The sequence below is a fragment of the Prionailurus bengalensis genome, chromosome B4 (genome assembly GCF_016509475.1).
Source record: "Prionailurus bengalensis isolate Pbe53 chromosome B4, Fcat_Pben_1.1_paternal_pri, whole genome shotgun sequence".
Taxonomy (NCBI): Eukaryota; Metazoa; Chordata; class Mammalia; order Carnivora; family Felidae; genus Prionailurus; species Prionailurus bengalensis.
Window position 1 is genome coordinate 16,034,820 of NC_057358.1, and position 144,179 is coordinate 16,178,998.

A 144,179-nucleotide genomic window follows, 5' to 3' on the forward strand; every position below is an offset into this window, starting at 1 on the left:
CTGACTCCAGGGTTAGCTACGTAACTAACGGTCATGCTCTTCACCCAGATTAGGGAAACAATCTAGCAGATCCGTTGAGAAGAAAATATGCTTCCTGAAATCCATGACTAATCACATTGTGCTTATGTAAGAGAATAACCTTGTTCTTGGACAGTACACGCTGATTTAGGGTTAAGGATCATGGTATCTTCACTGTACCCTCAAATCAATCGTTGATTCCACATGTAGGCATAGATGAGGTGCTCATTATACAATTCTTGGTAATTTTCTGTAAGTTTGAAAAATTAAAAATAAAAGTTGTTTTTTTTTTTTTAAGATGCATTTTCTGGGCACCTGGGTGGCTCAGTTGGTTAAGCATCTGATTTTGGCTCAGGTCCTGATATCGCAGTTCATGAGTTCGAGACCCACGTTGGATTCTGTGCTGACAGCTCAGAGCCTGGAGCCTGCTTTGATTCTGTGTCTCTGTCTCTCTCTGGCCCTCCCCAGCTCGTATACTGTCTCTCTCTCACTCAAAAATAAATAAACATTAAAAATTTAAAAAAAAGTGCATTTCCCCCATCTTCCATTTCTCAGATGTGTCATCTGGTTCAAATACCTTACTGTTTTGAAACTTCAATGTTACCATCTGGAAATAATACTGGTGACAACCTCAGGGCACCTGGCTGGCTCAGTCGGTTAAGAGTCCAACTCTTGGTTTTGGCTCAGGTCATAATCTCATGGTCATGAGATTGAGCCCTACATCGGGCTCTGTGCTGACAGCACGGAGCCTGCTTGGGATTCTCTCTCTCTGCCCCTCCCCTGCTCTCTTTCTCTCTCAAAATAAATAAATATTACAAAAAAAAATACTGGTGACAACCTCAAGGAAGTCAATGAAATAAGCCATAACTCAAAAAATTTAGTGATAGATCATCACAAATCTGAAAAATTTTTTCTACTTATACTTGATTGTGCATTTTGGTTTTGGCCAATTAGAAACAGCCTAGTACTCATGTGATGTCCACTCTGATAATAAAATATGCTGATATTATCTTTATTAAATGACCATCAGTGCTTAGTGATATTCAGGTTTTGTAAATGCAAATATTGTAAAGCAGACTATTACTGAAGCGCTCTGTTTAATTATAAAACAAGTATATGTATCCAAAGATAGTTATTAGGTGAACCTGACTGGATCGGGAATTTGTCTGAAGTTAAACTTGGTTCAGAAACAGTGTGGAAATTTCAGCAGTTTCTCTAAAAACAGAAAAGAGAGAAAAAACAGGAAAGAAATGTTTCCTTAAGTATTTCTAAATGCACTTGAAATGTTAATCATTATTTTTGTCATTTAGAGACAATGAAGTCATGTGCAGTTATCAATGTGTCACGGTGGCAGAAGAAATATTTTATCAACAAAAAAAATAAATATCAACACCTCCTCTTAAGAGGATACCAGTGTTCCAATTAGGATCAAGGCTATTTTTCACACAATGGACTATTTTTCTGATCCTCACGAGAGCTACAATCATTCTAGCAACTTCAATGTCTAACTTTAAATCCACTTAGAAATATTTTGACACACTGACGATAGTTACATATGTTACACCAGTGAAAATGAGAGGTTGCTTTTGCCTTTAGAATACTGAACATATTACTTTATGAAGATATTCTGTGGGGCGAGTACTTCCATCCACATTTCTTAGCATAAGAAAAGGAGATGAAATATATTCATAGCCCCAAAAGAAAGCTGGTAATGGAATGAACTAGGGGAGAAATGGAGCTGACCATACAGCCTTCTAATTTGTGTCTTTTCTAGAAGGCTGCACACGCAGAAGACAAAGTCCATTCACCATGGACACAAAAAATACGTTGAAAATCCAAGCCAATTCTTAAAAACCTGATCTGCAGTGAGACCAGCTATGGCTGTTCTCGAGTCTCAAGGGCGGTGGAAATACTACATTTCTGGTTAAGAGTATTTAAAGCCCTAACTTTAAGCTTTTGGTTGAGTTATACGGCACAGCCCCACTGGGTCCTGTTTATGAAATTCTCATTTCAAAGAACCTGGGGGACCACAAATGTTAGACCTGGACACCTTGGAGAATAAAAGGGGATAAACTAGGTCTATGTGAGTAAAGCAGGACATAAACGTTCCATAGACTACTGCCCTTTACTGATGCAAAGTGGAAGGAAGCATTCTTTTCAAGAGATGTTTGCTACTAGAGGACCAACCATTCCTCTATGACTAGAACTACCATGGTGCAGCTAATATATAGGGAATTGCATGAGTCTCAGAAGAGCAACTTGGATAAATACCTAATGAGAAGGGTACCATTCTGGGAAGCCAACAGCATTGGGTATTAAGACAAAGTTGTTGAAATATCACTGTATTGACTTAAAGATCAGTGAGCTCAGAAAGTCTACTGTAAGGGCAAAGTCTTGATAGCTTATTTCTAAAACTTCACACATGAGCAAACATTTCATTTCACATATTTGATGAAAATTAATCAAGGCAGTGTCTTACAAATAAAGCAAATAAGAGTATGGGATCCTACATATTACATTCTGATTAATACCACAGAAGGATCTGTGCCCCAAATGAAAATGTAAAAGGTATTATTTATATAAGAATTGCTTCTGGAGTTAATGCATTCAATGTCTAATAACTAATTTTATGGAAAAAAAATGAAAGCCACATCACGTATTTTCTCCATGATCAACAGGATAGCATACTAACAGGCTTCAGGGCTTGCAAGAAAGACCACGAAATTTGGAGTCAGAACTAGTTGGATTCAAACTTGAGATCAATCACTCAGTTGGTGAATGACACAAGGAACACCACTTGTAGCAGCGATGGTTAGATATCCATCCAACACCTGTTTTTCCTTTCCTCCTTCTCAACAGAACCCTACATTTGTTTAGGTACACACTTGTTCCCCTTGTGTATCCCCTATCTTACCCCAGGGGTAGGATTACTTGTAAAAGTTGGCTCCATATTCCCTTTATTCCCTTTGCCAATGACTGGTTTAGGAATGTGCAATGTGAGCCAATGAGAAACAAGGAAAGGTTTGATGGGCCCATGGGGAAAGTTCTTTCTCCTTCTTTTGGGACAGTGTCAAGAAATGACTCTCTCCTCATCTCTGGATATGTTCAGGTGTACATTTATGAGGCCTGCATGTGCTGCGTTTGTTCAACAATGAGTCTCAGGATAAAGTCAACACACAGAGTTAAGCCTAACTATCACTCTTGCAGGGAAATGAAGCCAGAACAAAAGTTCTCAGCTTGCCCTGTTTTGGACATCTAGATTTGTGGCCAAGATTTCTACATGACTGAAGCCAGTTTGATGGAGCTTTCTGATATTTTCAGCTGGAGGTACTCTGATCCTCCTGAGTCCTTTTCTCATCTGTGAAAAGCAGACTGACAGCTACATCGCAATCTTGCAAGAATTCATGATAATACATGTAAAGTATTACACACGGTGCTTGGCACATTAATACAAGCTTCCAGTAAATGGAATCAGATTTGAGTTTGCCACTTGCCTGGTCACCTTGGCTAACCATGATCTTTAGCAAATTTTTAATAGCCTTGATTTCTGATTGCTCACATTTCCATATCAGATGAAACTGGTAATATTAGCCTCCAAAGAATACACTGTAATAGCTGAAGCAAGGATCTCAAATCTCTTTGAGGCCCTCAAAAGGCAAAGAATGGAATAATGTGTTGGTATTTTATTGGCTATCACACACACACACACACACACACACACACACACACACACACACCTTAAAGCAAATAAAATAGAACCAGGCTGAGAAAAGAAATTAATCTATCCCATTAAATGCTTATTTCAAAAAGAACTCAGGAGAATGCAACATATTGGAAACTTACAAAATTAATTAAACTTTAGAATGACTACAGTAGGATATATAGAAACGTATTGTGTAAGCTTGAATCATCATTCCTTAATTTAGAAAAGTTAAAATTTGGGACTGAGCAAGAAGAACATGACAACTAAAGAAATAAAAACCCAATATGATGAGGATGTAATTCCAAAATTAAAAATTTTGGATAATGTTATTTTTTAAACAAAGCAACATGAACAACACTGAAACTAAAGAGAGAATAAAATACTGATTAAGCACACCAGCTTTAGGCATATAACCTGAATTTGAAACTTGTCTCTGACACTTGCATGCTATGCAATCTTGGGCAAGTTGCTTATCCTCTCTTAGCTGGTTTTCTCATATATGAGAAATAAAAAATGGAGATAATAAGATCTACCTCATAGACTTAGGCTTAAAAAAGATAAAATAATGTACAGGTGCTGAGTATATAGGAAGCCCTTAATAAAATATTTTCACTGTATTCTTATAATAAAGTGAGCCCCATGGAATCCCAATGACTTCTGGTAGTCTAGCATAGAACCTGGGGTTTAAGAAAAAAAAAACAGACTCAAATTTCCAGGTTCTAGCATAGAACCTGGGGTTAAAAAAAAAACAAAAAACAAAAACAAAAACAGGCTCAAATTTCAGATGGGCCAAGGAAATTTCTAGATGATATTTCCAGCAACCCCAAGAAAAGACAGATGACAAGCACTACAAATATAAAATCATATGGGAATTTCTCCTGGATAAGACAGAGAGGCAGGGACTAGATTTAACCTGCTATCTGAAGCAATTAAAACATAACAGACAAGATATATGAAACAATGTTTTCCAGATATTGAACATTAGGCAACTCAGGAAAGTAATCCTTGAGAAAAAGACTCCAGGTTAGCAGAGTCCCACAGTGGCCCTAGCTTACTACCTAGATGGTTACCAAGCCACAGCACAGGGAGGGGACACTCGGGCAGAGTCCGGTGGTCTCTGTGAGTAGAAGTCAGGGTGTGCCAAGGTCAATCCAGAGTGGAGAGGGCTTCACAGAGAAAAATCTCTGCACAGGGTTCTCCTCTAGCCTTCAGTGAGTACAGACCAGCACATGTGAGGGAGGAAACTACCTAAATCTGGAAAAGAATCACCCAAAAGGAGAAGAAACAAGTCCTAAAAGTTAAAAAGGACAGAATAATTCACGCTGTTCCCAGACAGAAAAGAAAATCTTGTAATTCATGGGGGTACTGGGTAGGGTACTCATAAGGGTATCATCTCAATATGAGAAAAACTTGAAAGAGAGACATTGAGTGAGCGGGGGAGGTGCAGAGAAAGAGAGAGAAGGAGAGGGAGAGAATCTCAAGCAGGCTCTGCACCATCAACACAGAGCCCCACAGGGGGCTTGAACTCACCAACTGTGAGATCTGACCTGAGCCAAAACCAAGAGTTGGACACTTAACCGACTGAGCCACCAGGCGCTCTAGCACTTCTATGGCTTTTAACGAAGTCTAAAAGTAAGCCTCGAAAAGGAACAAACTGTTTACAAGTAACTGAATTTCTCCCCAGAAAAAATCTCAACATATTTATAGAAACATCAAAATATTCAACACCCACCAAAGTAAAATTCACAATGTCCGGCATTCAATAAAAAAATTCTAGACTTTCAAAGAAGCAGGAAAATACAACTTATAGTGAGGAGAAAAATCTATCAGTGGAAACAGATCCAGGAATTACACCAATGATGGAATTAATAAGGACACTGAAAGGGTTATAAGTATATTCCATATGTTCAAGAATGCAGAAGAATTTTTAAAAAAGGTAGAGGAATGAACAAGCCTGTTAAATAAAGACATGGAAGCTATAAAAAGGCACGAATTGAACATCTATCAATGTTTGAAATGAAAAACATACTGGATGGGATTGATGCCAGATTAGACACTGGAGAAGAAAATATTAGTCAAGTTGAAGATACAGGAATAGGAACTATCAAAATGAAAGACCCCCCAAAAAATTATTTAAAAAAGGAAGAATGAACAGAGAGTCAGTGAGCTAGAGAACAAATTTCAAGGAGCGTAATGTATGTGTTAACTGGTGTTCTTGAAGAAGGAGAAGAGGAACAGAAAAAATATGTGAAAATAATGTCTTTTCTCCATTATGTAAGCAGTGTATCTTTATCATGTATCGCCCACATTTTCCTAATAAAAAGAAGAGTGCTCCTGGAAGAGTGATGACCCAGAGAAGATACAGGCATGAGAAATATCCCTGTCCATCCATCTTCAGGAAAAGTAATGGTGACTTTTACTATGGGATCAGGCTTCTCGAAGCCATATGCAAATAGGAAGGCTTTAACTTATCCAGAGGATTGTTTTTAATCAAAGATAAAGTAAGAAGGGCGCCTGGGTGGCTCAGTTGGTTGAGTGACTTCAGCTCAGCTCATCATCTCACAGTTTGTGAGTTCGAGCCCCGCGTCGGGCTTGCTACTTACAGCGCACGGCCTGCTTCAGAACTTCTGTCCGCCACTCTCTCTGTCCCTTCCCCACTCATGCTCTCTCTCTCAAAAATAAACGGAATATTAAACATTTAAAAAATTTTTTAATGTTTACTTATTTTTGAGAGACAGAGCACAAGTTGGGAAGGGGCAGAGAGAGTGGGAGACACAGAATCCGAAGCAGGCTCCAGATTACAGCTGGTGCTCACAGCTCAGAGCCTGGCATGGGGCTTGAACCCACGGACTGGAAGATCATGACTTGAGCTGAAGTCAGATGCTTAACTGACTGAGCCACCCAGGTGCCCCTAAAAACATTTTTTAAAATAAAACAGTAAAAGTAAGAAATATTCTTACTAGGTCAAGGGCTTCGGATATTTCATGAGAATCTCTGAGATTTCTTGTGTTTACTAGCATAACAATGTGTTTTCACGTCATGTTACATAAATAAAATGTTTTGCGTGTCATAAATATACCACACATCGCATCTTAACTATACTTCTCAGGTAGCTATTTAGGATGGGAGCAGATCTGTTATCTACAAGACTTTCCAATTTTCCTAAAGCTTCCTGAAATTCATGGAATGATTTAAGGTACATGACATGATATAGTATTGAGCTGGTACATTTTTTGTAAGCAAGAAAAAAAAAAACCTAGCCTCAAACAGGTCTGATTTATGGCTTAATTCAGTATTCTATACATACAGAGTCCTCAAAAGAAAAAAAGAAAGTCCTTGGCTGATTACCTGGCTGAGAGCCCACATATTTACATGCAGAAGAAAATCTTCTTTCATGAGAGTCATGATCTATTTGCCTTTCTCCTTTGTTAGAAGAAAAAAAAAAATCCGAGACTTCAAGGACCATTATATTGTGTAATGCTTAACTCTATGCAGTCGTCACGGAGTCCTTTCAAGGGACCATACAGCACTATGGACTATATGTTTAAATATATAATCTGCCTTACCCTCAGATTTAGATGAAAATTATTTTAGAATCTTGCTATTTGGTTACATTGTCCAGTGGCGCTGAACAAGTAAAAAACAGAATCAAGCAAGCTAGTATTTCCCCTAGAAAACTAGTGACATGTGGTATTACGAACAGGAGTCCTGACTAAAGTTTGGTACTTTCTAGTACCAGTAATCAGACTTTCTATTTTCAACGCTCATGGATGCACTTCAAGTTTAAGAGCGGAAGATCAAATCCAATCCATCAATATTTAAGCAATGCTCATTATGCCCGTAGATTCCTGAGAGTGTCGCAGTCAGACTTGGTGGTTAATCTATAAGATGCAGTTCACAGTTTTCTTTGTTTTGATCTTGGTATAAAAACTTGTAATAATTTGCCATTACAGAACAAAAAGAACTGTGACTTATGATTTACAATTCACATAGCTGATATATCGTATCATCAAAATTTATGGTTTTTTTTTCCTTTTTTTAAAATTTTTTTAATGTTTATTTATTCTTGAGAGAGACAGAGACAGAATGTGAGTAGGTTAGGGGCAGAGAGAGAGGGAGACACAGAATCCGAAGCAGGCTCCAGGCTCTGAGCTGTCAGCACAGAGCCCGATGTGGGGCTCGAACTCACGAACTGTGAGATCATGACCTGAGCCGAAGTTGGTCACTCAACCGACTGAGCCACCCAGGGTGCCCCAAAACTTAAGTTTTATTGTATTTTATAAAGTTAAAAAAATTCTATTTTGGCACAAAAGGGCATTATTGGCACATCATAATGGGACATGTGGTAGGTTGTCCTCCACCAAAGAGGAAATGTGATGTGAGTGAGGCCTCCCATTGATTTCACAAGTTACAGACCAACTTGGGAAAGAGAAACAAAGAAAACGCATGTTCTTTTTGATCAAAGACTTTTGGTTAATGCGACCCTAACCTAGCCAGGATTGTTGCAAAATTTCAACATGCTTTTAGGATGCCAATACAAATATTAATATAAATGTTAAAAAGAAAACCAACTTCAGTTATGTTCATGTACAAAGGTCTACGATTATCTCCACAACTTGTTTTTATTTTTCCTACTGAACTTTTACTAGAATGTTGGTATCCTTAGGATGCGGCTTCTTGATCTCACAGTGTTGGGGAGGTCATCAAGACGACACGATTGCCAGTTGACCCATGAGTGGGACCCCAGCAACTGGAGGCTCCTTATTCCCTCCCCTGTCCCTGGCATGTGTATTCTATTTGCCTTCCCTGCTCCCAGAAGCTTCCCCAAGGACACAGCCCTGAGACAGTGATGTGGTGTTGAGACCAAGTGGACAATTTACACGTCTGACCCCGGTTAAGGCCTCTACATAAACTTTTAAGTTTAGCAGACAGATGTGGAGGCCTACTAGTCTTGTGGCCACCCAAGACAATCCCATATGCAAGGTCCCTTGCTTATTTAAAGGGCCACCTACCAATCTGAAGTGGCCTGCCTCTTTGTTTGGTCTCTCCCTGTGTTCTGAGGACAGGGGCCAGTTTTGGATTACACCTGGGAAGTTCCAGAGAAGTCTGCGATCCAACACGTACCATTTCAAGTACTTCTGAAATTTGTTACCAGTGACACTGAAGATTCTACTTTGATATTCTAGAGATTTCCTCAGGTGAAATAGTAAGTTATATGGGGGAAAACGTAAGTAATCTCTGTCCTTAATCATATATAATTTTTACTAAAATAACTTCTGAATATCTACTCCTTCATCACCGCAAAACGAAAAGATGAATAAATTAGACTTCGTGTAACTAAAAGCACGCTCCTTTTAGAAAATATTTATATATGAAGTTTTAAGCAATTTATGGAGCCAACAGGTTTCATCTGCTACAGAAGAACAAATAAAATGTGAACAAAGAATTGGCATAAAACAATGTCAACCACAATGAAATGGAAGAGGTACTTTACCAAAATGAGCAGCTGACAGCAGAGTGTTCTTAAAAGGGAACCTTTAGTAAAACAGCAGTCTGGCTACGGTAAGAATTCAGAATTGTATGTGTAATTAATTCAGCATGCTGCCAGTCTGCTCCACTCCTATTTCCGCCCTCCTTGCAACGGTACAAAGACAGGCCAGACAAGCGGGGGAAAGTATAAACACAGCTACTCAGTTCAGTCAAATAACTTACGCAGCCGATGCAGGGATGGCCTATGTTAACAGGTATCGTCGTCATGTAAGGGACTGGTATAAAAATGGCAATATTTGATATCACTGAAGCTTTATTTGATGTTTGAATTATTAGTCTTACTTCTCATGTGAATATACACCTTTCCTTGTGAGAATTAAGTTTTTGTGTATTTTAATCCTTACAGCTTGCCTATGAAATCAATCAGGTCACTATCACTGACTGCCATTTCACAGAGGTGGGCCCAAGCCATCATTCCCATGCACTATAACCTCCCTTTAAGTGACAGTTTTTGGGGCAAAGACCATGATTTACCTTCAAATATCCTCATTTGCGTGAATCAGAATCAAGGGGACAGCTTTTTTCTCCATCACATTCCCTCTACCTGGAATCTTCTTCATTTGTTAACACCTTCCTCATTTTCTGGGCTTCACTCAGAAATGACCTCTTCTCTGAAACCGATTCCACTGAACTAGATTTACTTATTCCTACCTCTGTTTCCTCACAGTACTTTATTCATAGCTGTCGTAATAACATTTATTATACCGTATTACAGGCGGTCATACACGTGTCCATTTCTTCCTGAAGGGCTTGGTCTTTATGTCCCTCTCACAGACACAGCCTGTTACAGGGTCTGGCATGAAGTAGCTGTTTGATAATTAAAAAAACAACAACAACAACTAAATTGAATGTGTGACCCCACAGGTAAGAACACAGGTAAGAAAAACAGGGTACTGTAACTCCTCATGCTCTTGAAATAGGTTCTCAGTGGAAAAGGAAAATGCTTAAGAGTAAAGTCAGGAAGTTAATATAAATTATAACGAGTGACTTCGAAATGTAGACAAAGGAGGAAAAACATTGGCCTAAGTCCAACCACCACACCGTTGCAGCTAACGACACAATTCGCGAAGGTAATCAGAAGCAGGCACATTATCACCCAAAGAGAAGGATTTGATTCCTGACGAATCAAGGGTTTGCTGTAAGTCCTTACATGCACTCTTCGAAGACAGGAAGAAGGACGAGAAGGATATGAGCCATAATAGAGAGGCGTGCTGAGGAAAGAGCCCCAGCGAACGCTGGCATTTCACAGCTGTTCTCTCCAGGAAGGGTCCTCAAGACCGCCCGCCTTTTATTATCAGTCTGGTGAGAGTGGAAACGGCTACAATAGATACCAACGAGGAAAAATTCGGGGAGTCCCTACCTCATCAGGCCAAATCCTTTGCCAAGAGGTTTCCCAGATTACCACGTTTGCCTGAAGCGAGTTAGATTATCACGGTCCCCATCTCACAGGGAGGGAAACTGCATATCCGAACAAGTTCATGAGCTGCTGAGGCCGCAAGCTTAGCGGGGAGCTCGGATCAAACCAGGTTTCAGGGCTCTTTCTCTTCTCCCTACAACCACGGCTTTTCCTGTGGGGAAACACTGTCACTCACCCACCGCGTTGTATCAAAACCACCCCCACCTTAAGATACTATGCTTGGGCTATTTCACATTTGCTAAATTGCAATTTGAGGATTCCCTTCAAGTGAAGTTGGAGAATTTGTCTATATTCTTTGGGCATCTCATGGAAACCGCGTTTAGGGAGGTTGTTGTCGTAGTAGTGATGGCTGACGGGTGTGTCTTTTACCGTTCTAGAGAAGGGCCAAAAGCCATACAGCTTCACGTGCTCACACAGCTCCACGGCCACACTTGTGACCATCAGGCCAGAGGACAGGCGAAACTCTGTCACACCTTCAGTTCTCCAGAAGAGGGCGAGATTTCTCAGGTACTTGGGATGGAAAAAGAGAACCTTTTGTCTTGCGTGAGCCTCTTTGAGCGTGTTATACACTTTAAAAGAGGCAATGGTGTTGGCCCTGAAAGAAAACGCCGGCAGAAGAAGGAATGCGTCTCCGTAGGTTGCAATGTCCTCCAGAAATATTTCTTTCTTTTTCTTTAAGTTCCCATACCTGCCAGATTAAAACAAAAACAAAAGCAAAAAACCACCACCATCATCATTATGATCAAAGCAGCAGTTTGGGTTACATAAGGCTGAATTGACCACTGGCCAAGCAACTGAACCACTTTTAAGAGACAAACAATGGACTCAAGTACAAGGAAGCATCCTATAAATATCAAGGGGTAGGTCTTCACTGCTCTTTTGAGGTATCTGTAAGCCTTCATCTATATTTTCTTTCTTTTTTTTTTAATGCTTATTTATTTTTGAGAGACAGAGAGAAACAGAGCGTGAGCGGGGAAGGGGCACAGAGAGAGGGAGACACAGAATCGGAAGCAGGTTCCAGGCTCTGAGCTGTCAGCACAGAGCCCGAAGTGGGGCTTGAACCCACAGACCGTGAGACCATGACCTGAGCTGAAGTCAGATGCTTAACCAACTGAGCCACCTAAGTGCCCCCCATTTATATCTTCTTACTGGGCTATATCCCCACTGGACCACACATTTCTTACGTTATTTTAGTTTCCAACTCGGTAATTTCTTTCTCTAAGGTTGCTTTTTGATACACAAATACTTCTAAATTAATAATGATTGATGTTTTCTCAAACAGTACAGTCTTGAAATGTCTACACATTAAAAAAAAGTCACTGAGCTGTACACCTGTTATTTGTGCATCTTTCTGTGCGTGTGATCATACAAGTTTCCTCTGAAGAACTTAAAATATCTATATCCATACACACACACCACACGTCAAATTTATCCCATGTGTCGTGATAGCTCTGTATGTGTGATTTAAAGAATACCTTCGTAAATATACTAATCTGTGTGATTGTGTTTAAAAAAGAAACTTTTGGGATACAGGCACAATATTTTATATTATTTTAAGATATACTAGAACTCTCTGAATATATATTTCTATTGTGTATTTTATTAATAATGATTATTGGTCAATTTTGATGAAAACAATGGAGCAAAACTATGTATGGGATTTTTATCAACCAGCAACATTTTGTAGTAGTTCTGCTGCAAAAAATGAAATAAAGGAATTATTTTTTGTTAATAAACTATCTGAAGTAAAAACTGGTTTTTTTTGGGGGGGGGGGGCAGGTTCTCCCAAGGCTCACTCTCTGAAGTTTCTAAACTCTTTATCAAGAAACTGCTCTCAAGAGTAATGCTAAAACTCTGAAAGAAAATTCTCAAAAGTAACTTTCCTATTGTTACAAAAGACGAAGAGATAAATGAGTTTGCATTTGATTAGTAAGGTTCAGCTTATGACATTAGAAGTACAATTGGTCAGGGCACCCGGCTGCCTCAGTCAGTCGAGCATGTGACTCTTGATCTAGGGGGATGTAAGTTCAAGCACCACACTGAGTGTAGAAATTACTTAAAAAATAAAGTAGCATCTTTAAAATAAAATAAAATGATTTCCTTAAAAAAAAGTACAACTGGTCATACCTCTTATGAGGTATAACCTTGAGAAAAAGTACAAAATTATGAATATATTCTTCTATCTTTTCCCCAAAAGTCATTCCAGCCATATTGCAAGTCAGTTTCAGCAACAAGAGTAGTGTTTTTCAGCAACAAAGAAATGTGTTCGACAATGAAACGAATGTTCTCAAACAGTTGTGTAACTTAGAGGTACTTACTTTAGTTTTATGATACTGGGATTTACAGTCACAACATTGGTTTTACTGCCAACGTCTTTACTAACATTTCCTGTAATTGGGGGGAGGTTACACCTGAAATTTGAAAAAAAAAAAAGTATTTTCAAAATACGACTTATAAAAAAAGCACACGTACACATATGATCACTGTCACTTTACTGGAGAAAACTGTTCCTATCAAGGGGTTCTGAATTGGTCCGATTTCCATTTAAAACTATTTAATAAGTACTGAACTCTTTCTTTTTAATTAAAAAAATATTTTTAATGCTTATTTATTTTTGAGAGAGAGACAGACTACGAGCAGAAGAGGGGCAGAGAGAGACAGAGACATAGAATCCAAAGCAGGCTCCAGGCTCTGAGCTGTCAGCACAGCTCAGCTCAGAGCCTGATGTAGGGCTTGAAGTCATGAACCATGAGATTATGACCTGAGCGGAAGTCATGCTTGACCCACCGAGCCGCCCAGGCACCCTCGAACTGAACTCTTAACTGGCATTTCAACAGTGTATGAAATATACAAACTTGATAAATGTTTTCAATATTAAGACCCTTATACCTATCAAATGAGAAATGACAATTACCTTGCCAAGCTTCTGAAGAGTTCATAATCCTGTTATTAAAATTATTATTTCTATTGATTATATTCCCATTGTGGTATGATCGCCAATTTACAGATTTAAAAAAATTGAGGCATTGGGACTAAGGTTACAGTCTGCCAGAAGCAAACACTGTATTAAAAAAAAATCAAAATCTCCTGATTCCCATATGGATAGTTTTTCTTGTACCAAATTATGCTGTTAATAAATAAAACCCTAATGTTCCTATAATGATGTTTTCATCTAAATGTTCTCTTCCTCTTTTGAGTACTAACTTGTCTTTAGTACTCAAAACAAATTAAGCATTGTAATTTTGAGTAATTATATTCCTTTCACAAAAAAGAGACGGTTGGTTATGACTCCCCAAGTATTGCTTATAGAATTTCAAGTAGACCATTTCTTTAAAGCTATACATACAAAGGAAGCATATTTGAGTGCTTCCTAAGGAAAGCTGTTTAAAGTTCATGTGTTCTGCAGTGACTGAGGTCGAAATAGTATTCCACACTCTATGAAACATAAAATCAAATGAACCATGTGCATCTCTCATTGATAAAAAAATAAAAAAGATATACCAGAAAATAATATGGCACCTTGGGAAAAATAAATATTAATCACAGATAATAGTCCACAGAAATGCCCTCATTAATGGACATCCTGTAGTAACAAATCTACTTTCTTTAAAAAAACTATTTTTTTAATGTTTTATTTATTTTTGATAGAGACAGAGAGACAGAGCATGAGCAGGGGACGGGCAGAGAGAGAGGGAGACACAGACTCCAAAGCAGGCTCCAGGCTCTGAGCTGTCAGCACAGAGCGCAATGCAGGGCTTGAACTCCCGAGCTGTGAGGTCATGAACTGAGCGGAAGTTGGACACTCAACCGACTGAGCCACCCAGGCGCCCCACAAATCTACTTTCTAAAACAGTCTCATACTCTTTTGAAAACCAAAGGTGATTTCCAATATAGTGTCATAGGAGACTCCAAGGCAAACTACATATACAGTAGTAGTTGGTAAAACCATTCATCACCCCTCTTTTTTGTTCCTTACATACTTAACTGGGAGCTCCCAGTCTCTTGAAAGGAAGAAATGAATAATAAGCAGTTTCCAGGTTGTTTTTATAAAACTCTGGACACTTATTGCCAAAATCTGGTCAGGCTTCAAATTTAAATAAATTTTAATGACTCTGACGACACTGAAACCCTCATTTGGCCTTTCAGTCTGGGAGGCTAACTTCACAGGGAACTAAACATCAGCAACATATCTGAGCCTCAGCAAATGCAGACTCTAGAAATGTACACACCTACTGTAGAGTTATAATTTTTTTGATGTTTATTTATTTTTGAGAGCGAGAGAGAGACAGAGAGCAAACAGGGGAGGGGCAGAGAGAAAGAGGGAGACACAGGATCCGAAGCAGCTATAGAGTTATAAATTAAGAAGTTATTGAGTTCTTTGTTTGTATTTGTTTTTAATGTTTTTATTTATTTTTGAGACAGAGAGAGACAGAGCATGAGCGGGGGAGGAGCAGAGAGAGAGGGAGACACAGAATCCGAGGCAGGCTCCAGGCTCTGAGTGTCAGCACAGAGCCTGACGCGGGGCTCGAACTCACAGGCTGTGAGATCATGACCTGAGCCGAAGTCAGATGCCCAAGCCACTGAGCCACCCAGGTGCCCCTGCTTGTATTTTTAAGTCTAAATCTGTATTTCCTGTATCTGCTATCAGGTAAAATGAACATTAGGCATAAACGTCCCCACAGATGTTCTGGGAATTTTAAGTCTATACAAAGTCTAGCACAAGAAGAATTATGTATCTTTATTATGGCTTTTTCAAAATGGCTAAATCCTTCAGGTATTGGTCATTTTAACATTAATCGTGAGGAGCACATTCAGTGACCTGCTGGAGTGTCAAATCTATTGGTCTGTCATTACCTTCAGCATAAAAACTTTAAATGAGATTAAAGTGAGGCAGTGGGTTGGGGGTGGGGAGCTACCGACTGAAAATCTTCCTTTTCAGTTGCTAAAAAGGGCAGCCTGAAATCAATAAAGATGAAAGGATGTCCTCTGATGTATGAAATCAGTACCTCTGCAATAGGAAGAAACAGATTTCGACTTACTTTTTAAAAAGGTGCATTTCAACTGAAATCCATCCTCACAGGGATGAATCACCTTTCCGTCGAATTCTGAAAGCGCAGAAACTCTGTAGCTTGGCTTGTTAGCACAGGCACACAGAGAAACCACTTTTGCTTCTGTTTTTGCAAGCTAGCAGGTATTGAGACACCAACACTTTAAAAGACCAGAATCTAGAAGCCCCACAATTTCTTGTTTTTTGTTTTTTTTTTTTTTTTTTTAATTTCAAGCCAGAGAACTAAATAAACAATGATGTAGCATGGCAATAGGGTGCAGGTCAGCATTTTCTTAAGTTTTATCTGAGAACAAGACTCTCGAAATGCTCTGTTAAAAAATATTTTTTTTAAATATATAGAAACCATAATTATATCTGTGTATCTGTGTATGTATATGTGTGTGTGTGTGTGTGTGTGTGTATAAAATCTTTTTTTTTTCAGGTGAACCTGGGAAATATTGTTCTCCAGAGTCCTTCTCAGGGAGCCATGGCATCCTTACCACACTGAAGGCTCTGAGAAGTCCTGCAGTGAAGATCCTTTTTCACCATGATCTCAAGCTGAGTTTCTGCAAAGGGGCCACAGCACAGTTTTATCCTTCTGGTATTAACATGCTGAGGAACCCGTGATCCATTTCACACTTCAGGAAAGGCCGTCTACGTCATTTGTAGACTTAAGCAACACAGCTCAAAGGTCAAAATTTACACGGAGTACCTTTACACTATCCTTTTAAAATATCCAACTGATCTTTGGTTTCAAAGGAACCAATTTGACAGGTCTTACCTAAAAACGAAGTCGGATTTGTCTATTTCGGCTCCACAAAGAGACTTATTCAGAATTCCCCCGTTTCCAACCACGGCACACCGATTATAAGGGTGCTCCATAAAAGGCTGAGACTATCAGGAGAAAGTGAAATACCTTTAGTTTCAGAACCATAACCATCACCGCTGAATTCCAGCAGCTTAATATTTAGACATGCTAAGGAAAGAAAAAAAGCGAGGAAAAAAAGCAGAAGTAGCAATGCCGATCAACTATGACTTATAATAAAATATGCTGTAAACTTATACTATACCTCTCATTTCTCTTGAGAGGAATAGACAGTGTATCGAATACCACATAATGTAGTAATATAAAATATAATACATTTGCTCATAAAATATAACTTACTGTATTTTACACCATGTAATTAAGTAAATAACATTAGAATGGCAAAATCCCGCATTGGGCCTTTCCAACAAACAGGAACATTTTCAGCAAAATGGAGGAAATAAAGCAATTAGAAAGTATCATTAAATCCTCTATTCTCGGGCATAAAATTAATAGCTAATTTAGCGGAAGTTTCCCGTGCTTCTTAAATAGTTAGACCTTCAGGCTCAGTGCTGACATAAGATTGATGCCTGCCATCTCTCCGCAAATGACCAGCCGCGGTTCTTTAGGGAGGCCCTACTGACTCTGTGCTGACATATTTCAAATTAATTTCCAAGGCCTGAATCTTTTATATTTCCTCCAAGGACCGGACTTGCCGACTCCAAAAGACGTCTCCCTTTTACCATATCCTTCCCAGTCGGAAACCTAACTTCTCAGAGTCAACAGCACGCTTTCCCCTTCCCGGTCGCTTTCCCTGAAAGAACGATGTGACCTTGGGCAGCACGAAGGATGGCAGCTCAGACACATGGTCCTCGTTTACCAGTTTTGTCTTCAGAATTCAGGCGGAGGTCTTCAAGGGCACAGAGGGTGTTTCTGACGTTTAGCTTTCCCTCTTCTGTCACCACAGACCTCGCACAATGCAACGGACACGGTGATTTTACCGTTAAGTGCGGGCTGGCTCAAAGGCCTGCCCTCGTGCAGCCTCCAGCCTTGTGCTGGGGCGCCCCTGTACCAGCGGGTGGGAGCCAACTGGTACATATTCAGGAATTGTGTGCACTGTTGTTAAACCACGGGTAAGGGGCTCCTGGGTGGCGCAGTCGGTTAAGCGTCCGCCTTCAGCCAGGTCATGATCTCGCGGTCCGTGAGTTCGAGCCCCGCGTCGGGCTCTGGGCTGATGGCTCAGAGCCTGGAGCCTGTTTCCGATTCTGTGTCTCCCTCTCTCTCTGCCCCTCCCCGGTTCATGCTCTGTCTCTCTCTGTCCCAAAAATAAATAAACGTTGAAAAAAAAAATTTTAAACCACGGGTAAATATGGGGGGCCTGGGTGGCTTAGTCGGTTGAGCGTCCATTTCTTGGTTTCAACTCAGGTCATGATCCCAGGGTTGCGGGATTGAACCCCTCCTCAAGAATGTGGAGGAGCTTAAGATTCTCTCTCTCTCCCTCTGATCATCTCCCCTGCTCACGCGCTCTTACTTTATAAAAGAAATAAAAAAATAATAATAGTAATAGTAATAATAATAATAATAATAAACATTGGTAAATTTAAATCGGCCACAGTGGGGGTACTTACACCACCAAAATCGGCCAACGCTACAAATCAGGGCACCCTACTTCCCAAAAACAGTTTGCCAGTACCAATGGCAACACCTCAGCGCCAACGGGGTTCTCAGAAGCCCAAAGTAACCCACGAATCCTTATGACTGTGATGTGCTCCTGACGCTCTACCTGGGGGGTGCCAAACAAGCAAAGAAAACCCTAGTTCGGTACTAGGTTTGTCTCTAGCAACTAAAAATCATGTGGTGCATATGGTGCACAAGAGACACTGATCCAAGTGTAAAACTTATTCACGCATGTACTCCAAACAACCACCTCAGCGTTTTACAGACAGGAAATAAAGGCATGGGTTTAAGTAACAGCTAGCAGGTGCGAGAGGTGGGATTCAAACCCTTGAAAGAGTCCACGCTCTCATTCACAACACATTACACAGCTTCTCATATTCAATGAATAAAATGTTAATTTAATTATGTATCCGATTCCTCTTTGTATCTGCAACGCCCAGCGGTACCTGGCTCTTAAATTAATGGTTCCCAAATACCTCAGGGTATTTGAAGTTCACTGCACTGCTAGCTCAAGGTGTCTTCCAACCGTGTTTACTCAACACGACCACAATAAATTCTGAATTCCATACACTGGGTAGAATGCAAATATTCTCTAAATGGTACAACAGAAAAGATTACTGAAGGAAACATCATCTCCAATTAAGCACGCGAAACAATGTTTTTCTCTGGCTTCTCGGTCAACCGGGTGAAAAAGCCCATATGCTTTGGGATCTCACATTCGGCATGCGTTCACATGAATTACAAACTCCAATGGTTCTTAAAAGAAAGCTCCCAAGGGGCGCCTGGGTGGCGCAGTCGGTTAAGCGTCCGACTTCAGCCAGGTCACGATCTCGCGGTCCGGGAGTTCGAGGTCCGGGAGTTCGAGCCCCGCGTCGGGCTCTGGGCTGATGGCTCAGAGCCTGGAGCCTGTTTCCAATTCTGTGTCTCCCTCTCTCTGCCCCTCCCCCGTTCATGCTCTGTCTCTCTCTGTCCCAAAAATAAATAAACGTTGAAAAAAAAAAAAGTTAAAAAAAAAAAGAAAGCTCCCAAGAAAATGGAAAAAATTTGTGCCGCGCTGAGCAATGCCTGCTCATTGCTCACCCTGGTTGAAAACCAACTTTGTTTTCTTTTTAAATAACTTAGCAAAAGTGTTTGGAGGAAATGACTTCACGACATTCATCAAAAGTATCTATTGTCACCTTCTTGCTGCATGTTCCACAGTGTTCCCGAGTGCAGTGTGGCAGAGGAGGGGTGTGCGGGGAGCAGGGTGAGGAGGAGGTCAGCTCCCTCACATGCCTCATCCATGGAAAGGGAGTGGCCTAGCTTTGCAAGCCTTACTGTACTGACTTCAGAATTCCCTCCCCCTAATTCTGAAAACTCAGTGTAAATTTGGAAAATGGATGCTGTTGTTATTAATTGCACACAGAATTATCAAGTTTCGGTTAAGTTATTCTTTTCAAGGTGACAATTAGAAGCAAAAAAAAAAAAATACCTGCTGCTTCTCTGTTCTAGTCAGTCTAAAGCAAGGAAAACACCAGAAAGAGTTGCTCATTATGAAACTCTCCCAGGCCGTCCTTGATAAGGAATAGAAATATTCTTTACTTACTATCTTTTTAATTATTGGTAATTTCAATGGATCATGAGGGCATTTTTAGAACGCTTTGAGTTATTTTTGGTCCCCCTTTCCTCCCAGAAAATTTGCAATATTTATTCTCTATCATTTGCTATTCAGTTCTCAATCATTCCCAGCAAATTCGTCTTCCTTTGAATTATAATATCAAAAGAAAATCTGGAACAACTCTCATGACCAAAAAATCAGTTGTAAGAGGTCAAAGTTCTAACAAAAGGGAATTAATGGCAAGAAGTGAATATTCTACAGTAGGTAAAGTCATCCCATGTTTGACCACATTGCCTTAGCTTAACTGCTTTTAATCAAATCATGAAAAGATGCCCGAGAGTGTGTGTTTATGAGCAACAGGATGTTCTTCAGAACAAAAATTTTCCCCAAGTTCAGGTTTATATTCAAGGAGAAGTTTCCTCTTACGATGACACTGTGCCATTATTCACTAGTTTATTTAATGAATACATAATGAACGCATATATATGCACTGGGAAATGTTCTGGAGCTTGGGATACATCAATGAACACACTACCCAGAAATCTCTGTCTTGTGAGGTTATGATCGTTGACCACAAATCCTTAACATATTTACTTCCCAAAGACTAGCCACATAAACCCACAGTTCTTTGTGGACGAATTGATTCAGTCACCAAAACTGACAACTGGATGAATCTCATTCCAGGTGAAAAACGGTCCTCTTCCCAAGCCCCAGTAATTACTGTGCACAAAGCCCAAATACCTCATCTCATTCAAGGATGAGTCATGAAGGACTCAAGGACTCGGAGAGCTTATCATGTAAGATATAAATACATTCCCCACAGAGCTACTTGCATTCAAAATTGTCTTTCTATTTATTTATTTTTTAGGGAGATTGAGCGAGTATGAGCAGGGGAGGGGCAGAGAGAGACAGAAAGAGACAGAGAGAAAGAATCTCAAGTAGGCTCCACACTCAGTGCAGAGCCCAATGGGGGGTTTGATCCCATGACTCTGGGATCATGACCTGAGCCCAAATCAAGACTCGGACGCTCAACCGACTGAGCCACCCAGGCGCCCCCCCAAAAGTGCCTTTTTAAAATGGACCCCTACAAACATCTTACACAACAAAACCACATACGGTATTTTAATTCTAAGTTAACCCCTCTATTTGTCTAAGTTACAATATAAAGTGAGAGGAAAGTCACCCGGAATGGTGACACAAATAAACCACAACAAGCCCTTACTCACCACTGGAAACATGTTAAAAATGTTCTCTCTAATTAGGATTTCATTTTTGCTTTCCACCTCGTAACTCATGTTGGTCCCAGCTGGAGTGTTATTCTGAGAAACAATGAAGTTTTGGGCAGCATCACAACAGGAGGCAAGTTTTGCTCTGCAAAGGATAAGAAAAAAAAGCGAACCAAGGAATGAGATAAAAAAAAAAAAACAACTGGAAACAGAGGCTACAATGGAAAATGCAAGAGGGTTCTGCCATAATGACTCTTCAGGAAGAAGAGGCATCATTCACAGCGACATGTTCATCTCATTGCGTCCTAACTGGCCTGGATGGTGAAATGGTGGCCTGGCTGGAAAAAAAGGGCAAAGAATGTAAAACATACATTCAGGTAGGGACCCTCTCACCAGCAGAAAATACTCGTTGACATAACGGTTCACATATACAAATGTACGCCTAAGCTCCCGGCTGGGGGCACCGGTGGGGAAAGCCCGGGGGTCGGCGCCCCCCTCCTGGGCAGCAGCGACTCCTCCACCCTGCTCCAGGCTGAGGTGCTGGATCTGGACGAGGACGAGGACGACCTGGAGGTGTTCAGTAAGGATGCCTCATTGATGGACATGAATTCCTTCAGCCCTATGATGCCAGCGTCTCCTCTATCAATGATAAACCAAGTCAAGTTTGAAGATGAGCCAGATTTGAAAGATCTTTTCATTACAGTTGATGAACCCGAAAGCCACGTTACCACAATTGAACCTTTCATTACTTACAGGATTATTACTAAGACATCTCGTGGGGAATTTGACTCCAGCGAATTTGAAGTTAGGAGACGTTATCAAGATTTCCTTTGGTGGGGCGCCTGGATGGCTTAAGCGTCTGACTTCGGCTCAGGTCATGATCTCACAGTCTGTGAGTTCGAGCACCGCATTGGGTTCTGTGCTGACAGCCCAGAGCCTGGAGGCTGCTTCCGTTTCTGTGTTTCCCTCTCTCTCTCTCTGACCCTCCCCCGTTCATGCTCTGTCTCTCTGTCTCAAAAGTAAATAAACATTAAAAAAAAAAGATTTCCTTTGGTTGAAAGGAAAACTTGAGGACGCACATCCCACTCTGATTATTCCACCATTGCCTGAGAAGTTTATCGTGAAAGGTATGGTGGGGCGCTTCAGCGATGACTTCATTGAAACACGGAGGAAGGCGCTACCTAAGTTCCTGAACCGAACTGCCGATCACCCAACTCTAACGTTTAATGAAGACTTCAAAGTATTTCTTACTGCCCCAGCTTGGGAGCTCTCTTCTCACAAGAAGCAAGGGCCTGGGTTACTCAGCAGGATGGGGCAGACAGTCAGAGCTGTCGTGCTGCAATGAGAGGAGTAAAAAGCCGCCCAGAGGAGTTCACGGAAATGAAAAACTTTGTTGAAGCTTTTAGCCAGAAAATAAATTTGATAGACAAAATATCTCAGAGAACTTACAAGGAAGAAAGGGAATGTTCTTTTTTTTTTTTAATTTTTTTTTTCAACGTTTTTATTTATTTTTGGGACAGAGAGAGACAGAGCATGAACGGGGGAGGGGCAGAGAGAGAGGGAGACACAGAATCAGAAACAGGCTCCAGGCTCCGAGCCATCAGCCCAGAGCCCGACTCTGGGCTCGAACTCCCGGACCGCGAGATCGTGACCTGGCTGAAGTCGGACGCTTAACTGACTGCGCCACCCAGGCGCCCCAAGAAAGGGAATGTTCTGATGAAATGAAAGAATATGGCCCAATTCATATTCTGTGGTCGGCGTCAGAAGAAGATCTGGTTGATACTCTAAAAGGGATTGCCAGCTGCGTTGGCAAATGCTGTAAGGCCACTGAAAAACGGACGTCTGGACTCTCAGAGGCCCTGCTTCCTGTAGTACATGAGTATGTACTTTATAGTGAAATGTTAATGGGTGTTATGAAAAGGAGAGACCACATACAAGCAGAACTGGCTCCAAACAGGAAGCTTTGACCTATAAAAAGGCAGATACTGATCTGCTTACAGAAGAGACTGGAAAACTTGAAGATAAAGTGGAATGCGCTAATAACGCCCTGAAAGCAGACTGGGAAAGATGGAGACATAATATACAAAATGATATCAAGTCAGCATTTACAGATATGGCTGAGGAGAATATCCAGTATTATGAACAGTGCCTTGCTACACGGGAATCCTTCCTTGCATCACAGACTGACCTCCACTTGGAAGAAACCTCTGAAGGTAAACCTGAATCCCACTGAGGACTTCTGTGCTATCTTTGGGAGACAGCATCTATTAACCAAAGTTACTCTTTCTGGATGGACTGTGTCCTTTATAAAGTGGGTGAAAAACATTTAGCGCTATCTGGAAAACCAAGAGCTTGAAACTCAGGTATTCCAGATCATTGACATGAATTGGATACACTCGTGTGTGTGTGTATATATATATACACACACACGAATATATATACATGAATATATATATAAATATTCAGCATAGTTTTTATTTTAAATTTATGTGCCAAGAATTATATATAGAAAATTTTTTGTCCAAATATTTGTTTGTGGAACATGTCCTTTTAAATATATCATGAAGACTCAGTTTTAATAAAAAGTTTAATATAAAACAAAACAAAAAAACAAATGTATGCCTAAGGAGCACGTTGTAACATTGAAGAGAAAATGACAGGATGCACTGTAATTATTTCATAGTAATTATAAGGTATGGAAGGTACATTAAGAACAGTGTTACAGTCACCAAAGCAACATGTAGTCATTTACTAGGAAACAAGCCCAATGAAAGGAAGAATCATTCAATACAGTGATTTGTTTCTGGCTTCAGTGGTTTAATTCACAAGCACAAAGTATTTATATTCAAGGTGTACGACTTCATGTTTTGACATGTTTGTACATTGTGGGACAGTCCCCACCACAATCGAGCTAACTTACCTACCCATCACCTCACATGGCTGTCTTCCCCCCTCCGCCTTGTTTTGTGGTGAGAACAGTTAAGATTTACTCCTTTGGCAAATTTCTAGCATACAATTTAGTATTGCTATCCACAGTCACGCTGTTGTAAAGTAACGGTGACTTTCTAAGTGAACTTAAAGTTGCCAGTCCTTATAGAAAGCCTAGAAAAATGTAATTTATTTATGTTAAAAAATTTTTTTTTAAATGTTTATTCATTTTTGAGAGACAGAGAGAGACAAAGAGAGACAGAGCGTGAGCTGGGGAGGGGCAGAGAGAGAGGGAGACACAGAACCCGAAGCAGGCTCCAGGCTCCGAGCTGTCAGCACAGAGTCCGACGTGGGGCTCAAACCCGCAGACTGTGAGAACATGTCCTGAGCTGAAGTTGGATGCGTAACCAACTGAGCCACCCAGGCACCCCAAGAAAAATGTAATTTAATACCAACCTGTGTTTACAACTCCTACATGGAGTGAAACATTATTAATAGAACGTAGGCCCAGTCAGGTCCTTTCACGGATCATCTGAGTTTTCCCCTGACCTCTGGCAGGTCAATCTAGATCCACTCAGAATTTCTATTTTGCTTCCATAATTTTCTAGGGATGCAGGGTCCACAGCATCACCTGGTAATTATTCCAGAGTCTGATCAACCTTGAAGTCCAGGGATTCTCCCATTGGCACAACTCCATTATCTCTTAACTTCAATCCATTTCCCCTGTTAGTTTTCATAGGATCTCTCCGTAAAAACACTTCATGTAATTGAAAATGGTAATAAACCAAGCAGAACTTGAACCTTTTCAATCTTGAAGCCTTCAGAGAAGTTTTTCTTTTCTCTCAGATTTTCCTCCTAGGACCAGTTTTTCATTATTTTAGTCATCTTGTTCCTCTTTAAATCTTTACTTACTTCTCCATATTACTTAAAAATATGTATCAAACAGGCTCTTAAGACAGAGAACAAACTGAAGGTTGCTGGACAGGAGGTGAGCAGGGGATGGGGTAAATGGGTGATGGGGATTACGGAGGGCACTTGTGATGAGCACTGGGTGTTATATATAAGTGATGAGTCACAAAGCCCTACTACTGAAACTAATATTATACTACATGTTAACTAGAATTTAAATAAAAAATTGGAAAAGGAAAAATATATATAACAAAGCTGAATTCAATCTTAGCACAAGGACAGTGAATATTCAGTGAAAGGGCTGACTATGGTCGCTGCTGACACCCTAGATTCATAACTGGTCCTTCCCCATTGGTTGGTTTTTGGTCTGGAATGATATACTTTTTTTTTTTCAACGTTTATTTATTTTTGGGACAGAGAGAGACAGAGCATGAACGGGGGAGGGGCAGACAGAGAGGGAGACACAGAATCAGAAACAGGCTCCAGGCTCTGAGCCATCAGCCCAGAGCCCGACGCGGGGCTCAAACTCACGGACCGCGAGATCGTGACCTGGCTGAAGTCGGAGGCTTAACCGACTGCGCCACCCAGGCGCCCCTGGAATGATATACTTTTGTACGTGTTCCTATTGAATTTTGTCTTTCTGAAAAAATACAATGCTCTAATCTGTCACGATCGTGTTGAATTATTTTCCAGTCTTTCTGAATTTCAGTAATTCTCAGGGTATAAAAAGTCAGTGCTGTGATATGATTTGTACCCTAAAAATCAATATTTTCAACAATACTTATCAGTTCATCTATATCATTTAACTAGTACATTCTTCTTAATCGAATTCTATCACTGGCTTATCCCTCTTTGGATTTCAGAACCTATCATGTCTTAAAGATAGTTCATGGAGACTGACAAAAAGAAAAATTAAAAATGAAAGGATGTGTAGTCAAAAACATGATCTTAAGTAGTTTTTAATTATAAATTTAACTTCATAACAATTCGTATTGTGAAATCAAAATTCTTATGTGTTTATTATTTTAAATGTCTCTTTTATGCAGCATTTTGAGCAAAGACAGTAGAATAAATTCTCATTTACCTTTAACAAGTAGCTAAACTTCTCTAAGGATATTCAGTGCTTAAAAGAATATTGTAGGGGCACCTGGGTGGCTCAGTAGGTTAAGTGTCTGACTTCAGCTCAGGTCATGATCTCTCAGTTTGTGAGTTCAAGCCCCATGTAGGCCTTGTGCTGACAGCTCAGAGCCTGAAGCCCATTTAGGATTCTGTATCTCCCTCTCTCTCTGCCCCTCGCCCATTCACACCTTGTCTCCCTCTCCTTCAAAAATAAAATAAAACATTAAAAAAAAGAATATTGTATCACCAAAAAACACTAACCACTGCATGCTTTGTGTTTTCTTATATTAATAGGTTTTTTTTCTGAAATTGCATTTTAACATTGTATTATAAAATTTTCAAACCTATAGGAAAACGCAAAGAATTGGCCAAGAAGTACCTGAATAACTACCAGCTAGATTCTATAATTCACTTTTGCATCTGCCTTATTGTGTTATTATTGTGTATTCATCAATCCATTTTTGTTGTTATAGTTATCACAATTCAAAGTCAAATACAGATATCGGTACACTTCACTGTTAAAGATCTCAACACTTATATCATTATTTTGTTTACATTTGCAGGTAAATTTTACATACAATAAAATCATAAGCACATTTGATGAGTTTTGAAAAATGTACGCACCCCTGTAACCCAACTCCTATCAAAATACAGACTCTTATCTACACCCTAGAGAATTCCCTCATATCCCTTCCCAACCTGTCTCTAGCTCTTACCCACCTCCAGGTAAGCACTTTTGTCATTAGAGTTTTTGCCAAAGATTGGTTTGCTGGGGCGCCTGGATGGTGCAATCTGTTGAGCATCCAACTTTGGCTCAGGTCATGATCTCACAGTTTCTGAGTTCAAGCCCTGCGTCGGGCTCGATGCTGACAGCTCAAGCTCAGAGCCCGGAGCCTGCTTTGGATTCTGTGTCTCCCTCTCTTTCTGCCCCTTCCCTGCTTGCAATCTGTCTCTCTCTCTCTCTCTCTCAAAAATAAGTAAACGTTAAAAAAGAAAAAAGAAAAAGATTAGTTTGCCTGTTCTAGAATCCATATAAACAGAATCACATAGTGCATATGCTTTTGCGTAAGACTTCATTCTCTCAGTACATAAATGCTTTTACAATCCATCTACATGGCTGTGTGTATCACTAGCTTGTTCTTTTTCATTGCTGGAGTACTATTCCACTGTATGGATATGCCAGAATTGGTTTAGCTATTGCCTTTGCACTTAAAAAAAAAATCACTATCAAAAATCAATGTGAAACACCTCATAATAACCTCCCATGAAAAATATCAGAATTAATTATCTCAGATTTCATTTCTGAAGCTTGTCTTCGCTGGCCAAAGGGACTTTGTAAGGCTTTATATTCAGTGGCAGAATTATAAATGCATGCTGTCACTTCCCAGCTCATCCATGCAGTAGAGACCCTGTGGTAGCCAGTGTCAGTATAAAGTTGAGGTACGTAGAGCAAAAAGAACAAAATGGAATTTTATCTCTGTTATCCCATTTCCCATCATTCCTAAACAGAGTCACTTCTGGTCTCTGCAGACTCTAAAGTCAGCTAGGTATGTTCACAATAATGAAAAATTTCCCCTTCTTGTATAAAAAGAGCAGGAAACATTTAAAACATGGACACTGTTGGTATTACCTACACGTGATGGTTAACTTGATGTGTGAGTTTGGACCAAGGCAATGCCCAGACACGGATAAAACACTATTTCTGGGTCCGTCTGTGAGGGTGTGTCCAGAAGAGATAAGCATCTGAACTGCTGGACTGAGTAAAGAAGACTGCCCTCCCTGCCCAGTGCAGGTGGGCGTCATCCAATCTGTTGATGGCCCGAGTACAACAAAAGATGGAAGAAGGCAAATCTGCTCCCTGCGTGAGCTGGGCTGCCCATCTTCTCCTGTCATCAGACATCGGTGTCCGTCTTCTCCTGTCATCCATCAAACATGGGTGTCCGTCTTCTCTTGTCATCAGACATCAGTGTCCATCTTCTCCTGTCATCAGACATTGGTGTCCGTCTTCTATTGTCATCAGACATTGGTGTCATCAGACATCGGTGTCCATCTTCTCCTGTCATCAGACATCGGTGCTCCTGGTTCTCAGACCTTCAGACTGAAGATGAGAACTCATATGCCCACACCCTCTCCCCCACTTCTTGGGTCTTGAAACTCAGACTAGAACCTTCACCATTGGCTTCTTTTTCTTCCAGGCCTTCAGTTTTGGTTCCCACCGGCTTTCCTGTGTCTCCAGCTTGCAGATGGCAGATAATGAGACTTCTCAGCCTCCATAACTGTGTGAGCCAATCCCTCAAAATACATCTCTATCTATCTAGATATATCCTACTGACTCTGTTCCTCTAGAAAGTCCCAATACAGATACAGGTACAAAGAAGTGGGCTGCTCCTGTGACAAATATGTACCAAAAAATGTACAAGTGGCTTTTGAACTGGATGATGGGGGGAGTTTTGAGGCACATGCTAGAAAAGGCCTAGACTTCCACGAACAGAATTTTAAAGGTGTTTCTGTTAAGAACTCAGGAAGAAAAGAGGAGCTCTGTAGAGAAAGATTCCATCTTCTTACAGAGTAAGAAGCAGAATACTGGAAGATACGTGGATGCTACCTAACGGCTGTTCTGATGAGGTCTCAGATGGAAATGAGGGACATGTTATTATCAGAGGACAATGGAGAAGAGGTGATCCTTGTTACAAAGTGGCAAAGAACTTGGTTTTGAATTGTGTTTTGGCTCTAGTGTTTTGTGGAAGGTAGGTGCTCAAACTGGATATTTAACTGAGGAGATTTCTAAGCAAAATATTGAGGGAGTAGCTTAGTCCCTCTTGACTGCTTATCACAACATGCAAGAAGAGAGAGATGACCGGAAGACCGAACTACTCACCAAGGGAGAAGCAGGACTTACAGATCTGGGAAATTCTCAGGCTATCCACATTGCAACAAAATGAGAAAGCATGTTCAGGAGAGAGCACTAAGAGGGTGCTCAAGAATCTGTTTGATAAGGAGATTAATATGGGTGTTAACCAGACTTAATCAACCACCCAGCAGGAAGACTACCCGTTTGAACTGAAGAAGAGGGACACAACAAGCAGCAAAGGAAGGCTGTCAGAGTGAGAATTAATAGGATGGGACCACAGAGCTATCTGGCTGCAAACACGCACTATTCTTCAAGATCAGGGAAGAATGACCCCAACATTGATTCAGGCTATCAGGGGTACATCCTTGGTTTCAAGAAGGGAGATATGCCTTTGACAGGCCAGACAGCCTCTGCTCAAAGCTGTGCAGGTGGGGCCACTTGGGGACCCATCCTTGCCTGCAGAGCTTGGGGACAGGACCCCAACCCAGTGGGCCTGGAGGGCGGAGCCCGAGAGTTCAGGAAGTTTGTCTTGCTAAGTGCTGTACCTGCTTGGGACCTGTCATTCTCTCCTTTCCTAGTTTCCCCTTTTGAAATGGGAATGTCTATCCTATGCCTGTCCCACCAGGGTTATTTTGAAGCACATGCCTTGTCTGGTTTGACACAACTAGAGAGGAATTCTGCTTCAGGATTAACTGTACCTCGAGCTCACTCCTATCTGATTTAGGGGATATTTAGATGAGACTTTGGACTTCAGAGTTGACGCTGGAACCAGTTAAGCCTTTGGGAGCTGTTGGGATGGAATGGATGCATTTTGCATATGAGAAGGACATGAATTTGGGGGGACTGCGTGTAATACATCATGGACAAAACATCTGTGTCCTCCCATAGACATCCTACCTGCCACATGATGGTGTTAGAAGGTGGGGCTTGTGGGAGGTGATTAGGATTAAGTGAGGTCACAAGGTTGGAGCCCTAATGATGGATTAGTGCCCTCAGAGAGTCCTCAGAGAACCTGCTTCCCCTCTCTGCTCTCCGCCCCATGAAGCACAACAAGAAGGCTCAGTCTGCAACCTCGAAGAGGGTCCTTACCAGAACTCGACCACGCTGGCCCTGATCTCAGACTTTTTCGCCTCCAGAACGGTGAGAAATCCATGCCTGCTGTCTATTAGCCACCTAGTCTATGGAACTTTGTTATAACAGCCCAAACTGACTAAGACACTAGAAAATATGATCTTTACCATGACACCTAAATTGTCCAAACTGTTTGGTTTCACATTCCACAATAGTAAATGTCCAACAAGGCCAGCATGCACAAACCACACACTTGGAAAGCACCCTAGACTTTCCAGAGCATTTTCACATCCACTTACGTCATCTGATTCCCGTGACAATCAGGGAAACAGAAAAGATTATTCTCATTTCAGAGATGAGAAAACTGGAGTTGAGAGAGGTTAAATGACTTGACCGAGGCACCCAGCTTACAAATGACCCCGACCCAAGTCTCCTCTGACATTCAATTCTCTGCAGTTTACACGAGAGTATGTTATAATTGGGGGTGGGAGGTGGGGGGTAATAATCTCATTGGGAGTTTCTTCCTTCAGGACGCTTTCCATAATGGCACCACCACAACATAATGGTTCCCCCAAATAATGTTGGTAACGCCTCACTGAAAAATTGCCCATTCACAACTCAAAGGTGGCAAGAAGTTTACATATAAATACTCCAATCCTATATATAACTGAGATACTCAAGGCTCTTGTTTTACATGACATACAGGGTCCCCCAGGGAATCAAGGTTAAAGCGGTCCAGCCAACGTGCTTCCCTGTGTCAAAGGAAGAAGAAATCCCTAGCTTGATGATGGTCTAATGCGTGTTGTTTCACACCTTCAGACAACTTCCTCTATACGCTCCGGTTTCAAAAAGCAAAGATTAGGGGCACCTGGTTGGCTCAGTCGTTAAGCGACAGACTCTTGGTTTCAGCTCAGATCGTGACCTCACAGCTGGTAGGATCAAGTCCCACGTCAGGCTCTGTGCTGAGTGTGGAGTCTGCCTGAGACTCTGTCTCTCTGTCTCTGCCCCCCCCCTCTCAAAAATAAATAAATAAAAGGGAAAAAAAGCAATGATTACTCCCCTCCATGCCCAGGAAAGAACCAAATGGAGTTCCAGAACTGAAAAGAATTTACATACTTTCCCACGTGCTTACTTCTCAAGAAGCAGGTTGGTCCCGAAAGAATCGGGCTTAACCCCTGTAGCCTAAACCTAAAACGACGGAGTCCGGAAAATGTGCACGTCATCTCCGTATCACGTCTGGCCCAGGAGATACCCTTTTGAGAAGGGGATCTTTCTTAGAACCGCAGAAATGCCTTTTTCTTTTACACTGCCGGGGCTGAGTGTTTCCTTTGTTTTTGTTTTGTTTATTTTGTTTTGTTTTGTTTTCCTATCCGTTTTAGGTCTCAGGTCAGAATGCTTCTTCGGTTCTAAACGGGATGCTTCCTGGATTTCCATGAAATGTTGATGAGCGCCTCAGGCTCAGAGCGTGACGGGCTGTGGAATACACTTGTGAATACTAACGACCTGACCGCCCCAGCTCGGAGCTCACAGGCGTCTCTTCTGTTTATCAAACTCCCCCAAACTCCTTAATAAGATGTGGGACGGTTAGGGTGAGGCAGAGGGCACAGGCACTTGCTGAGTGTTAATAAATAGCACCTTTCCTCTGAGATCCATTCTCGAAGACTCTAACGAGGATCCGAGGAAAGGGAGCTTTAAAACTTAAGCGCTTGTACAACCTAATCATCCTCATCAGGTCCAAAACAGTCACATTTCTTTTCCGTCACCAAAACCACCACATGCTTGGGCCAAGCAATACACCAACTCACTGCCTCTTTCCTCGTGATGTCCCCCGCCCCCCGCTTTTTTCTTTTTTCTTTTGGTCTTTCTTCTGTGTCTACTCTACATTCTATAATTCATTGATTGACCACTAATAAAAATATCAAACACTTAGTGCACTCTGACTATATGCTAAATATTTCACATATATTACCTCACTAAGCCCCACAATAACCCTACAAAATAGGTAGAGTTGCCATTTATTTTTACAGTGGAGGACAACCCAGGCTTGTCAGAGGTGAGGAGGTCACACATCACGTATTCATTCATATGTACTTAGCACGGGGGTAGTTACTGAGCACTGGGAGATGCCCTGTCTACACATGAATGAATAAACCCAGCACTGCCTCTGTCTTAATGGTATTTGCGATCTAGTAAGGAAGAAAATAAACAGGTTTTCAAGGATGCACGGGAAGGGTAGCAGTTTATGACACCCGCCCTCAAATACGCGGCGTTGCTACGTTGATTATTTTGAGCTGCAGGCAGTTGAAAAGCAGCAAATGCAGGAAGTTTTCTTTGAATTCCCCTTATCTGCCTAAAGGAGCTTAATAGTCATAAATCCCCTGGTCAGTAGTTCCACCAACGAGGGAAGATGGGTCCTTATCGCAGGAGAGGAAAGGAGACATCACACACAGACTTTGTCGTAAACTATCACACCTCCCAACCGGTCTCCTAAGAACCCTCATCTTTCCTAAAACCCACGGACTCTCCCCTAAGAGGCCCACCTGCCCCCGCTCTTTCCCCAGGAGGATGGGATCTCAGCCTGAATTCGAAGTCCCCTCGGGGAGACACTCATCTTTCCGCGGGTGTCACCCACGGGGTCTACATGTCCATGATGTTCTATTTGTTTTTCTCATTTCTCTTTCATTACAGGGGCTTCAGCCAAGAACTCAGAAGGGGAGAGGAAAATCCTTCTCCTCCCCAGAAACTGTAGAACAGTAAAGGGTAAGGCCGAGATTCAAACCCAGAACTCAAACCCTTACTTTAAAGCCCCTCTCAGCCAATGCCCTACAAAGTGCCATGATGTGCAATGCCCCCTACAAAGGAATTGGGGGACATTAAATAAGTAAAGTGTGCTAGTTTGAACCACCGTATCTTACACTCTAATAGATTTTTCTAGAACCCTCCAGTTCATAATTGGAAGCCACTGTCAAAAAAAGTAAGAGAGCGCTGTGGGCTCAAAGGGCCTTTTGTATCCTGTAACTATCAGTATCACATGACGTGACATCCCGGCCCCGTCTCCACGCACCTCGTCACACTCTCGTGGCTGCACTGGGCTCTGTGTGAGTCTGGGAGTTTGTGTGTGAGCCTGTGTGTGCAGCACGGTGGTGTGGGGGCATGGGGAAGGTGGAAGAGAAAGAATAATTTGGAACTGGAGTGCCTGGGTGGCTCAGTCGGTTAAGCATCCAACTCTCGATTTTGACTCAGGTCACGAATTCACGGTTCGTGAGTTCAAGCCCTGCCTCGGACTCCGCGCCGACGGTGCTGAGCCTGCAGGGACTCTCTCTCTCCTCTCTCTGCCCCTTCAGCACTCTCTGTTACTCAAAATCAATAAATAAACTTGAAAAAAGAAAGAAGGCTTTGGTATGAGAGGTTGAGAATAAGTCATCCCTGGCACGGAGGCTTTGAGGAATGAAGAAGCTTTCCAATCAGGTTTTAAATGGACTCATGATAACAGCAGCGTGTAGTGGCTTACTAAAATTCAAATGTGATGTGAACCACATAATTAAAGGAACAGAGGCCACACGAAGTGGGGAGAGATGCACCGTCCTCTGTCATGGTCAGGCGACACTCCGTGTGCTTGGGTCTGTTGTGTCAACTCTGCTTTCAAAAGCACATTGAGAAGCCAGGGCCCCTGTCTGGAGGCAGCAGGTCTGCTGGCGGAAGAACTGAAATTCGTGACAGGTTGAAAGCAAAACAAAACAAAACAAACTAACAACGTCCAGATTGGAGAAGGACAGATGCCTTCTCCAATTAATAGCTGCCTGCAAATATTATATGTATGTGTGTGTGTATATATATATATACATATATATATATATATATATATATATATATATGTATATATATATATCCAGAAGGAATTAGATTTAACTTGTGCGAGCGTAAGATCCAGAATTAGGACCCAGGCACAGAACAATTGAGCACATATTCGCTGGGCTCTCATCAGAGGACGGTCCTGAGGATCACACCTTACAACTCAGTGCAAATACGAGTCAAGTATGGATAGGCCCTGGCCTCTGGGACCTTACGTACATTAGGAGAGACAGACACAAAATGTAACTGGTATTTCACTGTCATTTCAGGATCATACAGGTTGACACGAGACGAGGCTATGATAAGAAGCGGAGGAAGGGCACTGCAGATAAGCCGGGGGAACAGGGAATATTGTGTGAAGGTGTTAGTACAGTGTTCAGCACACAGGAGACACAGGAGAAATATTTGTTCAATGAGTGAATGGTCTTGTGTTTGTGAGCAGGGACAACAGGGGCGGGAGGCCGGCCAGGAAGGCCCATTGGGGGTCTATGACTAGAGTTTACGTAACTAAAGATTAAAAGGGCCTCCACTAAGCAAGTGATTCTAGGGTGAAAGGGCAGGGGTGGGGGAAGATGTGAGATCTATTTAATGGATGAAAAAACATGGGTGAGAGACAGACAAAGGTGGCCAGGAGAGAAGACGATGCCTCCACCAGAAATTACTGCCAAACTCAACGTCACGAAAATTTTCCCCAATGTTTTCTTCTAAGAGTGTTATAGTTTTTGTCCTTAAGTTGAGGTCTTTGATCCATTTTGTGTTAATTCTTGCATATCACGTGAGGAAGGGGTCCAACTTTATTCTATGCGTGTGGTTATTTTCTGCACCATTGTTGGAACAGACTGTCCTTTCTCCATTGAATGGTCTTGGCAAAAATGAACTGGCCATATACGGGAGGTTTATTTCTATTCTATTCTGTTTATCTATATGGCTGTCCTGATGCCAGTAACAAAGTAAATGTGTTTTATACATGACATTTAATCCCCATAATATTCTTTTGAAGTAGACATTCTTATTTTCATTTTATAATTGAGGAAACAACCTCAGAAAAATTAATTCCCTGAAGGAATCACAGCTAGTAACTGGGAGATTAAAGATTTAAACCCATCCAATTCCAAACACTGGAAATAAAATCAAGTTCCTAGAAAGACATTTCTCCCCGGGGAACTGAACCCAGACAGTTAAAAGCACTGAAACAAAATAAACTTATAACTCTGCAAAGTTGAAACTCTTTTAAAAAGCAAAAACAAAAACAAAAACAAAAACTAAAGATAATGGCTGCACGACAGGGTGCTTCTCCAGATTTTCCAGGACGCTTGATGTTCCCCAGGGGAATTCCTTTATTCCCAAGCTCCTAAATTTTTGAAGAAGAATAGGAAACGATTTAATTAATCCAGAAAATATTTTTCAGCTTTGAGTTTTTACATGAGGCCTAGCTGCGGAGGAAAGGAGAAAGATGAGAGAGAAAGAACAAAGCAAAACTGCGGGGAAACCAAGAAAATAAAAACAGACACGAAAATGACACAGAGAGGAAGAAAACTCTGTGAAAAGCAGAGGGGACGAAGACAGAGGCAGGAGACCATCTCTCTCTCTCTCTCTCTCTCTCTCTCTCTCTCTCTCTCTCACACACACACACACACACACACACACACACACGACCAGGACAGAGAGACGCATCAGAGAGAGAAATGCAAACATTCACGTGATCCCCAATTTCCAGATGCAGAAGCCGAGACAGACAGGCTAAGTTTCTTGTCTGAGGTCACACAACCAGGACTCCGATTTAAACCCCAGTCAACATCTGTGTGCTCTTACCCACTGCTCTACACTTCCTCTAAATGTTGCCTTACGCCGCACAAATCAGAGACCCACAGAGGGAGAAGAGTCCCTGACATAAGACCTGTAGATAAAGGCTCTGACCATCATGGGAAAATACCTGCCTCTTGAGACATTTTGTAAAGTGTGATGAAGTATGCAAACTGCTCGATCTTCATGATTACATGCATAAGAGAGTAAAACAGTATCCAAATCCATCCCTTGGGGGCCAAACCAGACGGATACAGGTTAAAAGGCTGAGAGGTGGGAACTGGCATTCATTTACAGAGTCAAGGCCAAGGCTGAAGATTCTTGTCCAGGCAGGAGTTTTCTCGGGGCTGGGAGTGAAGGCAGAGCTCCTAACCCAAAGATAGGGTCTGACACTGAGAAGAACAACTATGAACAGTGAGCACTAAGAGAGTAGAGTCACGAATCAAGTTTAGTGACACGGGAGAGTATTCAGGGTAAACTCAATTATTCACTCATTTGTGTGTATATTTAGTGAGCAAATGAAGCTCGCAGTACTATTCTCTGTACCAGGGATATCATTTAAAAATTTTTTTAAGTTTACTTATTTATTTTGAGAGAGAGAGAGAGAGAGAGAGAGAGAGAGAGAGAGAGAGAGAGAGAAAGAATCCCGAGAAGGCTCCATGCTGTCAGCGCTGAGCCTGATGCAGGGCTCAAACTCACCAACCGTGAGATCATGACCTGAGCCAAAACCAAGAGTCAGATGCTTAACCGGTGAGCCACCCAGGCATCCCAGGATATAATTTTTAAAAAAAGAATGAATGCCAAAGGAGAGCATGTGGTCCGATGGGAGAGAGACGATGGCAGACAATTAGAACATCACACCATCGGCCCTACACCGCGGTGGGGGAGCAGAGGTGAGGAGCTGGGCTAGGCCAGGCCAGGCCGGCTGCATACCCCTGATGCAGAAGAGCCTGGAAGGGTAACACTGCAGCCCAGTGGGAACTTCCTTTTGTGACAACAGGGCAGACCTTTGAGACTGACATGACGTCACTGCAACGTACGGAGTGCACCAAGGTCTGGGTTCCTTCTTCACATAAACCACAGAAACTTTCGGTGCTGCTCCGAGCGGAATAAATAATCCACTTACTTGAATCCTTAATCTTGTGTTGATGTTTTGCTGGTTCAATAATAACACAAAGTAAAAGCGAGTTTAATGGAGTCTGATTCCATATGCTCACAAACCCAAGGACCTGGGCCAGCCCTTGAACAGGAGCCCATAGGAAGGTATCCAATCCCAACCCGGGGTGCCAGGGCTCAGCACTCCTGAAGAAGCAAGGCTTAAGTGAAAAGCCAAAAGATGAGCAGAAGTCGGCAGGCAAGAGAAAGAAACGGCGGGGCCAAGGCTGTTTGGGAAAGCGCAAACGGGGAGTGTGAGAGCCCAGAGGAGAGAGAGAGCATAGAACATGCAAAATGCTGCAAGAAATTCCATCTGGCTTGGGAGACACGGTACTAGGTGGGGAACACTGCAGAACTATATCATGAAAAATCTTAGCAGCAAGGCAAGGTAAACAATTTGGCTTTCTTCTACAGGAAAGGGCAAGGTGCTTGGGCCTTGGGTAAGACAGTGACACTAGAAGATACGGGAGAGGCTCCAAAGCCATTGTTTCCAGCCACTGGGACGATCCAACAAATTCTAGAGCAACAACAGATAACCAGAACACCAGTTAAGAGACAACTAGGCAATAGTTAAAAGATAATTAGAGCAGCTATATCAGTTAGGGATCTCCCAAGAAACAGAAGCAGTAGTCTGTCAGTGTACGGATGGATGGATGTAGCTATCTATCTATCTATGTATCTATCTAAAGAAGCTTATTTTCAGGCATTGGCCCACACAACTGTGGGGGCTGGCCAGTCGAAAAATCTGTAGGGCAGGAGCCAGGCTAGCCATTCAGGCAAGAGTTGATGTTGCAGTCTTGAAGCAGAATTTCTTTTCTGGGAAACCTGTTTTTGCCCTTAAGGATATCAACTGAGTCAGGTCTGCCCACCTGATGGTGGGTAATCTCCTTTACCTAAAGTCAACTGATGGTAGATGTCAACCCCACGGATAAAGTACCTTCACAGAAACACCTAGATTAGCATTTGATGAAGGAGCGGGACACTAAAGCCGAGGCGAGGGGACACAGAAAAGTAACCATCTCAGTGACTCAGATCAGAGTAGGGATAGAGAACAGAGGAAAGCAGATCAGTTTGAAACACACTTGGGATGTAGAGTTGTTACACTTTTGTGGTTGCCTGGAAATGGACTGAAGGACAAGGGTCAAGGGTTTCTGACACAGGTCACCGGGAGAAGGGGCGTGGCTTCCCTGACTCAGGGAGGGCACTGGCCTTTTCATAACAAAGTGGTGACCTTTGATCGGTTCTATTCATACTAAAGCTGGCTCATTAAGGGGAAATGGAATCACGCTGCCAAGGGAGAACTGGAGGAATAAATCTAGAAGCTAGATTGTGAAAAAGCAGGGCTGAGAAGTCTCTGAAAGGAGGAGAGACATTCAAGCACCTGGCTGGCTTCAGACGCCCTTCTGCATGAGGGCAAAGCTGTGGCCTGACTGCCCCCTTCCCGGCACCTGCTTCTGCTCCGGGTCACATGACTGTCCCCTGCCTTTTTAAAATTATTAGGGTTAAAGTCAATTGCGAATTACGTAAGTGTGGAAAACACAAGTTCTAAAAATACGAAATCAACTGCTAAGATGAATGTTCAGATTTCTGAATATATTTTACCCTGCAGACCAGAAACTAAAAAAAAAAAGACAGAAAAAATCCAGGTCACTGCCCTTCATGTGCCATGCGTGAAGAGAATGTCAAGGACTCATTTATACCAAAACTTTATTGACAGAATTTATACTGACACTTGGTCAGATATTTTGAAGGGGAGAAAAAGGGAGAGTAAGAAACCTTTTTGTTTGTTTCAGATATTGTCTGGCAACATATTTAAGATCCTGAATTAATGTTCTGAACCCTGTGAAAACAGAGTTGTATCATGATAATGGGACTCAACCTTACGCATAAGTGCGCTAACATGTTATTCTGTGACGCATCTCCTGAGGAAGTGTGTTCCGTATATTAGGTTTACACCACTTTCTTTCCTAAAAAGGTCTCATTATTTCATAATTTTTAACTTACTAAGCCAAAACCTAATCGTATGATTCAGTGAAAAGTGACGCACGCGTACCACAAAGGGCTCCTTCTGGGCTAAGGATGGGAGTCTCCAGTCCTGGATTGTTAGAAGGACAGGTAAGAGGCCGGTTCAGCCCACAGCCATTTAATGAGCCTGATTCAAATGCACAAATGAGCCCTAAGTGCTCCTAGAAAGCCACCGAAGGCCAACCCACATCTCAGGCGCCCATCCAGGATGGCACTCGTGGCTCCCTGTGCAATCTACTATCTTCTGCTCTTTTGGCTTCAGCCCCAAACTCAGCTTCTGTTTCTGCCTGGCCTCTGGGAACTCTATACTTATTTTCTTGCTGTTTCTGGCTTTCCTCCACATCCTGACTTTTAATCTCTGCCCCCAGGCGTCATACAACAGATAAAATCCTCCAGTCCTACTCTGAGCTCGACAGCCCTTATTCTGGCCCAATGGGGGGCTAAATCATCTGGAGAAAGGGCAGAATGTGGAACTCTTTGCTCTGCCTGTCATCAGGCTGATTCATTTTCAGGCAACTCAGAGTCATTCCTGGTTAGACATGAGAGGATGCTACCACATTACCAAAGAGAGGGAGGCAAGCCATAGGCTGTGCCTACAAAAGTCCATCCTTTTCTATTGCAAATAATGCACAGAACGATTATAACCTAGAGAGTTGAAGCTTAGTATCTCCTGCTCTGTGTGACCTACTTTCCATCAATGAAAAGATGAAAGAACATTGAAATAGAACAAACTAAATAGGAAATGCTGGCCCTTATCAAACGGCATGGGATGATCCGCATGAAATGCATCACAAAAGCAAAACTGAGGCTTAGAAATGTTTACATGTTTCCCTAGGCAGAGGATCGGAAGTGAAACTTTCAGAGCTTTATTGCAACTCATAGACGTGCTATATTTACGACAAATGACAAAAGTTTAAACTATTTATAGTGAAATATTAATTGTAAGCTAGAAAGATGATGTTAAACTGAAAACAGTAATAGCTCTCATGTATTGAGACTTTAACATATAACAAACTCTGTATTAAATGTTTTACATATGCAATATTCATAAAAACTCCCTGAGGAAGGTATTATCTCTTACCAATCAAGAGACTGCCCAGGAGAAGTGGCTTAGCCAGAGAGTGTTAGTGATGATGTCACAAATAAATTACTCAAAGGCCTCCTGTGAAAGGTACCTTCAAGATTTTCTAATGGGGGGCGCCTGGGTGGCTCAGTGAGTTAAGGGTAGGACTCTTGGTTTCAGCTCAGGTCATGATCTCACAGTTTTTGAGTCCAAGCCCTGTATCAGGCTCTGTGCTGACAGTGTGGAGCCTGTTTGGCGTTCTGTCTCCCTCTCTCTCTGCTCCTCCCTTGCTTTCTCTCTCTCTCTCTCTCTCAAAATAGATAAAAATAAACTAAAAAAAAAAAAGATATTCCAGTGGGGACTCAGCCATTTATAGGGGAGACCAAAGTGAAAATGAAATGAAAGACTATGGAAAACAAACAGGAAAGGTCAATGATAAGATGTGTGGGGCCAACCTAAGGGTGAGCCCGGGCTTTCGAGCTCAGAAACCAGGCTGTGCTTCCCAACCCCTAGTTCCTGACCCATTTTTAGAACCATCTAGAAAGACTCTTGGTTCCTCCCAATGAAAATATGCTCTGATCATTATTTTGCACTTTATAAAATACATGATGACAGATTAGCCAGGTCTATTAAGTAATCACCCACACAAAATGGAAATTCATACTAGCGATCAGTATTTTGAAGGAGAAATTTGCAATTACCGGACAGCAGCACTGACCTAATCAGGCTGTTCAGGGAAGGCCTTCTCGAAGAAGGGATGACTGATTTGGGATCTGAAAGATGAGCACATATTCACTCAGGGAGGTCAGGGAGGCAGAAGGGAGGGCGCTCCATAAAGGCTCTATGGCTGGAGCACATAGGGTACATTTGATGAGGAAAAAGACCAACAAAAGTGGAACAATAAAGGTGTGGCGTGCAGTGAGGCTGGAGAAGTGGGTAGTGGCCCACAGCACAGGGCCTTGAGGGAGTTCGTTCAATGTTTGTTTTGAAAGCAATAAAATAAAAAAAAAAAGCCACCAGCAGATTCCAAATTGTTTGGGGCAGTGGTGGGAGTGGCAGAAGCCAGTTGTGACCATAGACCATTGTCTAATTTCCATTCAGAAGAATCCATCCGGCCATTGCACAGAGAATGGATGGGAAGGATACCAGCAAGGTGGATGAGGACCAGGGTGCAGGTCACTGCAATGGTCCACAGGAGAGGCAACTATGAGGCAAAGAGATTGCACCCAACCACAGCCAGTCCTGGAGTGCCTGCCATGCGCCAGCAAGGATTCCCACGTTCTTAGAGAGAGATTCCGAAAAGGGTGGGCTGATAGGGAGAGGAGGAAGGACGATGACACGGAAACCAAGCATGAGAATCTTCCAAGGCATAAGGAATGGTCTAAAATTTCAGAATGTTGATAAGAAGTGAGAGATCGAGCAAAATGGGAATGGAAAATGCCTTTTGGAGGAGAAAGTTTTGGTGTAAGAAGGGAAGTGAAAAAGAAAATCGGGATGCCATGCTAAAATACTGTTATTTTAGAATCAACTGGCCCATGATGAATCTATGTCTCAAACGAAAGGAATAGTTTGTATCATCAAAAACACAATGATCTAAGAATTCCAGTGATTTACAGGGTTTCTAAAGGCATTAAAGCATTCCGTTTCAGCCCCGACAGATCAGAAGAATGAAGGGCTTCAAACAGATAGTACTTCTTTTTAGCAACATGCCTGTATGTAAATTAAAATAGAGCTGTCCATGAGATTGAACTAGCTGCCCAGAGCACTGGGAAAAATTCCAGAAACCCAGAGGGCATCTGCTCTTAGTCCGTGTGATTATCAGGCTGGCATCACACTGAAAAGTATGATGGGGGTATTGATAGTTACCCCTGGTTCAGATTAATTCATGACACTAATCACACAGAGGAATTTTTTCTCCAAATCCCTGGCTCTCTTGCAAAATGAGGAAGATGCAATGGCCTATACATTTGGAATTAGAGAATCAGACATCAGTGATCACCCTTAATGAATCCAGTTAGATACAGGATAGAGGGAATGGGGTTCAGAAAAGCCCATCCACTGATCATGCACATCTTAACATGAATTAGTACATGACATTTCAGTGGAGATCTCTCAAAGAGACACTGGAGTTTTAAGGAAGGATAAAGGAGAAAACATTTGGAAACATGGAAACGTGCCATTGCACAGTGCCTCTGAATCCCCGAGGCACTGGATGGAGAAATAAGAGAGAAGCAAAAAGGGGCACCTGGGTGGCTCAGTTGGTTAAGCATCAACTTTGGTTCAGGTCATGATTTCACGGCTTGTGAGTTTAAGACCCACATCCGGCTCTGTGATGATGGCTCAGAGCCTGGGGTCTGCTCCAAATTCTGTGTCTCCCTCCTTCTCTGCCCCTCCCCCGCCAGTGCTCTGTCTGTCTCTCTCTGTCAAAAATAAATAAACATTAAAAAAAAAAAAAGAGAGAGAGAGACAGAGAAGCAAAAGAAGAAGCTTTACAAAGTATCCAAAAAAAGGGAAGTGGGGAAAACCCAGGCAGCTGAGACAAAGTGGAGACTCAATGCATTTGGAAACAGATATGAAACGTACAATGAAAGAATGCTTCACCTGCTTTGTCATCGTGCCAAAGGTTCATCCTAGCTCTACCCCAACCCTCTCAAAATGGTGCTTCATAACCTGGCAGGCATCGACAAATCCAACAGGATGTGTGATCCAGTGTTCAATATGGAATCAATACAAGTTTCAGGCTAAGGAAGAGAGTAAATGAAGACGAAATTCAACCAGCAACTCAGATGATTGAGTTTTTCTCTTATTAGCTAATGCGTGCACTAATACTTTGATGCTTATGAAAGATCAGCCCATGTATTTGAGTAGGATATAAGAACTAAACCGAGATAAAATAAAGTATAAAAGAGTATGATTATCAAAATAAATGACAGGGAGACAAGAGAAACTTGAACTCAGAGTCAAGGAGCAATGTTGAGACACTGGAGAAATGTCTATACACTGGGACATCGGTACCAGGGTTAGAACAAAGTAAGGGACGAATGAGGACACTGCGAGCAGTGTAAGCAGGGTTTGAAAGGCTAGGCAGCCTGAAAGGAGGCTTATCTGACACAGCTTCATAAAGCAATATACTTAATACTGAGTACAACTTGAGAGATAAATTTCCAAGTGAAATTTAAAAGATCAGTAAACCTCATGTGGGTCTGATGCATTTTCACGGCAAACTTTATATTCTGAAAACTAAGACAGGAAGGACTCCCTAAATGCACAAGAGCCAGTCGCTATTATTAAATACGGCAGGTGTAATGACACAGTGTGGTTTTTGTGGCTTCTCTAAATGCACGGGCATGCTGTATGGTGTGACAAATAGAAGATGATGTGACAGGATATTCACGGAGAAAAATGTTCCCGATGCAGAGGGAACGAGGAAACGGAGCTTTTTCAATCTGACAACTGACCCAAAACACCTCTCACAAAGTGCACACATCTTGTTACATTGAAAAAAAAGTAAAATGTGTGTTTCTTTGAGCTGTCATCACAGTCACCCTGTATGAATCATAAACAGCACACATTTAAGGGGACGAGGGGAACGGTGGCTCGGAAAAATGAACATGGTCTTGTATAATCAAAAGCACCCCCTACCAGAGATGATTCCTGCTTCTCTCCAAGAAATCTGTGCTACCAAACAAAATGCCTGGGACATAACAACGTTCAGTAAATGTTAACTAAATGGGGGAAAAAAAAGTGTAAGCTCTCATGAAATACTAACCAAAATCAAACCATAAGCATGCTTTTGGAGGAGTATTTCAGAAACTGGCTGGAAGCTTCGTTGGTTAAACGAAGTCTGGTTGCTCAGTTCTATGACTTCTCGAAACACATTGATGAGTTTATCCGTCTGTTTATCCACAGAATTTCTGTCCTTTCACAGAGCTAACTCATTAAATGACACTGTTTTGGTCACGTAATTGTCATGTACTAAGAAAATATTAACATTTGTGATATAAGGTATGTAAATTAACAGCGTCGCTCCAGTTTTTCCAAGGAACTTTTCTAAGGAAAAGCAGCACACTGGCTGATGTTTTATAAAACTCAATCAATCTACCGATACAACATTGCAACCTTTTCTTATAAATCCTGCACAAGAAAAGCAAAGCAGTAACTTTCAAGAAAATTTAATCTAATCAAACCGGAGTGGATAATTCCATTTTTAATAAAATTGCTACCATGTGACAGATCTCTGTAACAAAGTAATCAGGTACAAAAATACCTGTTTTACAAGTCATCTGAAAGGTATCTCATTGGCATGAGTCTTCAAAAAAACGTGGGCATTTACGTAATAGCACTGTTGTCTGCCACTGAGTTTTCAGCAAACATGTGACTGATAAGTTCAGTCACTGTGGCTGCAAACTCACAGCCATGAAACCCAGGGACGTTTAAAGAAATCCAAGGGTATTACAGGATCCAGAAGAAACCGAAAACAAAATAATAGTAAATGACACCATGAGTGTTTGTGGGGGTAAAAAGGACAGTCAAGTGAAAATCGAGCCCTGTTCCTTTGCGTACCTATTAGTTTTCCATAATTGATTATACAAATGAACACAGTTCTTTTAAGTAAGAAGACAATTCATGAAAGCTAATGCGGTAATTACCATGCAAGTTCCTAGGGAATCCAAGACTAATTATTGAAGCTCAGAGATCTTCTGCTGGGAACAAACCTGCTTACCAGAAGTTCCCAGAGCTTTGCAAAGGAGTTTTCAAGGGTCACCTAGAGGAAGTGGAGAAAGAAATGTAGGGAGCACTTCATATCATATTTAATTTAAATTTGAGGACCTTGGTATGATTCTCAAATAACCTGAGTATCCTGCTGAAGCAGATGATTATCCATCCATCAGTTTCTAAAAATATGAGGGAGAGAATGCAAAGAGTAATAATTCCTCAAACTGAAACCCAGTTTCGATTTTCCGCAAATCTATTATATGTGTTATCAGCTCCTGCTTGGGGGGGAACTGCGGTGGGTAATAGGAGACTCCACTGATTTTAAGAGCAGAAAGCAGGGGCGCCTGGGTGGCTCAGCCAGTTAAGCGTCCGACTTCAGCTCAGGTCAGGTCTTGTGGCTTTTTGAGTTCGAGGCTCGCATCAGGCTCTGTGCTGCCAGCCCCGAGGCTGGATCCTGCTTCAGATTCTGTGTCTCCCTCTCTCTCTCTGCTCCTCCCCTGCTCATGCTCTGTCTCTGTCTCTCAAAAATAAATAAATGTGCTGAAAGTTCTAGCATCAGCAACAAAAGGAAATCAAAGGCATCAAAATTGGCAAAGATGAAGTCAAGCTTTTACTTTTGGCAGATGACACGATACTATACACGAAAAACCCAATAGACTCCACCAAAAGTCTGCTAGAACTGATACATGAATTCAGCAAAGTCGCAGGATACAAAATCAATGTACAGAAATCAGTTGCATTCTTATACACTGATAATGAAGCAACAGAAAGACAAATAAAGAAACTGATCCCATTCACAACTGCACAACTGCACTAAGAATCATAAAATACCTAGGAATAAACCTAACCAAAGATGTAAAAGATCTTTATGCTGAAAACTATAGAAAGCTTATCAAGGAAATTGAAGAAGACACAAAGAAATGGGAAAACATTCCGTGTTCATGAATTGGAAGAATAAATAGTTAAAATGTCAATACTACCCAAAGCAGTCTACACATTCAATGCAATCCCAATCAAAATTGCACCGGCATTCTTCTCAAAGCTAGGACAAGCAATCCTAAAATTTGTATGGAACCACAAAAGACCCCAAATAGCCAAAGTAATATTGAAAAATAAACCAAAGCAGGAGGCATCACAGTCCCAGACTTTAGCCTCTACTACAAAGCTGTTATCATCAAGACATCATGGTATTGGCACAAAAACAGACACATAGACCAATGGAATAGAATAGAGACTCCAGAACTAGGCCCACAAACGTATGGCGAACTAATCTTTGACAAAGCAGGAAAGAATATCCAATGGAAAAAAGTCTCTTTAACAAATGGTGCTGGGAAAACTGGACAGCAACATGCAGAAGGATGAAACTAGACCAGTTTCTTACACCATTCACAAAAATAAACTCAAAATGGATGAAGTACCTGAATGTGAGACAGGAAACCATCAAAACCCTACAGGAGAAAGCAGGAAGAAACCTCTCTGACCTCAGCCACAGCAATTTCTTACTTGACACATCTCAAAGGCAAGGGAATTAAAAGCAAAAATGAACTATTGGGACCTCATGAAGAGAAAAAGCTTCTGCACTGCAAAGGAAACAATCAACAAAACTAAAAGGCAAACTACAGAATGGGAAAAGATATTTGCAAATGACATATCAGACAAAGGGCTACTATCCAAAATCTATAAAGAACTCACCAAACTCCACACCCGAAAAAAAAAAATAATCCAGAGAAGAAATAGGCAGAAGACATGAATAGACACTTCTCTAAAGAAGACATCCAGATGGCCAACAGACACATGAAAAGATGCTCAATGTCACTCCTCATCAGGGAAATATAAATCAAAACCACACTGAGATACCACCTCATGCCGGTCAGATTGGCTAAAATGAACAAATCAGAAGACTATAGATGCTGACAAGGATGTGGAGAAACGGGAACCCTCTTGCGCTGTTGGTGGGAATGCAAACTGGTGCAGCCACTCTGGAAAACAGTGCGGGGGTTCCTCAAAAATTAAAAATAGATCTACCCTATGACCCAGCAATAGCGCTGCTAGGAATTTACCCAAGGGATAAAGGAGTGCTGATGTATAGGGGCGCTTGTACCCCAATGTTTATAGCAGCACTTTCAACAATAGCCAAATTATGGAAAGAGCCTAAATGTCCATAAACTGATGAATGGATAAAGAAATTGTGGTTTATATACACAATGGAATACTACTTGGTAATGAGAAGGAATGAAATATGGCCTTTTGTAGCCACGTGGATGGAACTGGAGAGTGTGATGCTAAGTGAAATAAATCAGGAAGAGAAAGACAGATACCGTATGTTTTCACTCTTATGTGGATCCTGAGAAACTTAACAGAAGATCATGGGGGAAGTGAAGGAAAAAAAAAAATTAGAGAGGGAGGGAGGCAAACCATAAGAGACTCTTAAAAACTGAGAATAAACTGAGAGTTGATGGGGGATGGGAGGGGCAAAGTGGGTGATGGGCACTGAGGAGGGCACCTGTTGGGATGAGCACTGGGTGTTGTATGAAAACCAATTTGACAATAAATTTCGTATTAAAAAAATAATAAGTAAGTAAATAAATAAATGTTAAAACAATTTAAAAAACTTAAAAGCAGAAGGCAGACAGCTCAACATTCTTAACTTTGTGCAGTTTTATGTAAATTAAATGAGATGGCAAGAGAAAAACAGAAGGTAGGACACCTTCGACTCTTGCTTATTAAATCCCTCTTTAGGGTCAACTGGGATCTCACAGAAACGCCATTCATAACTGAAATGGAGGATGTCCAGAGGACAGGGAGGGATAAATCTGCAGTAGGGCCGTGGGGGGACTTATGGTAATCACACTTACAGGGAAGACGAAACAAGCAATAAAACCCCCAAGTCTGAAATGAGTCTGAAAAGAGTCTCTTGTAGGCAGCACATAGGTGGGTCTTTTTCTGTCTGTTCCGTCACCCTGTGCCTCTTGATTGGGGCATTTACATTCAAGGCAATTACTGAAACACAAGGTATGTGTTTATTGCCATTCTGTTACTTGTTTTATGGTTAGCTTTCTTTAGTGATAGACTTGTACTCCTTTCTCTTTATTTTTTGCATATTTGATACTCATTTTTGATTTGGGCTTACCATTTGGCTCGTGTGTAACATGTTCTGTACATAGCAGTCTGGATTAAGGTGATGGTCACTTATGTTTGAACCCACCCTTTACTCCTCTCTCCTCACATTTTAAGTATTGGGTGTTCAGATTTACATCCTTCTATCATCCCTTGACTGATTTTTACGGATACAGTTGTTCTTACTGTTTTCATGCCTCCTACTTCCCTCTTTTCCTTCCCACTCAAAGAGTCCCCTTTAATATTTCTTGTAGGGGCGCCTGGGTGGCTCAGTCGGTTGAGCGTCCGACTTCAGCTCAGGTCACGATCTCGCAGTCCGTGAGTTCGAGCCCCGCGTCGGGCTCTGGGCTGATGGCTCAGAGCCTGGAGCCTGCTTCCGATTCTGTGTCTCCCTCTCTCTCTGCCCCTCCCCCGTTCATGCTCTGTCTCTGTCTCAAAAATAAATAAAACGTTAAAAAAATTAAAAAAAAAATATTTCTTGTAGGGATCGTTAATGGTCATGAATTCCTTTAACTTTTATTTGTCTAGGAAACTCTTTATCTCTCCTTCTGTTCTGAATGACAGCATTGCTGGATGGAATATTCTTGGCTGCAGATTTTTTCCTGTCGGCACTTCGAATACATCCTGCCACTCCCTACCAGAGAAGGCCACGTTTCTTACACGAGCCAGCTTTACACTACACTGACCTTTCTTCTTCAGGAGAGTCCAATTTCGCTTAACATTTACACGAAAGAGATGTCTTCTGCATCTGGCTGTCTCAGCGTCTGCTCAAACACAGCCTGCTCACTATGGCGTTGTCTTCTCAAAAGCGATCTCCCTCTGAAATCTTTCTGCTTTGCACTAGCATGGCTATTATCCCAATCAAACGGTCTCAACATTTCACATTTGTCTTCAATTGTCTTTTGCTTCCTCGATTTGAAACCCAGGAATCAATAAGCAAGCAAGTCCTGCCAATTTTTCTGTCCTGTCTACTGCACCCATTTACTGGGTTCCCTCTTTGCGATGGGCACTGGGGACACAAAAGCTAAATAAGGCACACCACGCTGCCTAAGAGACCGCTGTCGAGCATCCCTTCCTTGATAGTTTTCTATCCACTGATGTTCTAGATGTGCATCATCCTACAGCCAGCCCCTGACAATGGTATGGCTTTCTTCCTTCAGTCTATTCGCTCGCTCCTGAGACTCCAATTCACATGACATTTTTCTGAGCAGATTCTTTCCTTAAAATAATAAATTCAGCGTGTGATACCCTTACTAAGGATACCTCCACGGGGTTCTGGGGTGTCTACAGGAAGTGTGTGGGCTCTACTCAGATCATCAGAGCTGTGTGTGTTTACCTGCATGTTTCCCTTTATCCCAAGTACCCTTTAGTTTTGATTTCTTTTAATGTGTATTTATTTTTGAAGGTGGGGAGGGGCAGAGAGGGGGGGGACAGAGGATCCGAAGCACTGACAGCAGCAAGCTCACTATGGGGCTTGAACTCACAAACTGTGAGACCATGACCTGAGCTGAAGTCGGATGTTTAACCCACTGAGCCACCCAGGCGTCCCTCCCAAGTACCCCTTTAGTACAATTCTCTGCTCCAGTGAAGCTGGTCCTGAAACTGACTGATGTTTACTCCTGGTCTCAGGACCCCTCCCCTTTCTATTCATCCTCCAAGTCATGGCTCAAGTCCTGTCTCTTTCTGCAAATGTTTCAAGAAATTATATACACACCGACTGTGCATGGATATATTACGGAATTTGTATAAATCACTCATTTAGATGCTGATCATAAGTATTCCTAGTTTTTTTATCTTCCCAAACTGACCACAATTTCTTGTGTTTTTCTTGTGTACTTTCATGTGTCCATTCATCTGAAATGTGTTTATTGAGGTCCTACTTTGTGCCCTGCACTGAACCAGGCTGAGGGGGTCTACTGAGCTTTAAATAGCAAACCCTAAACAGATATTGGTTGATTAGCAAAATGCATCCCTCCTGCTAGTAAGTGGCATATTTATTTAAGGAAAATAACACTTAGGCATGCCTGGGTGGCTCAGTCAGTTAAGCGTCGACTCTTCATTTTTGCTCAGGTCATGATCTCATGGTTTGTGAGTTTGAGCCCCATGTCGGGCTCCGTGCTGGCAGTGCGGAGCCTGTTTGAGATTCTCTATTTTTTTCTCTTTGCCCCTCCCTGGCTCGTTCTCTCTCTCTCTTTCTCTTCCTTTCCCAAAAATAAAATAAACCTTAAAAAAAAGAAAAAGAAAAGGAAAATAACTCTTAAAAACCATCTTATTTTTAGACTACGTGGCCAGAGAAGTCCCATGATTTCCCAACAGCCCCTTCGTGTCAACAGTTGGGAGTTTCAACAATCAGGCTGGAGGTGAATTTAGAATATATTCATTTGCTCATATTCATCATAATTGAATGCACCTTTTAGAATCCCTTTTAAAATTACGGTATCACCTTTCTAAGGGTCACATTTCACTTTTTTTCAATTTGGTGTAAAATGCTCACGTAAAGCAAATGGGCAATTGTCCATCGTTAATAAAAGGAGGTGTTTCTACACTACCGGTTTGACAAATAAGCCCGAAACTCCCCAGATTTGGCCAGCTGTATTAGCAAAACTTTCGGAAAGTGGGCAGTTTATTATTACTTAATTGCACAGACTTCTGTTGAGGGTGTGCATAATTTAGTTTATAAATATGCCCATAAAAAGAACATTACAATATGATAAATATTCAAGCAGATAAATAAATGTCACTGCGACTCTTCTCTCCCATGACAACAGACAGTAAGTGTTACAGTCCCAGCTGTTTACGTAAATTGGTCCTGGAGGGATAGACGGGCCGTGGGGAGTCATCACGGTTACTGATGTGCTTTTTATACGAAGACGGTACTAAGGGGAAAATGGTCATTCTGTCTGCATTTCCTCTATTTCCACAGCTTCTACTGGCATCATTTGCAGCAGTGACTCTCAAGCGGCTTTGGATTGGAAGACTCTTGATTTTTAGCATAAAAAAAAAAAAAAAAGAAAAAGCAAGAAAAAAGGAAAAAAAAAAGAAAAAAAAACCTTTGAAGAGAATTACTTTTTTAATTGGGCTCGATGTGTGAAAATTTGCACAGATTATTTAAGGCCCAGAATGAGGCTACCTTCTTCTAGAGAGGACTTGCTTTGGTTTCTATCAGACATCTGGGCTTAGGGTAGATCCAAATCCAATCGAGGGCGGAAATGATTCAAATCTGGGCTTCGCTCCTTTAGAGGATTGGTCTTTTCTATGGATTGTCGGAAGCTCGGCCCAGCTTCTCTGCCGGTCAGCCATGCTCTCGCTTTTGCATTCAGCAAGTTTCTTGTGAGGAAAAGTGGCCTCAAACGCAGGGCTCACCTCCCTTGGCTTCCTTCTTCTTCTGGATTTTAGTTCTGACAATTCTCCCTGCCTTGGTAGCTCACCAGTGCCCTCAAACAGCGCGCTTTGTTTAGTATACTTTGTTTTCCTTGCATTATGCGTGGGAGGTTCAAGCGAAGGCAACGTCACAGCTGGAAGGTGAAGTTCCTCTCCCCCCTGCTTTGTGACCGGTGTCACTTCTCATCAGTCTCTCCAGCTGACCATTTTGGACTAATCTTTAATACCTCAATACCTCAATATCTCCCTCTTCCTTTTTTGTCTCTTCTGCACAGGTAGAAAAGTCTCTCTAAACCAGACTCTTCTGCCACTCATTAACCCTGTGATCATTTAAGTTACAACTGTCCAGGTTAACTTTCTATCTGGTCTCCTGGTCACGGGAATCTCTCAAGTCTAGTCTTGAGTAAGACTGTGTCCTAGTCCGTTTCAGCTGCCATAGCAGACCAGTACCTGCTGGATGTGTTATAAACAACAGAAGTGTATTTTCAGAGTTCTGCAGGCTGGGAAATCCAAGGTCAAGGTGCCAGCAGATTGAGAGCCCACTTTCTGGTTCTTAGATGGCCATCTTCTTGCCGTGTCCACACATAGTGGAAGGGGCATAAGGGCAGGCTGAGACCTCTTATAAGGTCATTAGTCCCATTCATGAGGGCTCAACCCTCAGAACCTAATCATATCCCAAAGGCTCTACTTCCAAATACCATCACGTGGGGAATTAGGCTTTCAATTTATGACTTTTGAGGGGACACGTTCATTCTATATCAGACTATGTAGCATAAAATATCCTGGAAACTAAATACAGAAGAATCCCTTTATCTAGCCCCTCGCCCTGAAATGTCAGTTAGGAAAGATGCTTAATGGTATCCTACAGGAAGTCAATGACATCCAGGAGTCTACCCAACAGAGGGAAAATATTCACTCACTCTGAGCTCTAACACAATCAGGAAGTTACTCTTTCATGCAGTGGAGCTGGCCACAACCCCTCTCAGACTGGCAGCAGAATAAAAGGCAGTTGGTCCAATGACCTGGGCATAAAGTGACTGAAGGTGGGACAGGCTGAACCACAGGGCTGTGTAAGTAAAGAGAGCTGCCTTCCCACAGAAAGCAAGCCAAGGAGCAGAAACTTCTTAAGAGAATCTCCGGGGAGGGGCACCTGGGTGGCTTAGTCAGTTAAGTGTCTGACTTGGGCTCAGGTCATGATCTCATGGTTCGTGGGTTTGAGCCCCACATTGGGCTCTGTGCTGACAGCTCGGAGCCTGGATCCTGCTTCAGATTCTGTGTCTCCCTCTCTCTCTGCCTGCCCTTCTCCTGCACACACACACACACACACACACACACACACTCTCCCTCTCTCAAAAATAAATAAAAATAAAAAAAAAAAACCACAAAAAACAAAAAAACCCAAAAAACCCAACTTTTAAATAAAAGAGTATCTCCAGGGAAAATAATCTCTTTAAGAAGGTCTTCAAAAGACTCGAGGCTTCAAGTCTGAAAATATGAACCAGTGAAGATAAAAACATATTTCTGGATTGTAACATGACAAAATAACTTGGCACCAAAGAAAACCTGTGTTGCATGCACAGCAAAGAATCAGAATGCGGGCAAAGAAGGGCAGAGCAAGGAGGACCAGGCCAGCCCAGAGACAACTGGCCGGGGTGGGCCGTATGACTGGGAGTAAAGGGTCCCATGTAAGGATCATGCGCCCCCAGCAGCACAGTGGTTTGACCCCATTTATTTCTGTGTTAAGTGGCTCCAAGTTATCCATGGGCAGGAGAGCTCTATAATCACCCACCGATAACCTGGTCTTGTCAGTTTGAGTTCCTCTCTCGGTTATTAGCTAGAGCAACTCACACTCCTGAATGTTGCTCGTGTTAAAAAGCTAACAAGGACGGGGCGCCTGGGTGGCTCAGTCAGTTGGGTGTCTGACTTCGGCTCAGGTCATAATCTCACAGTTCATGAGTTCAAACCCCGCGTCAGGCTCTATGCTGACAGCTCGGAGTGTGGAGCCTGCTTCGGATTCTGTGTGTGTCTCTCTCTCTGACCCACCCCTGCTTGCTCTCTGTCTCTCAAAACTGAATAAATATTAAATTTAAAAAAAAAGCTAACAAGGAAACTGGAGGGGAAAACACAGAAAGGAGTGCAGTTTTTGTTCTGAAGCAATGGCACCTTGGAAGACATTTTCCCTCTACGTTTTCTTTTTTCTTTTCTTTTTTTTTAACGTTTATTTATTTTTGAGACAGGGAGAGACAGAGCATGAATGGGGGAGGGTCAGAGAGAGAGGGAGACACAGAATCTGAAACAGGCTCCAGCTTCTGAGCTGTCAGCACCGAGCCTGATGCGGGGCTTGAACTCACGGACCGTGAGATCATGACCTGAGCCGAAGTCGGACGCTTAACCTACTGAGCCACCCAGGCGCCCCCCCGCCCACGTTTTCCAAACATTCACTAATGCTATCCTGTTATATATGTGGTTATATGAATCAGATACACAAAATAAATACATACCAACGCAAATGCTCTAAAAAAAAAGCCATGTCTTCTAAAATATCATAAAGAGTCCAACAAAATTTTCTTTCTGAATTCAGGATTTTTGTGATTAATTAATTCCAATAAAAGAATTAAAATTTCTAAATAGGGAGACGGGGGCAGAGTGCCACGTGCCTCGGGGCGGGGTGGGGGGGTCTTAGAATTAAATCAATCTGGTGGTCAGCTGGCCCTTTCTACTCTTCTTTCTAACAACATGTTATTTCCCTCACAAAGCCAATATACAAGACATTTTTTAATCTCATAATATTGATGAAGAAATGTCTTACCTAAAATTCTCGTATTCTTCTTCTTGTCGTCTCCAGGGGCAGCTCTGTATATTTCTGATAATCGGAAGATAGTCACTCTCTAAACACCTAAAAGTCAAATTGGTGAAATTAGAAAACAGAGATCTCACATATTGCTAAACAAATGTATTAACTGTCCCAAAGGATATTATTATAATCTACTCACTTTAGCTCTCTAAATATTTTCTGAAATAAGGTAATGTAGAAATAACTAAATATCATACCCATTTCCAAAAACCTAGGAACACAAATTTAGAAAGAATTATTATGTTGATGTAGGAATGTGTAATTTGCACGTAAGTCTAGAATTACAAATAAACCATGACTGCACCCCAACTCACACTCATATTTTATAGCCATTTCATTTTGCTGTAACTCACTGACAAGTATATCTTATAGATGTTTCCCATAAATACATGGTTTATCCTTTTTTTATACTCTAAGTTGACCGATATACCTTGGGATATATAGACAAAATTTTCTTAAAATAATTATCTTAAATTTTAACTTTGGATAGTAAAAAAACAGATGAAACTAAGTTAAGAGAGATGTATATTAGCAGAAAATATCTATAGGCTCAGCGGTACAGTTTTGCAGGATTCCAGTCCTCAGTAAATCTCCCTCTATCCAAAATTCCATTATTAAGTATTAATTCCTTTAATCCTAGAATAGCCTATTTAGTCTTTAAGGGTTATCATTTAAAATGCAAGTACCCCTTTGAGTGAAAAAAAAAAACCCTTAAAGTTCTTTCAATGAATATCTTAGTCATTATTTCCCTGCTACTTGAGATCAAGGCTCTGCAGTAAGGAGACAGAGTGTGTGTGATAGGTGGGTGGAGAATGGACAGGGCTATGGAAAATCCTGTCAGAAATCACTCCCCCATCCCCATCCAGCAAAATGCAGACCCCCTAAAGCTTAGCTCTGAAAGAGGTATTTGTTACAGGTGGAGAAGGTCATCAACCTTCTGACAACTCCTCTCCCCTTGAACGTTACCTATCTTATGGGTATCTCTCTCTTCAAAATAAATCAAAAATAGGGGCACCTGGGTGGCTCAGTCAGTTGAGCGTCCGGCTTCGGCTCAGGTCATGGTATCGCAGTCTGTGAGTTTGAGCCCCACGTCGGGCTCTGTGCTGACAGCTCAGAGCCTGGAGCCTGCTTAGGATTCTGTGTCCCCCTCTCTCTCTGCCCCTCCCCCACTCATGCTCTGTCTCTCTCTGTCTCAGAAATAAACATTAAGAAAAATTTTTAAAAAATCAAAAATATTTTCCCTTGACTGCCATTGGCCCAGCTAAGAAAATCTGAAAATCTTGAAAAACTGTTATATACTAAAGGAGAAGCAAACCAAAAAGCTACCACAGGAGAAGTTAAAAATAGTTTTACTTGCATAGAGGTTTCCAACTGTAACAGATTTTTTTTTAATGTTTTTTATTCATTTTTGAGACAGGGAGAGACAGATCATGAGCAGGGGAGGGGCAGAGAGAGAGATAGGAGACACAGAGTCCAAAGCAGGCTCCAGGCTCTGAGCTGTCAGCACAGAGCCCGATGTGGGACCCGAACCTACAAACCGTGAGATCATGACCTGAGCCGAAGTCGGACACTCAACCAACTGAGCCACCCAGGCACCCCTAACCTTAACAGATTTACTCACTCCCATGGGTCCTGAGATGTTTCCTAGTACACCAGTGGCTTGAGAGATCTATACACTCAAAGCTTTGTCTAAATGTGACACTTCCTAGGCTGGAGTGAATATTACCTGTCTCCACATGACAGAAGACATCCAGAGTTTCTATAAGACAGTGTTAAGCTGAAAGAAAAGAAAAGAAAAGAAAAGAAAAGAAAAGAAAAGAAAAGAAAAGAAAAGAAAAGAAAAGAAAAGAAAGAAAAGAAATAAAGAAGAAAGAGAGAAAGAAAAGAAAGAAGAGAGAAAGAAAGAAAAGAAAGAGAGAAAGAAAGAAGGAGAAAGAAAGAAAGAAAGAAAGAAAGAAAGAAAGAAAGAAAAGAAAAGAAAAAAAAGAAAGACAGACACATTCATTAGTCTACCCAAGGCTCTCTCAATTTCTGGCTCTTCAACAGAGACATGAGACTGTAAGTATTCCCTCCTGTCCGGAGGGGCTTGTCTACCACCAAGGCATGGCTTTTAGTTATTCGAATATATTCAAAACAGGCCAGCGATCAGGGTCTATCAGGCAAAGTCATAAAAGAATTGAAGTCTCACAAAGCTCTATGAGAGAGAAAACAAAAAGGAAGGAGCCAAACACAATCTTCTAATTAAATCAGTGAGAATCGCAAGTGTATTTTAAGTCATCAAGATCACACATAACACAAAAAGTACACTAGGTATGAAATTACTATCCTGCCAGAAAAACTAAATGCATTAGAGTTTCAATGCCATTTATTAGATGAAAAAAATTAAATTTCTCATGATGTATGGCAGATATAGTAAGATTAGTGAGCCTGAAGACGGAGCCATAGAAACTACTGAAAATGAAATATAATAGAAAATAAAAGATTGAAAAAGTTACAGAGAATCATTCAGCCGTGAGACAACTTTGAGTTGGTCTAATGTATGGGAAATTATGATCTTAGAGAGAAACGGGGTGCCTGGGTTGCTCAGTCGGTGGGGCGTCCGACTTCGGCTCAGGTCACAATCTCATAGTTGGTGGGTTCAACTCTCATGTTGGGCTCTGTGCTGACAGCTCAGAGCCTGGAGCCTGCTTCGGATACTATGTCTCCCTCTCTCCCTGCCCCTCCCCTGCTCATGCTCTGTCTCTGTCTTTCAGAAATAAATAAAAATGTTTAAAAGAATTTTAAAAAGAGAGAGAAAAGACCAGTAACTTTTTGAAAAAATTACGGTGGCAAATTTTTCAAATGGGAACTATAAACTCACAGATCCAAGAAGCTCAGAAAACTGAAAGCACAAGAAATGTAAAATAATAATAATAATAATAATAATAATAATACCACAATACTAAAATTTCTTTAAAGCGGTGATAAAGAAAAAAAAATCTTAAAAGTAGTTAGAGAAAAGAAACACATGTATAGAAACAAAATAAGATTACAATAGACTTGTCAGAAACAACGCAAATCAGAAGGCATGGAACAGTATCATTAAACTGAAGAACATGATTTAGGGTGACTCTCAACCAAGAATTCTATAGTCAGCAAATATTTCAAAAAATGAGGGCAAATATAGGGACTTTCTCAGACATTCAAAGTCTGAAGGACTTCATACCAGCAAACCCACAGTACCAGGAATTCTAGGGTCCTGCAGGCGGAAGGAAAAGGAAACCAGAGTCAATCTGGATTGGTACAAAGTGACAAAGAGCGCTAGGAATGGTAAATACGTAAATATATACAAAAAACTTTCTCTTATTTTTCTAGGCCTCTTTAATAAATAATTGACTGTTTAGAGTCAATATAATAATAATTTATAGGGGAGTTCATAACATAGGGAGAAATCAACGCCTGACGACAGAGGCCAGAAAGGGGGTTGACATAAATCACTTGAAAGGAGACTGTGATGAGAAAAAGATGTACACAGTTGACCTTTAAACAACCTGTGTGCAGTTGAAAATCCACATAGGACGTTTGACTCTGCAAACATTTAACTACCAATAGTCTGCTGTTGATCAGGACTAACATAAACAGCCAAATTAACACATATATTTTGTATGTTCATTTGTATGTCTTATCAATTACTTACAATAAGGTAAGACTAGAGACCAACAGCTAATATCATCCTCAATGGGGATAAACAGAGCTGTACCCCTAAGGTCAGGAACATGATAGGGATGTCCCCTGTCACCACAGTTGTTCAATAAAGTACTGGGAAGTCCTAGCCTCAGCAATCAGACAACAAAAACAAATAAAAGGTACCCAAATGGGCAAAGAAGTCACACTATCACTCTTCACAGATGACATGATACTCTGTGGAAAACCTAAAAGACTCCACCAAAAAACTGCTAGAACTGATACATGAATTTAGTAACATCACAGTATATAAAAATCAACGTACAGAAATCAGTTGCATTTGTATACATTGATTGAAACAGCAGAAAGGGTAATCAAGGAACCGATCCCATTGACAACTGCACTGAAAATCATTCAACAGCTACGAATAAACCTAACCAAAGAGGTGAAAGATCTGGACCCTAAAAACTATAGAAAGCTTATGAAAGAATTGAAGAAGACACAAAGAAATGGAAAAACATTCCAGGCTCGTGGACAGAAAGAACAAATATTGTTACAATGTCGATATTACCCAAAGCAATCCACACATTCAATGCATTCCCTATCAAAATAATACCAGCATTCCTCACAGAGCTAGAACAAACAATTCTAAAATTTGTATGGAACCAGAAAAGACCCTGAATTGCCAAAGCCCTATTGAGAAAGAATACCAAGGCCAGAGACATCAGAATTCTAGACTTCAAGCTGTATTACAAAGCTGTAATCATCAAGACAGTATGGTATTGGCACAAAAACAGCCACATTGATCAGTGGAATGGAATACAGAACCCAGAAATGGACCCACAAATGTATGGCCAACGAATCTTCAACAAAGCAGGAAAAAAATATCCAATGGAAAAAAGACAGTCTCTTCAGCAAGTGGTGCTGGGAAAATTGGACAGTGACATGCAGAAGAATGAACTTGGGCCACTTTCTTACAGCATATACAGAATTAAACTCAAAATGGATGAAAGACCAAAACCCAAGGCAGGAAGCCATCAAAATTCTAGAGGAGAAAACAGGCAACAACCTCTTTGACCTCAGCCACAGCAACTTCTTATTTCACATGTCTCAGGAGGTGAGGGAAACAAAAGCAAAAGTGAACTATTGGGACCTCATAAAGGTAAAGGCTTTTGCACAGCAAAGGAAACAATCTGCAAAACTAAAAGGCAGTCTATGGAATGGGAGAAGATATTTGCAAATGACATATCAGATAAAGGGTTAGTATCCAAAATCTATAAAGAAATTATCAAACTCAACACCCAAAAAACAAATAATCCAGTGAAAAAATGGGCAGAAGACATGAATAGACACTTTTTCAAAAGAGACATCCAAAGGGCCAACAGGCACATGAAAATATGCTCAACATCACTTGTCATCAAGGAAATACAAATTAAAAACCATGATGAAATACCACCTCACACCTGTCAGAATGGCAAACATTAACAACTCAGGAAGCAACAGACGTTGGCAAGAATGTGGAGAAAGGGAATGCACTGTTGGCGGGAATGCAAACTGGTACAGCCACTCTGGAGAACAATATGGAAGTTACTCAAAAAATTAAAAATAGACCCAGCAATTGTACTACTATTTATACAAATAATGCAAAAATGCTGATTGGAAGGGGCACATGCACCCCAATGTTTACAGCACCACTATCAACAACCATATTCCAAATTATGGAAAGAGCCCAAATGCCCATCGACTGATGAATGGATAAAGAAGATGTGGTATGTTTATACACACACACACACACACACACACACAATGGAATATTACTCAGTGATCAAAAAGAATGAAATCTTGCCGTTTGCAACAACGTGGATGGAACTAGAGTGGATTATGCTAAGTGAAATAAGCCAGTCAGAGAAAGGCAAGTACCATATGACCTCACTCATATGCGGAATGTATGAAACAAAACAGATGAACATGGGGGAAAGGAATGAGAATGAGATAAAAATGAGAGGCAGGCAAACTGTGAGAGACTCTTAAATACAGAGAACAAACTGAGGGTTGCAGGAAGGGTGTCGGGGGGCGGGGGATGGGCTACATGGATGATGGCCATTAAGGAGGGCACTTGTTGGGATGAGCACTGGGTGTTATATGTAATGATGAATCACTAAATTCTACTCCTGAAACCATTATGACACTATATGTTAACTACCTTGGATTTAAGTAAAATTTTCAAAAAATATAAAAAAAAATAAAAAATATTTAAAAAACTAAGAAAGAAAGAAGCAGGAACCAATCACATATTATTTACAAAATAATCATTTCATATACGTAAACAAATTAAAAGTAAAAAGGTAAGAAAAAATACAACAGTAGTACTAATTTAAACAAAGCTGGAGTGGGTATATTCATATCAGACAAAGTCGTTTCCTGAGCAAGACACACATCCATGAAAGAAACAAGATAAGAGCAGGAACTGATAAAAGAGAAAGAATGAAATCAAAAGCTGTTTCGTTTCAAGAATAAAATTGACAAACGTACTGTCGCATCGCTCGGGTAAAAAAGATACAAATCACCACCATGAGACCAATGGCAGAGGCTGCAGGACTGACAGTCCTGCAGACATAAAAGCAGAATAACAACTTTATGCCAAAAAATTTGACAACTTAGATACAATGGACATATTTGTTGAAAGACACAAACTACAAAGGCTCTCTCAAGAAGAAAGAGAGGTCAGAATCAGAGGGAGATATGAGTAACCACAGGAAAATGTTCAGAGAGAGGCAACGTTGCCAGCTTTGAAGGTGGAGTTAAAATATAGAAGAGATCTGGTTCAAGACGGTGACGTAGAAAGATCCTGAACCCACCTCCTCCCACAGACGCAGAGTCTACAGCTATATATACAACCGTTTCCTCTCATAAAAACAAAACAAAACCAAAAAACCCTAAAAAACTAAACGCTAGCTGAGCAACAGCTACACATTGAGCCGAGGAGAGGGAAACCACACCAAGGTAGGTAGGAAAGGCTGGGACACAGCATTACCATGAACCCCACCACTGCCAGTGCAGTGACCCACAGCTAGGAGGGAACTCGAAACCCAGAGTTTCTCCCTGAGGAGTGAAGGGTTTGAATCCCACAGCGTGCATTTCAATTTTCAAGACATACAGTTGAAAGATGAGCCCCCAAACATCTCACTTGGAAATACAGTGAGTGAGGCTCACGTCCCAAGACCCACAAAATTGAAGCAGTCTGAGAACCTTCTAATAAGTGCTTGTGGGCTTGGACTCCGTCTGCCACCGCCCCAGGACCCAGCGCCACGGCAGCTGACTGCCCTGGACTTGAAGTAAAGGAGTCTCACTTGTTCTATGAAAGCACTGGGCTATGGGGGCAGGCATCTACTTTAACACTCTAGGAGCCTCAAGGACCATTCTCCAGGGATGGAGACTGACGGATGCCACCTTCATGCTCCCCTTGTGTCTCTAGAACAGCAGAATATCCCAGGAGCTTCCACACATCCGGTGCCCTGATTTCTGCAGCTGCCACCTTCACTGCCTGCCTCGAAAGGCCAGGGGAACTTGCAATCCTGGTTCCACGGGACTGCAATAATCAGTGTCAGCCAGAAAGGAGCCCATACCCTTCCTCGTCTGGCACCCTGATTTTGGGGATTGCTGTTAGGGGATATGATCTGGCTCTGGTGGCCAGTGGGGCCACTCATGGATCCCACAGGACTGTAACCAACAGAGAAAGAATTCCTAAACACTGACCATCCTCAGGACACAGCAAGAGGCAACAGGCCTGGGAATTTGGTCTTTAGTGAAGGAGGCCTACTGACTAATCATCGCGACTGTGCCCTGAGAGGCAGGCTTCCAACTGAACATACACCTGGGGGCTGACTATAATCCTTTCCAGAGTCCTTGAGGGCAGGTGCTGTCCTCACACTCATCCTTTGCTGTGCTCCAGAGTGCCAACGTCTTCTGGAGAGGGGCATTCCATGTCTGGCACCCTGGTTATTTTGTCTGATGCTCCAGCATTTGTGGCTGCCACCCAGGTGACACTTTGTGGTCACCTGGATCTGGTGAATGGAGGGGCTTGCCTTTCTGGGTCCCCTGGGACTGTAGCAGTCAGTATGATAGTTCTTGGGAGGCTACCCTTCTTCTTTCTGTAAAGGAGGCTTCTTTGCTCATCCTGGAGCTATGGTCTGAGGGGCAGGCTTCAGGTTTGGCACACAGTGATGGCCTACGGAGTTGCTTTCAAAGAATGCAGGCTGTGGATGTCATCTTGGCCGTCTCTCTCTGTCTTGCTCTAGCTTGTCAGTTATCACCCAGAGAAGAGGTTTACATTCATCGGGGGCTTTGGTTTTTGCTATTGCCATCACCTCCAGATCACCTGATTCTGGTGGATGCAGGGCTTAGGCTTACAGTCCCATAGGACTGTATATACTGGCATACTTTAAAAAGCTGATGTCTGAGGGTCTGGCTTCCAGTGAGAACCTGGTGCTGAGATCTTCCCCTCTGGGGCACTGGCAAGTACCAGTACACACTTAACTACTGGAAGCGCTCAAAAATATAATAGTCTGCTTGGACAAGCACAAAGGTTTCAGATACAACCAAGAGCTGGGGCAGGGTTGAGTCACAAAGCTCATATCCTGCACAAGGCCACTTCTTTAAGATTAGTGAGGTTATTTTTTTTCATCTACTACTATAGAAATCAACACAGAGAGTTAAGTAAAACTAAGAAAGAGAGGAATGTGTTCCACATGAAAAAACAACAAAGCGTCAGGAAAAACCCTCAATGAAATGGAGGTAACTAATTTACCTGACAAAGAGTTGAAAGTAATGGTCATAAAGACGTCCACAGACCTGGGGAGATAAATGGATAAACATAGCAAGAACTTCAAAAAATAGAGAAAATACAAGAAAGTACTAAACAGAAGTCACAGAGCTGTAGATAATAACTGAACTGAAAAATATACTAGAAAGGTTCCACAACAGACTAGATGAAGCAGAAGAAAGGATCATTCAACTCAAAGACAAGGCAGTGGAACTCACCCAATCAGAGCAGCAAAAAGAATAAAGAATAAAAAGAAAGTGAAGATAGTTTAAGGGGCCTATGGAAAACATCAAATGGCCTACCACTCATATCATTCAGCTCCCAGGAGAGGAGAGAAAGGGGCAGAAATATTATTTGAAAAGATAACGGCTGAAAACTTCCCTAACCTGGGGAATGAAATAGACTTACAGATCCAAGATTCCTGGAGAGTTCCAAATAAGAGGAACTCATAGAACCCCAAATCAAGACATATTATAATTACAATGTCAAAGTTATAGACAAGGAGAGAATATTAAAATCCAGACAAGAACAACTTTTTGTTGGGAAAACAAACTTTTTATGTGGGAACCCACATAAGACTGTAAGAAGATTTTTCAGCAGGAACTTTATAGGCCAGAATGAAGCGGCATGACACATTCAAAGTGCTGAAAGAAAAAGAACTTCCAACCAAGAATGCTCTACCCAGCAAAATTATCATTCAGACTTGAAAAAGAGAGAGTTCTAAAAAAAAACAAAAGCTAAAGGAGTTCATCACCATTAAACCAGCCTTAAAAGAAATGTTAGAAGGACCAAGCATTGAAAAAAAGGAGCATGAACTAGTAACAAAAACAAATAAAGAAGAATATATCATACACTGAGAAGGTCAATACATAGTAAAGGTAGTAGATTAATCACTTATTAAGCTAACATGAAGGCTAAAAGACAGAAGTAAAAATCACTATGAATACAATAACTAAAGGATATGCAATAGAAAGGATATAAAATGTGACATCAAAAAACAGAAAACATGGAGCGGGAGAGTAACAATATTGAGCTTTACAATGTGATAAAACTTAAGCTGTTATCAACTTAAAATAGACTATTATAGATATAAGTTTTGATATGTAAGCCTCATGGTAACCAAAAAGCAAAAACCTACAGTAAATACACAAAATATAAACAAAAAGGAATCTAAGCATACCACCAAAGAAAGTCATCAAACCACAAGGGCAGACAGCAAGAGAAGAAAGAAGAACCAGAGAGAAACTTTAAAAACAGCCAGAAAACAATGAACAAAATGGCAGTAAGTACATACGTTCAAATAAATACTTTAAATGTAAATGGACTAAATTCTCCAATTAAAAGACATGGAGGGGCTGAATGGACAAAAAACAAGACCTACCTATATCCTGCCTACAAGAGACTCACTTTAGATGTAAGGAATCACACAGTCTGAAAGTGAAAGGAATGAAAAAGATATTCCATGCAAATGTAAACCAAAAGAAGCCTGGTATAGCTATGCTTATATCAGACAAGGTGGACTTTAAAACCAAGACTGTAATAAGAGCCAAAGAAGAGCATCACATAATGATAAAGGGGTGAATCCAAAAGAAGACAAAACATTTCTAAATATTTACGTAGCCAACACAGAAGCACCTAAACATATAAAGCAAATATTAACACACCTAAAGGGAGAAATAAACAGCAAACAGTAAGAGTATGGGACTTTAATAACATTCTTAGATCAATGAATAGATCAATCAGATAGAAAATGATTAAGGAAACATCAGCATTGAATAACACATCAGACCAGATGGTCCTAACAGATACCTACAGAACATTCCATCCAAAAGCAGAAGAATATACATTCTGCTCAGGTACATATAGAACATTTTCCAAAATTTATAATGTTAGGACAAAAACAAGTCTTAATAAGTTTAAGAGAAATGATCATATCAAGCATCTCTTCCAACCACAATGGTATAAAACTTGATATTAATTGCATGAAGAGAACTGGAAAATTCACAAATATGTGAAGATTAAACAATATGCTACTGAACAGCCAAATGGATCAGAGAAGAAATCAAAATTGATATAAAAAAGATTTGATACAAATGAAAATGGAAATGTAATATACAAAAACTTATGGGACAAAGCAAAAGCAATTCTAAGAGAGAAGTTCATAGCAATAATGCCTACATTAAGAAGAAAGAAAAGTCTCAAATAACAACCTAACTTTATACCTCAAGAAACTAGAAAAAGAAGAAAAAAACTAGGCGTAAAGTCAATAGAAGAAAGGAAAAAACAAAGATCAGAGCAAAAGTAAATAAAATAGAGATTAAAAATAAAAAAGGACAATAGAATAATCAATGAAACTAAGAGTTGGTTCTTTGGAAAGATAACAAAATTGACACATTCAGCTAGAATTACCGATAAAAAAGAGACTCAAATAAATAAAATCAGAAATTAAAGAGAGGCAGAGACACCTAGGTGGCTAAGTCAGTTAAATGTCCAATTCTTGATTTCAGCTCACGTCATGATCTCATGGTTCCTGAGACTGGGCCCCATAACGAGCTGCAGGCTGACAGCACACAGCCTGCATGGGATTCTCTCCCTCCCTCTCTGCCCCTGCCCTGCTTGTGTACATGCTCTCTCTCTCAAAATAAATAGGGGTTGGGGCAGCTGGGTGGCGCAGTCAGTTAAGCATCCGACTTCAGCCAGGTCATGATCTCGCGGCCCGGGAGTTCGAGCCCCGCGTCAGGCTCTGGGCTGATGGCTCAGAGCCTGGAGCCTGTTTCCGATTCTGTGTCTCCCTCTCTCTCTGCCCCTCCCCCGTTCATGCTCTGTCTCTCTCTGTCCCAAAAATAAATAAAACGTTGAAAAAAAAAATTTTTTTTTTAAATAAATAGGGGCGCCTGGGTGGCTCAGTCGGTTAAGGGTCTGACTTCGGCTCAGGTCATGATCTCATGGTCCCTGAGTTCGAGCCCCATGTCGGGCTCTGTGCTGACCGCTCAGAGCCTGGAGCCTATTACAGCTTCTGTGTCTCCCTCTCTCTGACCCTCCCCTGTTCATGCTCTGTCTCTCTCTGTCTCAAAAATAAATGAACGTTAAAAGAAATTTAAATAAATAAATAAATAAACAAACAAACAAACAAACAAACAAACTTAAAAAAAAAGAAATGAAAGATGTGAAATTGATACCAGAGACCAACTGGATCATAAGACATTATTACTATTACACACCAAAAAGTTGGAAAACCTCAAAAAAGTGCTTAAGTTCCTAGAAACATAAAACCTACCAAGACTAAATCATGAAGAAGCAGAAAAAATGATTAGACCAACTAAGAGTAAGGAGAATGAATGAGTAAATCAAAAACTTCCCCACAAACAAAGTCCTAGACCATGGCTTCTTTGGTGAATTCCACCAAGCATTCCAAAAAAAAAAAAAAAAAAAAGTCTTCTCAAACTCTTCCAAAAAGCAGACAAGTATTGCACTCTGCCAAACTCATTTAACAAGGCCAGCATTAACCTGATACCAAAACCAGGTAAGAACATAACAAAAATAAAAGAAAAACAAAATTACAGCCAGATATCCCTGATGAACAGATAGATGTAATACTCCTCAACAGAAACGTATTAGCAAACTAAATTCAACAATATATTGAAAGGATCACACACCAATACCAAGTGGGATTTATTCCAGGAATGCAGGCAATGGTTTTCTTTAGGAAAGAGAAAGAAATAAAAGACTTTCAATTAGAAAGAAAGAAGTAAAACTGTCACTATTTGTAGATGACAAATTATATATAGCAAATCTTAAAAACTCCATCAACAAACGTAGAATTTATAAGCAAATTGAGTCAAGTTGCAGGATACAAAATTAATACTCAAAATTCTGTTGTGTGTTTTACGCACTAACAATGAACTATCAGAAAGAGAAATTCGGAAAACAATCTCACTTACAATTCCACTGAAAAGAATAAACTACTTAGAAATACATTTATCCAAGGAAGTAAAAGACTGTATGTTGAAAACTATAAAATATCAATGAAAGAAATTAAAGAAGACACAAATAAATAGAAAGTTATTCCACACTCATGAATTGGAAAAATGTTGTTAAAATATCCATGCTACCCAACACAATCTACAGATACAATGCAATTCCTATCACAATTTTTCACAGAAATACAACAAGGAATCCTAGAATTGGTATAGAACCATGGAATACCCCGAATATCCAAAGCTATCTTAAGAAAGAAGAAAACGCTCCCTCATTTTGAACTGTATTACAAAGCTATCACAACTAAAACAGTATGGTAAATAGATGGGTGGAACAGAATAGAGAGCCCAGAAATAAATCTACACATAGATGGTCAATTAATTTATGACAAAGTAGCCAAGAATATATCATGGGGAAAGAAGGCAGTATCTTCAACAATGTTGGAACAATCAGACAAGCACATATGAAATTGAACCACTACCTTACATCGCTCACAAAAACTTACTCAGAATGGATTAAAGATTTGAATGTAAGGCACAAAAGCATAAAACTTCTAGAAGAAAACACAGACCATAAGCTACTTGACATGAGTTTTGACAATAATTTTTTCAATCTGATACCAAAAGCAAAACTAAGTAAGTGGGACTATATCAAACTCAAAAACTCCACATAGCAAAGGAAAGCATCAATAAAACAAAAAGGCAGTCCACTGAATGGGAGAAAATGTTTGCAAATCATATATCTGATAAAGAGCTAATATTTAAAATATATAAAGAACTCATACAACTCAATACTAAAAAAACAATCTTATTTAATAATGGGCACAGGATCTGAATAAACATTTTCCAAGCAGATATACAAATGGTCAACTGGCACATGAAAAGATCCTCTATGTCATTAATCATTAAAGAAATGTAAATAAAAGCCAAAATGAGATGCCATCTCATACCTATTAGAATGGCTATTATAAGAAAAAAAAGCTAGAAATAACAAGTGTTGGTGAGGATGTAGAGAAAAGAAAACCCTTGTGCACTGTGGGTATAAATGTAATTTTGTGCAGCCACTCTAAAAAAATAGTATTGAGGTTCCTCAAACAATTAAAATAGGACTACTATATGATGCAGCAATTCTACTTTTGGGTATTTATCCAATGAAAATGTAAACAAGAAACTCAAATAGATATATGTATCTCCATGTTCACTGCAGCATTATTTACAATAGCCAAAATAGGGAAATAACCTAAGTGTACATCAATAGATGAATGGGTAAAGAAAGTATGGTATATACACATTATTTAGCCATTAAAAAATATATATGTAATCTTCAGCACCTGGATGACCTGTCAGTGAAGCATCCAACTCTTGATATCACCTCAGGTCATGATCTCATGGTTCATGACACTGAGCCCTAGGTCGGGTCTGTCCTGACAGCATGGAGACTGCTTGGGATTCTTTCCCTCTCTCTCCTTTCCTCCCCTGCTCACACACTCTGTCTCTCAAAAATAAATAAGTAAACTTAAAATATAGATAGATAGAGGATAGATAGATAAAAATCTTGCATTTGCAACAACATGGACAGACCTCAAGGGCATTAGGCTAAGTGAAACAAGTCAGAGAAAGGGAAACACAGTACTATTTCTCTTATCTGTGAAGTCTAAAAAATAAAAATTAAAAATACCAAGCTCACAGGGATAGAACAGATTAGTGCTTGCCAGAGGCAGAGGGTAGGGGTTAAGGTAGGAAAAATGGGTAAATTGGTTTGTTTCATTTTTGTTTTTCAGTTTAAATAAATTGAATTTAAAAATATAAGAGGTTATATATAAGTTTATTACTTGATCATTTTATCAATACAATACTAAGGGATTAAGACACTAGAGCAAGAAAAATTTGATGAGTGTGAAAAAAAAGACGTGAATAGTCCTACAGCTATTAATAAAATTAAAATTATAATTAAAATCCATCCCAGCTGAATGTGTCCTTAAAAAACCCCTCCAGGCCCAGATAGCTTCACGGGAGAACTTTATCAAACATTTCAGGAATATTAATACCAATTCTACATAAATGCTTCTATAAAATTGAAGCAGAGGGACACTTCCCAACTCATTGTATAAAGTTACCCTGATAAAGAAAACAGAAAACGACACTAAAAGAAAAAAAATGTACAGACCAACATATTTTATAAATGCAGATGCAAAAATCCTCAACAAAATACATTGGCAAATTGAATCTAACAATATGTATAAAGTATAAAACACTATGGCCAATGGGGTGTATCTCAGGAATGGAATGTTGAAAATCAATTAATGCAACTCACCATACCAATAGAATAAAAAGGAAAAGAACAAATAATAATTTATGTACATTTAAAAAAAGCATTTCACCTAAGTCAACATTCAGCCATAATAAAAACTCTCAGCAAACTATAAAAAAGGGATTTTACAAAACTTCATAAGAAGTATCTACCAAAAAAAAAAAAAAACACCTGTCAGCTTTAAGCCTACATACTGGTGACAGACTGAATGCTTTCTCCCTAAGATCAGCATCAAAGCAAGGATATACATTCTCACTATCTCTATTCCATCTTGTACTGAAGGTCTAACCATTGCAATAAGACAAGAAAAAAAATAAAGCCAATTAGATTAAAAAGAAATAAAACTGTCTTTATTCAGAGATAAATCTGAGGAATCTACAAAAAAAATTAGCAAACTTGCCAGACACAAGATCAATAATTATATTTATAATTTATAATATTATAGACCAAAATTATATTTCTGTACACTAGCAATAAAAAATTGGAATTAAAATTTAAAACAATTCCATTTACAATAACATCAAAAATATAAAATACTCAGGAATAAGTCTGACCAAAGATGTGAAGACCTTTATATTTAAAAGAACAAAATAGGGGCACCTGAGTGTCTCAGTCAGTTAAGCATCTGACTTCGGCTCATGTCATGATCTTGCAGTTTATGAGTTTGAGCCCCACATCCAGCTTTGTGCTGAAAGCTCAGAGCCAGGAGCCTGCTTCAGATTCTGTGTCTCCCTCTCTCTCTGCCCCTCCCCTGCTCATGCTCTGTCTCTCACTCTCTCTCAAGAATAAACATTAAAAAAATTTTTTTAATAAAAGAACAAAATAGAGCTGAGAAAAATTAAAGAAGACCTAAATAAATGGAGTAATATCCCATGTCCACAGGTCAGAAGAGCCAAGATAATTAGAATGGTGGCCATGTATATGTATATGTCTATGTCTATGTATATATGTATATATATGTGGATATATATGTATAGATAATAGACATGTGTGTGTATATATATATATATATATATATATATATATATGTATATATATTTGGTGCAACTATAACCAAAATTTGAGAAATAATTTCTGTAGAAATTGAAAATTCATGTGGAAATTTAAAGACCTGGACTAGCCAAAAGAATATGAAAACAGGGGCACCTGGGTGGCTCAGTTGGTTGAGCGTCTGACTTTGGCTCAGGTCATGATCTCATGGTTTGTGAGTTCGAGCCCCACATCGGGCTCTGTGCCGATGACTCAGAGCCTGGAGCCTGCTTCTGATTCTATGTCTCCCCCTCTCTCTGCCCCTCCCCTGCTCATGCTCAGTTTCTATCTCTCAATAATGAATAAATGTTAAAAAAAATTTTTTTTAAAGAATATGAAAACAAATTTGGAAGAGTTATACTACCTGATTTCAAGACTGACTACAGTGTTATAATAAGTGGCACAGTGTCTTATATATATCAAGATAGATAAATAAATTGATGGAAGAATAGGAAATCCAGGAATAAAGCTTTTAAACAAGGTGATTCAATGGAAAAAGAATAATCTTGTTAACAAATGCTGCTGGAAAAATTAGATACCTATCTATTAAAAAACAATCCTCCCCATTCTTATTTTATTCCACACCCAAACATTAACCTAAAATAATTTGGATCATTTATCTAAGTATAAGAACAAAAACTGTAAAACTTCTAGAAGAAAACTAAGAAAAACCTTAACGACTCTGTTTTACACAGACTATGCACAAAATGTACATACCAGAAAAGAAATCTACAAAGTACTCTTAATCAAAATTAAAAGGCTATTTCTCAGTAACCACTGTAGGTCAAAGACACAACACAGACTGAGAAAAAAATACGTGCACAACACATACCTGGAGAATAACGTACATCCAGCATATATAAAGAACTTTTACAATTCAATGATAACACAAACAACCTGATTAAAAATTGAGAGAAGATGTGAAGGGACCTTCCACCAAAGATGGCAAGACAGGTGGCAAACCAATGCATCAGAAGATGTTCGACAACATTAGTTAGTAGCGAAATACAATTTAAAATCATCATGAGATGCCACTACACACCTAATACAGTGGCTAAAATTGAGGGGCACCTGGGTGGCTCAGTCAGTTAAATGTCTGACGTCGGCTCAGGTCATGAGCTCATGGTCCATGAGTTTGAGCCCCGCATTGAGCTCTGAGCTGACAGCTCAGAGCCTGGAGCCTGTTCAGATTCTGTTTCTCTCTCTCTCTCTGCCCTGTCCCTGCTCACTCATGCTCTCTCTCTCTCTCTCTCTCTCTCAAAAATAAACATTAATTTTTTTTAATAAAAATAAATAAATATTTAAAAAATGGCTAAAACTGAAGACTGACTATGTTTGTCAACTGGAACTCTCACACACCACTGGTGGGAAGGTAAAATATGCAACTACTTTGGAAAGCTATCTGATAGTTTCTTCAAAAAGTAAACACCTACCTGCCATGCAACCCAGATATTCTACTCCTAGGTTCCTAGGTATTTACCCAAAAGAAATGAAAACTTATATTCACACAAAGATTTGTGCACTAATATTCATAGCTTTATTTGTAACAGCCACAAACTAAAAATAACCTAAATGTCCATTATGATGTGAATGGATAAACAAATCGTGGCATACACATCAAATGGGGTAGAGTTGCTTTTATGTAGTGAAATAAAGAAAGGAATTATTGGGGGTGCCTGGGTGGCTCAGTCAGTTAAGTGTCTGACTTTGGCTCAGGTCATGATCTCGTGGTCAGTGTGTTCGAGCCCTGCATCAGGCTCTGTGATGACAGCTTAGAGCCTGGAGCCTGCTTTGGATTCTGTGTCTCCGTCTCTCTCTACCCCTTCCCTGCTCAAGCTCTCTCTCTCTTTCAAAAATAAACGTAAAAAAAATTAAAGAAATGAATTACTGATACCTGCCAGAACAATGATCAATCTTAAAATAATTATGCTGTATGAACAAAGCCAGACAAAAAGAGCACACAATGTAGATTACATTTCAGAAAATGAAAATTAGCCTACAGTAACAAAAAGCATACCAGAGGCTGCTTGGAAAAGAAGGCTAGCATGTGGGGCTGGACAATGGTCAGGATAAATCAATTTCATGAGACACCTTTCGTGGGAGGTGTAGATGTTCATCATCTTGACTGTATTCATGCTGCCTACATACGCCAATATTCTGTACATTGTACATTTAAGTCATACTTTGCTGCACACCATTTACACCTCAATAAACTTTCAAAATCTTCATTATTGGGCTAAAACATTGTATTTTCCATGAGATATAACTCAGATAATAAGCAATGTACATCAGCCATTGTTAAGGATCAAATATCTAAAATTCAAAATCTAGTTACTATGAATTTACAGTGTATCTAAATGGTTTTGCCTTTAAAAGAATTCCCTGGAGAGCTAGTAAATTGCTACTTCCTACTTCCCAGAGTACCTGAAACCAATACTCCAACAATAGCCTTTTTTACATTGAATTTTATTGTGTTTACATGTTGGTTTCCCCTTCTAGACTGTCTCTTTCTCCCCACCCCCGCCCAGGATCTCAAGGACTGAGCACTTAGAGCCCAACACAATCCCAAGGACAGGCTGGTTGTCCTTGTTAATCCGGAAAATGCATGTTTAAACCTAAGCATGAAATGTGACAAGGTCATAAACTCCTCTGAGTAAGTTCAAAGGAACATTTTCCTTATTCCATGGATTATGGCTTCTACTTAATATTTTTTTTCCAGTGCTGACTTTCACTTACTTTTCCTGTTCACAACGCACCTATGTTAAAGGGAAGCCCTCCTTCACTGTGGTGCCTGAGAAGCTTGGATTTGAGCTCACTAGATATTCATTCAGTTGTTTCAGCCAATCCATTAACCCAAATAATCCTTCCTGCCTTCCAGTTTCTCAGCATGAAAGAGAAGGGGTATGCATGCGTGTGTCCTGTTAAATGTTTACCCCCCCCACCTTTTTAAAAAATGAGTAACTGTCTCCATCAGTTGGGATTTCAGCCTGCTCAATAGTGATCAATGTAGAATTTGTTGAAGATTTCACATAGGAAATGGAGGAAAGGGGTTATGTTGCTGGATAAGTAGAGATCCAACCTTGGCAACATTTAAAAGCAAAAAGCACAACAAATCGCTATCTCATTTTGGGCAACTCTTGGAATCGAGAGTAACTTCTTTTCTCAACCTTCTTTGATGGCACAGGATGGGTGTGGGGATCCCCACGTCCCTGCCTCCATACTTTGTCATTAGTGCTCTAGAGCTGATTCAGACAAGCCTGTGAGAGCTACCTGTTAAATTGTTGGGAATGCTGTGAGCAAATTGTTAAACCATCAGTAGCTTAAAACTTAAAAATACAAGGTGGGTGTATTTACACTATGGGCATTGGCAAATGTGACCAATCAGGGCTCCCTCCTCCCCCAGCAGGTTGCTCAACGTGAGAGAGCACATGGCTGCTCCTATAATTCAACCCAACTGGGCAACCTGTTGGCTTAGCTCAAAACTTTTCTGTCCCCACAACACCCCAGTTTGAGCTTTATGGAGGCCCACTGAAAAGGCCAGGAGAGACTGCTGCCATATCTGACTCTTCTGATATCTCTTCTTCAAATCTGACAAGACTGATCCACAGCAGTCCTAAGCCTCAGGGAAATGAAACTATCATATTGGATCCAAAGAGCAACTGCTATCTTGGAAATTAAAGGTAACTTTATGTCCATCAGGATTTTGAACATATGTTCAAGGGGAAAAAAAAGTATATTATATTTTTACTTTGACTTCCTTGAAAAGCAGAGTTTGTATCAGTTTGAAATCATTCTTGCCTATCAAGCTTAAGCTAGAACATTAAAATTAGCATCCATTGCCAAGTAGAATAAAGGTGCATTGGGCCACGTGGGTGGCTCAGTCGGTTAAGCATCCGACTTTGGCTCAGGTCATGATCTCATGGTGGGTGAGTTCAAGCTCTGAGTCAGGCTCTGTGCTGACAGCTCAGAGCCTGGAGCCTGTTATGATTCTGTGTGTCTCTCTCTGCCCCTACCCTGTTCAGGTTCTCACTCTCTCTCTCTCAAAATAATAAACATCAAAAAATATAAAAAAAAACAGAAAAAGAATAAAGGTATATTATATAATATGCATAGTCTTTAAAACATTTTGTTTTCGTGACATATATCCCCCAATAAATTGTAGCTGGCTCCAATTTAACTGAATATTGAAAGATGTCAATCATAATGTAATTTAATAGCATGTTAGCTGTGTAGAAAGGCTTCTGACTGTACAGTCACTGATATTTAAAACTAAGTTAAGGGACAGCTGGGTGGCTCTGTCAGTTAACCTTCTGACTCCTGATTGCAGCTCAGGTCATGATCTCATGGTTTGTTAGTTCAAGCCCCACATCGGGCTCTGGGCTGGTAGTGTGGAGCCTGCTTGGGATTCTCTCTCCCTCTCTCTCTGCCCTTCCCCTCCTCACACTCTCTCTCTCTCTCTCTCTCAAAAATAAAATAAATAGACATTATTAAAAAAAAAACAAAAACAACTAAGTCAACACACAGGAGATCTACCAGGAAGAAATATTCCTGACCATTTTACATAGGATAATACTCAAGCTACTTACTGCCTAAGGTTGCTACGTTCAGAGAATCCTTTTCGCGTCCACTCTAGAAATGAAGCATCATCCGCTAATACTACAAAGGGAAGACTAAAGAATAAGGAATATCAAAGAACACTTTTTTCCCTACATGCTTGCCCTGTCCTCCTGAAAAATAAATCACCATCCAGCTTTTTTAGAAAATTAAAATTACCATCGTGATTTGTAAAGTGGGAGCATGGCAGAGTGGAAAATCACCGAGGAAGGTAAATTACACATATGCTATAAGGGTGGGCTCATCCGTGGGAGAAACGTGTCCCTGTAAACGTTTCCTGTCAAGTAAAATGCTCTCAGTCGCATCATACTTTCTGCAAATTTACATTTATAGTTGGTTTTAAGTTACAAAGTATAGCCCCCATCCCACCACCCTGAAAGACAGCTGTCTCTGTACTACCCCATTTTTATGGATGACAAAACTAAAAGTTCTGAGAAGATGAACAGCTTGCGAATATTGTGCCGTAAGTGGCAGAGCTAAGAATTAAACTCGTGACTTCTGATTCACAGTCTGGCTCTCTTTCCAATGTATCACGCTGCATCTCATCTATTTTCATAATGAAACTGAAATTAATCCCATCAGAAACATTTTCTGGTCCCAAGACGTACAATAAATCATACTAAATAATGCAGCAAGTTATTTTCAAAAGAATAAATAACGTCTATTTAAATCATTATCAATAATACACAAAATGAAATACAAATTATAAATAACATTTGAAGTGACACTAAGTGAACATATTAAAGTTTAAAAGATTCTTCTAGAAACTTCTCTTTGGAGATGAAGACCCACATGCTATGACCAGTTTTACCTCAATGAAGATGTAGATAGGGTTTTTTTAAAGCCCTCTATAACTCTGGTTAATTAATTTAATCATTAAATACTTACTGGTACTTTTTAGAAGTTATCTTGAAGACATTCATCTATTAGCTCCATTTCAGCTGCTGAGATGCTGATTAGTTTCCTACAACATCACTTCGTGGTGAAAGCCAACCTTTCCATCTAATGAAATGCGTGGAGAAACCCCAATAATATCAAGTCTGTAGGTTTCTAAGTGGCATGCCATGTAGATCACTTTTTTGTAGCTAGTTTCTACCAAACCCTGGAAGAGCTCGGGTCTACATGAAACCAAACACTGCAAATCAATATAATGCTGTAAGATTTTCAGTTAATACAGCCAATCATTTTCACTGGGCAAAACTTGTTAAAGGAACAGGTGATGAGTGTATGACAGGCAACCAAAACACATATACAGCAGGTAGACTGAGTTGAGCTACGAATACTACAGACAAATTGTACTGACATTTCATCCACTAAAGGTGGAAGAATTCAATTTGCTTGGTTTTCAACTCTACATGATAGCAGCTTCTAATTAGAATGCTGTGGCTATTGTCAATTGGCACAGGGGAAAAGGATCTTAAACTTTTATTCTCTCCATACTCTTATCCCTCAGACAAGTTAAATATTCTGAAACAGCCTCAGGAATTAATTCCTAAAAATGCCAATGTTCTTCACAGCCCCAGTGAAATCCCCGAACTGCCATATGTAAAACAGTCAGATATTGATTTCTCAGGAAAGAACACTTTCTCTGCCCTAGGCAATTAGCTTTTGGAGTTTTGATATTAATTACATGTTTAAGACACATGGTAAGAAAGTCTGCAACAGGGACTAACCTTAGCCAACCAAGAAGGAATTGGGTGTCTACTTACAAAGGGGTGGGACGTGGCATAGGAAAGGTAACAAGGATTGGTGACGGACGCTCTAAGGCTAGCCAAAGAGGTAGACTAGGAAAGCTGTTACTGCCCCAAGTCTATAGGCTACCTGGAAAGAACCGTGGTAGGTTCAGAAGAGGGCCACTGGACAGGAGGGATGGCCTTTGGTAGTCATCCCTAACCCAAGCCTACAGAGAGCATCTGGGGGAATAAATATTCTGAATTTTCTCTCCTCCCACTTTCCACTCTCCTGCCAATGACTCGCATAGGACTGACCCTAACCAGAAGCCACAGGTAATGGGAGTCCACCTAGTGCAGCCCAAGGGAGTCAGCTTCCTGGAGCATGCAGCACGGACAAAAAGAGTAGATTTGGAAGGTTAAAAAGGAATTTTATGGCACAAATAAAAATCCATTCATGATGCTATTTTCGGAATTATTTGGGGGTAAGTGAATTTACTTTGCTGGTCTAGTTTGATAGCATGCCCCAATAAAGCAGTAACTCACAGCAAAACAAAAACAATCATTTTTAAATACCTCCCTCACAGAGATCTGCAAGATGCAAATACATTACCAGGACAGAAAGAATGAAGAAACAAAGAATAAAGATGCTCTTTAGGATTTTCCCATTTCCTCTCACGACACAAACACAACAAGATTTCCAAACATGAAAAAAAATGATGACCCACCTTTCAAGTTCATAGGAATAAATCTCCAAGACATACACAAGAATTTCCAAAGATGAAAATGCCAATTTAGTGATCTTATACTATCAATTTTTAGAAACAGGATCCTATATATTTTAAGGGACCTAAGAGAACCAGTAAATTCAGGTTTCTCCATCTCTTGAAGAGTTACATTCTATAGTTACAATGAATTAACAACAGTGAAGGAGCTAGCATGGAGAGTGTACCAAGTTGAGATTTTTTTTAAGTTTATTTACTTATTTTGAGAGAGAGAGAGAGAGAGTGCACGGGTAGGGGAGGGGCAGAGAGAGAGGGAGACAGAGAGAAACCCAAACAGGCCTGGCACTGTGATCACAGAGCCTGACACGGGGCTTAGACTCATAAACTATGAGATCATGACCCAAGCTGAAATCAAGAGTCAGATCTCAACTGACAACTACCCCTACGAGGTGAAGATTTTTAAGCTATATATAACTATTAACCTTCTGCCTTTCAATTCTTCTGACTCATATAAGCAACCCCCTGTATCTACTATATATTTCTATAGCACTTTCCTTTTGTTTGCATGGATTTACTCAATAAATACCTAATGGGAATCTGCTATATGTCAGGTACTATTCTGGGAACCAATAATACAATAGTGAACAAAACAGACTGTTTAAAAAAAAATCTATGTTTTCATGAAATTTATATTGTAATAGGGGATGACAGGCAGTAAAACAAATGTATGGGCTGAATTTTATTTCCCCAAATCCATATGTCGAAACCCTAACACTCCTTTGAATTTGATCGTATTTGGAGATAAAGCCTTTAAATAGGGGATTACATTAACATGAGACCATTAGGGTGGTCCTCATCCAATCTGTCCAGCGTTTTTATAAGAAAAGGGAATTTGTATATACAGAGAGACACCAGGAGTGTGGCATGCATAGTGAAAAGACCACAAGAGGACACAGCGAGAAGGCAGCTGTCTGCCAGCCAAGGAGAGAGGCCTCAGGAAAAATCAACCTGCTGACGCCTAAATCTCGGACTCCCGGCCTTCTGAACTGTGAAAACATTAATTTCTGTTAATGCTCTGTTATGGAAGCCCAAGCAAACTAATACGCCAAATAATATGTATATTAATAGCATGTTGAAGTGCTATGACTTAGTACCATAAAGAAAAATACTGCAGGAAAAGAGGGAAAGTGTGTGAAACAGGGTTACAATTTAGGTAGGGTGATCAGGGAAGATGTCACCAGGACGTAAGAGTTGGGTAATGACTTGAAGAGGTGACTAGGCAAGCCATGCACATATGGGGGGTGGGGGGTTGTGTGGAAATGGAACGGCATTCTAGGCAAAGAAAATGACAAGTGCAAAGATCAGAGAAAGGGGCAGGCATGATATGCTTGAGGAATATCATATCCACAAGATGGACAGGATGCCTGGAAATCACCCATGAGTCACACAGGAGTCCATTCACATGTGGCAAGAGATGAAGTTAGAAAGGTAACAAGAAATGTGATGGCAAAGACTTTGCTGTTCAAAGTATGGACCTCAGGGGCGCTTGGGTGGCTCAGTCGGTTAAGTGTCTGGACTTCCACTCAGGTCACATCTCACAGTTCGTGGGTTCAAGCCCCACGTCAGGCTCTGTGCTGACAACTCGGCACCTGGAGCCTACTCCAGATTCTGTGTCTCCCTCTCTCTGCCTGTCCCCTGTTCGCTCTCTTTTTCTCAAAAATAAATAAACATTAAAAAAATTTTTTTTAAGTATGGACCTCAGACTAGCAGTATTAGCATTACATGGTTAAGTCTGTTAGAAATGCAGAATCTCAGGCCCTATAGACCTACAGAGTCAGAATCTGTATTAAAATAAAATCCACGAGTGATTTCCAGGCACACTAAAGTTTTTAAGAGCTTTTTGGAGGTACAAAGTTGACCCTTGAGCAGCACAGGTTTGAACTTCACAGGTCCACCCATACATGGACTTCTTCTCAATACAGAACAGTACTGTAAAATGTATTTTCTCTTTCTAATGATTTTCCTAATAACACTTTTGGTCTAGCTTCCTTTACTGTAAGAATACAATACAGAATATATATAACATACAAAATATGTGTCAACCAATTGTTTATGCTTATCGGCAAGGCTTCTGGTCAGTGGTAGTCTATTAGTAGCTAAATTTGGGGGAGTCAAAATTATAGATTTTCAACTGCATGGGGGAGTGGGGTCAGTGTTACTAACCCCATGTTGTTCAAGGGTCAACTATAATTCATATACCATATAATCAACCCACTTAAAGGGTACAAACCAATGGTTTTTAAAGAGTATTCACAGATATGTATAACCATCACTACAATCAATTTTAGAACACATCACCTCAAAAAGAAATCCTGTACACTCTGGTTATCACCCCCAGCAACTCATAAATTTTGAGATGTTGTGTCTTCATTTTCATTCATCTTGGAGTATTTTCTGAGTTCTCTTTGTATTACTTTGTGGAGAATTGTCTAATTTCCACATATTTATGAGTTTCTCAAATTTTTTTCTGAATATTGACTTCAAATTTCATTACAATGTAATAAGATAATTTTGCAAGCTATAATAACACTTTGTATTCTATTCTTTTACATTTATTTGAGGTTTGTTTTATAGCCTGGCATATGATTTAATCCTAGAGACTGCTTTGTATGTATTTGAGAAGAATGCACATTCTGTTGCTGTTGGGTGGTATATTCAATACAAGTCTGTTAGGTCTTGTTGGTTTCTAGTATTGTTCAAGTCTTCCATTTCCTTGTTGATCTTCTGTGTCATTGTTTTATTTGCTTCTAAAAATAGGATACTGCAGTCTCCAATAATTACTGACTTGTTTATTTCTCCCTTTATTTCTGTCAGTTTTGCTTTGTGTATCTTGGTGCTCTGTTATTAGGTTTATAATTATTAAATCTTCCTGCTGAATTGATCCCTTTATGATTTATAAAAATCTCCTTTTATTTCTATTAACATTTTTTAAAGTCTATTTTGTCTGATATCAGTATAACCACTCTACCTTTCTTGTACTTGCTCTAGGCATGTTATATATTTTTCCATCCTTTTACTCTTAACCTATTTGTAAATTTGAATCTAAAGGGTATCTTCTGTAGATGGTATATGGTTGGATCATGTTTTTAAATCTGGCCTGGGGGCGCCTGGGTGGCTTGGTCGGTTATGCGTCCGACTTCAGCCCAGGCCGTGATCTCACGGTCCATGAGTTCAAGCCCCACGTCGGGCTCTGTGCTGACAGCTCAGAGCCTGGAGCCTGTTTCAGATTCTGTGTCTCCCTCTCTCTCTGCCCCTCCCCTGTTCATGCTCTGTCTCTCTCTGTCTCAAAAAATAAATAAACGTTAAAAAAAATTGTTTTAAATCTGGCCTGACAATCTCTGCCTTTTGATTACATGATTTAACCCATTCACATTTAATGTTACCATTGATACAGTTAGGCTTACCTCTGCCAGTTTACTCTTTGTTTTTATTTTTCATGTATTTTTTGTTCCTCTACTTCTTTATAGCATTCTTTTGCCTTAAGTGAATATTTTATAAAGTAGCATCTTAATATCTTTAAATAAGTTTTATCTCTTAGTGGTTGTTCTAGGCCTTGCCATATACATCTTACCTTGTCAGAATCAGCTTCCAATTAATACTACCTTAATTGCACTTTTATACACAGTATTACTTATAGCTCTATCCCCTTCCCCCCTACACATTGTGGAAATTTTGTTACACAATATTACGTCTTTTCATGTTATAAACCCACTTACACATTGTTATAATTATTACTTTACCATCTGTAATCATTTCCTTGGCCCAATAACAGCTTTGCCTCTCACCCACCTCCTTTGTGCTATTATTGGCAAATATATTACATGTATGTGTAAGAAGTGCTTATAAGGGCCTTGTAGCCTACTGTAATAATTTTGTCTTTTATTTTGAGTGAAATGGGAAGACACAGTGTCACACAGAGTGAAATGGGAACAGAGAAGTGACTTGATCTGACTTATATTTTAAAAAGGTTTCTTCTGTTGAGAATTGCCTCTAAGAGAGCAGGAGGCCAATTAAGAGAAGTTTCCCAAGGGAACCTGGGTGGCTCAGTCAGTTGAGCGTCCAACTTCAGCTCAGGTCATGATCTCATGGCTTGTGAGTTCGAGCCCACATTGGGCTCTGTGCTAACAGCTCAGAGCCTGGAGCCTGTTTCAGATTCTGTGTCTCCTTCTCTCTCTGCCCCTCCCCCATTTGTGCTCTGTCTCTGTCTGTCTCTCAAAAATAAATCAATGTAAAAAAATTTAAAAAAGAGAGAGAGGGAAGTTTCCCAGAATGCAGGAGAATAAAGATGGCTTGGACCAGGGTGGAATTTACAGAATTAGTAAGAAATAATCAGCTTCTATATATGATTCGAAGGTAGCCAATGAGATTTAGTGACAGATAATGAGATGGATAAAAAGAGAGGATTCAAGAATAACTCTGAGAATTTAGGCCTAAGCACTGGAAGAATAGACTTGGTATTAACTGAAGCTGGGAAAAGTGCTGGAGTACAAAGCATTTCCCTTTAGGAGAAAGTCCAGCAGATCCTATAAGATGTATGAAGTTTCAGATACCTTACAGACATCCCAGCGAAGTGTTGACTGGGCAAAAGGAACACCCAAATTTGGGAAGAGGTTCAGGCAGGAAATGTAAGTTTGGAAATCATCAGTATGTACATGGTATCGAACTCCAAGAGACTAAATGTGGTCCTTGAGGACTGAGCATGAAGAGAAATGAGGCGTAAGGACTGAGTTCTGGGGGCACTCCAGTGTCAAAAGTGAGAAAAGATGAGGCATCTACGAAGAAGAATGAGAAGGAGAAGCCAGTGTATTCTGAATATCTGACTTTCTTAACATACTATGAGCGGCTAAAAAGAAATAAATTCTAGGGGTGCCTGGGTGGTTCACTCAGTTAAGCATTCAACTTCAGCTCAAGTCATGATCTCGCAGTTTGCGATTTTGGGCCCCATGTCTGGCTTTGCACTGATGGTGCGGAGCCTGGAGCTGCTTCAGATTCTGTGTCTCCCTCTCTGCCCCTCCCCTGCTTGTGCCTGCTCGCTCGCTCTCTCTCTCTCTCTCTCTCAAAAATAAATAAATAAACATAAAAAATAAAAAAATAATTTATTATCATGTTTCTTATACAAGAGTTCTCAACCACACATATTTTTTTTTAATTTTCTTTCTTTTTTTAATATAATTTATTGTCAACCGGCTAACATACAGTGTATACAGTGTAGTCTTAGCTTTGGGAGTAGATTCCCATGATTCATTGCTTCCATACAACACCCAGTGCTCATCCCAACAAGTGCCCTCCTCAATGCCCATCACCTATCTTCCCCTCACCCCCAACTCCCCCATCAACCCTCAGTTTGTTCTCTGTATTTAAGAGTCTCTTGTGGTTTGCCTCCCTCTCTGTTTGAAACTAATTTCTCCCCTTCCCTTCCCCCATGGTCTTCTGTTAAGTTTCTCAGATTCCACATATGAGTGAAAACATAGGATATCTGTCTTTCTCTACCTAACTTATTTCACTTAGCATAATAGCCTCCAGTTCCATCCACATTGCTGCAAATGGCCAGATTTTATTCTCTCTCATTGCCAAGTAGTATTCCATTGAATACTATATAAACCACATCTTCTTTACCCATTCATCGATTGATGGACATTTAGGCTCTTTCCATAATTTGGCTATTGTTGATAGAGCTGCTATAAACATTGGGGTACATGTGTCCCTATAAATCAGTACTCCTGTATCCTTTGGATAAATTCCTATTGCTATTGCTAGGTCATATGGTAGTTCTATTTTTAATTTTTTGAGGAACGTCCACACTGTTTTCCAGAGTAGCTGCACCAGTGTGCATTCCAACAGTGTAAGAAGGTTCCAGTTTCTCTACCTCCTCACCTACATCTGTTGTTTCCTGAGTTGTCACACTCTGACCAGTGTGAGGTGGTATTTCAACGTCAAACACACATACTTTGAAAATGCTTCGAAGGAGTCTGATGTGAACCTCTAGGTTGAGAATAGCTGTCACTGTACCTGTCCCAGTGCTGAGCACAAAGAAGTTGTTGGGTGTTCATGCAACTGAAATTTACTATGCAAGTGGAACACAAAAACATCCAAAGGTTTCAGGTATTAACTTTGAACTATGACAATAATTAGCCATCAGCCTTTATCTTACCAAAAGAAGCCAGACTGATCCCAAAGTTGCAATTAGGGTACCTGCTGTGCAAGACAATGCCACATCCACACTATTTACATTTCAGAAGCTTAAGTAAAAGAAATATTGAAAAGTGAAGAAAATGTACAGTATTTTTCAGATGCACCACTTTTCAGTAGCTTGTCGTTACAAAGTCAAATGTTTTATATTATAAAGTCTTGTATTTGTCACTGGTAATTCTGCTCTCATTAAGAGCAGTACCATAGAGTGCTGGAAAAAAAAATAGAATTTCATCCAAATCCTAGTTCGGACTGTCTGATGCTCTTTAAGCCATTTAAACCCTCTGGCCTCGTTTCTTTCACTTGTGTAATCAGAATACTGAAACCCACTCTGAAAAAATATTGCAAGGACTATAGATGCGTTGAAATTCTCTTGCATACCGTAAACTTACAAAAGTAATAGCTGTTAATTATCACTATTTAGTAATTCTGGCAATAATTGTCATTATGATAAAAATAATACAAAGGATTGTGAATAATAATAATTAGTTATCTAAGGATATGTAATAAACTACCCCAAACCTTAGTGACTTAAAAAAAACAAGAAACATTTATTATTAAGCAGTTTCTGTAGGTCAGGAATTCACCAGCAGCTTAGTTGAATGGGTCTGGCCCACTAGTCCTCAGTAAGCTGCAAAGTCAAGATGCTGGTCAGGGCTGAAGGATCTACTTTTAAGAAGGTTCACTCACATGACTGACAAGCTGGTGCCAGCTGTTGGCAGGAGACCTTAGTTCTCGCCATGTGGACCTCTCCATGTCTTCATGACACAGTAGGCGGCTTCCCCCAGCAAACAATCTTTGATGGCAAAGGAGGACTTTTATGACCTGGCCTTGAAAGGTGGACTTTGTTACTTCTACAGTACTCTTACACCGTTAACTGGTTACAAGGGAAGCCCCCTTCAGTGAGGTAAGGGAAAGCATGTGGATACCAGGAGAGAATCACTGGGTGCCATCTTGAGAATGTGGCTACCATAAAGAGTAAATAAACTATACTTTTAACATTACCTGCTCTATTTTTTTTTGAATGTTGAGTAAACATAATAGATTTGTTTTCTTTCTCTGTACCACTTCTAAAATTAGGAATAATCTCAATTATTTCTTAATGCCCTTAAAGAAGTTTCACTATTTTTATTGTCATTGTCTTTCTATTAAAGGTTTCTTTCCCATAACTAGTTATTTGAGCAAGTATAAGGAAGCCTTCTGATATGAATACATAATCAACTTTGCATCATAACTAGAAAGTCAGCATTTCAATTTTCTTCTGAGGGCAAATTCAGCTTTGTTTCCACTGATAAATACAATAAAACAACACACTGTTTCAATCTTCAGCATGGCAAAAAAGATATACTAAGCAACTCTTACCAAGTATTAATTAAGGAATTCAGATTAAGATTATGTTAATTATTTTCCAGCATCAACAACAACACACACAAAAAATCTTTTATTTTCCCAGCTTCTCATTAACTGGTTGCCTAACATTAAACAAGCCATTGTCTCATTGCTTAATCTTTAATGCAATAGATTTTGTAGAAAAATTAAAGCCATACATACTTTTGGTAAGAACAGAAAAAAGTATATGGATTAGAAGAATTTGAGACTATTTCTTCAATTTCTTAAACTGTATGCTACCTATTTCTTATGTACTCTCTGAGGTCCAGAATGATGGTTAAGTAACCTTTTAATAGATCTGGCATAATTGCTTGGCATAAACGCAAAAAAAGTTTTACAGACTTCTTTCATAGCCTCAATATTAGCTCATCTGCCTCAACTTAAATTTTTTTTAATGTTTATTTATTTTTGAGAGGGAGAGAGACAGAGTGCCAATGGGGGAGGGGCAGAGAAAGAGAGAGACACAGAACCTGAAGCCGGCTCCAGGCTCTGAGCTGTTAGCACGAAGCCCAGAGCAGGGCTCAAACTCAAGAACCTCGAGACCATGACCTCAGCTGAAGTCAAACACTTAACTGACTGAGCCACCCAGGAGTCCCCCACCTTAAAATTTTAAATCAACAAACACAGCATTGCTTTGGTTAACAAGAGAAATTTCCTGAGATATTAAAAATGCACCATGTTGGTACAAATGGCTGTTTTGTGTTAACTTCTCCTTTCTGACCTTTCTACCAAGGAAAGAAAACAGTGCTAGATTCTGGAGCCCTTAAATCTGATATAAAAGGCAAGGTAAAGGGTCGGAGGTCAAAAGACAGAAGTGTGGGTATCATTTTAAGAAGCGATGAAAGCACCACAGATTTAAAGCTGAGCAGAAACAAGTCATATATCACCCTATGCCAAGAAAATCTTGTACAGGAGCAAAAATCATTTTTCCTGATAGACAACTTGAAACTTAAAAATACTTGCTTTGTTAGCAGGCTGTCAAGTGATATGCTCACATTCGGGGCTTTTTGAAGTCTGATCCACCATAATTTATACCTCTTCTTTTCAAACTGCAATTCAGGTCATGTTGTACTCTCCAAGATAATAGTGAAGAACATTTAGGGTCAGTCTTCAACTCACTTTGCCTTTCACCTTGCAAAATGGTGTGTTCTAACTAGCATTTCTGCGGGGCCCAATGAGACGATACCTTTCAGAAAATTCTACTGTCAGTTATTTTAAATGGTACCGCATGACATAGCTCATCAACCATGCGCAATCACCAAGTAGTGCATGGTTTAAGCCACACTTAACCTATGCAATGAAGTGTTGTTCCAAATCTTAATCCTGAGAATTTGGATCTTACCCTGCCCCCAAAAGTTCTGAATGCAAATGAGTATTTTATGCCTCAGTGATTACACAGAAGTTGTAGGACAACGGCTTACATTGCCTTCCTAAAAAGATCTCTTCTTTCCATAGAGATACTATATAAACTTCTCAAGTGTTCAAAGGATGTAAGAGACTGTTGCTTGTTTGTTTGTTTGTTTGTTTACATTTTCTTCTTTCTTTAAGAAACACTTTAAGAGGAGTGCCTAGGTGGCTCAGCTGGTTAAGTGTCCAACTCTGGATTTTGGCTCAGGTCATGATCTTATGGTTCGTGAGCTCAGCTGACCCCCACCCCTGCCCGCCCCACCTTGCACTTTGTGCTGATAGCATGGAGTCTGCTGGGATTCTCTCTATCCCTCTGTCTCTCTGCCCCTCCCTTGCTCATGCTCTCTTTCAAAATAAATACACTTAAAAAAGAAAGAAAGAAACACCTGAGAGGCCAAGAATCAATAGAATGATGAGAATAATAGAACGATTTGATATATAGGTGGCAGAAATATCTCATTGACCACTACTGATTGGTGCTTTCTTTCTATAGTGTATAGCTGGTCAAAACTAGTTGTATGACTGCAAACATGGAGGTGGGCCCAGCTCTAGCCAATAAAATGTGACTGTAAGTGATGTGTGTCCCCTCCAAGCCATGTGTGCTTTGTCCATAGCATCTTCTTCAGCAGCAAGCCTGGGATCCTCTATTGTAGATGGCTATAATCCTCTTCATAAAATGGAAGGAACCAGATTCCCTGAGTCAGTACTCAAAGAAAAGTTGCCTGATCAGAGTCTCTACACTGAGCGTTGTAGGAGAGAGAATCAAATTTTGTGTTACAATGTCGTATTTTGGGAATTTTTGTTAGAACAGCTCATCTACCCTGACCAAATGGAGGAAACTGAACAAATGTAGGTGTGCATTTTCTTGATCCAGGATCATCTGACAAAACAGAAGGGAAGCACGAGGAGGAAAAAAAAGGCACAGCAACAGAGTCAGAAACACTCAAGAAGGAGAAAAACGAGTTCATCTCCTGCTCGTCAGCTGCTCTCAAGTTTCTGCTCTTAGAAAAATGTGTTCATTTGTCTGAAGCAATGGAGACTAAGATGGAATGCTTGGATATTCACAAAAATCATCATTTTTCAAAAAATGTAAGCAGAAAACATTACACATAATCTTTGCCATACTGAAAAATGAGCAAACTAGCATTGATCATATAGCTAGATAGCACTTTTAGTACAGCATAATATTTTATCTGGGACACAACTTGATGAGAAGGATTGGGCTGGAGAAACTCAGAGAAATATTCAAGGGGAAAGGATGGCCTAGGAAAAAATGGACAAAACTAGAGATTCAAATTAAGGAAAAGAGAAAAATAACTATTGGTTTCAAAAGGAGTTCAAGTTTATGGATTTGTGGCTAATTTTTTAAGAGCTAGAAATTAAAGGTAGGATACAAAATGCTTTGGAGACCTAAGAAATATATTCATTCACTCATGTAATTATTCATCAAATATTTACCAAACAACTACTACGTGCTGAGGCCAGTGATAGGCACCCGGGACAAAAATGTGAACAAGCTCTTTGGAACCAGTGTGTTTTTTGTTATTGTTGTTGCTTTGTTTTGTTTTGAGGTATAGTTGACATACAATATTATGTCAGTTTCAGGTGTACAACATAGTGATTCAACACTTGTATACACTGAGAAATGACTACAGTAAGGCCAGATACCATCTCTCAACCAAAATTAACATTACTGACTCTCTTCCATATACCGTATCCTGTACCCCATGTCTTATTTATTTTATGACTGTAAGTTTGTACTTCCTGACCCCTTCACCCATTTCAACCACCCTGCTCACCCCTCTCCTCTGTAGCAACCTCCCATCTGTTCTCTGTATCTTTTAAGTCTGGGTTTTCTTCTGTTTTGTTTTTCACACACAAGTGAAATCGTGTGATATTTATCTTTGACTTATTTTACAACCTAATACTTCAATCCATCCATGTTGCTGCAAATGGCAGCATTCCATTCTTTTTTTATGGCTGTGTAGTATTCAGTGAGAGAGAGAGACAGAGACAGAGACAGAGACAGAGACAGAGAGAGAGTTTGTAACACATCTTTATCCATCCAACCACCGATGTACACTTAGGTTGTTTCCACATCTTGCCTACTAGAAATAATGCTGTAATGAACATAGGGATGATGTATCTTTTACAATTAGTGTTTTCATTTTCTTCAGATACATACCCAATAGTGTAATTCCTGGACCATACGGTAGTTCTATTTTTCTTTTTCTTGAGCAGTCTCCATGCTGTTCTCAATAGATGCTGGACCAGTATACATTCCCACCAATAGTGCACGAGGGTTCCCGTTTCCCACATCCTGGCCAGTACTCCTTTCTTGTCTTTTTTTTTCTTTTTTTCTTTTTTTGTCACTGAGCTGTGTGAGTCCTTCATCTACTTTGGATATTAACCCTTTTGGAAATATGATTTGCAAATATCTTCTCCCATTTAGTAGGGTGCCTTTTTATTTTGATGAGGGTCTCCTTTGTTGTAAAGATGCATAGTGTAGTCCCATTTGTTTATTTTTGCTTTTGTTTTCCTGGCTTTTGGAGTCAGATCCAAAACATACACACACACACACACACACACACACACACACACACACATTGCAAAGACTAGTTTCAAGGAGCTTACCGCCTGTTTTCCTGTAGGAGTTTTGTGGTTTCAGGTCTTATATTAAAAACTTCAATCCACTTGAGTTAAAATTTTTGTATATGGTATATGATAGTGTCAACCTTCATTCTTGCATGTAAGGTACCCAGTTTTCTTGACACCATTTATTGAAGAGACGGTCGTTGCCTCATTGTATATTCTTGCCTTCTTCGTGGAAACTGATGGACTATATACGTGGATTTATTTCTGTGCACTCTATTCCATTCCATTGATCTATATGTCTGTTTTTGTGCCAAAACCATAATGTTTTAATTACTAATCTCTGTAGTATATAGATTGAATTCAGGGAGCATGATACCTCTGACATTGTTATTCTTTCTCTAGATTGTGGTGGTTATTAGTGACCTTTTGTGTTTCCATATACATTTTAGAATTATTTGTTCTAGGTCTGTGAAAAATGGCACTGGAACCTTGAAAAGGATTGCAATGAATCTGTGCATGGCTTTGGGTAGTATGGACATTTTAACAACATTAACTTTTCCAATCCATGGGCACAAAATTTCTTCCAATTTATTTGTATCTTCAGTTTCTTTCATCAATGTCTTACAGTTTTCAGACTATAGGTCTTTCACCTCCTTTGTTAAATTTATTCCTATGTGTTTCACTCTTTTTGATGCAATTACAAATAGGATTGTTTTCCTGGTTATCTCTTTCTGATAGTTCATTATTAGTGTATAGAAATACAACATATTTTTGTATATTAATTTTGCATCCTGCAACTTTACTGGATTTATTTTTTAGTTCTCATCGTTTTTTGGTGAAGTTCTTGGGGTTTTTATGTATAGTAATATCATGTCATCTGCAAATAGTGACAGTTTTAATTACCTCTTCCTTTCCGATTTAGATGCCTTTTATTTCTTTTCCTGCCTAATTGCTGTGATTAGAACTCCCAATACTATGCTGAATAAAAGTGGGGAGAATGGGCATCCTTGTCTTGTTACTGATCTTAGAGGAAAGGCTTCTAGGTTTTCACCCTTGAGTATAACAACTATGATTTTGTCATATATGGCCTTTGTTACATTGAGGTAATTCTCTCTATACCTTCTTTGCTAAGAGTTTTTAATATAAACAGATATTGAATGTTGTCAAAACTTTTCTCACATCGAGATACCATATGATGATTTTTTTTGTTCATTTTGTTAATGTAGCATATCACATTGACTGATTTGCAGATGTCGAACCATTCTTGTATCCCTGGAATAAATCCCACTTGATCATGGTGTATACCCTTTTAATGTATTTCTGAATTTGGTTTGCTAATATTTTGTTGAGGGTTTCTGCATCTATGTTCATCAGGGATATTACCTGTAATTTTCTTTACTTTTTTTGTTTTGTGGTTAACCTTGCCTGGTCTGGCATTAAGGTCTCATAAAAGGGTCTCATAAAATGAGTTGGGAAGTGTTCCCTTCTCCTCAATTTTTTGGAAGAGCCTGAGAAGGACAGGTATTAAATCTTCTTTAAATGTTTGGTAGAATTCACCAGTGAAGCTGTATGGTCCTGGACTTTTGCTGCAAGGTTTTTGATTAGTGGTTCAATCCCTTTACTCTTGACCAGTATATTAAGATTTTCTATTTTTTCACAATGCCATCTTGAAAGATTGTAAGCTTCTAGGAATTTATCCATTTCTTCTAGATTGTCCTGTTTGTTGGCATATAATTGTTCACAGTAGTCTCTTAAAATCCTGTGTGTTTCTGTGGTATCTTTTGTAACTTGTCTTTTATTTATGGTTTTATTAGAACCTTCTCTCTTTGTTCTTGGTGAGACTACCTAAAAGGTTTTTTTTCCCCATCTTTTCAGAGAGCCAGCTCCTGTTTTTATTGATCTTTTCTCTTGTCTTTTTAGTCTCTATTTATTTCCAGTTTGAGCTTTAATGATTTCCTTCCTTCTATTAATTCTGAGCTTCATTTGTTCTTCTTTTTCTAGTTCCTTTACATGTAAAGTTAAATTGTTTATTTGAGATTTCTCTTGCTTCTTGAGGTAGACCTATATTGCTATGAACTTCCCTCTTAGAACCACTTTTGCTACATCCCATAGATTTTGGTATGTCATATTTCAGATTTTATTTTATTCTAATTATTTTTAAAATTTCTCCTTTGATTTCTTCTATGACTCAGTAGTTGTTTAAGTAACATGTTTATCTCCACATATTTGTAGTTTTTGCAGTTTTCTTCTTGTTACTGATCTCTAGCTTCGTACCATTGTGGTCAGAAAAGATGCTTGATAGTATTTCAATCTTCTTTATTGTTTTGTGTCCTAACATGGAATCTATACTGGAGTATGTTTCATGTGCACCTGACAAGAATGTATCTTTTGCTGTTTTGGGATGAATGTTCTGTATATATGTATTTAATTCATCTGGTCTAACATGTCATTTAAGGCCACTGTTTCCTTATCAATTTTGTCTGGATGATCTACCCATTGATATAAATGGGGTACTAAAGTCCCATATTATTATTGTACTACTGTCAATTTCTCCCCTTAGATCTGTTAATATTTGTCTTATATATTTTGGTGTTCTACATTGGGTGCAAATATATTTATAAGTATTATGTCTTCTTGTTGGATTGACCCCTTTGTTATTACATAGTGCTCCTTTTTGTCTCTTATTACAGTCTTTGTTGTAAAGTCTATTTTGTCTGATATGAATACAGTTATACCAAATTTCTTTCCAATTTCCATTTGCATGAAATATCTTTTTCCATCCCTTCACTTTAAGTTTGTGTGTGTCCTTCCTTCTGAAATGAGTCTCTTGTAGGCACTATATACATGTGTCTTTTTTTTTTAATGTTTATTTATTTTTGAAAAAGAGAGAGAAAGAGAGAGAGAGAGAGAGAGAGAGAGAGAGAGAGAGAGAATGCACACAAGTAGGGGAGGGGTAGAGAGAGGGAGACACAGAATCCAAAGCAGGCTCCAGGCTCTGAGCTGTCAGTGCAGAGCCCAATGCGGGGCTCAAACTCATGAACTGTGGGATTGTAACCTGAGTTGAAGTTGAATGCTTACCTGACTAAGCTACCCAGGCGCTCTTTTTTTATTTTAATCCCTTCATCCACCCTATGTCTCTTGACTGCTGAGTTTAATCCATTTACATTTAAAGTAATTATTGGTAAGCTGTCATTTTGTTCATTGTCTTCTGGCTGTTTTTGTGGTTCCTCTCAGTTCCTTTCTTCTCCTCTCCCTTCCCCTATGGTTTGATGACTTTCTTTAGGGTTAGATTTAAATTCCTTTCTCATTTTCTTTTGTATATTTACTACAATTTTTGCTTTGTAATTACCATTAGGTTCATGTATATCACCTTAGGTATATAACATCTTATGTATAGATTTGAAGTTGATAGCAATTTAAATTTAAACACAATCTAAAACTCTACATTTTTATTCCATCACTGCCACATTTTATATTTTTGAGATCACATTTTACTTCTTTTTGTTTTATGTAGACTTTAATTATTGGAGTTTTAGTTGATTTTAACTATGTTTTTTAACTTTTATAATAGTTTTTTAAGTGATTAATACACTATCTTTACTATATATTTGCTTCTCCCAGTGAGATTTTTACTTTCAGATTTTCTTGTTATTAATTAGTGCCATTTATTTTCAGCTTAAAAAGTCCCTTTTAACATTTCTTGCAAGGCCACCTTAGTAGCAGTAGGCCTTTAGCTTCTGGGTTCTGGAAAACTCTACCTCTCCTTCAATTCTGAATGATAACATTGTTGGGTAGAGTATTCTTGGTTGTTTTTTTTTCTTTCCTTTTAGCGCTTTGAATATATCCTGCCACTCCCTTCTGACCTGGCAAATTTTCTGTTGAGAAATCTGTTGATGGACTTACAGGTTTTCTCTTGTCAATAACAATTTGCTTTTCTGTTGCTTCTTTTAATATATTCTCTTTCTGACATTTTAATTATAATGTGTCTTGGTATGGATCTTTTTGGACACATCTTATTTTGGATTTTCTGGATTCTTAGACCTGGATGTCTTTTTCCTTTACCAGGTTGGTTAGGAAATTTTTCAGCCATTATTTCTCCAAATAAGTATTTTGCTCCTTTCTCTCCCTCTTCTCTTTCTGGGACCCCCATGATGTAAATGATGTTCCACTGGATGTTGTCCCTTAGGTCTCTTAAGTTATCTTCATTTTTTAAGTCTTTCTGTTTGTTGCTCTAAGTCTTTGTCTGCCAGCTTGCCGATCTGTTCTTCCGTTTTATGGAGTCTGTTGCTGAACTGCTCTAGTGTATTTTTCAGTTCAGTTACCGTATTCTTCAGCTCTGTGACTTCTGTCTGGTACTTTCTTACATTTTCATTCTCTTTGTTGACGCTCTCATGGTGTTCATCCCAAGTTCAGTGAGCAACTTGATGGCCATTGCTTTGAATTCTTCATCAGGTAGATTATTTATCTGCATATCATGAAGGTCTTTTTCTGAGGTTCTGCCTTCTTCATTCAGTAGGAACATATTTCTCTGTTTCCTCCAGTTGTTTGACTCTGTGTTTGATTCTGTGTAATAGGTGAAGCAGTTACCCCTCACAGTCTTGAAGAAGTGGCCTTGGGTAGGTGATGAACCTTCTTGTTCAATCTTGCCCTAGCTCTTGAACCTTTGTGATTGTCTAAACCACACAATTAATTTATTCTTGATTTGTCTCTGTTTTTAAGAGTGTGCCAAGAACTGTGAGCGTTCCAAGGGCAGGAACCCCATTTAGCACCAAGTTTCAGGCTGACTGGAAGCCAGACCCTCAGGCAGCAGCTTCTAAAGTATGTGAATATATACACTCCTGTGGGGTCACAATCATGCAGGAGATCCAGAGGTGTCCTCTGGGCAAGAGTGCAAAAATCGGGGCTCAGGATGAGTATATAACCTTCTCACTGGGGGGTCTCATCAAGCTGCAGGGAGGCCAGGGTGCTGCTCAAAGATAGTGCCTCCCTGGAAGCACTTCCTCAGCCTCCAGATATGTGGGGAATCTAAAGCCTGTCCCTCAGGCTGAAGCTCCAGGCCGAGGAAGGCGGCCTTTTTCAGAGGATGACAGTTGTTTTTCAGTCTGCTGTCTGTGTGGTGCCCCAGGCGTGGTGGCCTGCCAGTAAGTACCCTCTGAATTGTTACCTTTCTGGGAAGCTTAAGGACTCCAGCCCCCTTGGCCACCATGGCCAGGCAATCAAAGGGTGTTCCCTGTGTCGACTGCATATTCCCACTGGCTTTAACTGGGCAGCCAGTGTTGGGGTTGGGACATGCTTGCTGACTTCAAAAAGGCAGCAGGAAAATGTTTTGACAATGTGCACCCACCAGTGAGTTTCGGGAATAGTGGGATGCGCCTTGTCTGTGAGTGCATGCCAGCTCTGGGCTGGGTGCAGGAGGATACCATGACCACTCACACTCACCTGCCCCAGCCAGGGAGCAGGTGAGTGCTACAACCACCCACACTCTTTGGCTTCAGCAAGGCAACGGGATGGTACCACATCCCCAGAGCTCATAGTCTTAGACAATAAAGAATTGTGGTACACAGTTCTCATCCTGCTGTCCTCCAAGTGGCAACTGTTTAATTTTCTTTTATTTAAAACTGGACTAAAGACCAAAGGAGAAAAAGAGCAATTTCCCTCCCACTATGACTCTGTCTTCCTAGATTCTATTTTAGCAAACTGAAAGAGACAAACTGGCTGAAGAATGAGAAGATTCTAAGTCTTTAACGGACCATGACAAAAGACAGAGCTAAATAATTATTTCTAAGAAAATGAAATTACTTTTTATCACTAGATATTGAATGGCCTTCCCGATTGTCCCCTGTAAATCCGTAATAACACCGAGTCGCAGAACACACAATTCCTGACAATAGACGATGCAGCTGAAAAAAAATTAGTCTCCTGTGTGCAAAATAACACTTTCATAACAATGGGCAATTCATGCTTGCTCTCTCTAGACCTTTGCCAAACAGAACACCAGAGCAGGCTAATTATGTGAGCTAGTCGAAAATTGTGTGCATAATGGAAATGCATCCCCCTAAAGAATGGCAGAGAAGAGGTCTTAGCACCAAATCCAAAACAATAGAAAAGTGACAGAGCAAACATAAGGGCATGCACACAGACATTCTCATTAGCACACTGCAGCTAACCGTCCTTGTTGACACACGTAATAAAGGTGTTCGATTCTGGCCTTAAAAAAAAAAAACAAAACACCTTCCACGATTAAAGAATTTTCTCCCATGCTGACTCAAGTGCTTTGCTCCAACGCACAACTATGGATGGTCCTTACGTTGAGGACTCTTGTCACTTTGGGGAGCAAGAACAGTTCATGTCAGACAGAACGCTGAAGAAAGTCAATGGCAACTTTCACTTGCTGAGTCAGACAAGGAGTCCAACTGGCTTGTGACAGGGTAGAGCACGGACCAGCTTTTCAACATGTGCCGCAAGTCCGACACATGGAGCATGTGGCAGGTTTGGGATTCGAGATCCGTGGGACAAGTTTCAGAAAAAGGCCTGTAAACCCCCACACCCAATGAACAAAACAACAGCTACAACATGCCCAAAAGAGACGCGCTGCACCATCGGTGACGCGTGTGCTACTTTAAGTCCATCCCCAAATTCAATAAATCGATCGTGCGAGGAGGGAAGCGTTTCTAAGAGTTTCTTCTGGCCCATCTCTGGTGAGCAAGGGTCCTGGCAGAAATGATGGCCCACTCAATTGTGTCATTTAAGAAGAGCTTAAAGAGGGACTTTTTCAAAAGGCTTGGGCTGGATGCAGGAAAACACAAGTACAATGCCAGGGAACTGTTAACAGCTTCTTCCTGAACTGAAGAGTCCAGTGAAGAGAATGAAGGCAGAGGGAATGGGACAAAGAGGCACTTAACAAAAGTCATGACCTTCATTCAAGATGCAGCACTTTCCTTTGGTCAAGGAGGTAGTTAACCTAAAGTAACACCACCAAGCAAGATCTTTTTCCTTCCTCCCTCTTTCCATTCTCCTTCTAGTGCTCCCCTCTGGGTCAAATCCAAAGAAAACTAGATGACAAAAGGAGCAAGGAATATATTGATGAAGTTCTCATTGGTCAACATTCCAGGGCAAAGAAAGGCACAGACTAAACTTAGGGAGAGGAGTAGATCAGGTGTGGCAGATGTAAGGTACAAGGCACAGTGGATTTTTCCAGAAAGCTTAAGGCCCATCCGTTGGAATTTAAGGAAAAGAAAACCAAAATTTTATTAGGGCTATCCTTTTGTAATTAACTGAGCTAACATACAGGATTGGATGGTCACACCCGATTAACTCAAATCAGAGATCTTACCCAGGATCAGGCCTCGCTAACAATTTCAAGGATCCAGGCAGTCAAGAGGCTCAGACAAAGAGAGACACTCGGGACGTCAAGGGTGATCACCCTGGTACCGCCTTCCTGCACTGGATATGTTCCTCTGGCCCAGAATAGTAGCTGAGGTCTCCAAGTAAAATGTGTGGGGTTCCTTACACAGCAGGAACACTTACACTGTGAAACATTTCCCTTTTCTGCCCAAAGAGTTGGGACAGTCTATGTGCCACTCTCCAGGGAGACCTACCTCACAGATCCTGGGTTGCCTTTAGTATCATTAATACTACATCCAACTCAGCTTTGCTCCTCTGAGGAATATTACAGGTATAACCACAGGCCCCCCTACCCCACCTGCCCAGCCTTCACCCAGCACTGTCAGATTCTGCTCCTTCCAGGTATAGTCAAGGCAATACCACCCCCATCAGTCTCAGGCCACCAAGGGCCCTTCCATACGCGAAGCTTGGAGCTTTTAGACCCACCTTCCTAGTATGAAGAAGATGGTATAAAATACAGGATTAGAAGCAGGGGGGAAGTTGAAGGTGACCCACAGTTAGGACGAGGGGTAAATCTGTTACCTTTCTGGATATAAGCAATTCAGTACAGATACATGTGCCTTTTTCTAGGATAGGGTCCAATGATGGCCTAGAAAAGTCTAGCCAGGAAAACTACATGGTGTTTTAGTGAACGTGGATCCAGGGACAGATACGTTGAATCCCCGCTATCCTGGTCTGCACCGTCCACTCTCCTCGCCAGAGAGAGCTTCTCAGAGCCCAAGGTGAAGCCACAGCACGAACAAAGTCTTATTTTCCAAATGGTTGCAAAGGTGCTGTAAAATATTTTGAATGCAAAACACCGATTTTACAATTAAATTAAGTGTGAAAAGTAGAACTTACCTTTTTACTTTGCTAGATAAAGTCGCAAAGCCGTGTTGCAGACTTTTGCATGTTTCCGTCAGCCGGGGCGACTTCTCATTCAGATATGTGCTGTTTCATGAAAGAGATTTTAAAAAGACTGATTTAAAATGAGAGGTATAGGATGTTGTTAACGAAATGCAGATTTAATTGATAAAGCACGCCCAAATGAAGTCTGAATTTCATTCCATAATGGATTTCCCCACGGAAAAGGAAATGAGTATTTTCACCTCTGATGGGTCTCAATTAAAAAAAAAAAAAATCTCGCACTATAAAGTCAAACGGAAATGAACTCTCTGTGGAAGACTTCATATTTTCAGGTTTTCATATTTTGTGGTTCGTATTTACAACGAACACATTATTGGCTAGTTTTAAGACTGCATAGGACATAAACATTTTTCAAAGACATTGTCTCTGGCAGGAAGCACGCAGACACTGGAGATCAGCAGGTCTCTCCAAAAAGAAAGCAAGGAAAATCTGGTGGTTGGTTTTTAAATTTTTTTTTTTTCAACATTTATTTATTTTTGGGACAGAGAGAGACAGAGCATGAACGGGGGAGGGGCAGAGAGAGAGGGAGACACAGAATCGGAAGCAGGCTCCAGGCTCCGAGCCATCAGCCCAGAGCCTGACGCGGGGCTCGAACTCACGGACCGCGATCGTGACCTGGCTGAAGTCGGACGCTTAACCGACTGCGCCACCCAGGCGCCCCTGGTGCTTGGTTTTTATAATGCCGTGATATAAAGGTCGGTTGCTATTGTTTCACGAACTCGGAAAATTGGAGTTGGACAGAAACCAAATTAAAAATCAAGGGAAGGAAATGGATTATGGAGTTGGGCGGCCTCATGAGCCTTGAAAACACACCTGTGCTATTTAATCACACCAGACCTCAGCTTCCACGTCTCTAGTCTGACCCCCCCCCCCCCATTCTGTTATCGTCGTGATATATACATGATATAGAAAATAATGTAAAGCCCTTGGTACCATGACTGAAACAGTAAATCCTCAAAAAAAATATCCAGTATCACTTTCCTGAGACTTCCAAAATACATGTACAGTTCTGACTTAGCATTAAATGCATTTATTTATTCATCCTGAACATTTTTGCTGAGAACTTGGTATGGGCTAGGGGCAGGCACAGGATGCTTAGGCAGCTGTAACAGACAAGGGTCCTGTCCCTGACACAGCAGGCCTTCGGGTCAGGGAGAAAGATACTGAACAAACAAAGAGCCACACAAATGAATACAGAATTAGGAACTGTCACTGGGATCATGGAAACAGCAGTGGATGCGACGGTGGAGTGTAACAAGGAGACCCCCCCCCCCATCCTGAGGGGGCCTCTGAGACAGTGGTGCTTAGGGCAGACATGGAAAGGATAATCTCCGTGAGCTGGGTGAACCTTGGGAAGTGGGGGGAAGGTTCCAGGTAGAGGAAAAAGCAGGTACAAAGGCCCCAGAATGGGGGCCAGCCCAGAGTGTTATAGATCTATCCTAATAACAAGGGGAAGCAGGAGAGTAATGTGACACTGATGTATGTTTTAAGAGGTTCCCCTCGCTGAGAAACGAAACGAGAGGTGACAGGGCTGCCAAAAAGGGGGGCAGGTTAGGAGAGAGAGGAGGGCGGTTTGTGTCACTAGTCAGGATACGGTGGACCGTGATGTGATCACAACACACCCAGCTTTACACGGCAAGGTCTGCCCCTCGATCGCTCGCATGCCCACCGAGCTACCCTGGGCAGCTGTGCTCCTTGTGATGCACGGACCCAGACAGCTCCGGTCCTGTGGCACTTTCATCTCCACAACCCGCTTCAGTACCTGCCGTGGCAGGAGAAGAAAGCGCTGGAAAGTCCTACCCAGCACCTGAATGCATTAGCCCAGCCAGCGCCAGCCGCGGGCCCAACCTGATTGCAAAGCGGGAGTCACGAGCTGACAGACTTGAGATCTATTCTGGAGGTGAGATGGACAGGACTTCGGAATAAATTGGACACGGGAAGTGAGGGGAGCAGGAGGTGTGGAGGTAAAGATAGACACAAGACAGCCTCATAATCAATTCGCTGGTATGGTGCAGAAATGCTTTCTAAAAACACTGTCCACAGAGCACTTAGAGGCTCACAGAATCCCTCTTCATCCTGATCCGATTTTTCTCCCCCTCCCCCGCTGCCTTCCTCCTTCTCCCTCCTCTGCCTCCATGCCTGACCTTCTGTGCTTTCCAATTGTATCATCGTACCTTCCAAGGATTTGTTTATTTCGAATTTGCTGTGTATTTTATTCAGGCAGCATCGCTAATGAAGCGAATTACCCAGCCAACAGTGCTTTGAATTATGATGGCTTTGCAATATTGAATTGTGGGACTGTGACCAGGAGGCACCAATAAGGGTTGAGCATCCTCCAACTTGCCTTAAATTGGAGAGGATCTTTGTTAATAAAAAGTCAGAACAGTTTTGCCCAACTGAAATCACAGACAGACCGATGGAAAGCAAATGAGAGGATCTGGTATAAAGAGAAGACAGAGTAGGAAGTCATAGCAAAAAAACAGAGTCTGTAGTATCGGTAGGGCCAGGCTTGACCATTTCCTTTTTAAAAATCTTTACTCAAAAGAATAGTTATAGGGATGCTACAGAGGGAATGTCTGTGTCCCCCTAGAATTCGCATATAGAAATTCTGACCCCTTGGCAGGTGATGAAGGTCACGGAGGGGGGAGGGAGCCTCATGAATGCAATCAGCGCCCTTATAAAATCAGCCTGACATGCCCGGTCCGGTCCCCTTCTGCCATGTGAGGTTACAGTGACAGGAAGACCGTCCGTCTCTGAGGAAATGAGCCCTCCCCAAATCTGAAGGTGCCACCATCGTGGACTTCCAGTCTCCAGAACAGAGACATGCATTTGGGTTGCTTATAAGCCACTCAATCTATAGTATTTCATTACAGCAGCCTCAACAGACTAAGACAAGGGCTTACACGGGTGTGTATAAAAATACACAGCAGTTGGGGTGCCTGGGCGGCTCAGTCGGTTAGGTGTCCAACTTCGGCTCAGGTCATGATCTCACAGTTCGTAAGTTCGAGCCCCACGTCGGGCTCTGTGCTGACAACTTGGGAGCCTGGAGCCTGCTTCCGATTCTGTGTCTCCCTCTCTCTCTGCCCCTTTCCTGTTGGCCCTCTGTTGCTCTCTCTCAAAAATAAACATTAAAGAAAAATTTTTCAAAACCCACCCAGAAGTCACTAAATACATGGTCCCTTTGTATTCTCCTAAAGGCATCATTGTATTCCTTCCCGAAACCAGTCATGGTTATGAACACAGGGGTCAGAAACTTCTCCCACCCCTAGAAGCTGCTTCACCGTGAGAGGAACAGAAAGGGAAGTCCCCGGAGTTAGTTCTCTTTACTTTCTGTTTTTTTTCCTGTCCTCTTCTCATTCAGAGACTTCATAAGTTTTCTTCCTTTTCATCTAATGTCCTTAAAACCTGCCTAGGAAGGCATTAAGATACTCATAGGCAGAACCTGTGAACTTCAGACATTTGTCTACGTGAGGCATCTGATCGATACAGCCCCTTTTGCTGCCCTCTAGAGAAGTCTCCTCCTCGCGCATGGTGTTTTCAACTATGTTTGTTATTCAAGACAGAAATACAAATTAACAACAGAACTGCCATGTTTTGAAATGCTTGAATACCTGAGACCCTCAGACACACCAGGAGTCCTGGGAGATGTGGAGAGCATTAGGCCTTCCAGGGAGAAGGTGAGATCATCTGGTTGGGCTAGCCCGTCAGACCTCTCTGCTGTGAGAATAAGTCAGAGTTAGATGTGGCTTGGATCTGAGAGCTTTAGGAGAACCACAAAAGAGTCCCTTGCTCTTCGGAGAGTAAAAGAAGAAACTTTTGCCGTTCTGATTTGAGAGAAGACATGACCCGGAGACAGACCCTATTTGAGAAGCTGGTCCCCACCGCCAGTGAAGATAGACGTCTGAGTCCTCTCTAACTTCTGGATTTGGGGATATCTCTCAGACAAGTCAAAAGAGAAAAAATGATCTGGGGCGCCTGGGTGGCGCAGTCGGTTAAGCGTCCGACTTCAGCCAGGTCACGATCTCGCGGTCCGTGAGTTCGAGCCCCGCGTCGGGCTCTGGGCTGATGGCTCAGAGCCTGGAGCCTGTTTCCGATTCTGTGTCTCCCTCTCTCTCTGCCCCTCCCCCGTTCATGCTCTGTCTCTCTCTGTCCCAAAAATAAATAAACGTTGAAAAAAAAAATTTTTTTTTAAAAATTAAAAAAAAGAGAAAAAATGATCAAGGTACAAGTAGGGATTCTAAAGACTTGGAGTCAGAGCCAACCTGGCGGAGCAAGAGATTGCCACGAGACAAGTGTGGGCTGATATGTAACCCAGAAGGGATTCTCGGCAATCGGGTTGGAACGGCCCAGTTGAAAGCAGCAGGTGTCAGGGAGAACTTGAAAAGGGAAGCTACAGAGGTGAGGCATATCACAGCCTGCTGTGAGGAAGTTCCTACGCAGGCAGAAGTCAGGACATCAATGGAGGGCCCCCCTCCCACAAACGAACTCAAGTTCATAGTCTGAGCAGTTGAGTCTAGGGAGAAAAAGCACAGGAATGAGGAGGGCTGCCAGATGAGCTCTAATAACCAAAACCCGTGGGGCCAGACTTCTTCGGGCTCAAAATAAGAATTCTATTTCTGTTGACTCAGACTTTTTTTTTTTTAATTTCAATTTTATTTCAATTTTTTGGTGAAGGCTCTTCTAACACACTTCTTTTTTTTTTTAATTTTTTTTTTAACGTTTATTTATTTTTGGGTCAGAGAGAGACAGAGCATGAACGGGGGAGGGGCAGAGAGAGAGAGGGAGACACAGAATCGGAAACAGGCTCCAGGCTCCGAGCCATCAGCCCAGAGCCCGACGCGGGGCTCGAACTCACGGACCGCGAGATCGTGACCTGGCTGAAGTCGGACGCTTAACCGACTGCGCCACCCAGGCGCCACTCTTCTAACACACTTCTTACCAGAATTGGGTAAAGACAGGATCGGGCGACCTATGACCTACTGAGCTACACGGCTTGCTCCCAAGACAAGTCACAGAAGAGACACTGGCATGGGGAGCCTGGGTGGCTCAGTCAGTTAAGCGTCCCACTTTGGCTCAGGTCACAATCTTGGGTTCATGAGTTTGAGCCCCATGTTGGGCTCTGTGCCGACAGCTCAGAGCCTGGAGCCTGCTTCGGATTCTGTGTCTCCCTCTCTCTCTGACCATCCCCCGCTCAGACACTCGTGCTCTCTCTCTCTCTCTCTCTCTCTCTCTGTCAAAAATAAACATTAAAACAAAAATTTTAAAAAAGAAGAAGAAGAAGAAGAGACACTGGCCATCCTCCTGGAGAGGCACTAGACCTTGGACCAAGTCAGTGCTTGCAGCCTCCCAGATCAGAGAGCAGAGATGGCTCTAACTACCCCGCCAATGCCTCTTTCATCACTCCATTATGAGATCACAGTCTCTGCTCATGAGTCACTGTGTGAGACTGCCTACCTACTCATTTGTGACATTCGTGGCATCCTTTCAGTGCTCTCAGTCGCCTGCTCCCTTAGCATTCTGTCACTTCACCTTGCAAAGCTGCAGTAATGGAGCACGACAGCCCCTGGCATACTACATGGCTGCACCTGACCCCTCAGGACTGCTAGGGAAAAAAATCATACAGGTAGGTGGTTGGTGCCTTGATAAAGGCATGGTGCCCGATCCGTTCAGCCTTTTTCCACCTTGATGATAATGTTACTTGTCGCCAGCTACCTTCTCTTCCCATTTCCCTCAATGGCTACCTACCCATTTACCGTTCTCTGCCCTCTGAACTTCTCAATCATGCATCCCATCTCAGAGAAAAATGTCGCTGCCACGTGTGAACTGATCTTTAGGGATCAGACATCCTTACTTGCCTTCTTAGAGGAAAAAGTCTCTCTGCTCCACAAAAGGATAATCCACCTGCCATCCCCTCCCTCCCCGTCTGCCCTGAGATCTGGACCCGCCCCCTTCATTTTGCTCTCCATTGAACCTTCACCCTTTCCCTCCCACTGCCCCCTCCTCCTCCTCAGGCTCAATTCTCTGCCATCTCAAGGTCAAAACCAAACAAAACTCATTCTGCTCTTCTCCTTTGCCTGATGCCTTGCCTCGCCTTCCAACTGTTTTCCGCTGCATTCACTTTTCTTTCCCCACAAATCCGCCAAACTGTTCTGGGGAGGCATCACCAAAGCCAGGGGTTATTTCAGTCCTCCTTTATGTCCCGCCATCTGAGCTGCAGACCCCCCACGCTGCACCTGGTTCCCATCACAGTCCTCTCTCCCCGTTCTTCAGGGTTCTTCTTCCTGTTCTGCCTGTTACTTTTACATAACTGGCTGGTCTTCAGTGACAGCATTCCCCAGGACTCCCTCCAATCGCCTTTTCTCCTCAGCCAGCCTGCTTTCTCCAAACACCTCAACCAACCTCTCTCCCCCTTTGCTCCATCCTAACTGCCCCCTGGGGGTGGTGTTGCGCATGCACATTGGATCCTGTCATTTCCCTGGGCTAAGTCCATCTGGGACCCCCCCCCCCCAGCCACCTTAGGACGGGCTCCACACTTCTTGACTGGACCTACAGAGCCATCCAGGACGCAGCCCCAAAGACTCCGGGCTCCTCTTTCACCGACAGTTTGCTAACTGCTAAACGGTACAAATTCTCCATTCCTTGCAAGTCTTACATTATGGATTCTGACGGCTTGTATTATTTAATTATAGAATTTGTTTATTTGGTTCTGGCAACCAAGACTTCAGGCACATCTTCAATCACTTCAGTATATGTCAGAGGGGAAAAAAAACTCTTTAATAAGAACTGGGGGGAAAAACGTACACAGAAACAAGCATTTCTGCCATCGTTATCTGTGTGGCTGATCTGCTTTTTAGAAATTCTGTCTCTTTAAGTCAGCCTTGAGTCGAAAGCGATCACTTTACAAAACCACCTGGCAAGATTTCACAAAATAGCAGGAAGCTTAAGGACCACACAGCTCCTGCAAGAGGATAAAAATTAAGCCTCTGAGGATGCAAAAAAATACCTCTTTAAAAAAAAACAACAACAAGTGATTCAACCCCTACAAAATAATGTGCCCAGTACTCAGTGGGCAACCACTAGGACCTCGAAAACAGAGTTTACATCACCTTCTGAGCATCACTTGCAGTGAATGCCATCATGCCATTGTCCCCTGGACAAGTAAAATATCCCAAAGAATAATGTCCGTAGGTGACTAAGGACTTTCAAGACCATGCAAATCCTTTGTCCGGTGGTCATAAAGGGGGCAAAACTGGAAGGTGTTATCTAGATGAAAAGCGTAAAACCTAATCAGTTTTACTCTCTCAGAAGAAAGAATGTTTTAACAGATGGAGAATGCAGCCTAAAACTGGAAAGAGCCCAATGAATGGGAATTTTCCCATTTACTTCTCAGGCTCCTTCCCTGCGCCCGGGAAGAGGAGTTATAAGCCAGGAGTGTCTCCTGACCACCAGCGGAAACCCCCCTATAGAGACGTGTAAGAGGTGACAGTGACTTCAACGTCATCAAGCAAAGGTTCTAATTATTAATGTGTGCCCCCCACCCTAGAGTTTCCCTGAGAGACAAAGGCCAAGTACCCAGCCCCCTGCATAGCTTGATTATTCTAGCAGCCTGGTTAACACAAGTCTGCCTTTACACACAGAACTGGCCAAACCAAGTCTTGGCGCCTTACAGAGATGAGGGGCAGACCCTGGGCTGCCTCTTTGTTCAGTCATTAGCCATGTATCAATGGAGCCCATAGCCTGGGCCACTGGCAATGGTGGCTATCGGAGATAGGACAGTGGACAAGACAGTGTCCTTGCTGCCTTAAAGCAAAGAGTCTGGTGAGGACGACAGACAGGTAAACGCGCACTTATCAGGCTGACTTAGCAGAATGAGCGCTGGCTGTTTTCTGTAATCATATTAATTTCAAGGAACCTTGAATCTGTGTTTTGGCGGATGTCACGTAATTCAAAATAACAGTAAGTGCTCTTAAAATGACCACGCAGAACTTCATTCTTTTCCACATGAACACTGCAGCCAATTGAAAATGCAGGTTTCTGCAAAACGATCTCTTGCTAACTTGGTTTCACCTTAATGTTTGCCTGTCTTTGGTCACCCTTGACAGAGATTAGCTGGGTATCTCTCTCCCACTAAATCAGTAGCCATAATGTATTCTGGCCCCCTACCACTGCTGAAAGATAGCTTTCAAAAATGCAAAGTCATACATCTCATACAGATGTGAAATGAACACGCGTTAAAGATTTTGTTCTATTCATAAGGAGAGAATCAGTTCAAAGGAGAAGCCACAGCACAGACACATTTATAGACCAGGAATATCGGGATGAATGTCCAAAGGGGGGCAAAACCAGTGGAGAGGGGGTGGGGAAATCAAGTGGACCTCTACCAGGTCGTTTGCATATTGCTGGTAGGACATCGTTTGCATATTGCTGAGTTAACTATAACTTACAGAGTTGTGAAACTGCTCCCAAAGGATCAGGACCAGATAACTCGGAGGAGCGTTGTCTGAACAATGCAAACTTAACCAATGAAGCACAAAATTTTCCCTCGACCATTTACAATATCGCTGCCCGTCGCTATGATGTTGAAGGAAAGATCCACAGTAATGAACCTCATAGACTCCCACTTCTGGTAAATTTCAGCCCTTCCGCCCCACAGCTTGCCCGGAGGGGAACAGGCTGGCCAGGCGCAGGTGTGAGTCCTTTCGGGCAGACAGGAAGCACTAACCGTGAGTTACCAAAAGGACAAGTCTGATCCGGAGATTAATTAAAACTTCAAATCCAGATGGGCAACAGTAGGGTCAAAATAGAGATGAAATAAAATAGAAGCACGTTGGGAACAAAAGGAAGACAAGTGACAAGCGTTGGAGCATTCATGTCTCACTGCACTGTCCTTAAGTGAGAGATCCTTGGGGACTGGAGATAAGCTCACACGTGTGGAGTCGGGTGGGATTTGTCCACACTGTGGTATTTCTAAGTATTTATTTAACCCACCATCAACAATATCTTCTTGCGCGATACAGCCAAAATCATTCTGACTTTTTTTAAAGTCTATTTATTTATTTTGAAAGAGACAGACAGGGGTGGGGGGTGGTAGAGAGAGAGGGAGAGAGAGAATCCCAAGCAGGCTTTGGGATTCTGTCAGCTCAGAGACACTGTCAGCTCAGAGTCTGATGCAGGGCTCGAACCCAGAAATCTGTGAGATCATGACCTGAGCCAAAACCGAGAGTCAGATACTTAACCAACTGAGCCATCCAGGCACCCCTGGTTTGACTTTTTCTTAACATGCTTTGAATTTGAAAATCTTGGACAAACTGAGTATATTTTCAATACTAATATCTATACTCCTTGAAGCAAAAATTCCACTGTGCCTTCCTCGTGAAGCATAAAGACAATGGCAACATCTATTGCGTGGACGTTAGGCACCAGGTGTCGTTTCAAACACTTCATACATATGTCACCTCATTTATTCCTCAAATGAATATACAAAGTAGGCACTCTGTCCATTTTACAGATGAGGAAAACAGCACGGGAAGATTAAAGCATATATCTACAATCACTGTGCTAGTTAGAACTGGAGTTTTGAAGCCACGTGCTATCGCTCTGTGTTCTGAACCACCATCCGATGCCACTTCCACTAATAGGGGGGAAATCTACCTTCAGTGGAGGGCTATTCACGGTCTATAGCAAGCACCACCTGCCCCCCACCCCCAAATCTGAACCTATGGGAGCTGAAAAGACCCTCTCCTTGATCAAACTGTCGTCAGGTTCCTTGAGCTTTTTCAACTAGACCCCGTCCTGGGGCATGTCCTTCAGAGTCCAATTTTAGCAAGAATCCTGCTAAGTCAGTTTGGCCCGAATCCCTTACGCTCCACATGTGATCACCCTGAATATCTAACCCAATTCCTCATCCCCCACTGGTCCCCAGGTGATATCTGACCACCCTGGCCTGCCTTCAGGGAGAATCCTGCCAGGCCAGTTCAGCCAGAATGCCCCCTTACCCGGATGCCTCCTTTTAGTAAGTGTTCATCCACTAACCCCTGCCCCCATGTGCTCCTTAGCTATAAACTCCTCCATATCCTTGTTGTCCCCAGAGTTGAGCCCAATCTCTCTCCCCTAAACACCCCATTGCGGTGGCCCCCATACCTGTCCCGACAGAACTCTATAGTCTGCTTTACCGCTTTAACAAGTGTCGTGAATAATTTTTTCTTTAACAGAGCTATTTTGCAATTCTATAAATTGCAGCTAGCTGACAGCAATGCAAAATAATTCTTGTCAACAGGCATACAAATGAATTATGTCCAGTGGAGACACAACGCTCCCCCACAGAGGGAAAATTAGGTTTGCCTCCATTTGATCATTCGTCTCAATATTCCTGATCTATAAATCTGTCTGTTCCTTTGAACTGGTTGTAACACCTTACCAGTTTCTTTTACGGATGAGTTAAACGCAATCTCTCAAAGGTGTTCATTTTCCTATCTACATGAGAGGCATGATTTTACCTTTTTAACAAAACTATGTTCCAACACTCCGAACGAGAGTGTTGAAGACATTTCCGAATTGAATAAACAGATCACCCTGATCAAGAAGATACACTCTGGTGGCAAACAGACCACACAGTTCAGAGCCGTGGCACGCTAGGCACTTAGCTCCAAGAAAGTTCTTTAACTCCTCTGTGCTTTCAGCTTCGTGTGCAAAATGGGGATAATATCGTCTGCAGATTTGATGCAGTTTGTAAGAGCCAATGCGTGAACACGCTCAGCACAGTAAATGGAACAGAGAGCTCGCTTAAACGGGACTCAGCAGGAGCCCTCGTGGGGACTGTCATTTTTGAGGGTGCCTCTTAAAGCAACACTCCTGAAGCTGCAATGCGCCTCTGAATCACCTGGGAATTTTACTAAAAACCCAGATTCTCAGTCGGGAGGTCTGGGATTGGGCCTAATATTCTGCATTTGTTTCTTTTTTTTTAAGTTTATTTATTTATTTTGAGTGAGAGAATGGGGTGGAAGGGGCGGAGAGAGAGGGAGGGAGGGAGGGAGGGAGAGAGAGAGAGAGAGAGGGAGAGAATCCCAAGCAGGTTCTGTGGTGTCAGCAAGGAGCCCGATTTGGGGCTTGATCCCATGATCCATGACATGATGACCTGAGCTGGAATCAAGAGCTGGATGCTCGGGGCGCTTGGGTGGCTCAGTCAGTTAAACACCAACTTCGGCTCAGGTCATGGTCTCACAGTTCATGGTTTCAAGCCCCGCATCTGGCTCTGTGCTGACAGCTCAGAGCCTGGAGCCTGCTTCGGATTCTGTGTCTCCCTCTCTCTCTGCTCCGTCCCCACTCGTGCTCGGTCTCTGTCTCTCAAAAATAAATAAACATTAAAAAAAAATTTTTTTTAAATGAGCTGAATGCTTAACGCTGAGACACCCAGGTGCCCCCAAATATTCTGCATTTCTACCAAGCTCCCAGGTGATGCCAATCCTACTTGACTAAACACTGCACTTTGAGTGACAAAGTCTTACTCTTTTTTTAAAAGACTCTTTTTTATGATTTTTGTAATGTTTATTTATTTTTGAGAGAGACAGAGCACAAGCAGAGGAGGGGCAGAGAGAGAGGGACACAGAATCCGAAGCAGGCTCCAGGCTCTGAGCCATCAGCACAGAGCCCCACACAGGGACTGAACCCACGAACCATGAGATCATGACCTGAGCCGAAGTCGGACGTTTAACCGACTGAACCACCCAGGTGCCCCAACAAAGTCTTAAGCTTGATCGATGATCATGTTCTTCTACCCTGATTGTTTTCTCCTAACAGCCTAGAATAAGACTTGCAAGAAATGCAGGACTGCCTCACAGCCAGTAGAGTTTGAAAAATTACAAGAGTAAAGTGAGCTAAGTTACCATGCCACTAACAAGAGTTTGTTGCGGTTTTTAAATTTTCAGATGAAAAGCTCAAGGAGGGAAATAATTTAAGAGGAGATTTATGGTACTGAGAACATTTAACATGATTGCTTTTCTGAGTCAAGACACAGCGCTCAGCCTCCCGGGAGCTCTGCTACAGAGAACACACAACCAGCCTCCATTGTCACTAATACCTCCATTCGGCCCCACCACCCCATCAAACGCAACCCTCCGATGGGGACTGTTCCAGAAAACTGGACGGTAAGTGAAGGACATGGCCATTTCTGAGAGAATGCCAATCGGTGTGAGTTGCAAATGTATCTAAAAGGCATTTAAAATCCATGTTTAAGGGGCGCCTGGGTGGCTCAGTCAGTTAAGCGTCCGACTTCAACTCAGGTCACGATCTCACGGTCCGTGAGTTCGAGCCCCGCGTCGGGCTCCGGGCTGATGGCTCAGAGCCTGGAGCCTGCTTCCGATTCTGTGTCTCCCTCTCTCTCTGCCCCTCCCCCGTTCATGCTCTCTCTCTGTCTCAAAAACAAATAAACGTTAAAAAAAAATTTTTTTAAATAAAATCCATGTTTAAGTGTCCATATGAGCTATGCAATCTCAATCACAGCTCTTCATCCCAACCAAAAAATAAACAAATTTCTCTGTCAACTAAGTATTTCGTCAGTAAACCTTGGCGAAGTGAATAGTAAGATAAAAATTTAACTGGGAAAATAACTTTTACCTATATTCCATGCTGAGTCTATAGTGGTGTCTGAGGTAGCCATATGGCCACCGGATAACACTTAAGAATTTAAAAATATGTGGGGTGCCTGGGTGGCTCAGTCGGTTAAGCCTCTGACTTTGGCTCAGATCGTGATCTTATGGTCTGTGAGTTCGAGCCCCGCGTGGGGCTCTGTGCTGACAGTGCGGACCCTGGAGCCTGCTTCAGATTCTGTGTCTCCCTCTCCTTCTGCCCCTCCCCTGCTCGTGCTCTCTGTCTCTCAAAAAATAAATAATAAACATTAAAAAAAAATTTAAAAATATGTAAATATTTGAACCACAACTACAGTTTTAAAATAATCTTAGTCATGAACGAGTAAAATCTGCCTCATAACCCATAGGTCCATGGCTCATTTTTATAAAATCATACTTCATATTCATTTTCAGGAAAGCATTAGGGTCAAACACTAGGAACCTCCTGAAGACGCTTTTACAGACTCTTCTTTAAAAAACAAAATGAACAGGGGTGCCTGGGTGGCTCACTCAGTTAAGCGTCCGATTCCAGCTCAGGTCATGATCTTACGGTTCGTGGGTTTGAGTCCCACATCGGGCTCTGTGCTAACAGCTCAGAGCCTGGAGCCTGCTTCAAATTCTGTGTCTCCCTCTCTCTCTGCCCCTCCCCTGCTCATGCTCTGTCTCTCTCTATGTCAAAAATAAATAAACATTAATAATAATAATAATAATAATAAAAAGCAAAATGAACAAAGGTGGTGCAACGGTTTCTGATCATCGGAGCAAGGAGAAATTGACTCAATACAAACTACGGCAAAGACCGGGTACCAACGTGGAGGAGCTGCCTAATCAATATTGAAGCTCCAGGGAAATAATATGCTATGAAAACATAAATATCCCCAAAGCTAGGCACTGAACACATCTGAGCAGTGACCAAAATCCTAATTTACTGGTTTAACATTAAAAAAATAGCATATGGTGGGACGCCTGGGTGGCTCAGTTGGTTAAGCGTCTCTCGGTTTTGCTCAGGTCATGATGTCGCGGCTTCCTGGGTTCAAGCCCCACATCGGGCTCTGCACTGGTAGCATAGAGCCTGCTTGGGATTCTCTCTTTCTCTGTCTCTCTCTCTTTCTCTCTCTCTCTGCTCCGCCCCTACTTGGACTGTCTCTCTCTCAAAATAAATAAATAAATAAATAAACTAAAAAAAAAACGTAGTGGATAGTGATATATCTTATAAAGTCTATTTGGGGTTTACTTGTGGAATTAAGGTCAGTGTCACCATAATGAAAATCAGCGCAAAAAAGTCTTTCAGAAATCATGTCCAAACATTTGGCAGCACCTTAGATATGAAATAAAATGGCAATAAGGATGTGTCATAATAAAATAAAAGTAGCCAGTAGAATATTTCATCTTACTGTGGCAATTTTATAAATGTGAAATGAGGCAAAAGGCCCTGTCACAGAAAAATGATTTTCAAAATCCTGAAATTACTTCATTCAGTTCAACAGGAAGTACACAGAATCTCCCTATCGATCAAGATGTTTTGTGTGACTCATGTTTTATAAGACAATGATGAAAAACTATAAACTAGAGTTTGTTCAAAAAGCAACTTCTAGAATTTGCCCTCGATTCACTGTTAATAGGTCTCTATATCGGCCTTTGACACGATTGTGTCTTCCTCATCTCTCAGAGGCCCCCTCTAATAAATCTGAACAAATGGGTGAATGAGCAAATGGCAACTAAAACTGAGATACCAGAAGACTATAACTCATGGAGGGAAAAAAAAAAAAAAAAAAGGATTCTGGAGCCATTCAGACTGAAAAGAGAAAATTCTAGAAAAAAAAAAAATTAACAGGAAGAACTAGAACCAAAAGGATTTTCTGATTAACCCCCTAGCTAATTATAAGATTTAATTACCCAGAAGAACCTAGTACCTCTTCATTTTATTTGAGATTTTACTGTGTTTAAAATGATGCTGTCCAAGCGTTCTTATTAATATTGAATGAAAGTGGAAGAGAATTGGCTAACTGAATTTCCTGAGCTTAGGTAAACCGTAATTAGGAAGCGTTAGGAGAGTATCCCAAGAGACCTATCCATCTCAAAATGGAGCGAGAGAATTACAGATGAAATCCGACAAGGAAACAGCACTACATAATCATCCCTGAAAAGACGAAACACAATTACTGGAATGTGGTGCCGGGTTCTACGCAGCGCACTGAATCGCGTCACGTCTCATTCCATGCACCTGCAGAGCAATAACCCTACTCAACAAACCTCAACTCCCGATTACATTAAAATCTACCAATCTCCTATCTGCCATTCGCAATTTCCTATCTGATAAAATGTACTGCTGTTATTTCACTTAAAATCTGGAATAATCTGAACCTGCTTCCATCAGAGCTCCTGTGTCTGGGTATGGATTTGGTGGGGAGGGGGGTTGGATGTTTACTTTTCGCTTTGCTGTCTTGCGTCCGAGCCTGGAAGACCTCATGGGCGCTGCCTGCCAGACTCGGAAAGGACCATTTCAGGCCATTTCTGAGAGGACCTCTTTCCCTGGGCTCAGGTTCTCCTTTAAAGTGCCTTCCCTCTGGAGGCTATTTCCTCTTGCTTGTTAACTAGTTCCTACTCCCATTTCCTACTCATCCGAAAAACTAGTCTCTGTGAATAGGATCATACATGGCAATGAGTTCTAATGAGTTTTTAATGTATTGCACTTCACAGGGAACGAATTTGCATTAAAAAAAAATGCTTTTAAAGATGTCTTCTTCTGTCCCTAAGTCCAACCCCATTTGCAAGGAGAGCCCCCGCTGTGGTCTAGGCTGAGTACTGCCATCGCTTTGAGCCTCTGGCAGTGCTCTGGCCCCTCTGGCCTCCCTAGTCCCCACAACCCAAGTCTGTCAACCCAAGTCTCAACTTCCGACCCCACTCCCAAGGGACAGATTGGCCTTTCCCGGTTTTCACTTTAGGGATCCCTCTCGGCCATGGCCAGCAATCACTGTGACTACCCTCACATCACTGACATCTGGCTCCTGTTGCCCTGGACAATAGCTGCCCTCACCCAACCCCCAGCTCTAGCCTCCCGGAGCCTCACACCATCCCACCCACCCACCAGTGGCCAAGCCAGCCCCAGCCCCTCTTGACGGGCTCAGAGAAATTAGTAATCCAATCAAGGGTGCTAAAGTGGGAATTGAGACTCTGGAGCAGCCCCAAATGTTGGACAGAGAGGAGCTCAGGCCCATGGGAGCCCCCATTCGCCCGTTAAGTGTCAAGCAATAGGCCTGACGAGGCCACGCACAGGGATGACCCTGAGTGGGGACCGATGTGCTATGAATCCCTAATGTGAGCCCAGGGGCTCCATCCACTGCAACATCAAAAAGGCTGCATCAGTTCGAAACTGCATGTTCCCCAAACACAGGCCTTTTAGGTACTTTGCCTACAAGAACTTTACGGGAATGGGTCTGTAATCAACGTAAGTGCATATTAACGCCACAGAATCAAGGAGAAGTTCAGATAAAGGCACACGCAGTACTAGCATTTTCGTTATCTAACACACCTCTTTTTTCAATTCTATCAAAAATGGAATCTGTTCTATTTATTCTATCCACTGAATGCATTTTTTTTAATTCAAGAAACACAATATTCAGAATAATTACTTTTATTACAGCCATGGGTTTTTCCTTAGGCAATGAACGATTCCATCTAATTCAGCTGCTTATTATCTTTTTTTCTCAACTCCTGTATTTCTTTCCCAGTAATAACATATATTTTCTCAAGTTTTAAAATCTCTTTATTAGACACAATTGAATGTAATTTGGGATTTACAAGTCTTATCACATTCTGCTTCTGCCTGAGCGATTCTGAACACAGGAAGTACAGACTGCATGTATTTCTTCAGAGTCCCTCTAACTTTTTGCTTGAGATTTGTGAAAAAAAAATTATGGTTCTTTGACATCTTTTCATCTAGTCACTGCTGCAGCATCTGGAAAACACCAGGAGCCTTACTTATCCAATGCCCCACTCTGACACTTCTCACTTACAGGGCTGTTTGAAATGGGCCATTTTGCCAAGGGGGTTGGCCACACAGCTAAAACTAAGGAGAACCAATAATTTTGGATGCAACGATTCATCCATTCATGAAACCTATTTTACGCGCTATCATTTACATATTATGATTTTGCTCATGGGTGTGAGAGCTAGAATGGAGGACCTTAAGGAAATCGAGATATATTATATCCATTTATTACTTTAGTTTACCAGCCTGATACCTCCACTTACCGTGTAGCAAGTATTTTCACTCGATATTCAGAATAATCCTGTGAAGTGAGTATTTCTATCACCACTCTCATATACCAGATAGAATTTATTGCTGCTAATTTTAATAGGTTCTACTCACTTACGCCAGTATTCTCCCTGCAACCATTCTTTAGTCTCGTATGGAGACTTCCCTGCAATACACACACCTGCCTTCATTTCTCTCCCTGCCCAACTCACGTCCCCGAAAGCATTGTGAATTCCCTTGCCTCTCTCTCTCCGTTGCCCTCGCCTGGAAAATTCAGAGCCCTGAATAGACCCAACTCTCTGCCATCTGGGCCTGCCCGCAACCAGCCAAATCCTGCTGGAGAAAAAAAGCACACAATTCCAGTGAATGGGTGCACTTCAAATTTGGCTCTACAAACTTCAAATTGATTTCTGGCAGTCCTATTTCCCTAATAAATTTCAATCTCTTTTAAAATCATTAGTTCATTTCTTCTCTGCTCCAACCTCCCTAGCCCCCACCTCTCCATTCACCTCAGCTGATGGCCTCACCTCATACTTCAGTGAGGAAAAAGAAGCCCACAGAGGGCCCTGCTTCCAAACACCTTCTACTAGATCTAAAACCTCTCGGCTTCTGTGCCTCTCTGCTTGGCCCGCCATCACAAAATACCTCAGACTGGGTGGCTACACCGACAGGCATTTATTTTCTCACAGTTCTAGAAGCTGAACGTCCAAGATCCAAGCATCAGGCTTGGTTTCTGGTGAGACCTCTCTTCCCGGCCTACAGATGGTCACCTTCTCACGGTGTCCTCACAGGGCCTTTTGTCTGTGTGCACACACATGCAGAGAGAGTTCTCTGGTATCTCTTCCTCTTTTTCTAGGGACACCAGTCCTATTGGATTAGAGCACTGCCCTTACTTCCTCATTCAACCTTAACTGCTGCTCTAAATACTTGCACGTTGGGCATGAGGGCTTTAGCATGTCAATTCTGGTGAAGATACAAATCAGTCCCTATCAGAGACCATCTTCTTTGCTTACCATGAATTACATCAGAAGAATGTCTCTGCCCCTATCAAAAGCCAACAGCCCCCCTCTCTTGCTCTGGATCCCCAGCCCTTACCACCTTTGTAAGAATATCATTGATGGGGCGCCTGGGTGGTCATTTAAGTGTCCAACTTAATCTTGATTTTGGCTCGGGTCACGATCTCACAGTTCGTGACTTTGAGCCCCGCGTCCAGCTCTGTGCTGACAGTGCGGAGCCTGCTTGGGATTCTCTCTCTCTCTCTGCCCCTCTCGTGCTCCAAGTAAATAAATAAACGAAAACAAAAAAAAGAAACGAACATCACTGACCCACTCGCCTCCCCTTTCCTGTGCACAACCAGTGTCTGCCCCTCTCTCCCTTGGGTCATTCTTGCAAGCGTTCTGACATGCTCCTCCCGGACTCACAATCCCTCTCCATCTCCTAGCTGCCTTCTCTGCCCCCCTTCAAACAGTTCCCCCAAGCACTGTCTACATCACTGCTTGCCTCTCCTCAATGATTTTTTCACTCATCAAAACCGCTCAAATCTGGCTAAAACTGCTTGCCTCAAAAGCTGCACAACATCCCAACATTCTCCAAAAGTTAATGGAAACAACTTCTTATTTCACTCAATTGTTCAGTTGACCACTCTCTTCCCCCAAAATTCTCTTCCTGCTGGAGCCATGCTATCACACTCTCCTGGGTCTTTCTGCTCTGCTTCTCCTCTTTCGAACCTCTAGATCTTGGAGCGCCCTAGAACTCGCTCCTGTATCATTTGGCATCATCATCTCTTGCCCAGCTACTTCTAACCCTATGTGATTTCAACCCTGTTTCCCGGCTTTCCCTGCCTCTCTGACGGTGACACACAAATTTATATGTGCAGCTCTGACCTCCCGGCTGAGCTCCAGACTCATTTATATGGTCCAAATGCCTGACAGCTCCTCTTGGATGCCTAATGTTCTTGTCATATGAGGTATATCCAAAACATAACCCTTGACTTTCTTCTCCCTTTTCCAGACTTTCCCATCTCAGTAGATGGCAATGAACTGCTCACACCACAACTTTTGTCACCCTTGACTTCTCCCCTTCCCTTATCTCCTACTTCCAGTCTTTGGCAATTCGGCCTCAAATCCATCTCCCTCTCTCTATCTCTAGCCCAAGGCACCTCATCTCTCCCCTGAACCGCACACAGCCTCCTAACTAGTCTTTCCGCTTCCATTCCTGCCCCACTGCCATCCATTCTTATGCAGCTGCCAGAAGAATCTGTTACAAACTTACATCAGATATTTCGTCTTTCCCTTACGCAAAACCCCTCCGAGATTTCACTGATCGTTGGAACAAAACTCAAAATCATCACCAAGGCTCGCGTCCTACATCATCTAACTGAGCAGACCTCTCTTCCTACTCTGCCCCGTCTCCCTCACCTCCCCAGCCCCATTCTTTCTGCTTCTCAAACATGTCAAGGTCAGGGTCTATGTACCCACTGCTCCCTCTGCCTTGAACACGCTGGCCCGTCATGCAGGTCTTAACTCAAACGTCAGCCCCTCAAAGTGATTTTTCCGACGCCCTGTCTAAAGCAGACCCTCACCCGTCCCCAGCACTGACTTTCTATTTCCTTCATACCGCTTATCACAGTGAACTCCAAGAGGGGAGAGTTTCGGTCTGCCATGCTACGTTCCCTGCTCTGTCGTCAGCACCAAGCCCACAGCTGGCATACAATGAAAAGTCACTGAAAGAATGAAATTGGTCACACGCACTCTCTCTCTCTCCTCCAGGATGCCAAAGGAAACCCATAATTGCCTTCCCCAATCCTCCATTTGTCCCCACCCCATCTATCTCCTAAGGAGAGCTCTCTCAGCCAGACCGGTCCGGGGCTCTTTGTACATCAGAGTCAGAGAGCTGACAGAGAATTAATAGAGGAAGATAGGACCTGAAAGGCTTAGGAAGGGAAAAACTTGGGAGAAATCGGCTGTCAGTCAAAAATGATAAAGAATAGAGGTCTGAGTGAAGAGATGGGGGGAGGAAGCAATGGGAAGGAGGGGGAAATGCACGTGGTCTAGACGTAAGCGAGAGAGTTCTTTCCCCACTTGTCAAATCTGACTCTCTGGAAGGAGTGAGAGACAAAAAAACTGAGAAGAGTCAATAGGATACGGACAGCAGAGCTGAGGATTCTGAATTGAATCCCTTTTTATGTATTTTAAGAGGAAGGAAAATAAGAATGCATTTTTTTTTTTTTTTTTTGCATGTTGAATCGTGCTTCCTCAAATACCAGCGTGGAGCTGAACTACACAGGCCCATGATTTCCAAAGGGAAGAAGATAAAGTTCTGAAATCGTGTGACATGACCACAGTCATTCAGTTAACAGCGGCAAAATAAGGAAGCCAGGACTCTTGCCTTCAGGGCCCGGGTTTCTATGCCTAGGCCACCTCCGTCCTTCCAAAATAAATGAGGTTCAGTGCACGGGCCTTGTTCCTAATCAACAATGTGGCCTCCTTCTGTTACTTCCTTTCTAAATGCTCACCACAATTTAAGTCAAGCTCTCCAACTCATGCTTTCCAAAATATATCTTTATCCCCCCTCCAAATATCGAAACAGCATCGGTTCCATTTTTCGTTTTCTATCACCTCTCCTCTGTGATTCCTAAACCATTACCAGGAGTGGGCATCCAATTCCATGTGTAAAGAACACTAAGTTCCTGGCAGATAATCTGTCTACATCTGGAGAAGGGAATTATTTAAAGTGACAAGGTGATCTCTGACCAGCTCTTCACCTGTCTTGGGTTTCCATTCTTCTTTCCTGTGAGAGGTTTCCTACTGGAAGATCATCGTCCTTGAAAGAAGCTGGAAATGAGAGTGGAATGGAGTTCTGATTTCCCCACCTTCAGGGAACAGGATGCAATCGGCCTCAAACACAGAACATATCCTTTTCTCATTCTTGCTGAACACATGGCTATGGAAACACATCAGAGGTCATCAGAGGTCACCGTACTCCAGCCTTTTCGCGACCTACCCGCAGCGCATCTTTGCGGAATGCCCTTACTCTATCCTTCCATCCACCTTTCCCGGGATCTGAGGTCATGCAGTCATCCACAGTCTAAGTGCACCTCCCAAAATTTTCATTTGCATTTCAGTCATCAGAATGAGTGGCCTTCCCGCATGGCAACCCTTAAACTACACACCTGTTTTCTAAACAGAGGAACGAGACTGTGAGATGATAACTACGATATAGACAGTTTTCTTTAATTGTTACCTCAATGACTGAGAAGCTGAAATGCTTTGGAAAACAGAGCACATTTTTCTACGATCGTGAAGTCATGTGAATATTGGTGCCTCTTGTGATCATCCCGCAGAACTCTCTCTGAGGGTCATCCCGAGAACACGCGTGGACGAATACCTCTCGGAGCCAATTTAAGTGCTTCCATATTCAGGTGCTGTGAAATGAGGGCTCACGCGTGTAGAGGACGCTACGGAATGCGACACAACCCTTCCGTCGGGACCATGGTGTCCACCCTTCCCGCTGCTGGGAATGCTGTCTGCTGAGGGCCCACCTGGATCCTTCCCCAGGAACAACACTCAGAAAGGATCTGCCTCCTCCAAGGTCACGTGCCCTGGAAGGTAGATGCCTCCTACAACCAATCAGTGCCCTTCCCTTTACCTCAATTCAGAGAAGCCAGTTTCCCAATCTGCAGCCAACGCCTCCATGGCAAGTGCATCAGGGTCCAAATCCTCCCATGTCTCAATTCTGCTTCCCTCATCCCTTCAGCAGCGTGGTTCCTGAGAGCACTTCCCTGCACACAAATCTCCATCCCAGAGTCTACTTTTCAGGGCATCCGATGTCTAACAATCCCTAATACAGTAGAAATTACATAGCATGTACTTTAATTCATCTGTGCTCGTCACTAGTATGCTAAAAAAATCAGGTATATAAACTGTCCAATTAACTAGCCCTGAATGAGCAAGATCCAAGAAGTAAAAAGATGAATACAAAGTTAGAACACATTATAAACTGAATTTTATTTCCTTTCTGGGACATTTTCCACAGGTATAACCCTCAAAGTATTAAAAAAAAAAAAGACCAAAAATACCTTGGAAGAAAGCTTACATTTGAAATGGTCAACTATTCTAAAACTTTTGTGAATTATCATTTTTTAATTTTTTTTAACATTTATTCATTTTTGAGAGACAGAGAGAGAGAGAGAGAGAGAGAGAGAGAGAGCATGAGAGGGGCAGGGGCAGGAGGCAGACAGAGAGGGAGGCACAGAATCTGAAGCAGGCTCCAGGCTCTGAGCTGTCAGCCCAGAGCCCGACGCGGGGCTTGAACTCACAAACCGCGAGATCATGCCTGAGCTGAAGTCGGACGCTTAACTGACTGAGCCACCCAGGGGCCTCGAATTACCATTTTTAACCTTCAGTTTATGCTCTGGGTTATCATTTTGCCTAAAGCAACACCCCACAATAGTAATTAAGAGGTCTTTTTTTCTTTTTAACGGCCACAATTTAGCCATTCCGAAGCAATTATGGAAGATCAGAGAAACAAAATTTAGATATCACTTTTTGTCTTCCTACAATACCGATCTCCTCTTTACCAAATGGTAGCCAACAGCTGCTTTCACCATTAACAGCAGATAATGTACTACTCCGTGGCAAACACAGCCGTCAATAATTCTGTTCCTCCCTTACCGCCATCCCCGGGCTCAAGTGAAAATACATTGATGTCGTTATGGCTCTGGACACATTGATTAATCAGGTAATACACATTCTAAACACTTAGTGAAATGGACTGTAAAAAAACTATTTTACTGACTCTCAGGGGCAACGATTTATCTTCTCTTACTCTAACAGCAGTGCTGTATCTGTGTCTTTGCAGTCAGTGGTACTTAAAAATCATCTGAAAATGCGTGGGCTTTGTGGATTCAACATCATATAAAGTTCACTGAATTTGGCTAAAATTTTCAAAAAAAAAAATTAAATGGACAACACAAAGCATGCTAAGACCCAGAGACGGGAACAAGAGAAAATATTAGAAACTGTTTAACAATATGGACCGGACAGGATGATGGACAGTGTTAATTTCACTCCGAATCCAGCCCACTGGAAAATGATGACGATCCCTTTCAACACAACAGGAAATAAATGCGCACGGAAGCAATTCTTAATAGAATACTGTTGCCATTCATCTGGCAGTACCAGAGCCAACAAGACAGTCAGAGCGTGTTTGGTAACAACAACAAAAAATATGTGCCTGATATATTATGCAGCCAAATTAGCAAGCAATTAGATAGAAATATTGAAACTGCACCAGAAGCAACTGCCATCCTAAAATTCCCTCTGTATCCAAACAAGTAAGCGGAAGCTTGCGAAATTTACTGAATTTACAACCTCTCGTTCCTGTTTTCCAAATCCTAATAATCATCTCCCCAGGGAAAACGTTTTCACATCTTCCAAAGTGGGTCCCCTTGCTCTATGTTTTCACAGCACCGTATTTCTTTACCTTCATATAACTTGATGTTGTTGGTTCTGTGGTTAATGTTTCCCTACGCCAACTGGACTGCCAGACCCCACGACTGGAACCCTGAATGCCTAGTGCTGTGTATGATACGTTACAGGTGCTCCACGTATACATTTTAAATGAATAAATGACATTCTTGACACATCAGCGATTTTCTCCATTTTCCAGCCTCGTTTTGGTTGTCACTTGCATATCTCTAGACACTGACTCTCTCTTCTGCTCCAAGTCTGATGAGAATACCATAGCAGACAGCATCCCTAGAACAATGTGACACTTACAGGAAAAGGACACATTCCTCCTACCCCTTTTGTTCTGTGTACACGAAAACAGACTACTTGTTAAAGTGCATTTAGGTACCTGTGATGGGTCCTGGAATACATAAGCAATAATCTTAAGGGAAATTTTACATCTTTGTCCAAAATCGTCTTCGGAACAATACTATGTATTCTACACCAAGCCCTTTATAGATAAGCAGGAATCACAGATATTAGTGGAGTATTATAATCATAGGTATTAATTAACTAGCACCATGCTCCAGTTATTAAGAAATTATCCAAGGGGCGCGTGGGTGGCGCAGTCGGTTAAGCGTCCGACTTCAGCCAGGTCACGATCTCGCGGTCCGTGAGTTCGAGCCCCGCGTCAGGCTCTGGGCTGATGGCTCGGAGCCTGGAGCCTGTTTCCGATTCTGTGTCTCCCTCTCTCTCTGCCCCTCCCCCGTTCATGCTCTGTCTTTCTCTGTCCCAAAAATAAATAAATGTTGGGAAAAAAAAATTAAAAAAAAAAAGAAATTATCCAACATCAAGAACAGAGATATAACATCTTCCCATTGGATTCTTTTTCTTTATGTTTATTTCTGAGAGAGAGTCAGAGTGTGAGCTGAGGGAGGGCCAGAGAGAGAGAGAGAGACGCAGAACTCGAAGCAGGCTCCAGGCTCTGAGCTGTCAGCACAGAGCCCGACGTGGGGCTCGAACTCACAAACCGTGAGATCATAACCTGAGCTGAAGCTGGACACTTAACGGACAGACACCCAGGCATCCTTCGCATTGGATTCTTTTGTCCAGCTCTGGTGGTTCTCACACTTTCTAGCTTCTGGCTTTGGAGTGACATTCCCTGCATCACCCCCCACATCACACTTTATATTGATATCTTACCTTTAGTGACTTTGGCAGCATTATTCCCAAGTTCTACTTCTGCCTAACTGTCACTGTGACAGACACCATATTGCAGCCCTGACCGCAACCCCCCCAATGGTGCGTGTGTTTGAAGCCTGTCATCTATTAATGGACTTACGATTTTAACCTTATTGTCAATTACAGAAGAGGAAAAATTGCATTTTCATGATACATTTTGAGAGCCACTTCGACACATCTTAATTCCCTCTCATTCCATTCAGTCATCATTATTTCAACATCTCCGTTTTTTTTTTTTACTTACAGCTTTGTACCCATCAAACGTGGATTTTGTTTTTCAGTTTTTCTTTTTAGAAAGAAAAAATATATATAATATCAGCAGTGTAGGGATCTAAAGAGCTGCCTCACCCTGCCACCAGCTATTTGAGATTCAAAACTAAGAGTAACAACCTAGGAATGAAAACAGAATGACTTTCGGAAACCACGGAAGTTACTGAGTTTCCTGCACAGAAACACTCTGCTGGCAGGACCGGCTTGCGTGACTACAAGCGGTTGATCGGTGTTCTTAGTTCTTAGTCCGGGTTCCCCCAGAAGCGGACCAGGAGACAAAAATTTGAATGTGAAAAGCACGCTTGAAAGAGGGCTTCAGGCAAGATGGGAAGGGAGGGAGATGCTGTGGCATCAGGCCCCACATTAAGGCCCTGTATTGTGTGGGTCTTGATGACGAGGGGTCCCAAAGCAAGCCAAGGGCAAAGCACAACCTGACGACACCCCTGCCCCCAGGTGAGAGATGTGTGACCTTCCTCGGGCACTCCTGGCCGCCCAAGAGCAGAGGAAAGGAAAGCACATCAATGGTTAACTGATAGAGACCACCGTCGTGCAGGACGGGAGTCTCCATGGGTTTACAAATATCTTAGGAAATTGCAAGAAAAAGGCAATCTTATCAACAGCCTAACTTCCAGAAACCCACAGACTCAGTTTCCTGGAGCCCTAACATCACCCTCCCCTCCACAGTGACGTGGGGAACACAGGCAAGAAGAAAATGTAAATAACGTTAAATTTCTTGATAGCCTGCAGCCCCGTTGACATACACTTGAGGCAAAAACAGAGTATAACATTCCTCCAGGAACCCCCTACCGTCTGAATGTTAATACTCTGCTACAGGGAAAATTAACTAGCTCAATAAGGCGAGGCCTCGGGTATCTTACGAGTCCTCTTTAACATACAAAACCTCCCTTTTTCCTTACCCCCCCCCCAACTCTCAGGTGTATTATCAGTCACTCCTCACAGCCCCAACACAGCTCAACCCAACACGGGTCCTGTCCCCGGGTTTAATAAAATCCCCTTTTTGTACCACAGACATCTGAAGAACTCTTCCTTGGCCATCAGCTCCAGACCCCCGCCACTGTTACAGAACCCGCTCTGGACCACCCTGTAGAAGAGCCAAGCGGTACTGGGAGATCTTGGAAGGCAGGAGGTTTGTTTCACACCGGCGGGCTCAGAGGAGATCACTCTCCAGAGATCTGAGCCCCTAGCATAAGCAGAGGGAACGATTTATAGTCTGTTACTTCCACATTTCGCATTAGTAGTAATTTGGCGCACGAGGCAAGCAGGGCAGGAAGAAGAACCTGGAAAGGGAGTCTTTGGCTGGGGACTGGAATTTCCCTATCAGTCTTGTCGGCCATCTTACAGCAGATTTCTCCCTAACACCACCACTCCAAAGTGGCATCACTGACTTCTGGGGAAAACTAGGAGGGCCCTGAATGGCCTGACCACAAGCTCTTCTCTCCACTCTGCTCCCATAGACCAGGCCCCCTGACCTGTCACAGGACCAGGCACAGCCTCTGTCTATCCCTTAGTAGTGGGCGTCAGTCCCCCACCCGCCCACAGAATCACTCCCAACAGATCACATCCTCCTGCAAGAACCAATGGACACCCCGCCCTCTTGTTCCTACAGCGCCTTCCCTGGTCCCGCGGTCCTGTTCCCGAGTGCGATCTCCGTACAGTTCCACGCGGCAGGCAGTGTCCTCTTCCAAGGCTGCGAGTCCGTGTAACTCACAAACTGAGGTTGGTCCTGATTGTCCGTGTCCCTGTCATGGGTCTGGCCATCTCCATCACCCTATGGCAGGAGCCTCTTCCTCACCAGTGGGGACGAATAGGAGAAATTTAAAACAGATACAGAAGGAAACATAGCTAATGAAAAGTGCCTTAGCAGGTTACTACTTAGAGCTGCTGGGTGTCTGTCCTAAGACCCTCTCGAGAGTTCTGGGGCCCAGAGTAGAAATACCAACCCAGTGTGCTGAAAGAGCTAACTTTGCCAGGTAACAGTTGAGGGCTCTCCCTGGGGCATTCACCTCCCACACCAGACACACGGAGGCTCCGCCAGCCAGAGCGAGCCCTGAGGCAGAGATGCAGAGCCGGCAGGGGGGTCTGCTGGCAGGACAGCTGTGAGGGGGTACGGGCAGAGGCCCCTGGAGCAGTGGGAAAGAGCAGTGGTCCATTTGGCCAAAATCCTGTTAGCTCCCAAGTTGTTCTGCAAAATTCACTAATCCACACATCTTTTGGCACTAATAAAGCTCTAGGGAATAAAAGAGGATTGGTAAAGGGAAAAAAGAAAAATGTTGATGGTCTGATAGAGTCGCTAATTCACTTCTCTACCCACGAGCAATCAGGAACGACATCTTCTTGGCTGGGGCTTCTCAGACTCTAGCACATATCAAGATCACCTGGAAGGCGTGGGGCTCAACTCCAGAGTCTCTCCTCAAGCAGGCTGGTGGGAGGCCTGAGAGCCCGCATTTCTAACAAGTTCCCTGGTGGTGCTGATGCTGGTGGTCCAGGGACCACAGCTTGCCCGAAGCCAGGGCTCTGCCACCAAAGGTCTTCAAACACGGAGCTGTGGAGACCTGGCATTCATGATAAGGATGTGACAGAGTCAAAATGACATTACAGCAAGTCTCCTCAACAGAGGGATGGACCATCAAAGCATGAGGTTAAATAAAAGAAGAACAATCAGCAGCTTTATCTTCGCAGCATTATAATTCGAGGAGACAATGAGATTTCCTTCATATAGATCACGTCCAGGTAAGAGCAAGTAAGGACAGTAAGAATGGCAGCTAAACCTGTATTCACACAAAGTCCTGGACATTTTTTCCATGACGGGTGACCAGGGGCTTCCTAAAGAGATGGTATTGAGAACTGGAGTCAGGGTTACTCTTTCCCGGGTGACAACTGGGCACTTCTCTGTTGATAAGGAAATGTCTTGAGCTTGCCTTTATTTATTTATTTATTTATTTATTTATTTATTTATTTATTTATTTTTGGGACAGAGAGAGACAGAGCATGAACGGGGGAGGGGCAGAGAGAGAGGGAGACACAGAATCGGAAGCAGGCTCCAGGCTCTGAGCCCTCAGCCCAGAGCCCGACGCGGGGCTCGAACTCACGGACCGTGAGATCGTGACCTGAGCTGAAGTCAGATGCTTAACCGACTGAGCCACCCAGGCGCCCCAACGCTTGCCTTTATTCCTCTAGTCCAACAGGAGTCTGGTTTTGCCTTTGGAAACAGCCCCAGTGTCTTTTTTTTTTTTAATTTTTTTTTTCAACGTTTATTTATTTTTGGGACAGAGAGAGACAGAGCATGAATGGGGGAGGGGCAGAGAGAGAGGGAGACACAGAATCGGAAACAGGCTCCAGGCTCTGAGCCATCAGCCCAGAGCCTGACGCGGGGCTTGAACTCACGGACCGCGAGATCGTGACCTGGCTGAAGTCGGACGCTTAACCGACTGCGCCACCCAGGCGCCCCAGCCCCAGTGTCTTGATCTCACGGAAGGTCCCGCTTGCGCATAAAAAGAGGACCACCTGACTAGCCCTTTAACTTTGGCCTCTGAATTCAAGTGCTCAAGATGCTATCCCCAGATCCATTACTGCTTAAAAAGAAAGGAGAGGAAAAGCCTGAAATCTCACCATCACGTGATGTAGGAAAGCCCATCACAGTGCTCTTGCTGAGATGTGAGACAGCGTATCGATACAAAGCACAAGGAAGTCTTTCCTCCCTGAAATCTCTACTGAACCTTGGCATTCAGCCCCCAAAGGAGCTTTTCCTCAGAAGCTCTAGCTTCCCCGGCCATTATTGAAAGGGCCAGGCTCATCATTCATACAACTGTCATCTTTCAAATACGTATTGAGTGCCTTCTGTGTGATAGGTAATGTGCATTCTACAAGAGCATATTCAGAACGCGGTCTGACAGGTATAAGAGGCTCCCGCGAGGGCCTATGTGTCCAGGGAGATCCAGTTGAAATCCTGCCATTTCAGATGCATTCCTGGCTAGTGAGGTACGAGGTCTTGAAGGGACTTCCAATGACCTGAAATACACCTGGTGAGCACCCCAATACTGACCTGAATCCTACAGGAACACCTCGGTGGACATTAACACACGATCCTGTTTGCCAATCCGGATGGTTCAGCACAGAACCACACGGGTATGATACGGAAAAGGCAATCTGGTGGTGGGAAACACGGGGTATAAAATGCGCGAAGAAGCAGTGAGACATCAGCATTAGGGGAGGTGCTCCAATGCACGACCTGAAAAGCGAGGGCGAAACAGTAATGCCCTAGAGGTGGTGGGCGATCCAAGGAGCCCTGGGTGCTCCCGGCAGGAAAAGAAGGCTCTGAAGGGTCTATTTCACAATTCCGCATACAAATCGAGAGCGAGACTGCCAGTCTGTGTGTGTATCTTCCTGCTCCCTGTCCCTGCGGAGGCAAAGTCAGACATCTTCTAGGAGGTCAGCCGAAAGGAGAGGCGGACCCGAAGACAAATGGAATCAGCAGGAAGGCTTTTCTCTCTGCCTGAGACACAGCCGTCTCCTTGTATGAAGACAAGAACCAAGATCATTGTGTTTATTGTCAGAGCGTTTCGAGGCATTGCTTTGACTCGATTTTAAGCTCTGTTAACTTTCAGCATTATCCCTCTAAGTTTTCGTCCCTTGCTAGCTGAGCGACTAACCCCCTCTGAATGCCCATTTCTTTCAACACAAATACTCGACCAGGTATTCCAGAGGCTGCTGCGTTGACGGAGAAGCAGTTCGTGAAAGTGTCGAGCTGGGCCCGGCTCCTTGTAACTGAGTGTGAGCTTCCAAAATCCGCATCCCTCCCTCCCCGCTCTGTGCTCCCCCCACCCCACTCGCAGTCATGATGACTGTTTTCTCTCTGGAGTCTAGACAGCATTAGACACCCTAATACTTTCATTCATTCATTCGGCAAATACTTGCTCTCATTTGTGATACAACATTGAAGTAAATGCCGGAGACACAAAAATGACAGGCAGAGCCCCGCTCACGCATAGCTCTCTGTCTCCCCAGGGGATGGGCAAATACAGAGTCCATTTACCGGAGTGTGATAATGAGCTATTCCAGAGAAACGCAGAGGGAGGGAGTTAGAATCAGGAGGAGAGGCAGCTGGGACGGTCCCCAAGGGGAGAGGCAGCTGAGCTAGGTTTCCAGGGAAGAGCTAAGGAATGACACAGGTAGACAAGGGAGTGAAAGAAACAGCAAATGTGAGGGCACAGAGGACAGAGAGTGAGACGCCTCTGAACGCTAGGAAAGGGGCCAGAGAGGCAACAATGAAGGACGGGAAGGCGACGGTGGATGACAGGAACAGCCAAAATGCTGGCATCACGAGAGGCAGAAAGGAAACCATTCAGAAAGGAAAGGAGGGGTCCGATCGGAGGAAGCAAGTAGTATGGGAACCAAGAAGTGTTTGTCCGCTACGTTGCTGAGAATCTCAGCAAGGAGAGTCAGAGAGCAGCAGGGGCAGAAGTCAGTCTGCAACAACGTGGGAAGAGAAACGGAGTCGAGCATAAACATACCACATGGCTTTTGTGGCCAGATCTGCACCACCTCCCCCCGTCCCTGCCCAGCACCGCCTGTCGTGTCAGGGGAGTCATGGTCACAACAATGCAGTAGGCACAGAGGTGCACCGCTGTTGGCTTATAGCTGGTATTTGCGGAAAAGTCTCCCTACATCCGTATTTCATACTTTGAAGTATATCTATTGCCCTTATAGCTTATGACCTCTTCCACATTCATACAGCCGTTTGGAGATAAACCATTGGAGATAAATCCCCCCTTTGGAGATAAACCATTACCACCACTAACCCCACCGACCCATACCTCCACATACTCCTGGGTGCTCATTCCGCTTTGATCTGGACCTGGTCTGGGGCTTCATTTAGCACCTTGGACTGTTCTGCAGCACCCTCTCCTTCCAAGTATCTATATTCTTTATAACAGGGTTACACGAAACACTTGCTCAATGTGCCTGAGGGCTCCCCCTTGTGGCAGAGAGCAGATCGACAGTCCCAAAGCCATTCACAAAGCCCCTTTGCATTCCTCAGGCAGGAAAGCTAGAAGGTTGATCTTTCTAGACTTCTTTGCAGCCAGGCAAAGCGTGTGACAATTATGGCCCAAAAGATTTAGGCACAAATCTCTGGGTAGGGGTTTTGTTTCCAAGTATACAGGTGACGCCTCATTAGGAAAAAGCTCTTTGCCTTGGACCCTTCCCTCTTCTAGACAATGCAGACCATCCAGCTGCCATTTGCAGACATGAGGAAAAGAACCCCCCCCCCCCCCACACACACACACACTCAGAATGATGGAGAGGAGCCCTGGGACTCTGATGACGTTGGGGAGTCGCTACACCAGTCTGAGCTGCTACCTAAGGACTCCTGCCTAAGCGAGAAGCGTAAACCTGTTACTGAACTAGCTAAAGATGATTTATTCTTGGGGCACCTGGGTGGCTCAGTTGGTTAAGCATCCGACTTTGGCTTGGGTCATGATCTCACGCTTCATGAGTTCGAGCCCCGCATCAGGTTCTCTGTTGTTGCAACACGGCATGCTTTGGATCCTCTGTCCCTCCCTCTCTCTGCCCCTCCCCGGCTCATGCGCACTCTCTCTTTCTCTCAAAATAAATAAACTTTAAAACATAAATAAAGATGATTTACTCCCAAGTGCGTCACTCGTGGAAGCATCCCAGGCAGGCACTTGGTTGGTGGCCACTGTTCTGTGTGGCCCCTCAAAAATGGAGAGTCCTCCCATGGCCATGCTACCGTGGGAGGATCCGTCACTTGGCAGTTCGAAGTGTAAACAAATGAACCTTGGCCTCACTGTTTGGTGTCTCTAGTGCACCCACAGCTTCTGCCAAGAACACGTCCTCTCAGACACCCTGAAGTCTGATTTGATGGGTTCCTGGATACTCTTGGTTCCTGGACAAAAACAGGAGAAGGACCCAGAAGCTTGCCTGGGTTTGAAAGCATGAAGTTGCATGGGTCACACCTACGAAAGTGGGCATGTGCCCCCAACCCAGTGATACAAAATTACAGAAGGAGGGGAGAAGCAGGGCAGGACGAAGGGATGGGGGAAAGAAGGTCTACCAGGATACAGAGACGAGCAGGCAGGGTCCTGAAGCCTGACACCAGGGACCAGCCTGAGAGTGCAGGAGGCAGGGGTACGTTGAGGTTAGATACCGGAGCCTACATGGCTCCTTTAGAAATGCAGATTCCTGGGACCCAGGCCCAGGGAATCTGATGCTATAGATCTGAGGTGGGGCCTAGGAATTCTCATTTTCAGTGAGCACCTCGAGTGATTGATTATGGCTGTGATTCTCAGTTTTAAAACTCTGCTAAAGGCTACAAAACTATGAGCTAGCGAAGGGAAGCCTTGACTGAGGGTTAGAGAAGCTCGGTGAGTAAGTAGCTTTTCTGGACCTCAGCTGGAAAATGACTAAGCAAATGGTTCTCAAACTCTTATGCCATGGAACCCCTCCCATTTTTTTTTTCCTAATAAGATTTAATACCGATGCTTGATGTATCAAATTGATGAAACAGATCCATTTTGAACTGAAGCAGAGTGGGAAACTCGAAGTACCACCCGATCCCCATCCCCACCTCACCCTGTCACATTCCTCTGAGGAAGCTGGAGGCTCTCAGCATCTCTGGGCCAAGCAGCTTCCTGAGTCCATGCCAGTGAAGACGTGTGACTTGACAGAATGCCACCTAATTAGGGGAAATCTCTGTGGCCCTTGTTCTGAGGTCAGGTAGATTCCATCCCGAGATGGAGGTTAAAAAAAAAAGTCAGAGCATATATTTTAAACCACATTTATAACCTTTACATAAAAGGGTTTCTTCACAGTGCTGTTTTAAAGGTATTTTAAGCACATCACGTCAAGGTGTGACCAGAATAATGCTACACTGATTTGAAACCGGTCATTTTAGTAAGCAATGAGAGCTTAAAGCGGGGGTGGGGGGCGGGGGACTGTAATTGTGATTTATTTATATTTTTGAAAAAATACACTGAAGAAATTATAAACATAAACCAGAAGGACAGCAGAGGCCACAGAGGAGGAATCCAGAAAGCCAGTGCTGAGACCCTTTCTGTCACAGAAACATCCCCGCGGGAAGGCGTCCTGGTTCAAGTCCCAAGTCTTACACCTGCTACCTCTGTGATGTGGGGCAGATCAACTCAGTTCTTGGCACCCCATTTTCTTCAGCTGTAAAACAGGACGTGACTTGGCAAGTGTTCGTGTGGTAGCTACGATGTGCCAGGTATTATTCCGGCTGCACATGCAACAGCCAAAGAGTTCCTTACCCACATGAAGTGTATTTCCGAGCAAGAGGGGACAGGCAACAATAACTGATGTGAAACAGAGGGTAGGTCATAAGGTAAAAAGCAGCAGAGAGAAAAATAAGGCAGGGAGAAGGTAACCAGAGAGTAGGTGACCTGACAATCTGGAAAAGGGCATAAATGAAGGAACAGGTGGATAATTGGGGGTGAGGGTTAGGGATCGATGGTCTGGATAGAGGACACAGCCCAAGAAAAGGCACCAGAGCGTGGCGTGTTCTAGAAGTGGGAAGATGCTCTGTGTAGCCAGAGTACAGGGAGCAAGGAGGAGACTTGAAAGGGATGAAGTCAGAGGCAGTGGGGCCAAATTTTATAATGACTCACGGGCCATTGAAAGGACTCTGGTTTTTGCTCCGGAGCTAGACAGGAAGTTGCTAGAAGAAAGTGATGTGATGGAGTTTACATTTAAAAGGACCACTCCGCTCACTGTTTTGAGAATCTGAGGTTTCACTCGAGAAGGGCACGGGTTCCAGTTCGGAGGCAATATAGCGATCCAGGCAGGACGGTGGATATGTGTCTTTTCTACCCCACCTGTGTGTTAGGATTTAAGGTGTGTAAAGATAAGTTTCAAAACACTGCATGTATTTAAGGCTTATTACTGTTGCCATCTTATGGCCTTTGCACTAGAAACACGCTAGCAGGAAAAAACACAGCCAACAAACAGTTTTGTATTACGAGCTTGCAGGTGATGAGGAAGATGTCAAACAATCAACCCTAGCTTGGTATCGTTATTTAGAGCCGGTTTAATGGCCCACTGGAGACGGCAGACAGGGCACATCCCAACTTTTCTGGCTTCGTGTGACTCAAGAAACTAACTAATTTCTGGAAAAAAATAATATCCTCTCCTTTCCTCAACAGGACAACACATTCCACACCAATCTGTCAAACGCAAACACACACACACTCACACACACACACACACACACACACACACAGAACCTTGCTTTCATAACTGTTGAACACCGTCAGCGAAAATATCACCAGGCATCATTGACTTAGGTGTAAGTTAGATGAAGTTCTAAGATACAGCTTTAACACTCAACTATTAATAATCAAAGAGATTCTAATTAAAGAGATACCATTTTCACCCATCAGATCCAGGTCTTTGTACATTGGTCGAAACCCACAGAGTGTAAAACACCAAGAGTGAACCCCAATGTAAACTGTGGACTTTGGGTGATTATAGTGTGTCCATGTAGGTTCATCTATTGTAACAAATGTCCCACGCTGGTGGGGGATGTTGACAGTGGGGACGCTGTGCATGGGTGGGGCGGGTGGGGCGGGGGGGCGGGTCTATGGAAAATCTCTGTACCTTCCTTTCAATTTTGGTATGAATCTAAAACTGCTCCTTACAAATGTACATATTTAAGAAAAAAAACACACAAGGAGAAAAAAGGGAGATGTAATCACAATCCAGTATAAAACTCGGCTATGAGCAATATTTACAGGCTCATGACACCATAAACTGAACATCAAATTCATTTAAAATTAATAAAACTAGGGGCAGCTGGGTGGCCCAGCCGGTTGAGCATCCAACTCTTGATTTCGGCTCAGGTCATGATCCCAGGGTCATGGGATAGAGCCCCACGTTGGGTTCCACTCTGAGCATGAAGCCAGCTTGGGATTCTCTCTCTCTCCCCCTCTCTCTCCCTCGGTCCCCCTCCCTCACTCGTGTTCTCTCTCTCTCTCTCTCTCTCTCTAACTAAAAAAAAAAATTAACAAAACTGTATTAGGAAAGTGGGGGGAACGAGGTGTGAAGAGGTGAGGTGTGTGTGCATCTATTTGTCTCTTGGAGAGGGGGATACAGAATAAGGGGACTAAACCTATTTCTGCCATAAACAGACTTCAATACAAAATTAAATTTAAAAATTCAATTATAAAACTAAATTAAATAAACTTTAACATTAATTAAATTTTATAAATGAAGAAGAAGTAGAAGTGCATTGTTAAAAAATATCAAAAAAAACCAGGAGAAAAACAGCTAATGTGTTTGAAAGTTATTACCGCAGGGGTGGGGGGACAAAAAGGCAGGAATTGCTAATCTTCATTATGTCTCTCAGTCCTAATAAATGACACTTACATAAGGTGTCAGGTACTAACACTAGTCTAAGCCACAGATGTAATTGTTTTCTAGAAGAAAATATGTCATCATAGTCTGTGGCTTTTTAGCTATTTAATACACTACTTAGAAAACAACAAAAATTGACTTAAAAATAGGGCACAGTGCTCTCAAACTAGGTAATTTAATTACGGGACTCAGGGGTTTCCAAATTATAATACAAAGTTCAATTCCTATTGAGCACATACCATTAATGCTCTGCAACACCACAGACAGACACCCTGGCGTGAGGTGGCATTTGCTAAGAGCCCCACTCTGATACGAGATTCACTGTGGGGCTCACTGATTGGGTATTTCCTCCACACCCCGCTCTGATGAAACATGGGAGAATAAATGCATGAGAACTGAGCGCATCCCGTTATCTCACTTGATCCCCTACCACCTGGAGAGGCAGGCATAGGCTGTCTGTGAGAAGGCAGGTAAATGTCCCAAGGTCACAGGACGGTGCGATGGACTGAATACCCATGTCTCCCCAAAACTCATATGCTGACGTCCCAACCCCCAATGTGATGGTCTTTGGAGACAGGCCTTTGGGAGGTAATTTGGTTTAGATGAGGTCATGCCCCTGGGGTTCTGATCCGATGGGATTAGTGCCTTGTAAGAAAATACACCAGGAATACCTGGGTGGCTCAGCCGGTTAAGTGTCCAACTCCTGATCTCAGCTCGGGTCATGATCTCAAGGTTCATGAGTTCAAGCCCTGCATCGGGCTCTGGGCTAATAGTGTGGAGCCTGTTTGGGATTCTGTCTCCTATTCTCTCTGCCCCTCCCCTGCTTGTGCACACTCTCTCTCTGAAAATAAGTAAATAAATTCAAGAAAATTTAAGAAAAAGAAAAGACACCAGAGAGCTGTCTCTCTCTACCTCTGTCTCTATTTCTTTTTCTATCTCTGTCTCTAGCTCTATCTCTGCGTCTGTCTCTACCTCCCTCTCTCTTTCTCTCTCTGCCATGTGAGCACAGAGCAAGAAGGCAGCCACGTACAAGCCAGGAAGATAGCCTTGACCAGAACCCAACTCTGCTGACACCCTGACCTTGGACTTCCAGCATCTGGAACTTTAAGAAATAAATGTCTATGGTTTAAACAGCCACCCAGTCTGTGGTATTTTGCTACAGCAAATACACTGTTTAAACCACCCAGTCTGTGGTATTTTGCTACGGCAAATACACACACACACACACACACACACACACACACACACACACACCCCATTCAGAGCTGCAACCATTAGACGATGGCCGCTCTAGCTCTCCAGAAGTATCCCACGGAAACCCCCTGACACCCAGCTAGTCTCTCCAGGCATCAGCTATGAGAAACCAAAGGAACTGCACTCACCTTGAGAAAATGTGAATTTCCAGAACTATGTAAACATCTGCCACCTCAACCTAGTTCTTAGGATTTTTTTCCATGAAAGATGCCCTCCCACCTTACAAATACCACGCATCAATTCAGGTCACTGGAAGTACAGACAGACCTCGTTATATGATCCCTCAGAATGACCACCCTTCACTGGCTCCCTGGTTTTGCTGATGTGTCCATGTGGTGGGCAGAATTGTGTCCCCACCCCTCAAAATTCATGTGTTGAAATCCTAACCCCCAGTACCTCAGAATATTACCTTTTTGGGGGATAAAGCCTTTCAAGGGGAGATTAAGTTAAAATGAGGCAAGTGGGACACAGATATGTCCAGAGAGAAGACCACGAGAGGACACAGGGAGAGATGGCCGCCTACAAGCCAAGGAGAGAGGCCTGGAACGGACGCTTCCCTCACAGCCTCAGAAGGAACCACCCTGCCCACACCGTGATTCAATTTCTTGCCTCAATAACTGAATTACACAAAAATTAATGAGAAAATACATTCCTGCTGCGTAAGCCCTCCAGTCTGTGGAACTCTGTTACAGCAGCCGTAACAGACTAATACAGCCCATGAGTGCACACATCCATGATCAGGCTCTTTTTACCCCCCCACTGCCGCTCAATCACAAAGACTTGAGGACTCAGCCTCCTCAAGCTTCTCCTCACATTGCTGTCCACTCCCATCACTTGGCTTTTAACTCAGGCCCATCCTAGTTTCTGGCTGTGACGGCCTCCTGACTGGTTTCTCGGTTCTTTCCCCTTTCCATCTATCATCTGTACACGGGGGATGTTCACAACAGACCCCATCCACACAGAAATAGGTGCCAAGTGCCTGGTGCCAGACAGGGTACCAGTCGTGCACGGGCCTGCCCAACCAAGTGGCCACCCCTGGTGTCCCTGGGAGAAGGGGCAGAGGCCAGGGCGGCCCTACACCGGCCCCAGAGTCGCTTTCCCAATCACAAAGCTTAGCACGTGGCCCCCTCCTGAAAGCCCTTCAGCGGCTCCTGCACCCTGTGTTACCTGGCCAGGAGCACGCCTTTGCTCTGCGGTCCCATGTCCCCCACCCCACGCTCACGCCCCGGGCTCCGGCCACCCTGGAGTCTCGGCTTCACGGGCACACCGCCTTCATACGTCTCCAAGCCTTGGTATATGTCATGAATGTCTGCTTCCCTCTGCCTACTCGTGGAATTTCCACTCCTGCACCCTCATCTGTCCAGCCACCCCTGGGCCGCCGCCCTGTCCTGGAGACATGTCTCCACGACAACACTTGCAGTGGGTGGTCCTCATGGGCGCTTGTGGCTCCCTCTCGAGGCTGGGGCTCCTCGGGAGCAGTGACTGACGCTTATTCAGGGCTGTCAGGGTCTCTGGGGACCAGAGTGGGGCCTCGGAAAATGTCTGGAGATTACAGGATTGATGTGCTTTGCCACAACCATGAGCTGAACTTAGCAAATGCCTCCCTAAGGAAAGAAGGCCGTTTTTACCCAAATCGAATTAGGCACCGCCCGCAGATCCACCCCTCCTGGCACCCAGCTCTAAGAGGAGAGCACAGGTTTCCCGCAGCATAAATATCCGCCGAATGGATGAATGAAGCCATTAATAACCTTTGACTGTGTGTGGGAATCGGTGCTGCTGGGAAGAATGTTTTCAAAAGAAAAGAAAATCACCTCTGTGAGTGAGTCAGGATAAAATCGTTTAGATACAAATATAGTCCTTTCTTAGGGGACTTGCTCTCGGTGAAGTTCCCGGGGGGTGTGGTGGATGTGTGTGTGTGTTCCCTGGGCCCTCCTCGGCAGGCTCTCCAGTCTCCCAAGGGTGGCCGACAGAGCGGGAATAGAGAGAGAACCCACACCCCTGACTATGGGGGGCGGGGGAGACACACGCATGCATACAGGCGCACACGTGGGCACAACGGGAATTCTGTAAAGCTTGGGAGGGCTAAGTTGCCCGAGTGGGTTGGTTCCAGCTTGGGCAAAGGAAATAACGGGGTCTCAGTGCACTTCCTCCGGCCCAGTCTGTGGTTTCCCCGCAGCCTGAGAGAGCTGCCTTCCAGAGGACGTGGGCACCCGGAGGCATCCGCAGCCCTTGAGGTCGGGCCCAGACCGCCCACCCATGCAGATCCAGACGGCTCTCCTCCGGCCGGGCTGCAAACCTTCCAGACAGAGGACAGCCCACCCGCCCAGGGATGTTTTCCAAGCGCGCCCTGGGGCCCGGGGCAGCTCCCTGGGGCGCAGAGATGTGGGCCCACTGGTGAGCCACTGAGACGACCCTCTCCAGGCACACTCTGCTCTGTGTCCCCCCTGCTTCGGCACACCTGACTTCACCAAGACTGACCTTGGGGTCTGAAGGGATTCAAAGCTCACCCTCGGGCCAGTCCCCTGCCTTCCGGGGCTGTGAAGCCTCCCGGGCTCCCACCCCCACATGTCCCCGAGGCCCTCCGTCCCAGCAAGTCTCAGTCACGCGTCACCACTCCCTGTCATTCTCTCCCACCGCGCCCTAGATGACCAGCAAGATCACCCAGCATTAACGAGGACACAGTGCGACTTGCCCCTGCTTCTCCGCCTGGAGCACAACCTGGGACGTGAGTCAGCTGCCCCTTCCAGCACTGTTGCCTGGGACCACTGCCTAAACCCTCCGGGTCTCAGTTTCTCCTTCTGTAAAATGGGAATGCTAACAGTCCTGCAGAACACCGTCGCTGGGACAATGAAATGAAGTCAGACTCATAAAGCTGCTATCGCTGGGCACATCATTACAGCCCAAGAAACCGCTAAACCTCTCGGATGCTGTTGAGCTTGACAGAGAGCCGTATGCATCCCAGGGCCCACATTTGGGTGATTATTCTCTATCTTAAATAAATAGCATTTCAAACCTGACTTGAACTGCATAGAAAACATGACAAAAAAATGTAGGAAATCCGCATGCGAAGGGGGAACTTGTCACGTTTTGTGTCATCCTTACCTCACAATATTGTGGATTACCTAAGAAGACTTTCTGAATTGGGGGCTCTTCAGAAATACTTAAACCCTCTGCATATCCCAGTAACACAGCCCTCACATACGTCAGCGTCCTGTATTTAAAACACACACACACACACACACACACACACACCTGCATAAAGCTTACACAGCTCAAAGCGGCCACAAACATGTATTTTCTCACAAGATTTCCCGCACATAAAAAATTTCGAGCGCACAATTCAATGACATTTCGTAACTTGATGGAGGTAAACCACCACCAGTTTTATCACAACCCAGTTCTCGAAGATTTCTGTCTCCCCAAAGAGATCCCTCGTTCCTAATTTGTACCCCACCCCCACCCCCCTCAGACAACCACTGATGGGGTTCTTACCTCTGTGTCCTACAGGATTTTGTGTCTGGCTTCTTCCACTTAGCATAATGTTTTCTTCCACGTTGCAGGGTGTCATATTTCATACCTTTTTGTTGCTAATTATCATTGCATGTATAGATACACCGCATTTTGTTGATCCATTCAGTGGCTGATGAATGTCTGGATTGTTTCCATTGTCTGGATATTATAACTAATGTTGCCATAAATATTCACATGCAAGTCCTTTGTATGGACACATGCTTTTTTGTTTGTTTTGGGTAGGTATCTCAGAGTGAAATTCTTGGGTCACGTGATGAGTTTATGTTTAACTGTGAGAGGCCTTCACTTTTCCAGAGTAGTTACACTTGGACTTCCACTGATAATTGGTTGAGTGCCAGCAACCTTAAGGCTCTTGCCTGTGTCCTGAACAATCCTGACAGTTCATTCCACCACCACCTCCACCCCCAGTGTGTCCTCGACGGCACCAGGCAAACAGGGAAGCAGAGCTGTCACCATAGGCTGGCCTGCTAAAGCCCATCGCCTGAGGGAAAATGGTCCCTTAACACCAAGAGCACCAAATGTCTTTGTGGCTCCTTCTGCCCTCGCTTTGCTATAGAGATCCTGGTCTCAGGGTTACCGAGGGATTCACACTTGGTGCCCAGAAGCTAAACCTCAAATGCTAACCAGCCCTGAACGCTTTACCTCCTCACCTACTAAGGATCACATGGAAACCAATGAGTTCGTGAGCCAATATAAAGATCCCCGACAAAGATGGATCCTCCTTAGTTCTCCAGTATTTCAACAAATGCCCAAGAGTGACAAACACCAACGAGTGAGACTGAGATTCCTGAGACAAGAAGGCTTATAACGATTATCCTGGGGATGATAACTTCCTGGAGGGAGACCCCTGGAGTGGTTGATCTAGTTAATCTACTTGATTCTGTCCCCATTTCTTCACCATTAAAGACACTTGTACATTCACCTTTGAGATGTCCCAATGTACTAAATTACCGAGGGGGCACTCCATCTCCATACCATTTATGCAGACAGAATCTTCACAGGCTTGCTCTGTTCTCAAGCACCCCAGCTGTGCCCTTACACTGACAACATCTTATTGAGGGGAGAACTCATAAAGCTACTACACAAGACATTCGAATGCAGTCTGTACTTAAACTACCTGAAGTTGGGTCACTGTATCCCAAGAGATCCACTTGAGATTTAGGGGCATCATTTGGTCCCCAGAAGACCACTACATACCAGATCCAGTCAATAACCCTATCCCAGAACTCTCAAACAAGCCCAACAACGACTTGCCTACTTGGCTTCTAGAAGCAATTATCTTCCCCACCTACATGTTTCATTAAAACCTACTAAGGCAGTCCCAAGAAAATCATCTCAATTGGAATGAATGCCACCCCAACAACTGGCCCTGGAAGCCACCCAAAAGACTAACAATGCCACTAGTCCTATCTGGTGATTCCTATACTATAGAAGCCCTAGTCATTAATTCTCATGTTTTCTAGAATCTCCTTGCCCAAGTCCATGGGTCCAAGAAAGATCGTCCCTTCCCTGGTCTTCTTGGCCATTTGCAGGGTCTCGAGTCCAGGAGAAGGGGAATCCATTCATTTTATGGACAAGAGCAACACCATCACATGTGATGGAATGCACCAGAGGCTGCTTTTTTCTATCCCATTGCTAAGACTCAGTTGATAAAGGATGGGGATCCAAAGGTTGGTCACTTTGGCACTGGAGGATTCCCTCAATGAAGGTAAATTCATTATCCATATTCTTACAGACTCTTGGGTAGTAGCTAACAGCCTCACTGTTTGGTCTAACCAACAGGCACAAAGTAGATTTCACATTCAGGATTGTTCCCTCTGGGGTCTTCCACACTGGGAATATACAGCTGTTCACACCTCACATATCACAATTACAGTCTGCCGTGTCTCACCTAATACTAAAGGTCTCATGGAGAAGGCTCAGCGTGAAGCTATAGCTGACCAACTAGCTCACATTTCTTAAGTAAATTCATAGAGTACCCCCATTCCCTGGGCCTAAAGGCCCAGTCATTGTGGCCTTTGGACTCTTTAAACATAAGGCTGAATACCATGGCATCCCCATGCCCCTGGCTTTAGCCAAAACCCTAACCTCCCAATGTGATTTGGTGCCGTTTTGTGTCCTGGCATCATGGCTGATGAGGATCATCTCAAGGAGCGAATGCTCCTTCGCTCATTAGCAAACTGATTTTATTGGGCTTTTGCCCAAATCTGCAGGCACAAATCACTATGCCCTCACAACGAGGAACAATTCTGTGGGCTCACGTTGGGCTTATTCTTCCCTGCATGCTAGTGCTGACACCACTATCATAAGTCTCACCAAAACTCTGTTAGTTCTCTTTGGGCCCCCAGATATGATCCACTGTGACCGGAATAAACACTACTCATTCAGTGTAGACATGGATCTTAAAACAGGACATTATTGGGAATTCCACTCTTCTTATGTATCTTGGTTTCAAAGGATGTTCCAGGGGCACCTGGGTGGCTCAGTCGGTTAAAGCGTCTGACTTCGGCTCAGGTCATGATCTTACGGTTCGTGAGTTCGAGCCCCGCGTCGGGCTCTGTGCTGACAGTTCAGAGCCTGGAGCCTGCTTTGGATTCTGTGTTTCCCTCTCTCTCTGCCCCTCCCCTGTTCATGCTCTGTCTCTCTCTATCTCAAAAATAAATAAAACATTAAAAAATTTTTTTAATAAAATAAACAAACAAACAAACAAATAAATAAATAAATAAATAAAAGGATGTTCCAGCAGAAGCCACTCAGTATAAACCTGAGTAGCCCTGAACTTTTGTTTTGAACATGCATTTTTTTAAATCCTTACATATTGAAATATACATTTAAATAAAAAGTTTCCAGTGCTCTGTGACTTTACAAAGAATCTTCAAAACCCCACAGAAGCTGGTTCTCACAGAACAGGAATATGTGATCACTAATGTCTAAATTTTTTATTAGAAATAATTCCCCTAAGTACAAGTATCATAAGACAATGTCTGTTTATTCAAATTCTGTATTAATCTAAATTTCCCATTTATGAAATAATTACAGATCTGAGTTTTCAATCTTGCAGGCTTAATCCATCTTCCTCTAATCACCAACTTTATTTTATATACTTACAAGCGTACAACTATAAAATCAGGTTTTATCACTGATATTTTACCATGTGAAACTCACTATGTGTCTCTCTCAGAATGCACTATGATAAAGTATAGCCCCCAAAACCTAGTGCTGTTATTGAGACAAGGAAAGAAGACTCAAATCCCAACACGTTGGGGTTCCAGATTATAGTGGGGATACCCCAGTGAAAGAAACAGACAAGGCACATACCTCACCAAACTTCAATCTATTACATGAATAATATTCCCTAGACAGAGAAAACATGAGTACTTTGGTATCCCCAAAATGAAAGGGGAGTGTGAGATGAATTGCCAAATCAAAGACACAAAAATCTGTCTGCAAACTTGATGCTCAAAGAGTAAAGCTGTGCTGACAAATATAAACATGCAAAATCTGGGTCTTCCCCTAAAATATTAAAGTAGCAAATATACTATAAAATACATACCAAAGCAAAACACAAATCATTGGGATCACCCATTATACCCCCAGAGTAAGGAAATCAGGAGATACAATCTCAAAAAAAAAAATACAGTTGACCCTTGAATGACACAGCATTAGGGGTGCCAACCCCTGTGTACTCACAGATCCATACAGAACTTTTGATTCCCCACAAACTTAACTACAATAGCCTAGTGTTGACCAGAAGTCTTGCGGGTAACAGTCCAGCAACTGTTATATGTTTATATGTTCTATGTATTATGTCCTGGGTGGAAATGAACAAAGGGAAACCACAATAGAATGTAGATAGGAGGCTGGCAGGGGGAGCACACATGCCCTACCTCCTGCCGTCAACTGCACACCCAACAGGAAGAGACGAACCTTGCACATGGATACCACTTTACTATGCTGCCTGAGCAAGAAAAGCTTACCTCTTCCTGCTGGCAACAACCCAGCCAATGGGAGAGTCACAACTCAGCCAATGAAAAGCCACTATACTTACAGATCCCAGTTTACTCCAATGGGCTTTCGGTTTACAACAGCATTATCAACTCCACCCCCTCCTCTATAAAAGGGCATGCTTCTCCTTTGTTCAGTGGACTTGCCTAACTAAGGTGTGCAGGCTTGCTTGTCCTTGGCTGCAATTCTCTGCTACTCCTGACTAAACCCATTTTGGCTGATAAGGTAACTGGCAGTTTTAGTTTGAAGGTTACCAACTGCATTCTTCAAATAAAGCACGCTAGATCAAAGAAAATGGTATTAAGAAAATCATAACGAAGAGAAAGTATATTTACAGAACTATACTGTATTTATTTTTTAAAAAATCGCATATAAGTGCATGCACAGATTTCAAACCCATGCTAGTCCAGAAGTGACTGACTGTATATGGCACATTAAATATATCCCCCCAAGGCAGCATGTAAGGTCACCACTTGCCTTCCAACTGAGATTCTAGCAACTAGTGAGAGCTCTTAATCATTTTCAAAGTTAATGGACCTCACAACTCACAATTCCAGTTTTCTGGAATACCAGTTTAAAAATTATATGTAAGGGGCGCCTGGCGGCTTAGTCGGTTAAGCGTCCAACTTCTGCTCAGGTCATGATCTCACAGTTCATGGCTTCGAGCCCCACATCGGGCTCTGTGCTGAATGCTTGCCCAGAGCCTGAAGCCTGCTTCAGATTCTGTGTCTCCCTCTCTCTCTGCCCCTCCCCCACTTCTGTTCTTGCCCTCTCTCTCTCTCTCTCAAAAATAAAAAATAAACATGAAAAAATTGTTTAATTATGTTTGGGAATCTTAGTGTTTTTATACTTACTTACTGTAACTAACAAGGTAATGGAAATTATTTTACAATGATTTCAAAAAGCACAGGTTATGCCCTATAAAATTATCTTCAGAAATAATTACGCCCATGGATATGAAGGTTCCCAAGAATTACTGACTGATTATCCAAAGCATGTACAAAGCATTCTTCATACTTCCTGAAACAAAGCTGTTGTTGTTGTTCTTAATCTGTGAAGGGGAGCAAATTTTGCCACCCCAAGATATGCCTCTTTGACATATTATTTTAAGCTGGTTATTTTTAGGAAAGGACAGATCCAGATGAAGCTCAGAAAACTGAATACAAGTTACCCTTTTGTAAAAGACATTTACATTTATAAGACAAAATCTCCATTTGTAAGGGTATCTCCCTCCCTCTAGCAAGAAAAGGAGGATAACTCAATCTCTAGAAACTCTCAGGCCACAACTTAAATCTGCACAACCCTACCCTTGTTTATAGTGCTTTTCCTGATCAGTGTCTGCCCAAAACTGAATCCCCAACCCCAACATCTTTTGCCTTTAGCCGAAGATGGTATTTAACGTGCTGGCTTTGGCCACTTTGGAGGGTTACTCAGTTTTTCTGGGTCTCTCCCATATACATGCTACCAAACTTTTGCTTTTCTCTTGTTAACCTGTTGTAAATCAATTATTTAACCAACCAAGAAACCCAGAACGGAAGAAAGGAAAACTTTTCCACCACTCCCTTTGAGAGTACAGGCAAGACAGATCTAAGTGTCCTCACAGAGAGCAAGATGGAGTCACTCCTGGTCAAGCGGTGACTCATGTCAAGCAGTAGGTAAGCAGCCAAGAGCGGTGCACCTGAGACCAGATATCACCAAAACCGGGACAGGTGGCCAACACCCAGAAATGATGACCAGCAGAACCTGAAGAGGACTGCAAAGGCCCAAGATGGATGAAACTCCTGGGAGGACTTTTGCAGCCAACTGTCAGACTCTCCAGACACTGAGCCTTTCACATCTGACCATGCTGAAAAGGCCACTTCCGCCAAAGACTCTGTCCAAGTAATCTCTGAACATAACAGAGATCATCCACTGCTTGAACATAAGAAGCAGTAAGCTCCAAGAGCTGATCTGGACCACACCAAGTCCTCATCCAACTGTGTACTCACGGACTGACTTCGCATTGGGCTTAATTCCTACCCCTGGTTTATCTTGTGGGTTGTGTGCCGTTGTGTTGGGTTTGCTTTGTGTGAAGTGGATGAAGCCAAGTTAAATGCACAATGAAATGTCATTGAGTTTGGAATCCTGAACCTGCTTTACAATTATGTTAACCTTGTTTTATGACTGAACAAAGCTGATGTTGTGGGAAGACATGACTCATCACAGCACACTCGCGACAGACCTAGATTAGCTAGCTTCCTAAGTGTGTATAGATAAATATGCTAAAACAATAATAATATTTTTTATTTTTTAATTTGTTTTTAATGTTTACTTTTGAGAGAGAGAGAAAGAGAGAGAGAGAGAGAGAGAGAACGCAAGCTAGGGAGGGGCAGAGAGAGAGGGAGACACAGAATCCAAAGCAGGCTCCAGGGTCTGTGCTGACAGCTCAGAGCCTGATGCAGGACTCGAACCCACGAACTGTGAGATCATGACCTGAGCCAAAGTTGGACACTTAACAGATTGAGCCATGCAGGCACTCCCAAACACAATTTAAAACTTTTTTTTAATGTTTATTTATTTTTTGAGAGACAGGGTGAGACAGAGCATGAGCAGGGGAAGGGCAGAGAGAGTGGGAGACACAGAACGTGAAATAGGCTCCAGGCTCTGAGCTGTCAGCACAGAGTCCGATGCGGGGCTCGAACCCAAGGACTGTGAGATCATGACCTGAGCTGAAGTCGGACGTTTAGCCGACTGAGCCACCCAGATCCCCCAGTAATCATATTCTTAATGGTAACAGCAGCTATAAAACCACACATCAAGACACAAGAACACTTTTCTCAAGTTTATTCATGGCGTCACTAGCTCTTTAAAGGGCTTCTTTTTCTGCCCCCAAAGGAGAGACTGTAGAAACCTTTGCACCCTGAAACTGCAGAGCAGCTAATATTAGTGACTCTAAAAAGAATCACTGCACCTGGCCGATGAGAGATATATTTATTTCCTTTTCTTCTCTTCAAATCCTTCTGCTGTGCCCAGGCTTCTCCTCTCTTTAGTCCTCTGTTAGCACCTAATCTCTCGAAATGTTTGCTCTTTTCCATAACTCCTAAAGAAAATCCTCATTCCTACTACCAGGAAGTCAGACTTATTCTGCTGGTGTTTCAAATTCGTCCTGAGGCTTTTTGGCTCAAGGAAAACGTCTCTGAAAGGCACACCAAATTAATATCCAAGGGCCAGACAACTCATGGGGCCACCCTAGTTGCTGTTTCAGGGGAACCACCTTCACTGTGACATACATGTGTGAACAGTATTGTCTGCTGGAGGTTGCTTCTCAAGCCAGGAGGAGAAACCCCCAGCCTTCTGGTGAAATTGTGGAGTTATATGAGCCTAATCGAAAATATAAGTCCACCTCCCATCCCGGCTTTCCTGCCTACGTGGCAAGGAGCCCACGGAAGGCCAACACTGCCTGCAGCCCGTGTCCTACCCCTCCCCTCCCTGGGACAGCTCCCCCGGACAATTGTG

General features: G+C 42.3%; 1 protein-coding gene, 1 long non-coding RNA gene and 1 pseudogene across 2 annotated transcripts; 2 read left to right on the top strand and 1 right to left on the bottom strand.

The window, feature by feature from the left end:
• Positions 1-9,506: 9,506 nt before the first annotated feature.
• On the bottom strand, positions 9,507-96,668 carry ST8SIA6 (ST8 alpha-N-acetyl-neuraminide alpha-2,8-sialyltransferase 6). The gene is made up of 6 exons (XM_043561914.1): positions 96,580-96,668; positions 53,840-53,926; positions 21,041-21,185; positions 16,517-16,629; positions 13,007-13,099; positions 9,507-11,376 (listed from the first exon to the last, which is right to left on the bottom strand). The coding sequence occupies exons 3-6, from the start codon at positions 21,107-21,109 to the stop codon at positions 10,902-10,904; spliced, it is 750 nt and encodes a 249-aa protein (XP_043417849.1). The 5' UTR covers positions 21,110-21,185; positions 53,840-53,926; positions 96,580-96,668; the 3' UTR covers positions 9,507-10,901.
• LOC122472407 lies at positions 21,494-23,366 on the top strand (annotated as a pseudogene).
• A 5,458-nt stretch (positions 96,669-102,126) lies between the features above and the next one.
• On the top strand, positions 102,127-122,758 carry LOC122472408. The gene is made up of 3 exons (XR_006294424.1): positions 102,127-102,268; positions 108,570-108,788; positions 122,517-122,758. It is a non-coding gene; the product is annotated as an uncharacterized LOC122472408 (long non-coding RNA).
• Positions 122,759-144,179: the final 21,421 nt, after the last annotated feature.

What these genes read in the sequence shown, in the direction of transcription:
- ST8SIA6 (XM_043561914.1), bottom strand. Translation starts at nt 21,109, where the DNA reads ATGAGTTACGAGGTGGAAAGCAAAAATGAAATCCTAATTAGAGAGAAC. An exon ending in TTTTTAACATGTTTCCAGTG is followed by an intron (nt 16,630 to 21,040) that starts GTGAGTAAGGGC and finishes TTCTCCTGATAG; the next exon opens with TCTCAGCCTTTTATGGAGCA. An exon ending in CCCAGTATCATAAAACTAAA is followed by an intron (nt 11,377 to 13,006) that starts GTAAGTACCTCT and finishes TTAATCTGGCAG; the next exon opens with GTATGGGAACTTAAAGAAAA.